Source organism: Pezoporus occidentalis, unplaced genomic scaffold (genome assembly GCF_034315485.1).
Source record: "Pezoporus occidentalis ecotype Australia unplaced genomic scaffold, CSIRO_AGI_Poc_V1 ctg6, whole genome shotgun sequence".
Taxonomy (NCBI): Eukaryota; Metazoa; Chordata; class Aves; order Psittaciformes; family Psittacidae; genus Pezoporus; species Pezoporus occidentalis.
In genome coordinates this window covers 9,543,462-9,686,410 of record NW_026915943.1, presented here as the reverse complement: position 1 = coordinate 9,686,410, position 142,949 = coordinate 9,543,462, and the positions used below count along the sequence as shown (strand labels likewise).

At 45.4% G+C, this 142,949-nt stretch overlaps 3 protein-coding genes and 1 long non-coding RNA gene across 6 annotated transcripts; 2 read left to right on the top strand and 2 right to left on the bottom strand.

Annotated features, from left to right (window-relative positions):
- Positions 1-31,578: 31,578 nt before the first annotated feature.
- Positions 31,579-38,633, bottom strand: LOC134174401 (uncharacterized). Its single transcript, XR_009968629.1, has 3 exons — positions 37,705-38,633; positions 32,348-33,415; positions 31,579-32,119 (listed from the first exon to the last, which is right to left on the bottom strand). It is a non-coding gene; the product is annotated as an uncharacterized LOC134174401 (long non-coding RNA).
- A 126-nt stretch (positions 38,634-38,759) lies between these two features.
- Positions 38,760-82,406, top strand: SESN3 (sestrin 3). 2 transcript variants are annotated; one of them, XM_062639340.1, is made up of 10 exons: positions 38,760-38,870; positions 61,367-61,432; positions 65,151-65,348; positions 66,074-66,256; positions 66,635-66,871; positions 68,161-68,308; positions 70,518-70,633; positions 72,985-73,175; positions 73,592-73,736; positions 74,547-82,406. In XM_062639340.1, exons 1-10 carry the CDS (start codon positions 38,772-38,774, stop codon positions 74,631-74,633), a joined length of 1,470 nt encoding a protein of 489 aa, XP_062495324.1. In that variant the 5' UTR covers positions 38,760-38,771; the 3' UTR covers positions 74,634-82,406. The 2 variants fall into 2 exon arrangements, with proteins under 2 accessions (XP_062495324.1, XP_062495323.1); XM_062639339.1 differs by having other exon boundaries at positions 68,140-68,308.
- Positions 82,407-91,334: 8,928 nt separating this feature from the next.
- Positions 91,335-98,144, bottom strand: ENDOD1 (endonuclease domain containing 1). Its single transcript, XM_062639360.1, has 2 exons — positions 97,335-98,144; positions 91,335-92,713 (listed from the first exon to the last, which is right to left on the bottom strand). Exons 1-2 carry the CDS (start codon positions 97,626-97,628, stop codon positions 91,580-91,582), a joined length of 1,428 nt encoding a protein of 475 aa, XP_062495344.1. The 5' UTR covers positions 97,629-98,144; the 3' UTR covers positions 91,335-91,579.
- A 13,695-nt stretch (positions 98,145-111,839) lies between these two features.
- CWC15 (CWC15 spliceosome associated protein homolog) lies at positions 111,840-129,103 on the top strand. 2 transcript variants are annotated; one of them, XM_062639374.1, is made up of 7 exons: positions 111,840-111,959; positions 114,245-114,383; positions 116,357-116,469; positions 117,374-117,465; positions 118,224-118,334; positions 127,238-127,356; positions 128,087-129,103. In XM_062639374.1, exons 2-7 carry the CDS (start codon positions 114,253-114,255, stop codon positions 128,214-128,216), a joined length of 696 nt encoding a protein of 231 aa, XP_062495358.1. In that variant the 5' UTR covers positions 111,840-111,959; positions 114,245-114,252; the 3' UTR covers positions 128,217-129,103. The 2 variants fall into 2 exon arrangements, with proteins under 2 accessions (XP_062495358.1, XP_062495357.1); XM_062639373.1 differs by lacking the exon at positions 111,840-111,959 and adding an exon at positions 111,966-112,088.
- Positions 129,104-142,949: the final 13,846 nt, after the last annotated feature.

Here is a 142,949-nt window from a genome sequence, read left to right as displayed (position 1 = left end):
TCTTGTAGGCCCCCTTTAGGCACTGGAAGCAGCTCTAAAGCCTCCCTGGAGCCTTCTCTTCTCCAGGCAAGTTGCATGGAAATCTCCTGATCTGTACACTCTCATCAGATGTGATGGAGAACCAGTGCAGTGGAGTTTCAGAGGCATCCAGCTGGTTCCCTTAAAGAACATAGAGCCTGAGCACCAAAATCTAGGTAAGAATATCCCAGGGTCTGAAATACTTGAAATTCCTGAAAACTTTGCCAATTCATTATTTCAGGAAACACTGAACTCACTCTTTCTCACTCCTTACCCCACCTCAGGTGGGTAGTCTAAACATACCTGGAATTAAGCAAGTAACTGCTTTATAAGTAGGTCTTGTCTTTTTTGCCACTGCTCTGTCAGTACTTGAACAAACCCATGAACTTAACTCAGGTTTCTCAGCTAAACAGAACAAAAGGATGAAAGCATCACCTGGCTGGCTGTGCAACAGGAACCCTCTGAGCTAAGTTCCATGAGCTCTCAGCATATTCTTTCTCCTTAAAGCAGTCTTCAGCTGCCGTAGATTGCTGTAGCACTATCTTAATTAATCCCAGATGGAAATCTCAGTTTTTCCCTCCTTTTTTCCTTCCCTTCCCCACAAATTTTAACCAAGTCCAGACTCTGAGAGCCTCTGGCACCATTCCTATAAGCCCGCAGGATTCACAGTATTCAGAAGCTGCAGTAAACAGTCTGAGGATAGTGATGTTCACTGCTGATCCAGTGAGGATTCGCAATGTAGCAGGAGCCTTATGACAAAACCATGTGAGCAGGAGCAGATGACTGTAACAGCACCGCATCGCTATACTGTTTTCTCACATTCAAGCCATGATTTGTAAAATACCCAGTTACCCAGATGGCTCACAGAGCCAAAAATACTCACAATTTCTGGGTTTAAAACTTAACTATGAATTTTCTACATCACTTTTACCTCTTTCTGTTCCCTGCATATTATATTCAAATTCACTAATAATAGTGAATGTATCTTTTATTCTTCCCTTCCTACCTCCATATCCTTTTAGTAATTCACTGTACATACAGTGAATGCTATTGTATTTTGAAACTAATGTTTTGTCAAATTAAGCTTGATATCACTCCCTCAACTTCAGTGATTTTGCTGTGTGCTGGCATGGTGCAGGGAGGTAGCAGAATAATGTCAATAGTTTGTGCTGTTTTGGTCCCCTGACTTCCATAATCCTATATATTATTCAAACTATGCTACCAAAGCGTTACTATGCCTTGTGGCCTCCTGAAGACTGAGCATACGGCTGAAGTGCAACCCCTTTTGTGATGGTCCTCTTTGCACTTTTTAGCATAGAGCTGTAAATTTAAGCAGGGCTGTGGACTAGCACTGATTTAATAATGATAACACTTCATGCTCTTAGAATGCTCTCCACTTCCAGAGGGCTGTTGAAGCAATCATTAACTCGGCATGGTGTCAAAGCAAAGCAAGTGGGTTGGTGTTTGCTGTGACTACCAAACAGAAGGAGAAGGCACAGCAGTGAGGCTGGGTGAGCTGTGGCAGCACTCCCCGATCCCGCTCCTCCATGCAGGATCCAGTCCCACTGTGCTCCTGAGCTGAGCCATGCTTAAGCAGCAGTCCTCAGGAAGCAGGCAGGGCAAGCAGCTCCAGCAAAGCCCTGCAAAGATGAACCTCTCCATTGCCACCCAATGCCACCAGTGTTTGACGTGGTGTTGGGCCACCTATGTGTCTATGTGCCCATCCTCCAGAAGACAAGGAAGGAGGCTGCCCTCATTGAAAAGTCACTGGACAGAGAAAGGATTCTGTCAGGATACTGGTATATAACGTACTATGACAAGATATACCTTGATATCTTCTAATGATGAAATTATAGGCTGGGTTGATGAAGGACACAGAGCTCATCTAAGAGATCCCCAGAAGGCATCACAATTGCTTATACATGGCACTGTGTCTCAAACAGTGGGAAAACCAGCACAGCATGGTTGAACATCAGTTAAACACCAGCAATGACAAGTTTCAAATGTAAGGGTAATCGGGAAAACATCCCCAAACAGGATTCCATGAGACCTTTTCTTGACCTTATTTTATTTAACATTTTTAATTATGACATGGAAAGAAAAGTTATTTAATAAAGTTGATAGCATAAATATAGGCATAATAGCAATTAATGAGGACAGTGCACCACTGACAGGGCAAAGATCTAACAACAAAGACAATTGATTTTACCTACAAGCTGGGGGATGTTGTGGAAAACTGACTAAGGCCACACACGGATGAACAAAAACTTGTAGCCAAAAGCAAATGAAACTGAAGTGATTGAATGAACACAGAAACACTCAGTAGGAGTTCAGAGATCATGGCATCTGAGGTGTGATCGTCCAGCTTTGGTGAGAACACCTTAAGGGCAATTTCAAAACATTGGATACCATTCAGACTAAAGCTCTGGGAACAACCAAAGGAAACACATTTGGAAGACTCAGAGAGTTCAGTCTTTTCAGCTACAGAAAAAGAGATTAAATGGTGTCTTGATGATACCATGTAAGTAAGGAGGAATTCGAACAACAAAGGGCTCACTACTCTCATGGACAAACCTACAACATGATCCAATGTCTATAAGATGTCATTTGACTCATTCAGAGCAGAAAGATGCATTTCAAAGGGTTGATCACCAGAACAGCTCCCTGATTGCTATGGAGAATTCTCTGTCAAAGGGAAACCTAACATCAAGGCTCATGTTAAATTTCTGCCCTTGTTCTGGCAGATTCGTGGCAGTCACAGCTTTACAGATTCTGGCTTCAGTGAGTGACCAGGTCTTGGCATAAGGCCTGTGTTATGCAGGACATCAGACACCTGATACGATTTCTAAGCTTTACAGCCTCAACTGAGAAACCTGGCAGATGACCGCTCTCCAGCTGTGTGAGCACTCGGGTTTGTAGGTGCATCCTGAACTGAAGCTAACTCCCAAGGTAAGACTCGGCTGGTAAGTAGTAACTCCCTTCTTCCTCAAAGCACTTAAATGCGTGAAAAGTCAGAAATGCAGTGGATTGAGTGAACTAGAGCTTTTTAGAGTCAAGATCCATTTTAAAAGTGGGGTAAAATTCTTCTTTCACCATCTGAAAGTTAGCAGTGAGATTCAGTTGTAGACACACCTTTATGAGGGTGTCTGCCACATTAAGATGCATATGTGATCTAGGTGTCTAAGTTCCTCTGTATCCCATTGAGGTCTAGAGTCTCAATCCACATGGGCAGGTATCTGAGGTGTCCCAGGGTATCCTGTCTATCCTCCAGCTGCTTCCCCAGAAGGTCGCAGATCTGCCTCTTATCTACCTGCCCTGCATGGATATCTTGATATTGCGAATCACCTCATATGGCACTATATGTTATGTGTAGGCCACCAAATCTTACCCCAGCCAATGGAGCCTAGAGACTGTTACCTTAAAGTAGTATCTGTATGTGCCCACCTGAATCTCTCACTGATTGCACTGATTAGATCTTCCCTGATTACAGTGAGAGTTTGGACACCCAACTCATATGTAGTCAATACCTAAAAGGAGGTGTCTGAATCTGCAGCTGCACCCCACCCTCGAAGCTTGGTTTGGTTTGGTTTGATTGCTCATCATGAACATTCTGAGCCACACAATGAGTCCTTGACTACCCTGCCTGCCTTCCAACTATCATTCATTGGGATGCTCATGTCCACCAGCCTCATGCAGGTGTCTCACATGCCCCCAAAAGTCTCAAGGAGCACAAAATGCTGTTTTCAGGTAATCTAATCGTGACTTAGCACACACTGTAAGGTAGTTGTCTAGGTGAAGAACAAGGAGTATATTCAACAGGTGATCAATCCTGTCTGTTCTAGGATTATTTGTTTCACAGCACACCAGCCCTGCAATGTGCTATTGGTTTAATCCAATCTTGAACATTACATGTAAAACCTTTTGTGCAACTGCATTTTGCTCACTTCCTATCCACTTCTTCTTGCCCAAGAGCCTGCCTCACATTGACAAAACAATTTCCTCTAGTCCAACAATCAGCTAAATCAGACAAATAGGAGGTGACATTTGCAACTTTCTTTCCCCTTCAGCAGGATGGGAATAAATTGCAGAGCACATCGAATGTCTCCAGGCATGTTATAAAGGAGGTATAAAAAATGGAAACAATTCAACAGCAGACAAGCATTTGGGGAAATATCCACTTCTGTGGTTAAGCCAAAGCCCGCACTCAAAAGCAACAAGGTAGAAGAAATAATCCTTCAGCAAAACAAAATGGGAAAAGGAACCCTTCAGTGGGATGCTTTGTTTGGTGATGGGCCTTTGTGCAGAGCCTGCCCAACGCTCCAGCTGCATCTGAGTTGTGCCAAGCATCAGCCTGACATGGGGAGCCTTCTCCCCATGGATACAGCCATGGCAATGCTGAGCCTGCCAAAGATCCAGCCCATCATCTACACTCCCCAGCCAGGCCTGGGCTGAGCAGACTCACTGCTAAAGCCTTCCCTAGGTCATTTCAGAGAATAGACATGCCCTACGTGTTCAGTGCTGGCCCTCACTGACGGAAATAAAGCTGAGAGCAGTTCCATGGCCCTTCGCCAAGAGTTGTGTCATTCAATTCTTTTTAATAGGAAATGTATGTCTGTCTTCATTTGCCCACTGCCGTCCAAGCTTTTAGAGCTCCTCACTTTGTTTGCAAGCCTTCTCTTCTCAGCTTTAAAAATTAGACCTTCTCTAAAGGCAATCATTGATCATTCTGCAAGATCACTTAGCTCCAGAAGCCAGAGCTTTAAGACAGCAGATACCCCAGGGTTAGCGAGTGAAATACTGAGCTCTGCCTGCCAGGCACCCACTGGTGTCAATGTGGAGGAGGGATGAAGAGAAGAGGGCCCACAGTCCTAAACCCAGACATGGGCTCATGAGCAAACTGCAGATCTACTGTCCTCTGTTACCTCCTGAGCTCATGATAGGTTGAACCTGTTTGACTTTAAACATCTCTGAGGATGCTCACAGCCTCCCATTAGAAATGACAACATTTGCACTAGTTATTTTCTAAGCTATTCATTATGCGCGTGTCGCAGTATCTGAAACACACATATTTATGAAAGAGAAAGAGAGAAATGGAATTTCCCTCCTGTCCAGTTGGTCGAGACTAGTTTCTTGTGATTAACAGAACAAGGTCTTGATAAACTACAAAATACAGCGATCAGGGCTCTGATAATCTGCATGCTGCAAGCAGCACACAAAGCTATAAATACAGGATGGGAAAAAACAGTGATCTCAGCAAGGCAACTGCCAGTAGGTGAGCTAATGAAGCAGACACAATATTAACGTCAATCCCGCAGTCTCGTCTGAGCACTGGTAGAAATAGGAAAGGCCATTATCAGATTGACATCATCTCAGTCTTTGCAAGCACACTTTTACAGGAAAAAAAGCCAGAAGGGTCTGCCAAGCTTAATGGCTCTTTGTTCAGGAGCCTTCTCGGTGTTTAGATAAACTGCCTTCTAAATTATGGAGGTTAAAAGTGAGTGGTTCTGCTAACACAGCTCTTACCAGCAGGCTTACAAGCATGTGCCTAGACTCCACTTGCAATGCTCTCAACCAGCAGTGTAAGACACAGCATAAAGACTGATTAGAAGTTCTTCCCTGTGAGGATGCTATGGCACTGGCACAGGGTGCCCAGAGAAGCTGTAGCTGCCCCATCCCTGGCAGTGCTCAAGGCCAGGTTGGAGCAACCTGCTCTAGTGGAAGGTGTCCCTGACCATGGCAGGGGTTGGAACTGGATGAGCTTTAAGGTCCCTTCCAACTCAAACCATTCTGTGATTCTATGATTGGTACAAAGACTTGAAGCTATGTGCCATGAATGGCAGGCCCACGTTTGGATCCAAAGTCTCTGTAAGTCTCTGGAAACTCTTGGTTGAGATAATAACCAAATTGTGCAAGGCACCCTAAAATGGGCCAATTCCACCCTGTGTCCTTCAACTTGGGCATGCAAACTGTGCTTCCTCCATCCAGAAAGAAAACTTCTCCAGCTACTCAGTTGGAGAGGGTAATATTAGCATCAAGCATTCCTTACAGACCCTTTTGTGTTGTTTCCGTACGTTCAGCTGCACAGGACTAAAACCAAGAAAAAGTACACAATTAATGAACTTTGAACAACTCTAAAACTCATGTACATTATGTTTTCTGCAGCAAAAAACATCATGACTTTAAGGTCTGCTCAATTTGTCAGTCAAAGGAGATGGCAGTGGTCCCTAAAAAAGGCTGAGAATTTATCTTTTCTGGTCATACAAAACTCCCTTTCTCTATCCTGCACAGTCACACGATAATTGGATTTCAACCTCATTTTTGGTCCAGGACCCAATATTGTGTAGCCTGCATTTCTATGGGTAATTATATGGGGTGTGTGGGAAACGAATTTCCCAACAGGGGGAAGAAGGGAAGTAGTTCTGTGCACGTTGGTCTCGCTTCAAGGCCCACTGGCTGCTGGCAGCCTCAGGGAGGTTTTGGAGCAAGAGAAGCACCCTTAGGAGGTGGATTAGCGTGGCTGAGCGCAGCGGAGGTGGTCAAAGGTGTGCAATCCATCAGGATCACTGCCGCAGATCCTGTGTGTACGTACGTGGGTATTTACGTGTGCCGCAACATAATACATCCCCATTGTCGGTTTAAAGGATCACTGCCATCTCACCAAGTATTTCATGGTTTTTTATGGTCTGCTTAGCCTTGGATCGGCTGAATCACTGAAACGGACCAGGAAGTGCTGTCTAATAGATTGCAGGCCTCTGTGAAAAACCACTATCAGGGCTGCAGCAGCGCGCTGTGCATGTGTCACAGAAGTGCACTGTCAGCAGGATAGCGCCTGGGCGTCTATCCACGTTCCCCTTACTTTTAAAAGAGCCAATGACCTTCCAGAGGCCTTGATCGAAATGGGGTGAATAAAAACTAGGTTAGGTATTGTAGTTCTCCGGGCTGCTCCTTTCGTTGTGCATAAAGTGGTCTGCATGTCCATTTGCGGGCATGGAGACGGGGTGTGAGCACTTCTTGGGCACTCGTTGTGAATTCATCCACGCAAGCTGCTACTGTGGTGCCAGGAGCAAGCTGCACCTTGTGTGACTAGCTTCCAGAAGTGGATCCGTGAAGCTACAGAACAAACAAGTCACAAATGAAAGGCAGCTCCAAAGCACAAAACTCAGCCCACAAACACAGGTTGCTTTCCTTGTTCGGTTCCTGCTCTCTTTGCTCTCCTGCAGCCCCTTTGGGTGAAGGTATGGGCAGAATGTGCTTGCTGCTACAGTTTGGGTGTGTTTTGAGCCAATGTGCTTACACAAGATACAAAAAGCACTGGGTGCACAAGGGGAAGAGGCAGAGAGAAGCAGAACAAGGAGTACACTGCGGAGACGCAAAGTAAGCTTATAAGGTACCCTAGATACCTGGCTTTCAGTGCTTCCTCCCAGCACTGGGAATTTGGTCAGGCAACAGCTGCCAAAACCTTGCTATCAGCATTATTGAGGGACAAGGCATGCCATGGGGGGATGGAAAAGGGACCATGAAACACTCCTTTTGGGACTGAAGTCCCCCAGACGCACTGGAAATCCTTACAATGATTTCACCAGCCTTTGGATCAGGACTCCCATCCACTGAGGAGGACAGAACAAAGGCTGCAGGACTGCTGATTAAGTTCAGTGTGGTACACTGCTGTGCCAGAATGCACCAGCCCTACCAGGACTATGTGAGCTTCTCAAAGGGGCCCATGTATTTGTCCAAGTGGTAATGACTCAGGAGTCATTAGGGACCAGAAAGGCTGATTGCCATTAAAAATCCCACACCCTGGCTGGGCATAGCAACTGGTTCTAGCTACCCTTGGTGAGTTAGAAGGTATCAGACCTTAAATCTCTTGCTTCTTATTCCCATATCTTATATCTGGGATGTGTCTCATGTCTGTTCTTATGGGGTTAGAGCCCTGCTTGTATTTCTGCCTGGGAAGGAGACACATCTGCCCCATCCTGCTATGGAAGCAGGTCTCTGACCTGCTGCTGAGCCTCTCAGGTGTCTGGAAGACCCAGCAGTGAAAATCCAAACCCCAGACCCGACCGCATCCTCCATCCCTTGCTGCTTCTGGTGGCTTCCCTCCTGCCTGTGCCACATGCCAGGCATGGATGGGATGTGTGACCTAACTGTGGGCCAGGTACAAGCTGGGAACACGTCAGCCTGCAGGGCACCACGTGCAGTGATCCTTGATCAAATCCTTGCACAGTCCCAGCACTGTGGTCTTCCCTTGATGCCTGGTATGGAGCAGCAACCCACATAGGGACCAGCAGCAGGGTCCCGCTGGTACCATTCAGAGCACTTCATATACCCATCAATGGCTTCTGAGGTGTATGAACACCTTAGTGGCTGCATGGAGGAACAGGAGAAGGGAGGGTCTACAAATGGCTCAAAGTGCCGTATTGCTGTCAAAACTGAAGAGATTTCTAAGCTTTCTAAGGAGGCAGGCCATGCTCAAACAGTGCCTGAGATAAGGGGTCCCTGGCCTTGGAGGATCTCAGTATCTATTGACATACAGATGATAAATGCATTATTGAGAGCTTGCTAACAAAGCTGGAAGCACGGGAGCAGGCAGAGCCCTTTGCACACTGCATGGCTGATGCTGTACTTCCACCAGTAGTCCTCAAGGCCTTTCAGGATGATTATCCCCACTCATCAATGGGGAAACTGAGGCAGGACCAGTGGAAGCTCACAGCCATGCAGCAGGCTGGCAAGCACAAGGAGGGGGAGCAGTTGGATGCCGCACGCAAGCCTTGTGCTAAGAGATATGGTAGCAAAACTAGGCAAACCTAATCTGTCCCATCCTAAATAAAAAGCACCCCATTGGGCTTTACTTCTGTGTCAAGCACTACAGATGAAACCAGATCTTTCCTTGCTCACTGCATCCCAGGACAGAAAGGAACTATTCAGGAGTTGCTGGCAGGAACAGCGTGAGCTGCCCAACCTCCCTGAGGCACCAGGGCTACCTGCAAGCACCCAGGAAAAAGCTCAATGTGCTACTGAAAGTAAATCACGCATCAGGGTACGATGACATTCACACACAAAGCTGCAAGGAATGGTTATTTAAAAGGCGTGAGTCAGGCTGCAGGTATTGTACCATTCAGCTTTGCTTGGTGCTCTTTAAAGCACTCTCTACAAGGATATGGCAGGAAGAAAATAAAGAGGGCAAGAACAGAGATGAAGCAAATCTGTCAGAGCAGGAGAGAATGAATCACAGGTTCCCAAGTGCTCTTTCCCATATATTGTCAAAGCCAGTGGTTCTTGTGCTGTGTATTTCAAATGAAATCTGAAATGGAAAATAATGTGAGATGGAAAATCCAACTTTCAAATGGCAAGCATATCTCAATAACCATATGAAAATATCTCATCCCTCGCTGGAGGCTGCTGCTACCAGCCTCTGCCCCTTCCTCACTCCTTCGCTCTTCCATCTTTCTCCAGGTGTCTCTTCCTTGCTTTCCCATCCATCGGCTCCAGCAGTTTGCCTGTCCCAGGCTTTAACCATCACCTGGACACACTCCCCATTCTGCCCCTCTTGGGTGTTACCACCTCCTGCTACCCACCAGTGCTTGAACCCAGCTAGCACTAGCCTCTCCCAGTGGCAGGGTAGTGGGCACACTGGGCAGCCCCTGTGACTCACTGCGTGCCTTTCCTCACATGGGCGCTGGGCCCTGCTACCCATCCTTTACAGAGGTCACAAATATGATACTTCAGGGCACAACAGGACATTATAGTGTGTAAAAACACAAAGAAGAGATCAAGAGGTATTTTTGCCACTGCTTTCTGCAGGGCAGGGCTGGGCATGTCCAATTTGAGGTGGTTTAACTCTCTTTTCTTGGGACGTCCCTTTTGAGAGTGATGCCAGGAATCCCTCCATCCAGCAGGGTACTTCAGCTCCTGTCTGACGGGGAGGGTGTCGCTGCTCTGTTTCAGCAGAAGGCTCTCAGAGGTAAGCTAGCCGTCCCTGACAGCGCGCTCGCCTTCCTCCCCCACGCTCCCCCTCACCCCTGCCAAACTGGATGGACTGGATACCTTCCCAAGATACACCCCGGCTTTCAAAGTGCCGTTCTGCTGACATGGTTCAATTCACGTCTCCCTTCAGCACCTCCACGTACAGCGACACAAACTCCAGCTGCCTCCCAAGAGAGCAGGCACCAAGGGGACCCGAGGTGCTGCACAGCCTGGGAGGGCAGGCTCAGTGCCACCAGGAGCAGCCCGGAGGATGTTTATCCGCAGGGGATGAGCCCTCAGCAGAGCTGCGGGGCTGCGGTGCCCATGGGAAGCTTATTCAGTCTATCAATCAATCACATTCCTCTTCTATACTCACAGTGGCTTAAGCCGCATCATCATAAATTACAGTAGCAACAAAGGTGGCCCATATACTTTCAGTATGGGTTTGGTACCCTTGACTGGGAGAAGATGTTTGGTTTCCATTGATGTAGGAAACAACTGACTCAAACTTAAATAGGAAGATCATGAGGAGCAAAGATGACCTGATCCACAGTGTTCACCTCTCCTCCCGCTGGTGAAAGCTCCATTTTTCCCTTATCCTTAGAAACCCTTGTCCCCTGCATGCAAAGCTCCCCAAGGACAGGACAGCACCATCAGGGTTTATGAGGCCCTGACCAGGATTTGGTTTCTGGACACTCAAAAATACAAGAGCAATTTTTGGTCACACAGTCTCAGTATTAACTTACTCAACTGGAGTGAAAAGAAATTGGGTCATATTTTGAGGATGTGTGTGCAAATAATAGCTCTCAAAATCCCATTTATTTTTCTAGCTTTCACTTTATTTGATCTGTAATAGCCCAGCACCCAGAGTGACCTCTAAAACAAACAAGTAGATGTACTTTTTCACCCAACACACAATTACATTGTGACACTCTGTGGCATGAAATGTTGTGGAGGACAATAATTCACACAAGTTCATAGAGGCCAGACCTACCAAGGGCTGCTGAAAGTAATGTTCTGGATATAACTCCCTGGCCAGGAAGATCTCAGACTGCCAACTGTGAGAAGATGCATCTCTTTATTGAACTCCTATTACTGACCAGATCGAGCCCAGACTGAGCTCAGCGGACTTTTGTTCTGCAAAAGGATGGCTCTTCCCTCTATGTATGACCTCTCTGCCATGAACATAAAGCTTTTATTTCTCCAGCATAGCTGGAGAGCCACACTTTGAGGTAAGATGTTTGCTTGTTCTGGAGGGGTATTTGTTTGCTTGGGTTTTGGTTGGTTTTGTTTTGAAGAGTGATGCGGTTAAATAAAAAGAGGTGCAGGCTGGACTCTTGCATTATTCATCAGTTAGGCAATCCCAAACAAAAGCCAGGTTGGCATTAGTGGGAGTTTCATGTGCTACTTGCTCCTCAAGGAGATCTGCTCCATCAGCACTAATTGGTAGCCTCTACACCAGGAGTCCATGTCCCCATCTCCAACTTTCCCAGGGTATGATGACATGGATGTCACTTGTGGCTGCTGCAGATTGCAGACACCATCCAGCAACCCACCTTCCCCACGGGCTCAAAGGGAGGACGCAGGAGTACCGAGGCAGCTAACCCACACCAGGCTGCAAGGAAAAGTAGAGGAAGGTGAGATGGATGAGTGACATCTGAATAGGAAATGGGATGCATTATACTGGGTTTTCTCTTCGTGTACAGTGATACATAGCAAGGCTTGCAGGGACAAAGAGCTAATAGTAATGGTCCAGGAGAGACCCCATGGAGCCAGAGATGTGCTCAGATATTCCTGTGGTGTTGATATGTGCTGTACCCATGGTCTGACTCATCCTCATGGTACTTTGGTGGATCCCCTTTGTTGTCAGGGCAGCAGTGTCAGCACAAAACAAGGAATCACGGAGCAGTGATTTTGGGAGCTGGGGAGCAGCATTTCCACTAGAATTGGCTCTGCTTGCTATGGTCTTTGCTGTGAAGAACACATAACGCTATGGCATGAACTGAACTTTTAAACCCAGGCCATTCAAGTGGGTTTGATACTGGGACCTTCTTTACTTAATTAAAAATGAAAGGCTCTTTACAGCATTAAGCTGGCCTTTGATACAGTTAAAAATGTAAGGAGGGAGACAAACCAGAATCCTAACTGGGGTTTGGAGATGTAGCTGCTTCACCTCAGTGGAGCACAAGTTGTTTACAAAACTGATGTTTACAATAGGAACAAAGCGCCCTCAGATAAAGCAAGAAAACCCCCTTTTACCTGTGTGGTAACAAGATGCCTGAGCTAAAATCCCTAGTTCGGCAGGGCATACCAACATGAGTTATTTTGTGCTGCCTTCTGTTGATTTAAAGTGAGATGACACAGAGACAGATTAGCTAAAACCACAGACATTATAAATTGCAATTTGGCCTCCAAAGCTGAAATGCTTTGATCTGTGACTCAATTGGGGCCAAACTGAAGAGCATTTAAAGAAGGGGAAACACGTACGGGGGAAAAAGGCTTGGACATTAACATATTCTCAAGTTACCGTAGCTGACCTGAATAAGTCTTTGCCATTATTTTCATCAGAGTTTAATCAGGTCCAAGAGGAAAGGTGCATGGAAGCATCCACACATGGAGTTTCTAAGACAAAACATGGGAGTGTCTAGTATGTTCATTAACCACAAGCCTAGAAAGTGTTTCTTCTTTGCTGCCCAGTTTGGGGCTTATATTTGGTCTGGCTTTTCTGAGAGAAGTGTGGTAAGAGATTTTGGAGCTGATACAGAAGAAATTGGTTTGATTTGATTTTTTTAAATAGAGTCAGAAAACCTAGAATTTGGCAGCTTTGAAAGTCCTTAAGGGTTAAGAATATGCTTGAAGTTAGGTGTGCGAGTCAGTGTGAGCAAAACTGTCCTGCCCTTCAGTGAAAAAGATTCCCCATGTCTGTCTCCCTCCCTCCCTTTGGAAAGGTTTCTGCTCCATGCCGCCCTCCCCACACTACCCAATGGGTCATGGGACAAAAACCTGGCTCATTTTCTCATCAACGTGAGCTCCTCTCACTGCTCTTTATGCAGTATGGAGGCATTCTGCCACCTCTTACAATATTTACCTTTTAAAATTACTTTTTTCTTTCACCTTGTGAGCAGTTCTCCTTTGTGCTCCCAGCTCCCTTTACACTACATCCTAATGTTAGAGGGAATCCGATGGAGTCTCTCTGGAGCACAGCAGAGAAGAGATGTCAGATTTGTTTTGCCAGGAGTTTGGCACAGGTAGTTTAAAGCCAGAGGACTTTCCCACTTCCCAAAGCACTTCCAGTCCTTCTCCCTTTGCCCCTGTTACTGCTCAGCAAGCATTAGCACAGCAATGTGAAGAACCCCTCCACACCCATCAGTGCCCCCTCTCTCCTCTTTTAAGGGTGCGGTCATACCTGGGGGGGGGGGCTTACATTGCTTTTCAGAGGCTGATCAGCACAGCGCTGTAAATGCTACTTTCCATCCCGAGAGATGTTCTTTCAGATGAGAAGAGAGCCCTGGACTTCCTGGGATTATCCTAGACTGAAGGCAGGACACTTTTGGTGGTGGCCTTTGGTGATCCCATGGTCTAGTCCTGTATCTGCCATGGCACCGACTGATTCCCTGCACACCATAACTCACTTGGTTGTTCTGCCTCAGCAAACCTTTGGAGAAAAATCAGTAGTCATTTATCCCAGGATAATTGCACTGTTTAATGAGATAGCGGCCCTTGTCTTGCTTTTCTTCCTTTAATTGCTCCTACTGAAGACAGATCCATCTCCAGAGGAGGAGGAGGAGGATTTAATGCAGTATTTGCACAGACCTGAGGGATGAAATGCTGATAGGAAAGTGTTTGGATGAGGGAGTAAAGATGACTTAGAGGAGTAAAGACTTTCAGAAAGGCTCGACTTGGAGAGGTCAATAACTTAGGTACCAATCAACGTACTGCTGAACCAAATGCCGCTCTTTTGTGTGCAGTTCCACTCTTACCACTCATGTGCTTAAAATTAAGCATATGCTTAAATATTTCGTCAGATGAGGTCTTCAGAGCTCCATTAGTGCTGTATGTTTTTGCTCTAAATTCACTGTAATTGTTTCTCATTGAATAGATGCTCACTGAGTAAGATATAAAAAGAGCATGGGAACAAAGGGGCCCTCAATCTGAGACTTTGATCCACATATTATTCAAATACATAATGACTGCTTTGATTTATGGATTTATAATTCTATTGAGGCATTCTGGAGATTACCCAAAACATTCCAGCTCCAGTCGATGCTGGAGGGTGTTACCAGAGCCCCTGCCTGGAATTAGAGGGATAAAATTCAGTTGCCTGTTTGCTGCTGAGATTACATCACAGATTGCAGGATAAGAGCAAGCTGCACAGCAATGCACTCACTTATATTTGGTGCTAATTGCAAAGGCTTCCCCCCCACCCCCACCCCGTCACCTAAGAAAAGCATCTGAAAGTACAGACTCTCTTCTACCCGCAGTATACAGAGTGTTGGCAGTATAACAAGACAGCAGACTACATAGTGGGTGTGTTGAAAGAAGGAGCAGATGGTAGCTTGCTAGCACAAGGATTTAGCAATGCATTTAGAAAACAGATTATTTTGGAAGATGAGAAATTATGAAGTATGATTAGCCCCGTCCCTCTACTCCCACTCCCCTCCCCAAACATAACCCCACAAAATGTTCCTTTGGCCATGCACCGCAGGAGTGACTCAGCTCCGACACTCTGTAAGACTCCTGCAAGAATTCAAATAGGTGACAGCTGTCAAGAAAAAGATGCTCTGCTTTTCATTTGCATCAATACCAGCTTGGATCCTTAAAGTCATCTCACCTAACACAGCAGGCCCACCTTGTTGCTAGCAGGGATATTACTAGTAAAGGGACCTGGCCGGCAAGAGGGACTGTTCCTAGATGATGGGACTCATCGCCTATCTCAGGACCTGGTCTTGCTACTGCCACTCTTGTGGGTAGAGATCTTTCGCTGTCAGTGGTTACTTGGATCTTGGATAAGGACTTACCTTCACACCTCCCTGGCTGTAAAATTTCCTTTCTCCCATTCACTGTATGTTGAGAGGTTTAGGTGTGGGATAGAGTGTGATGATTGCACTGTGTGAGCGAGCAGAAAGAGTAAGACTTTGTTAAGTGACAAATCTCTCAATGTGATCCATATAGTCTGGCTTCTGGGAGAGAAAGAGAAATGGGGGGAACATGTACTGGTAAACCCTAAAGAGCCTTGTTTCTACTTAAGGAGTCCTCTCTTTCTTTAAAGATGGTCTTATCATGAGGAGGAGGAAGGTGAAGGGCTTTCTACTGCAACTGGGTGAAATCCCTAGCAGTGACAGGGACCTAATATAAGTATCAGCAGGGGAATCTCATGCCCTCAGTCCCTGTGGCATCTTGAAATTAGATAATGGCAAACCACAGAGACAATGCAGATCCTGGACAAAGAGTTTAATTTGGGTCCTTTCCAGCTCATCCTATCAGGATCTCAAATTCCTGGGACAAAAGGGTGAGATTCACCTGGAGACCTGGGTCACTTTGGGTGTTTCAACCCATGTTACCCTAAATAAGAGGTCTAAAATTGCATTCTGAAGGTGCCTGCTTCTTCCAAAAACTATATAAAGAGCCCAGAGTAATCAACATAGATTATTACTTTGTAGTATTGTATTAACTTATCTCACCCAGCTTAATTGCATGACCCAGTTAAGCTGTGTGAGATAAATGCCACCCAAAGATCCTGGTTAACTGCAAGAAATGTTTTGGTGGTAGGAAAACCAGACACCTGCAATCCAAAAAATAACTGTAGTGTGTTATCTGTGCATGAGAATAGCATTGAACATGGCTGTCCTTCACCACTGCACCCTGACTTAAAGTCGTAAGGAAGAAGAGGAGGCTGTACCTGCGAGTATATTCACTTTGGATGCAACTGAGAAAGCAAACAGCAGCTATGTCTCAGTGATTACCACCAGCTGAGTGTTTGGATCTCATTTCTCAGCTGCGAGAGGAGTGCAGGAAACCTGATCTTACACCACGCATCAACCACTACCTCAGTGTTTCAGAGGAGAGGCACATACCTCCAGAAACCACCTATTTTCCATTCATGCTAAGGCTGTGTCCTTTTGCTATCCAGGATCCCAGGAGAGGTTTCTTCTGGTTTTAGATAGACTGGTAAGTCTGGATGGTCTTGATCTCACAGCAAAGCTGGGGGCCTATAATCAGGAAGGAATTGCTTTTTTGTGGAGAGGGCTGATCTGGTGGTGGAACAAATACAGTCCCATCTTCTCTTTTGGAATGTGGACTATAGGTATTCCTAAGATCATAGAATCATAGAATGGTTATGGTTGGAAAGATCCTTAGGACTGTCTAGTTCCAGATGTTGGAAGAACAGACTTTATCTTGCATCTGTGTCATCTGTGGCATATGAAAGCTGGTGAAGAACTATCAGGTCCTTCACTTAGAGATGGTCAGCACTGCTTTTGCAGGGCTGATTGTGCTTTGAAGGAGTCAGTAAAGTGTTTTTTGCCCAAGAAGTCATTGCTGAGTATTTGTAGTCCCTGTCATTCTCATCTACAGCATTTTCTTTCGGGATCAGATTGTGGAGAGACAAATCTCAGAGGAATCAAGTGCTTTTACTCTCCTTAGTCTCATTATAGCACTGTGTAAAGTGCAGAGGTGACTTAGAAACCTCCTTCTGGAGACTTGTGATCACCAGGGACATACTGCCATTGGGCTGGCTGCTGGATGCAGACTTCCCAATTAGCTGCTGCTTCTTTTTTTCCCCTGGAATCGCTGATCTGACACAAAGACACACACTTTGGGAATGGGATGATCCTGACAATACTCTGACAGAAACCAGGCACGTTTCCAGAGCAGCCCCACTTGCCAGGTGGGTTTCCAAACTCTCCTCGCTTCTTGTCAGCTCACACACAGCACCCCTGGCAAGATGCCCTGCTGAATCCTGGGAACAGGGATGTGGGATACAGAAAGTTTCCAGAGCTTCCCTATACTGCATGGAAAGAGGCCAGCAAAGGTGTCTGAGTTACAGTGCTAAGAAAGGCAGCCTCTCAAAGTCTTCTCTCATTGGAAATGCTTGTAAGCAGTTGACACACAAAACACCATCTTAAAGTTTTTTCAGATGACTTTTGGAACTTTGCCATCTCAAAGTTTTGTTTGCATTTGGAGCAGACTTTTCTCTCTTTTTTTGGTCCCATTCATGGAACTGAGCATGGAATATAACGCAGATCCATCTGTTCGAAACTATGGACTCCATCAATAAGAAGGTGTTGCTGCACTGCCTGAAAATGCTTCTAGTTGTAGCTGTGACATTTCCTTGGCAGCTTCATGCTTTCTCCCTGGAAGATCACCATAAACAGCCCCTCTCCCCACACACCCTCCCAAAGAGCTCTCAATCATGGGGCAGAACAAGGTGTTAATCTGGTCAACCTCTCTTGTTCCTGGTGGCTACAAGGAAAAGCCATTCAGCAAGATGCAGCTCTTTCTTTTTTATCAAGTCCACAATGGTCAAAGGCATGTCACTGTTTCCTCTGGGCTGGAGGACACAGATCAGGCTCTGTGTGGGACTGATGCACTCCCAAGGACAATCCAGAGGGAGCCCCAGGCAGATGAGATGTGGAGCATTATGGCAGCCTGCAGACATGATGGAAGCCACGACAGCTCTTTTGACTACAGGATTACATTTCTGTAATTTAGGGAAATCTGCAATTCAGGACTGACTTTAGACACCCCGCTTGTCCCTTGGTGGTGTGATTGCAGCAGTGACACACCAGCTTTGCAGAGCCTGCACCTCCAGCCCATCCTTTCCATCCTTTTCTCACCAGGCAACCAGGTGGCTGCAATGCCCCAGTGTGTTCAATGGGTGCTGCACTCAGAACCCTGTGAGAACCTGACTCTGCTGCACAGACCTTACAGCTCATCCAGTTCCAAACCCCTGCCACAGGCAGGGACACCTTCCACTAGACCAGGTTGCTCCAAGCCTCGTCCAACCTGGCCTTGAACACTGCCAGTGATGGGGCAGTCGCAGCTTCTCTGGGCACCCTATGCCAGTGCCTCAGCACCCTCACAGTAAAGAATTTCTTCCTAAAATCTAATCTAAATCTACCCCCTTTTGTTACCCCTCCTCCTATCCCTACTTTCTCTTATATGAAGTCTCTCTCCAGATTTCTTGAAGCCCCTTTAGGCACTGGAGCTGCTCTAAGGTCTCCCTGGAGCCTTCTCTCCTCCAGGCTGAACAAACCCAACTCTCTCAGCCTGTCTCCACAGCAGAGCTGCTCCAGCCCTTGGAGCATCTTTGCGGCCTCTTCTGGACTTGCTCCAACAGCTCCACATCCTTATTTAGTTTGGGACCCCAGAGCTGGATGCAGCACTGCAGGTGGGGTCTCACAAGAGCAGAGCAGAGGGTGGGAATCCCCTTCCTTGACATGCTGCAGTGCCAGGCACTGCTCTTATGCTGCAGCTGCAAGCAGGGCCAGGAGCAGCAGGAAGCCCCTTGCTGGCACAGGGCTGGGCTGGCAGCTGATCGAAAGCACTTGGTTCCCTCTTTAAAGAAAGACTTGAAAGGCTCCACCATGGGGGAAGAAAAACACAGGAGCAGTGGTATGAGGAGCTGGCTGGAGGGACAGACAGGCTGCAAGCTGGGGTTAGCAGCTGAAGCCTATTAAATAGAGAGAACAATCAATACCCCTTTGAATGGGAGGGAAAGATCAATCTTTCCTCTTTCCCTGCTGCATGGTTTACCACTAACTCTGCTCCCTTGTATTCACTTCTTACAGCCAGGTGAATCTGGGAGAGCTGGACTGTGGGAGGCTGGATTTGGCCTAAGAAACTGGCACTGGAGAAGGATCCTGCTGTGCTGTGCTGTCTGTGACAAGGGTCCCCTCTCCATCCCAGTCTGGCCAATTGGTATTCACCTGCCCCTGGCACAGGACTTGGTGCTGTGCAATGGACACATCGCTCTAGGCACAGGGGTGGGAAGTTAGTGACAGTCACACTGGTATAACTCATACTGTTCAACAGGGTGAGGTACAACACCTGGTTTTGACCAGAATCAAGTGAAAGAGCCATCCTTATGATTTATACCCATGGCTGAGGAAGTCACTCTCCTGTTTCCCACAGTGAGCAACACTGGAAGCTTCAGAAGACTGATCTAGCACTCTTCAATAAGCAGATACGGTCTCCCCAGTTGGAGATTAGCTTCAACCCTGACGTGTTGCTTCAGAAATGTTCCTGTCAGCATTTTGCTAGGATCCTGTACTTGTCCACAGCTAAGCAGAAAGCCCACGAGTCTCAAGAGACTGGCCCTCAGCCGTGGCCCTTCCCCTGCCTACTTAATTTGGGAAGCTCCAAAGCACAGACCAGCATTCTCCTGTAGTCCCCCCCAAGAAACCTGCAGTGCTCTAGACATGGTTTTTATTCAGAGTCATGGAAATAGTCCCCCAGTCAGACAGGCACAGCTTTGTATTGTTAGGAGCTGGTTCCACTGGGGAATTTCTGAACTGAGATTGCCCAACTCCTGCTCGGCAGGGCCGGGTGCCAAGGTATTTGGGCACAAAACGGTCAAGTGAGGTTTCATTCTTTTCTCTTCTTGTTTTTTTTATAGGCAGACAATATTTTTATGCCCCGTCATGGCTGGGCAATCAAAACAGCAATTAGGTTGCATCAGCAGATGTGCTCGCTTTCAGTGACTGCCGGTCTCAGCAGCGCACAAGCTGTGTTCTGTTTGGTACAAAGATCTTTTTATTTCCAAATAAAACTTGGACCTTTTAAAGTGCTTCATCAACCATCCGTAAGCTGAGCAGGGCATTTGCTTCTAGCACTCTCAGCCCAGAAAGCTGCAGCTGCTTATCCTGAGCAGCCCCGGTAGGTGAGCAGAAAATAGAGCCTCTGCTTCTGCTCGGTGAGGGCAGGCAGAGCACAGCCTGTGCCATCGCTCGCAGTGTTGGATTAGAACAACAGAGCTTGTTTTGTTTCCATATCAGCACAGAACCAGCCCAGGTTTTGTTCCCAGGTCTGCCATGGCCAGCAGAGCTCCACGTCATTGCTCTTCCTCCAGAGTGGCCTGGCCCAAAGTTAAGCAGCTCTCCTGAAAACCATGTACTGTTCCTATGGGATCAGGGATGGTGATGGTGCTGCATGAGGAGTCATGTGCCATGAGCTCCCCATGTCAACAGAGAGAAAGAGTAGATGTCAACAGAAAACAGAGTAGATGTTTTCCCCATGCCAACAGAGAGAAAGCAGGATAGACCATCTCCTAAGGGCTCCTGCCTCTGTAAGTGACTGGAGAAGATGAGCCACTGAAATGTGGCACTTCTTTGCTTATAGATGACCAAAGCTAGGTGCCATGAATCCTGCCCTCTACCTATACATAGCATCTGCACCCAGCACTTCCCAAACATCCTGCATTCCCCAAGCAGCAATGAAACTTGCTGGTACCTGTCACTTCGGAAAGTCAGGTCTCAGCCATGCCTCAAGCTTTGCAGGAATTTCTGCAGGTTGGAACAACTTGGGGATTAACTACAATAATACACATGAATTTCACTCAAATCAGCTAAGATGCAGCAAAGTGGATATATAGGTCTAGAAGAGAGATTTGTCTCCTGCCAGCTCAGGTCATCATGCATGCATTCTGGCACCAAGGGAGGGCAGGAACATCTACCTAGCAGCATGAGCACCTTGCGTTACAGCACACCACCCTGGAATCACGCTGCAAGGAGACAATGCAGGGAAAGCTCAGGGCTTCAAAAGCACTTAAGAAAATGGGGCTCCATTTTCATTTGAGCTTCTTTGGTATTAATAGAGTATGAACAGAGTTTAACATGCTACTTCATATGACAAGAGCACAACCTGCTCACCTTTAGGTTGTCATTAGGCCACCTGGAAGGAAAACAGTTTCACTCCTTCATGTTAAGTCATAGAAATAATGTCTGAAGTTAAGATAAGCCTCTTATTTTTTCATATTGCTCTTACTTCTGTTATATTCACTTTGCTCTTTTCTTTCCCCTCAGGTCTGCACATGCAGATGTGTACTGAGGATGGTCAGCTTGTAGGAAGTACGTAATTCAATGGATGCTGCTGGAACTGGCTCAGAAATGAATTGCACATCCAGGGTCTGCACCGAGGCAAGTGAAGATCACCTAAAAGTCTGTTTCTGGCTTCAGGGGAATCCTACATATTTTGTGCATGGAAGGAAAAAGCCTCCCAAAAAAAAACTCATAAAAAAGCCCCCAGCAATAAAAAGACGAGAAGCAAATTCTGAGCCTCCCAGCTTTGGCCCTGGCCCATCGGTTGGTGACTGTGTGTGGCAATGGCCAAAGCACCAGCTTCATGGTGAATGTGGGAGGAGCCGGAGAAAGGGTTCATGAATGCTGAGAGGGCAGGGACTTTTCCACACGAAGTTATGAGGGCCCTGAGCTAGGGCTGATGGAGTGGTTGTGATGGATAAGCCTGGCACTGAGAGCCAAAGGGTTCCCTGGGGCTTTCTCTCCAATGTGTCCCTTGGGGGCAGATTTCATCAGATGCAATTTAAAAGATATCAAGCTCTTTGCTAACTTCATTTGTCTGTATAAATAACTGCTGCAGCTAACAAAGGGCTGTTCCAGGATCACAAAAGGGATGGGAGTTAGTACTCAGAGCTGGAAATAGGACGACAGGCTTGATACAGCAGTGTTATTTCTAGGTGAGCTGTCCAGGGCATCCTTTAAAGCCTCTGCAGCACCCTGAATCCTCATCACTCCTGCTTGGCTGGGACATTCAGGCTGGGTGCGAAAGGTTGGCTGATGAACTTCCACTCATTACATTGATGGAGGATTTCAGCTGTGCACACCCCTTTCAATAGACAGGGGTGCTACTCATCATATGTTACTGTGCAATTTATGTCTATTAGAGCCCTTATCAAATCACCTCCACTTCACCAGCCTGTGTAACCTCCTTACTGAAGCAGGGCCACTAAGGCTAAGGGCAGTAAGTGACTACCAAAACAGTCCACTGCACTGTGGCTCCTGGTTTCTCCTGCCTATACCAGGACACATTTCTCACCAACACTAAGCCTTGGTTTGTCTTCCTGCCCTGGACCCATGGCTGGAGAGTGACTACCAATGGTAGCCTCAAGGATCTATGCTTATTGACCTAAGCACTGGGGACTGACCTGCCCAGAGCCCTGGGGAGACTCAGCCATTTCTCTCATGGTGTACAGAGCTGGGCATCAGGACATGGCCATGGAGCAACCCAGGAACCAAGGAGGGTCCCCAAACCATGCTGACTGCAGTACTAGAGAGGGCACAGCTACATGCACAGGACACATCACCCAGGCTAAGGGGGGAACCCAAAGGTCAGCATCAGACACATGTAAACCCTGAAATGCCAATATACCAATACACTGTAAAGCTCAGACTCATCCTGTATCACTCACAATTACAGGAATTTACAGTGACGCTTCAGATGGACTGATTTACCCTTTGGGAAGGTCCATCTCTTTGGGAAGCTCACTGCAAAGGGAGTGTGGCACATCTATTGTCCTAACTTAAACACCTCTGCTCTGCACATAACTCAGGTGAGCTGAATAATGCCCAAGAGCTGTTTGTGAAACTGCACAAACATGCACTGAGTTCCTGGGAGGGAAATGTTTGTTCATTCCTTAATCCCTTATCTGGTCCGCTGCAAATGCTAAAAGAGGCCAAGGAATTTTGCTCAAGACTAGTGATGAACTAGTAATGGAGATTAGCTCTGTGTACCAAACAGGGGCTCCCGATGCAGTGGGATTTTGAAACAGGTGGCAAAAGGAGGGTATGAACCACAAAGAAAGATGTTGTTTGCTTTTGAAAGAAAGCCTCAGCCTACATATCTGTATCTATAAGTTCAGTTCTGAAGTTGCCTGAGAGTCTTTCATTTTTTCCTACCTCATTCTTACAAGAAGAACAAATGCAAGGGGCAAGCAGGGGAACTGCAGCACCCTCTAAATACTTTGTCAACCCAGTCGTGTTCCTCTACACTTTAGCAACTACAGAAGTGACCAGATTTCTATAAGAGCAGCTCACAGCACAGGGCTGCCTGTTGCACGTATTCAATAAAAGCTGCTACTGAACATCTTATTCCTTTGTGGGTTTTTCAAATAAGGTTTACACCCAAGGACCTGCTTTCCATGCAACAACTAGGCAGAAACATCAATAAAGACTTCTCATAACAGTGGCTGTTACAAAAGTACTATTTAGGCAAAATATCCATCTCACTTGTTGGATTCTATCCCTTTAAATGACGACTTTGCAGTATCACCAGGATGTCCTGTGCGATGCCCTTAGCTAAAGAGCATCTCTGCTGGCAAGGGATTTTTCTGCTGCTGTGCTTGCAGTACAACCTAACGTAAGAGTACAGGCAAGTCAAATGGTTTCTGGAGTGCACCACTGCAGTAAGACAGATACAGAAGTACAGTTCTCAGCTGTGCCCATGACCTGCACTGTGACCTGCACCAAGTCACTTCATCTTCCTGTTTCTGTTCCAACCTTTTCCCATTTATCCCCATGACTTGTGAGTTGGGCAGATGAGTTTCATTGTGTTTATACAATACATGCTAAACCAGAGTTGTCAGCCTGATTTGTGCCTCTTGGCACTGCCAATGGTATCAGTTCTTAGGGATTTACTGCATGTCTGCATGGTCGGTGGCTCTCATGAAGGCTCCTTTCCTGGGATGATGCACTGAATTAATCTTCCTTTCAAAAGGAAAGCACATATTTAGGCAAGCTTGAAAAGGCAGGAGCTAAGTTCATACTTGAGAATGGAAATAATGCAGAGGTGAGGTGGTGCTACTTTGAGTGTGCTAATCATTGTTTTTAACACTTGGTTAAAACACGTGCTTTAACAGCAGTGCAGCAGCAACACAGAAAGAGCACAAACGACATACCCACAACAGTAAAATTAGTAGAGAGTCAAAATACTCCTGTTGCAAAGGCACTAGACAAGCAAGCATCTAATTACCGTGTTTTAGCAGTATGGAAACACAGTTAGTTTACTCAGGGTTGCATAATGCATCTGCATATTGTGTTTACAAAGGAAGATGCTGCCATTCAAAGGCTGTGGGGTTGTCGGTGGGGATTTTTCAGTGTGTTTATCAGCCCCACACTCCTCTGCACAATGCCACTGGCGGCCCCTCCTCCAAACAGTGCTGCTGAGCCAAAATCTGCCTGCTCCCTTTGCACTGCGCAGGGCAGCCCTCCAGGGAGCAAGAAAAGGGGGTGGCAAGGAGGAAACATGGACTTTCTACTTTGCTGTTGTTGATTCCATGGCTGGCTTGTTACAGCGTGTGATGGCCTGCTAGCCCGCCTCTAGAACGGGGATAATGAGTCATTATTCTGCCAATAACAATGTGCATCTTTATTTAATTCTTCTCCTGGCACTGGCTGCCAGCAGGTGATGGAGATGGCCTGTTTTGGGTGACAGCAAGCGACTGCCAAGCATCTGGTGTGCCCGGGTGGATGGACACACACCAGCTAGGCGACAGCACCCAAAGGTCACCTCATCCATGGGCCTTTTGGGGAGGTGCTGGACAGGCAATCACCACCCCAGGGAGCTGGGCACAGTGTGCAGGGGCAGCCTTCCATTGCATTCACTTGCATGGAATTCAAAAGCAGTTTTATTGTATTGCCCCTCAAAAGGTAGGAGGCAAAATTACTTGCCCACAGGTTAGCCCAGGAGCCTGTGGCAAAGTCCAGCCTGCAGCTAGATTTGTGAAGGGAGACAGAGGAGGCAAGACCTTACTCTGACCTCACCCATAAGATGCCCTGAGACTTCAGGGGGAAAAGCTTGCTGCTACCTTGCAGGTAATTTGGTAAAGTAAATCTTGAGGTGAGCAAGTCAAATTGCTCACTTTGGTAGCTTTATGCTCGGATCCATCCTATCTTGTTAGTTCATGAGTTTCCCAGTTTATCTGATGCTGGGGGTGCACGGATGCTGCTGTGCTGTGCTCCACCAAGGGTACCTGCTCCATCCTGGTCCTGCCTGTATCTTGGCATCAGATCTCACTGGGCTGGCGTGCTGCACACAAACCATTACATGCAATAACAAGTAAAGCACTGCTTGAACCTTAGCACAAAGAAGTGAAAAAACAAAAACAATAAATGCATTTTCCACAAGGGCAGAGACAGCAGCCTTTGAATGGGAATTGCTGATCGGCTTATGACTCAGCTGGCTGCTCGCAGAGCACTTCAGTACATGCTCAACTTGGGACAGCAGCTGGGGCTCTGATGGATTTGTTAATTCCAAAGCCAAATGCACACCGAAATGCGTGGCTAAGGGTGTGGGATATGGTCAAGGTCTGTAGCACTGGTAGAGCATGGGGACATGTTGCCCACATTCCTCCTCATGATGTGGTCACCCCGCTGCAGGCAGCCCCTCAGGATGAGCTGGGATGCACAGTGGTGGATGAAGGGCACTGTGCTCTGTGTGGTGTGGGGTGCAACACGCAGGGCTTGTGGGATGTGTTTCACCACCCGGGTCAAGCCCTGCTTGTTGTAGTGGGAGGAGGGAACCGGCCCAGGCGCCAAAATGTCTGTGACTCTGCTTAGATCATACTTATAATGTTTTTCTGCATACGGATATACGTAAATAGAAAGGAACCATTCATCTCAGCTGGGAGGACTGGCAGCCTTTGGAGTCACCCTGTCCACTGATAGCCAGGCACCTTGTTTTTCACCCGGTCTTTGATTTCTGCCTTCCTCCCCCCACCAGCACTGTTCCCAGGGCATCATCCTCATGAAACAGCCTTTTGTTCATAGGTGCCCGAAGCCAACGTGCTTCTTTGACTGGCTGCTTCATTTCACGCCACACTCTTAACTGCTGGTTTCATCTTCCTGGTAGCGATTGTCTCAGATGAAGTTTCAGTATCACTGTTTCTCATCTGCGGCTTCAGAGTCCCATTTTCACCAGCCAGAAGCCAAAACCCTTGCACTTGCCTGACCTCTGCAATTACTGGCGGGACTCTTGCTCCATGGCGCTGCAGCCTCTGGCCATGGGGAAACTTTAGATAGGTTCATCCCATATGGATAAGCCACAGGGGGCCCAGGAACGGCACAGAGTTTGCTTTAAATGTCTGGCTCTTCCTGCAGTCTTATTCAGACTCGCTGCTGAGGCCTCACTTGCTATGAAGTAGTTTTGATTGCAGTGTCACTTGAATACTGCCTATGATGGCAAAGGGCCTGTCCTCACCTCTGGAGGGTCCACTTGTTTTCCACTGGTTTTTGCTTCTCAATCTAAAAGCCACTAGCCACTCTAGACTGCAAGTCTCCCATAGATCTTCCTGAGCAAGAGGCAAAGGAAAGCATTAAACACAACTATTTGGGGATTTCTCACCTCCAATGCGTATTTATGCAAAAGTTCATGCAAGTCTCTTGGAGCTGCTCAGGATATTCTGCCAGATGCACACCAGCTTTGGTTTTCATTAACCATGAACATCCATCTGACTTCAGCCAGCAGCTTTTAATAGCTCTGCAGCAAACCCCACACATTTGCCAATGCCTTCAGTGGTGTGAGGAGCCTGCAGCATTGTATATCTACCATCCTCTTAAAAGGTGAGGAGCAAAGAGTGTTAATACTTCCACAAGAGATCTGAGTGGCAAAATGGCAAGCCCAGCAAATGCCCATAATGCTGTTGCACCGAGTGGGTCTGGTTTTGATTTCAGCTATGCATTTCAGCTGAAGCACATGGGAGTCTGGGCTGGAACCCCCCGTTACATCATTGCTGCACCGTGGGTGTGATTAGTTCCAAATGTGAACTGTGAAGACCATCAAATTACCCACAAGCTAGTATCTGGGTGCAGTGCCACGGGAAGCCTGGCATCAGGTTCACTCCAAGCCCCCTGGAGATTCTGCAGCAATTAGGCCTGACATTTAAGATAACTGAGAGGCCCAGGACCTAACTGCCTTCCTAGAGGCTCTTCTCAGTCAGCTGTTTGTCCCCAAAGGGAAAGCTGCCCGATGAAGCAGCAGCACCCTGCAATGGGCTGGAGGCTCATGGTGCTGCTCACTGGCTCTGCTCAGGGCTGGAAGAGGGACAGACATCCAAACCAGAATCAGGGAAGCTAACCTGCTCTGACCATGGACTAGTTGTGTCAGTACAAGCTCCAGGAAACACAAGCTTGGAGGTCTGGCACTGGCTATGGCCATGCAATGGTTTACCCAGGACAAGAAGTATTCTCCTCTTTCCATTCATTCCCCTTTCCCAGCGTTGGGGGATTGATGGAACCGTGGTATTGAGGGGGAGGGAAAATCTGTTGCTCAGGTTTTCCCCTGTAGTAACCAGTGGCAGCTAAATAGATGGCTAATGTCCCACCAGGCCTTGTATTTCTCCTAGGAAACCCTGCCTTGGCTAACCACTTTAGCATGAACTGCAGGGAAGTGTTGATAGCAGAAGAAAACGAGATCACGCTAAAGCTATCATACTGTCCTTCTTGGTGAGAAGAATAAAACGTATTCCCATCTGTCACTCAGACAATTGTGCATGATCTGTTGAGCTCTTCCCATTGCTGTCATTATCAAGAGCTCAGCAGCCACATCAGCTTTGTCTTCAGTTTAAGTATTTTCTTGATTTACTTTCTCTGCAGTTTATTTATCAAGTGTAGACACTGTTCTTTGATAAATCCATGGATAACTGCTCTTTCTGGACTCCTATTTTCACCATTCAACACCTCACAGAAGTGGATCTCAACATACTTCAGGAAGCCTTGAAGGTATCAGTAGGCAGATTGGGTCTGATTCTGCAGTGCCTCGTGCTGTCCTTTGTAACTGCACAAAGCTTAAAGACCTCCAAAGCAATTCTAGGTGTAGGAAAGGAGAATCCAGTCTCATGGAATTGCAAATCCTGGCTGTTTTTCACCTGGATGCCAGTGAGCAACATGTCTCTAGAGTACAACTCTCACACAAAACAAGACACAAGAGGCCTGTGGCAGCCCCAGAAAACAGCAGTCCCAACTCCTAGTGCCTTGTATGAAGAGTGAGCCAGAGCACACCAAGCTAGCTTGGGTACCAGGCAGCTTGGGAAGATGATGGTATTTTTAGCACTGAGGATCTTCATTGCTGCTGTGTTGCCTGCCCAGGACAGGTGCCTCCACAGCAGCCAATCCTTCTTGTTTCTGAATAATCTCTCACATCCATCACCCAGTGGGCAAAAGAAAAACATGCTGCAGAAAGGATATGCCCCGATTAGGTTTTTCACCAGACATCAACTATTTTGTCCAGTATTTTTCAGATTAAATGCCAACTTCTCTGCTTTAGGACAGATAGCTGCAGGTCTGTGAAGCCAAAGACATGATTTACTCACTGGTGCCCCTCTCTCCCACTGATAGCGAAACAAGTTGGTGATGCTTTAACAGCTGGCCTTGGGGCTCAGAACACAACTAACAAAAATACCTGGCACGGTTGCAAGTCGTTCACCACACTGACAAACAGTTACCAGTCACTTTCTTCTGCCTTCCCTAGCTTAATCATATTGCAGACACCACTTGCAAACCACATCCTTCTGTTGCAGGATGACTTGTCTCCATCACTTGTGACACGTTCTCTGATTAGATGCATGAATGCCATATTTATCATGGGGAGAAGTCGCTGCAGAGGTGTGGAGGATCTCCAGTCTGCACAAAGGATGCTTTGCCCACCAGATGTGGGAGCTTACTCAAAGCACCAGGACCCCTTAGCCTTTAACTAAGCACTATCCTTAACCAATGATGGAATTCTTGGCTCACATGTTACTTGCATGGTAGCACATCACTGCTACTTCACTCAAAGGGAATCTCACAATCCTGTCAGGGAAGTAGAGGGAGAAATTCACTTCTCATAAACTGACTGTGAAGAGACAAATTCTCTGCCTCCCAACAGGAACGTGCCTATGCACAGCCCCCGTGTTAACACAGATTACAAATTGCAGAATGACACTGAGCATGGTTACCACCAGACATCTCTTCCTGAAATTCAATAGACATTGACATTTATATCCAGTCTTTGAGGTTTAGCATGCTTCAGCACAAATATACATTTAATAATACCGCAATACACTGGGTCTTATTGACTGTTATTGAGTCTCATTCCACTCACAGATGCACTTTTTTCCCGGACTGTCATGCTTGAAATAAGTTAAGCCAAGAGTGAATGATCTTTCAACAGAATAAGTAATATCCTTAAGGCCACATTCAGCATTATTTTCCTTACCTCCCTTGACCAAAGTGATATTTATAGAGAGGGTTACATTCTGCTCAGCAGTACATTAGTGGCAATGATATGTGACTCCAGTGATTGCAGCAGAGTGGCTCTGAACATATATTGACAAAACAGGGAGCGGGAATTTGGCCCAGCATTCTCAGAATAGGAGAACTGGGACTGGAGTTATGCCAGGGAAGAGTTTGGCCTATGTCGTTTCTGAAATGAGGGAGCCAAATAATACAAAAATGTAAGCTGATCTGTAGTCTGTTTATAAGAAAACCCTGATTTCCAGTGATTTAAAGAGCCCAGCTAGAGAAAGGTTAAGTTTCAAGAGCAATACAACATGACTAGAAGTTATTTCTCCCTGGTAAAGGACATTTTCATAGAAAAGAGGAGGAATAAAATTCTAGAGACATGACCTTGCTGTGAAAACACAATCTTTTTATGTTTTCCATCTCAGATCATGCTCCTGTTTTGTACAAAGACATTGCTCTGCCTATTGAAGTTATTTCTCTGCTTCTGTTGTCCAGCATTCCCCTGAATCTTCATCAATAAAAATGCTTCAGTGGCGATAGTAAACAGTCAGGTCTGCGTGCCTACGGCTCAGTTATACCAGACATATCTGGCAGTGAGCAGAGCGGATGCGATGACCCCTGTTATTATTCATTTATGTGCCTAAACAGGAGTCAGGTTCTGCCATTTCCAGCTCTGGGGCTCCAGCCCTGAGGCTGTGACTGATAAAGCTTCACCAGCAGAACAAGGTGCATTGCTTACAACCTGTTTTCCAGTTAGAATTAAACTTGGCTAGGGATGTGAAAGGTAACATGAAGGGATTCTATAGGTAGCAAATTAAAGACAGACTAGGGACAACGTAGGGCCCCTCAGGAAGCTCTCGGGAGAACTGGCTACCCTGGATTTGGAGAAGGCTGAGGTTCTTAATGACTTCTTTGCCTCAGTCTTCACTGGCAAAGGCTCTGACCACACCACCCAAGTCTTGGAAGGCAGACGCAGGGACTGTGAGAATGAAGACCTTGGGCCCACTGCAGGAGAGGAACTGGTTCGAGACCATCTTAAGAACCTGAACGTGCACAAGTCCATGGGACCTGATGAAATCCATCCGCAGGTCCTGAAGGAGCTGGCAAATGAAGTTGCTAAGCCACTTTCCATCATATTTGAAAAATCATGGCAGTCAGGTGACGTTCCCGATGACTGGAAAAAGGGAAATGTAACCCCCATTTTCAAGAAGGGGAAAATGGATGGCCTGGGGAATTACAGACCAGTCAGTCTCACCTCTGTGCCTGGCAAAATCTTGGAGCAGATTCTCCTGGAAGCTGTGCCTAAGGCACATGAAAATCAACGAGGTGCTTGGTGACAACCAGCATGGCTTCACTAAGGGGAAAACCCACCCAACCAATTTGGTGGCCTTCTATGATGGGGCTACAGAACTGATGGACAGGGGTAGAGCAGTTGATGTCATCTACCTGGACTTGTGCAAAGCATTTGACACTGTCCCACACGACATCCTTGTCTCTAAATTGGAGAGACATCAATTTGATGGATGGACCACTCAGTGGATAAAGAACTGGCTGGATGGCAGCACACAAAGAGTTGTGGTCAATGGCTCAATGTCCGGCTGGAGACCAGTAACAAGTGGTGTCCCTCAGGGATCGGTGTTGGGACTGGTCTTGTTCAACATCTTCATGGCTGACATGGACAGTGGGATTGAGTGCGCCCTCAGCAAGTTTGCCGATGACACCAAGCTGTGTGGTTTGCTTGATACACGGGAGGGAAGGAATGCCATCCCGAGGGACCTCGACACGCTTGTGAGGTGGGCTGATGCCAACCTCATGAAGTTTAACCAAGCCAAGTGCAAGCTCCTACACCTGGGTCAGAGAAATCCCAGGCACAGCTACAGGGTGGGCAGAGAAGAGATTCAGAGCAGCCCTGCGGAGAAGGACTTGGGGGTGTTGGTTGATGAGAAAATGAACATGAGGCGGCTTCAGCGTGTGCTCGCTGCCCAGAAAGCCAGCCGTGTCCTGGGCTGCATCAAAAGGAGGGTGACCAGCAGGTCGAAGGAGGTGATCCTGCCCCTCTACTCTGCTCTCCTGAGACCTCACCTGGAGTACTGTGTGCAGTTCTCATGTCCTTAACATAAGAAGGACATGGAACTGTTGGAACAAGTCCAGAGGAGGGCCACGAGGATGATCAGGGGACTGGAGCACCTCCTGTATGAAGACAGGCTGAGAGAGTTGGGGCTGTTCAGCCTGGAGAAGAGAAGGCTGTGTGTGGACATTATAGCAGCCTTCCAGTATCTGAAGGGGGGCTGTAAGAATGCTGGAGAGGGACTGTTCATTAGGGACTGTAGTGATAAGACAAGGGGTAATAGGTTGAAACTTAAACAGGGGCAGTTTAGATTGGATATAAGGAAGAAGTTCTTTATTGTAAGGCTGGTGAGGCACTGGAATGGGTTGCCCAAGGAAGTTGTGAATGCTCCATCCCTGGCAGTGTTCAAGGCCAGGTTGGACAGAGCCTTGGGTGACATGGTTTAGTGTGAGGTGTCCTTCCCCAAGGCAGGGGGGTTGGAACTTGATGATCTTAATGTCCTTTCCATCTCTAACTGTTCTATGATCTTTTCTATGATCTTTTCAATTTTTCCCCTTCCAGATGGACCCTCCCTTTCCCCTCTCCAAAGATTATAAATAGAGCTTATGCCTACTGCAAAGCCAGGCTGAAATAGGTCAGAGAGTCTTCAAAGGCAAATCTACATGCAGGAGTCATGCAGTTACATCTGGCAGCAGACAAACTGGCAGGCTAGAGGAGACGGGAGCAGAAAGGAGTCGGCTGATGTTGGTCCAGGGAAGCTGCTGCTCCTTTCCTCTTGCTCGGCAGTACCAGATGGCTGGGCCCATCCTGCGTGCTGTATTTTGGTATGTCACAGCGGGCACTGCCTGGCCATGAAGGAGGGAAGGAGACAGAAGTGCCAAGGTTGGTGGGTTGCATGGCTCCACACAGGCATGCTGTGCTGCTGGTTCAGTCAGCAATCTCCCCCTCAGGGGTCTTGCTTTAAGACTAAATCTCAACATTTGGAACCTCTCCTGTCCAAGGATATTCTTGGCATCTGGATGGCAATCGATGAAAGAAGAAACATGCCATGCAAACAAGCCTTCAGCACTTAGCTGATTTTGCCGGGGAAGATCCCATGTGCTAACTGCCTTCACTCACATGCCTAATTGCTTCTAAGTGTGGTACCTTCTGAGGAAATCCCATTTCACTAACACTCTGTTTTTTCAGGGTGTAACTGTCAGAAAAATAATGAAACAGGGTAAAACCATTTTTAAATCAAAAGAAGACAAGTCCATAACAGATGCAAATCTTTCAGCACTTCAGCTCTTCTTTGTCTAGAAACAAAGAATAAAACTCTGCCATAATTCAGCCTGATCTTCCAACATACTTATGTTCATATCTCAGGGTCTTCAATAGGAAATGGACCTAAATTATGTGCCATATCCCAAAAGCTGTTGAGTTTTGTATTTGCTTTTTGTATTTGAAAATAATGAAAGTCATAACATTGCCAGTGAATACAGGAAGCTAATTTCACTGATCAGCTCCATTCTTAATGTGGCATCCTGCCGTACCATGTGTTTCATTTGCAAAATATGAACAGACAAGTTCTGCTGCTTGAGACATTTCAGGATTTTTCAGCCAAAGACATTTGTGTGCTTCTCACTGGCTGGGCACAGAATGGAGCCACAGCAGTGCAAGGAAACAGGCAGCAAAACCCAGTTTCCAGTTCACCACCCCAGCCAGCAGGCATCTGAGCCAGCTACCTCCTGCTTGCTCTCTCTGGGCTCCTTGGCTTTTGAACTCATGGTATGCAGAGGAGGGCTCAACGTGTTTTTACACAGCCTGACCTGCAGTGGCTCGGTTGTACTCCTCAGCGATGTGTGATGTACCTGGGAGCCAAGGCACAAGCTCCCATGTCCCAGCCAAAGGTCAGCAGCATTCCTCTGTCTTCTGGAGGAAGTCTTGCCTCCTGGACCCATACCCACAGCACTGCAGGACACCAACATCTCACAGAGATGCCATAACCACAGCTTTGATGCAGGCACCCATGTTTAGGAGACGGATGAAACTTAAGGTGCATTCTTCACAGTGCCTCACACCATGGTTGCGTGGCCAGTGCCAAGACCCAGACTTGTCCCTGTTCCGCATGTCCATCCCATGAACTCCACCTCCAGCCCTGGAGGAGAGACACATTTCTGTCACCAAATATAGTCCTGCTGCTGTCGTTAAATCTGCTAGGTATGGCTATCTTCAACACTAATACGAATACATTGCAAGGGATTACTTGTAGTTCTCCTTTTGCAGAGAGTAAGACCAGGCTACCTTTGTCCTGCCTTTCAGATTCTTTTTCAATTAACGCATTTCCCTGCTGTATCACTCCCAGAAACTGTACAGGACAAAATACTTCCAAAGTTAACTCAAAGCATAGCTTATTTTTTTCCAGATGATCCCTATTTACAGGCTCACAGCATTGGCCAGTGTGGTCTCAGAAGGCTGAAGTAAACAACATGTTGAAATATATTTAGCGAATTACCATGCAAACCACAGCAGAACATAAAGAGAGAGGACAAGAGATTTCTTGGCTGGGTAGTGATTTAATCCTTTTTTGAGTTATTTAACTGTCAAAGAAATTAGATATTAAAAAGGCCTATTAGGCCAGTAAGCTCAGCTCCCCTGCGCCAGGCTGTAATTGTTTCTTATGATAAACATAATTTTGAGTGCTTTATCTAGTCAGGGTTTAAAGGCTGTAAATGAAAAGGCGTGTGCCCCCACCCTGGAGGAAGAATTCTACAAACTATCACATCTCCCTGTCTCCTGCAATTATCTGAACACTCATTTTGCAAATTAGGATGTGTAATCATAAGGATGGGAAGTCGTTTTGGAGTGTCAAAGCGTGCATAACATCACTCAGGGCACAAACTTTATCTGCTGCCCTTCCTTCCCCTAACAGTGCAATATAAATCCTGTGCAAATGAGAGCAAAACAGTGCAACAAACACCACGATAATGAAAGCAGGATTATCACTCGTTTGACGTAATAGCAATGGGCTGGATTTTTGGCCTGGAGAAACCACATTTATTTTCCTATGTATCCATGTTTGGGATGGCTTTACTGAATGATTCACGGGCTCTTGAAACATAAGGCATGTGACATGTGTCAACCACCTCATCTAACCACGCACGCAGCGCTTTATTGTGGCAGTCGGACAGGGAGAGTGGATACAGCTCCAGAGCTGGGTGCTCCGGCATGCCCTCCTTCCCCGCTTCTGGGCAAACCGTGAGGATCTTTTAATTTCATGCAGGATTTCTAGCAGCAATCCTGTCAGAACTCAGCTGCCCCCTCCTTTCCTCTCTCTGCGAGCTGCTGGAGGTCTATGAATCACAAACATATTCACTGCATAACGAGTTCGATTTTACAGCTCTTGATCTTGTCAGTCCAATCTTTTCAGGAAGCATCAAGCTTTTGCATTAATGTATGAACAACAAAAGCACTGCACACTTTGTGCAGTAGGTGCACAGCTTGGGAAGCATCATGTAGACATACCAAATGCTCCGATAGTGCCTGCACAGTACGTAGCAGCTAGACTGGCTTTGCCAGGACACAATGCAGAGCCAATACTGTACGGTTGATCTACATAGGTACTTCTTATTGCAAGAACAATCATAGAATCATAGAATGGTTTGGGCTGGAAAGGACCTTAAGACCACTAGATCATGATGCCCAAGGCCCTGTCCAGCCTGGCCTTGAACACTTCCAGGGATGGAGCATTCACAACTTCCTTGGACAACTTGTGCCATTGTCTCATGACCTTCATAATAAAGAACTTCTTCCTTACATCTTACCTGAATCTCCCCTGTTGTTAAGTTTTAACTTAGCACTCTGTGCGTGCTCTCTCATGGATTGGTTGTGTAGGGGACGGTTGCTGGATGTAATGATTCTTTAGTATGGGGATGATGGGGCACTGCCCCATCCCTGGTGGACAGATGCAATTGTGTCCCCATCTTAACCTTCTCTTCAGGAAATTCCAGGCAGAAATACTGGATCCCCAGCAGGGGTTCAGAGCTGGTATCAGTGTTAAACCGTGGTATAAGTGCTCATTCTGGGATGGAGCAGCTTGACGTTTGGATGAGCTATGGTTCTTAGTCAATCTGTTTGAACCATGTTAGCTTGAAGGCTAACATGGCATAAGGGACTGGGAAAACTTTGGCCTTCTAGCAAAGGCTGTCACATCTCATCCACTCCTACAGCAAGGGCAGCAGTCCACACCTGGCTGCAATGTGCCTGCCAAAAAGGCATCTGATGATTTCAGGAGGCAGAGAAATCCGTACTTCCTTTGGAAGTTTGCTCCTGTCTTGTTTCATCATAGCGTTTGGTTTTCAGACTTTGCAAAAGTTATGATCATTGATGATAAAAATCTGTCTAAAGCCATACCACTTGTGCAACTCTACCTTGGCAGGTCAGTAATCTCTCTGGAAGGATGTGATGGTCTCAAGCCAGTATGCTCCGTGTCATCAAGAAAACAGAGGTCTCCACCTTTCCCACACATGGCAATGACTCGCAGCCTCTCCAGGTGACCTCAACAGACTGGTTGGGTTTATAAAACTGACAACCTTCTTTGAGTTTCCAGGCAGGTCAAGATGCCAGGCTGCTTGTAACTCATTTACCTCGTTTCCAGGTTTCTGCTTTCCTGTACGACTCAGTAACTGGGCAAAACCTGAAAGAAATCCATAGCAGTGGATGGAGAGTGAGGTGCCGTTGGATCATAAAAGCTGTCAGACAATTGTGAAGGGAGCACTGAATGTTTTTTGCAATATTTCTTCTGAGAAATCAGTTTACAAGGAGAACTTCCAAGAATATGAATACATTCACAAAGAAGCCAGCTTGCACAAAGAGAGGCTTTTACTCTGCAGAGCTTCTGCATATGTTTAACTCAAAATGGAACAAGCGAAGTTCTTATAATCTACACATTACACACTAATTACCTAGTACTGGATAAGCACTGCATCTAGCCCTATTAGGTCAACTTCTGATCTCTATTAGGCATCAAAACTCTTTATAAAAAGAAAATGCAGCGAAAAAAAAACAAACTTCAGAAAATATATCCAAGAGAATTCCTGTTGGGTGCAGGAAAGGATTACAGGCAACTTCCATTTGAGGTATTGTTTCCAAAACCAATGAAACACTTTCAAAGTTTATGCTTCTCTTGACATTTCTCAGCTACTAAAGCACTGAAAGGCAAGACTGGGAGCCACAAAGGTACTTAAGCGCTTATGGTTTAAGTGAGGGTTAGTCAACCAAATACTTCAAGCATCTGGGCATACACATCCCACCCCTTGCACAAGAGGTTTGTGGCAGAACAGAGAGCAGATATCAAATTTCTCCAATTTTCAGCCCAACTTTCACACTTGGGAAATGGGAAATTTTCCTTGGTTTAATGGGCTCTGCTAAAGGTCTGAAGTTGTCACTCAAGGCAGAAATCATTTCAGTGCAGAGAAAAGGGATCCAATCCCATTTCTGAGGATGCCCAGTCATGTGTTCTTGCCACTGTGGAAATAAAAATAAATTAATGGATGCAGTTATTGAAATCTGAGTGTTCGCCAATGTCCCAGTGTTAAATATTAAGAATAGCTGAGTCAGAATCATTCTCCAACCTGTGTTTCAGACTTGCCTGCTACCATCCTTGCCAATGGATTTGAGTTTTGAAGCAGGCACTTTGACAGTAAATGACTCAAAGTGATGCTTCTTGTACTGAAAAGTCAACTCTCCATTGCTTGTGGCTATAACTGATCCTATTCTGCTTCTTTCAAAACTTATTTCAGATAACATTATCACAGAGTTCAGCAAGAAATAAAAAGCCATTTACATCATTCATATTGTTTACTTACATCTTTACATGTGTGGCACTTGAGTACGTGGTTTAGCGGTGGACTTGGCAGTGCTGGGTTAACAGTTGGACTTGATAATCGTAAAGGTCTTTTGCCAACCTAAACAGTTCTATGATTTTAGCATTACATTCAAATTAAGTGATGGAAACCAACTTGTTTGGCTCCCCTTTGTCACTCAGTTTAAAAGCACCATGCTGCAGCACATGGGATTCAGACTTGGCATAGCAAATACCTACACTCAAGCAAACTGCTTTCTCACATTGGGATGCCATTTCTATGACACTGCTTGGAAAAAGAAACCCACTTCCATTTATTCCTCTCCAAGCATTTTGCATGGCAGCCTGTGACTGCAACATTTGGACGCATTCCACACTGAATTGACTGGCAACAACAGAGTTCATAGAGCGCCTGTCTGCTGAAGGCAGCTCCACCTGAGGAAAAGATCCCTTTGGAAACGGGTGGAAGGGGAAGGATGGAGGAGGATTTTGCTGTCATGGAAGAGGAAGGATGGAGGATGATTTGCTGTGGATGGAAGGGGAAGAATGGAGAGGGGTGTTTCTGTGGATGGGGTTCTACTTACAGTGGCAAAGCCTGATCAGAGGAGTTTTTCAGCAGTTCGCAATCAGATCTAGGTACAATCAGTCTCCTTTAAGAGATGTAAATCACTAATTGCATTGTGCCCTTTTTAGGCAGCCAGTTGACTAAATTACACAACACTTCATTCTGCAGAAAGTATTCTCAGGCAAAGCAGATGACGGTTCTCAAGCAGCTGATTTACAAGTGCTTTGCCAGGAGAAACCTTGGAAACAATGTATGTAACATCCCAAATCTGCTCGGAAATTTCATAGGGCTATAGTATTGTTTCCATAACGAAATCAAATCCATCTATGCCATCATCTTTCAAGACAGGAATTATATAATGGTCGATATTTAATAAAGTTTTATGTCAGTGGGACTACATGTTAAAGCTCATTACAGACGTATTTAAAACCTAAAGCTGAAGAGCACACAAACAAGGAAAACTTTGGCGATGCCATGATGTAAAGGAGAGGTTTATACCCCAGCTATCTCAGGCTGCAGATTATAGATTTGCCTCTGTCCTAATTACACACTCCATCTCCGTGCATTAGCATGGAGCCTAGAAAACCTGACTCATCATTTCTAACAATCCCGGCTTCCCGAGGCAAACACACACATGCGTGCTCCCATCGTTCCCCTAAAGCAAATACCTAATGCTGCTCTGCCTGGCAGCACAGCAGTCTTGTCCTTGCATGCGCGGCCTGCCGCCTCAGAGCGGGCACTGCTGCACAGAGCAGCTCGGCCTCCACACAGGCAGACCCCCGCCCCGGACTCCTTCGGCCACGGTTAACGGACCAGCTGCTGTAGGAAGGGGCACCGAGGGCCTAGCGGGCCTGCACTCAGCACACCGGTAACCCCGGGTCCGTACCCTAACACTTGGGCCTCCGGGGATGGCTCCGCAACGGAGCAGCCCCGAGCGGAACCGCGGTCACAGCCGAAGCTGGCCGCACAGCACCCACCCCGCTCCGGCCCGCCTGCCCGCCGCTCCCTCACAGCCCGCCGCGCCGGGGGCGGGGCCTGCTGCGCCTCATTTGCATACGACACACCCCAGCCGCGCTCCCCGGCACCATGAACCGCCTCGGCTCCGGCCCCGTGGGCAGCGCCACTGCCGCCTCCGCCGCCGGCCAGTACCGGGTGTGCGGCATTTGCCGGAAGGTGCCGAGACAGGTACCGAGGGGGGGGGGGGGGGTCGCTGTGAGGTGGTGGGAGCTGAGGGCCTGCGAGAGACGAGGGGGGAAAGACTTGGAGCAGGGCGATGGGGCAGAGACTTGGGGGGGTGGGGTTTGCCAGGAGAAGTGGGCCATAGGGCAGCAGTGGGGCGGGGGGATGGAGGGGAGTGGGGTGGGGGCTGTGGGGCACCGGCGGCAGTGTGTGGGGCAGCCGGAGCAGTGTGTGGGGATCTGGGGGGCATTCCCTGAGGTGGGTGCCGGGGGTGTGGGGTGTGGGGCAGGAGGGATGCGGCCCCAGCGGTGCCGGGGGGTGCTAGGTCCCGCACCCCCATTGCCTTCCCCCCATCGGGGCAGGTGTCACCTGCCCCTGCACAGGGCTGCCTCCCCACCTTCCGGAGGGTTTAGGGGTGCTTGGCCTCCCCTATGGCATGGGGGGGTTGAGTTGGGGCTCAGCCGCTCTTGGAAAGTTTATCCACGTACTTAACCGGCAGAATTCACTGCAATCCCCGTCCGGTCTTGGCGGGGGGCGTTAAAGACATAGAAAATCAGAGCTTTAAGGACATAGAAAAAGCCCCCAAAAGCCCCTACCCGCCTCCCCAACCCCTTAACCCCTACCCCTGCAGTGTCCAGCCGCCCCTTTGCTGAACCCTGGGTGCTTCAGAAGAAGGGTAATCCCTTTACCACCTCCTCCCGACATCTGCTTAACGGGGAGCATGAGTTGAGGTGCTTTTTGTTTGTCCAGCGCAAATGAATTAAAATTGCTGAGCTGTGCAAACGCGCCGAGCCAGCCCGAGCGCCCGGGATGAACGCGGTGCCGTCCGGGGGTTTGGTTTAATTCAATCTCTTCCCCATACATTCAGCTCCAGGTTGGTTCTTGCAAGTGCTAAGAAAAGCCTGTAAGTCAATGAGCTCAAATATTTGCGCTCTTTGTCCAAAAACTGTTTTTCTTCCTCTGTGGGTCAGGCCAAGTGCCAATCAAAGTTGTTTTTCAAGCCTCTCTTCCCTGCAGTAGGACTGCTTTTTTTTTTTTTTTTCCCTTCTTCTTAAGGGTTTGTTTTTTTGGAAAGGAGGTGTGTGTTGAGGAGAGGGGGGAGGAGAAACACTGAAAAAATCATTCGGGGGAGAAGCAGATCCTAAAAAATCGTGTTTTTCCAATATTTTAATGGCAACAAAATCTTATTAAATGTGCATGCTTGGTATGTGCAGTTATTTTTTCCATAAACTCTTGGATCATGTTACAGTTGATACTTGGTGCTCAGCTCTTAGCTCAGCTTGCGAGAAATGGAATGGATCAGAGAAGCCCACATCAGCAGAGTCTGATTTTTAACCATTTCGTTGCAGGATCAAATCCCTCCTTGGCTTTAACTTGCTGCTGTTACTGCTTTAAGAAAAACAAGTACTTAAAAGAGAGAAGTTCTGCGGGGTTAAAGCCTGAAACAGCTTCAGACTTGACATATTTCTAAAGACATACAAATTAACCGGTGCCAAATATGTCTGTGGAGAAAGCAGGGAGGGAGCTTGCTTTGTTCTGCCAAATAATCAAAAACGTTTTGTTGACAAATAAAGTGGTGCTTGGCAGCGCTTGCAGATCTAAAATTACATTTAAATCATTGGATTTTTTTTTGAAGCCATAGCCTCATCCTGCTGGGTAGGACTTCTTTGTATACCTCGTTAATATCAGGGAGCGTGGGGGGGAGCAACAGCACAGCAGGGCTAGATGTTGCTTTTCTGGTAACAGGAAACTCACCAGATTAGGTTTATTTTTTACTTTATTCTTTCTTTTTTTAATCATTTTGTGGGAGGGTGATGGTAAAACGTAAGTACCCGGCTGGGTCTCTTGGGGCAGGCAGCTCAGCACTGTCCTGCTTTGTCTGTGGTTATTTCAAGTACTTTCATCGCAAAACTGGGGAGAGAAAAGAAGAAACTGAGTGACAGCCCATGAAACCCACTTGAAATATGGGTGTTCTGTGGTTGGGCTCGGACATCATTGCATCTGTGTCTTAGGCTGGACAATAAACACAAGTACAAAGCTTCTGACTACATCTGTAATTATTTAAAAGCTGGTGTAATAAAAATTAACCTTTTGCACTTCATTGGCAAGGATGCAAGTAGAAAACAGGGAAAAAAAGGCTTGGTGGAAGTGAGATGCAAATTTGACCTGAGTCTCAGAGTAATAATCTTCAGCTAAGTGCTGCCTCATCTGTTCTTTTGATGGTGTTGGGGTTTTTTTAATGCTCATGTGATAATATACTGGAAAAATGATTGGTCTTAAAACATGTTGAATCTCTTCTGCCCTCCTCAGTCTTGAGTCTTTACTTGATGCCACTTGAGCACTCACAGCTTAGGTAGTGCTGTTGTCAGAATTAGAAGGGAGAAAGGGAGCTTTCTACTCAGTGGGATGTAATGAAATCTGAAATAGCCTAGCAGGTTTTGGATTCTCATAGGTGAAGGAAAGTTTCTCTTTCAACAGGGAAACAGGAAAGTCTAGGTGCAATGCTTTAGGTTTCAGCTAATCTCAAATTAATCCAAGATGTGTTTTAATATATGAAGTTCTATTAGGATAGTGCTAGAAACTTGCTACAGATCCATGGGCTAAATTTGCCTATGAGGAAGGTTTTTCGTATTAAACCTAACCGGAAATCATATCTTTTTATTGTTATGAGACACTTTAAATAACCAGATCTACTTGCAGAACAATTGCTGCTAATCAGAAGTGCTTAGGCATAGACAGGACAGCTATATCGTTATTTGATTTGGGGAAAAAAAAAAGGAGACAAACAGTAATAGGTGATGCTGGTTTGGCTTTGGTGAATGAGCTTGTTGAACAGAGAGCCGAGGCTAATACTTTGGCTCAGCTTAACATAAATGGAAGAATGAGCAAAATAAGATGAGTAGCTCTGGTTCATGGGATTGATGGGCAGGCTTTGTAACAAAAGTGTGGCATATCAGTGGGAAAAGTGCTTAAAATGGCATAGGAGTGCCGTAGCCAAGTCTTTCCTAGAGGTGACTGAGACTTGCTGCCATTGCAGTAACCAGGACAGCATCCAGCTCTCATGTTTGAAAATGCAACGTCTAGGGGAGTCTCTGGGCAGGGAGCTATGGGGTATAAATCTGGAGGGGGTCTGGAGCCTGATGGAAACCCTGGAATCTCCTGCCTAAACAGAATCAATAGCCCTAGTAAGCAAGAAGAGAATATATAGGAAGGGCTCAGTATTTCTTTGGACAAATAACTGCTTCAGGAAGGCTTTCAGGAATAAGCAAAAAGTCTTCAGGGGATGGAAAAATCCTGATATGTCAGGAAATGTAGGAACAGGGAGAGTTTGCCAACTGTTCAAGCTTAGCTGCAAATTGCAAAGCATGTGAAGTAAAAGGTTCTTTTACATGTACATACAAGTTGGTAGGATAGAAAAGAAAATGAGTATAAACATCCTGGTTCCAGGATTAAATATTTGGTTTGTGTTAGGTTTCAGTGAGGGAGATACATGGGCAATGAGAAAATGGGTGATGAGGGAGTGTCGTTTATGAGGCTCCATTGCTGTTAGCAAGGTGGAAATGAACCCGACTTAGCTGACCCTTCTAGCTTGAGCCAGTCTGTGTGCTGGAGTCCTGGATAAAGTTCTGTGAAATTCAGGATATGTTCCCATTTCTCATAGACATACCCAATCAGGGTGATCCTGTGAGAGGGAAATAGCCATCAACATGATGGGTAGAATTAATCAGTGCTCCTCACCACCCTGAGTTACTGAAGCAAATTTTGGTGGAAAAGCATACAGATATAAGAATCATAAAATCCCAGACTGGTTTGGATTGAAGGGACCTTAAAGCTTATTCAGTTCCAACCCCCTGCCACGGGCAGGGACACCTTCCATTAGAGCAGGTTTCTCCAAGCCCTGTCCAGCCTGGCCTTGAACACTGCCAGGGATGGGGCAGCCACAGCTTCTCTGGGCACCCTGTGCCAGAGCCTCACCACCTCACAAAGAAGAATTTTAGTGTATATCTAATCTAAATCTCTCCTCTTCCAGTTTAAAGCTGTTCTCCCTTGTCCTGTCACTACATGTCCTTGTGAAAAGCCCCTCTATAGGTTTCTTGTTGGCCCCTTTAGGCACTGGAAGCTGCTCTGAGGTCTCCCCAGAGGCTTCCCTTCACCAGGCTGAGCAAGCCCAACTCTCTCAGCCTGTCTCCAGAGCAGAGCTGCTCCAGCCTCTGATCATCGTTCTGGCCTCCTCTGGACTTGCTCCAAGAGCTCCACGTCCCTCTTGCATTGTTGGCCCCAGAGCTGGATGCAGCACCGCAGGTGGGGTCTCACCAGGGAAGAGTAAAGGGGGAGAATCAGCTCCTTCGAAAGTGAAAAAATGTGCATGACATGATACCTCCAGAAATAGGTCACACTGGTCTGATGTACTACTCTGCTGTTGGTAAGACGTCTGCTGGAGTGTCCTGCTCTGGAAGCTTTGTATGGACTAAAGCTAGACTTTGTTAATTAAACATCTAACTTAATGTCAAAGGTTGAAGTCCTTGCTGCACTAGCAAGTCAGGTCAAATTAAACTTTGGGATTTACTAACACAAAATGGTCCAAATACAAAAAAAGTTTAAGTGGGTTTGAAAAGTATTTGGGCAAATTCGTAACAGCAAAAATCAAACAAGATCTGTCAATAGGAAAGAGCAACACTTTCCAGTATAGTGCCTGTATGCCTTCCTAGTTGTTACATGTCTGCTATTGTCCCCTGGCAGTGACAGGTTACTGGGCAATAGGGACCTTTGATCTAACGCATTTTGTCTATTTTTCTGTTCCTGATAATTGTAGAGGAGTGACTGGGAAGTGATGGGACTGGTGATGGTAGTGGGCCATGCTGAGAGGGGAAGTCACAGTGCTGAGAGAAGACTACCAGTGGATTTTCAGAGGATCACATGAAGCTAACCTGGTTTAAAACTGCCTCAAATCACAATGAGAGCATGACTGTTTCTAGAAGACATACACATAGCAGAAGGGGTAAATGTTGTTGGCTCAAGGAGAGGAACATCTCACAGTTGGGAGACCTCAAGCGCTGGTGTAGTTAGAAGTGGGGTGAAATGCAGTGGTATGAAGTGTAAGAGTTATAGGCTTGGCTGTTTGTTACTCATAACTTTTAATAAGAGCAGCTCCCTGGAAGAGGTAGAAGGATGTCAGTGTGCAGGAGGACCAGCAGCTTACTTTCACCCTGCTGGGCAGTGCTGGTGGGGAGGAGGGAAACCAGGAAGGAGGGACCCTAATTAAACAGGCTTAGAGGTGAGCTGAGAGAAAGGGAGTACTGATTTTGCAGGAGGAGACTAAGAGAGTTTGTTTTTTTAATCCAGCAGAAACAAAGACTGAGAGGGGATATGATCCCTGTCTATAAATACATCTGATGGTAAGAGTCAGTGGGGAGAAATTAGCTCAAGAGTAAATGGATATAAAATGTTCATAAATACATTTAGGCTGGAAAATTGAAGTGTCCATAGGTGTGAGGTTCTGGAAGAGCTTGTTCTAGTTCTGGTGCTGTCAAAAAAAGCACCTACTTTTAAGACAGAAGAATGGGCAAGTGGCCTTAAATGATGCAGTGCTTACAATAGCACTAACCTGAGCTCAGGAGTTGAGGTCATACCCAAAAAAAAAACCAAAAAAAACTACACACTTTCATTCATTTTATTGTTCTGTGTGGGTGAGTAAGAAAATAACCCAAAAGTGAACCAAAAATAGTCTAATGTCATGTCTCATAAGCCCATGTAAGCTAAAATATGTGTCACCATGAGTCATGAAGGTGCATGGAGATGCTGTTACCTGTTCTGTAGAAATCAAGAGGCCCTTCAAGGACATCTCAGCTATTTTGAGGAAAGTCAGCATGGTTCAATCTACTCTGAACATAAGCAGATGAAAATTGCTATGCCTTTGCTTGGAAAACACCCTGGGTTTTCCACAGGGCAACATCTTCTTCTTATTTGTGAGTTGCATAGTGCAGTTGGGTTTGGAAATCCCAACCATCCTGACTGTCACAGAGAATCTTATTTTGTAAAATGAAATGATGTCTCCATAGTTTGACCACTCTTAATAATAGTCTCTTCACACTGTAGTTGTCTTAATTTATGGCTGCCTAGGTGGCTTTAAACCTCTGACGTGCCTCTTCCTGAAGGAGTTCTCAAAGTGATTTGCAAAGTCTGTCATGAAAACCCAACTGTGTTTGTATTGGTTCTAATTTTAGCAACTTTCTGTTGTGTAAAACATGGTGTCTGCCTTCACTGTTTGTGTCTTCCAGTCCCCTGGAGCACTGCCATGGTGAAACCAGCTTGGGTCGTTCCTCCATTAACCCCACTTGTGCAGCTGGGGGAGAAAATGAGTCTTTGAGGGTCCAAAATCTAAAGCTATAAACCAAGAGCAACAAACCCAGCCTTTTAGGGCAGTTAAGACTGCCTATGGTTTCTGTCCTTCCCCATCCTCTAGAGTCTTGCAGAGTATTGTATCTTTTCAGAGATAAAAAGCCTTTTGAAATAATTGTTCTTTCTCCATTCCCCATGTAATTACTGGCTTCATTACCTGAAATCAGGAGTGTTATTGCTCTTTGCACGTGTGTGCTGGTCTTGAGGGTTCCTGTGCTCTTCCACTTTCACCTTAAAAGCTAGTGTAAAATTTTTCCCTTGAACCTTTCTAGTCCTATGGGCTGCAAGTGAGAAGGCAGAACTATTACATTTTCATTAGACCTGTAATGAAAGTGGTGTGAGTGAAGTGAACCTCTGGTGAAGGACGCTGTTTTGCAATGGAAAGCTGCAAGATGAGGCCTCGTAAGAGCCAAACTGGTTTAGAATGGTCACCTTTATTTTAAAAAACAAAAGCAAAAACACAGTCTTCCCTGAATTACAGGCAGGGAGTGGAGGCAGGTAAGGAAAGAAAGTGGGGAGGAGGATTTTCTCCAGAAGAAACTTTGAGGTTTAGCATTGGGAGTGGGTTCACCGAGCATGGAGGTTGTCCTCTGCTAAGACTGACTGCTGCAGGTAGCAGTGGTGCGTTGCATTAGCTGAATCGTAGGCTGTGGTTTGTAGATGTGGACTCTGTGAGCATTTGATTTAAATGTATGCATGTTAGTTAATTAGTGCTTCAAATCTCACATCTCTCTAAATGACGATGTTTTGAAATCTGAAAAATAGAATATGGTTCATTGAACATCCTTGTTTTTTCTTCTCTCACACATTGGCGAGGGAGCTGTTAATACTTGTTTGGTTCTTTATTTGAACCTTTTTATCTGACTATGGAGATTTCAGTGAGAGAAGATAGTGGTAAAATTCTCCCCTGGCTTTGTGTAGCTAGGGGAGTTGGTCTGGAGATTTTATGATCATATTTCCATTTCTAGGGCTGGAGAATAAAGAGGGATTGCAGTAGTTCGCCTGGCCAGGCTGAATATTGGCGTTTGTCTAAGTGGGTCAGGACAGACTGGGGGGAAAAGGGGTGTTTTCAATAGAAAAGAAATTCAAATTGTCAGGAGGGAGACCTCAGTTAATGAGAAATTGCACCTCATCAGCTTTGGAAAAACCTGTATGGAAATAATTTATGCTGTTTAATTTCTCTGTTCTTTGCAGGTGTTCCTGTTTGTATGCAGAGGTCCTTCCCATTGTTGTCTCTGCTTCCCAGCCTGGTAGTCTGTGTGCTTTAAGTAAAAGCTATAGGGAGCATAATGCAGATGACTCAAATATCTTGTGAAATTCCATTACAGGGAGGTAGGGATATTCTGCACAAGCAATTTTTTTCTGGCTGTTTATCTATCAGTCAGTCCGTTTAATGTGTTAGGGGTAGTTTAAGAAATTCCATGGGGTTCTTGGTATGCCACTCTGGTCAAACTGAGGTTATTAATAATAGGGAGGCTATGATCAAGGGGTATTAATTTTAAATGTCTCTCAACCACTGATTTCTAAATTTTATTATAGGATTATCTTAAAGGGGTTTTTTTTCAACCTAAAAGTTTCTGTGATGCTTCTTGCATGTCAGACATTGGATGACTATCAGTTGAAGCAAAATATCAGTGTAGATAGTAGTTAATATTACATGTATAGAATGCTTTTTTGTTCTTGATATAGACTTCATCAACCATTGGTTTATTCAAGTATCTTCATTCTCACATCTTATTTAAATTGAAAGTAAGGTGTTTTGAAGCAAGGGCTTTCTTCTTCCAGGGTTTAGTGCTTGGCACGGCTGAACAGGGTGCAAGTGATGGTGTTCAGGGTAGAAGAGAGAAGTTAGTGCTCTTAATCTAGAAAGATGTCTTAAGTCTTTCCTGAATGTCCCTGGTTACCTGATTTAGAGCAGATAAACAGATACAACCTCCTGGTTGAACAACTACTTTGTTCTTGTTAGTGACCCTCATATTTCTCTCAAGGTAAGCACCTTGTTTTGTTAGACCAACAAGGGATACCTCATGGATTCTGAGCTCAGCCTAGTGAACTTGGTAACAGTGTGAGGCTACCTGCAGTCCCCTTCCTCAGGGAATGAGGTGAATAATAATAATCATGGAGAGGAATATGAACTACTCCTGGCTTCATGTGTTGTGGGTAGGCTAGAATTGAAGCGATAAGCCTGCGTCACACAAGAAGTTCCTATGAACTTGCTCCGTATTGTGTGGTCAGTGTGTAGACCACCCCCTGGCTTGTGGTTTAAGTCTTCCCACATACACACATGTTACTTTACCATGTATGAAAGCCAGGAGAAATTTCATTCTTGAGAATGTTGTGGAGCCATAGGTCTCTACTGTCTCTTCAAGTGCAGAAGACGTTCAGAAGAAAAGCGAAAGGTGACTTTAAAATCAGGTTTTCATCTGTTCAGAATGAGCAATAAACTCATAAATACAACCAATATGTCACAACTGTGTATCTGTTTTAAAGCATGTTAGCTTTGAATTTAGTTTTGACTTGAAACTACAGAGAATTGTTAATTGTTTCAGAGTCATTTGATACTTTAAAGGATCCATTAAATTATTCCTTAGGGAGAATGGTTGCAAGTAATGTAACATTTTCACACAAAACTTAACATTGAATATGACTTGGAGGTTATTTGGACATGAAGAATTCGTGCTTCTGAGCAATTTCACATAGCCTGAGTAAAATAGAGTTCTGTTGATGATAGTGAAGAAGTACTAGCTGTCTTGGTGTAGCCATTTGTAGAGCACTACAGAGCTGCTTACTCAAAATCATCCTTCAGCTGTCTCTGGGCTCTTCATTACTGCGTTGGATTTGATCTGGCTGATACCAACAAAACAACTGAATGTCAGCATATGTTCTCTCCTCTGTATGAATTGTGCAGTTAAAAACTACTTAATAAGACAGTATCTTAACAGCTTTGAACCTAATTTAATAGCATTTGCTTGTAAATATGTTTAATATCTCCTGCTTCAGCATGTGGTAAAGGGAATATAGTTGCGTTATTGGCTAAATGTATCTGGAGGGGTTTGGGCCATATGGTTCTAAATCTGTTTTAATGTAATTATCCCTATTAACTGGAAAAATAAAAACTATTCCCTCTGAGCTGATTGACATTCTCCTTAGTAAAGCACCCTCGCTCCTGATTAGAGGTGTGGAAATAGTAATTTGTTCTAGCATTTGGAAACTTGATTAGACCTCTAGTGAAACGGAGCGCCTACACGCTGTCTAAATATTCTACCTGACACCAGTTGGATCTTATCCAGTGTGGAGGAACACTTGAAATGTTGCTTTACTACATTATGTTTTGTGTCTTGAAATCAGCTGTGCTGCCTGCATGCAAATACCCGCTGGCTGCTCAGCGAGCAGAGTGAACCTTGGCCCTCCCTGGAAATCAGCTTCAGGATTTGGTTATTCTACTGAGCACTCATTGCCTGACTGCAATAATTAGCTTAGAGTTAGAAAATCAAGACAATCGTTTATGTGGAAGCGCCCATACTGCTCACTCCGTAATCTGGACTTCAGAGTGGCTGTGCACATACATTCTACATAGTGTGAGGTGTATATGAGGTAGAAGCATGCTGTTAAAGTCCACAAGTTGTCACTCGTCTTGTGTAATAGTAAGTTGATAACAACACACTACAAATGATAATTTAAAGTTAAAGCACCACATTTCTCTCCCTGTTACGACCTTTTTCTTTCCCTCCAAATGCTGATTGAAACACCCAATGGATGCCATGGCAGCTGGTTTAGCACCCATGCTCTAAGTCCTCTTTAACTCAGTTGGAGCAGTCAAGAGCACTACTGCTGGAAAACTCTGAACCAGGACTCTCTATTAGCATCCTGCAGTAGAAACATCCTGCGGTGGAAACTTCCAGGCCCTAGTGGTAGGAAGTGAACTAAAACAACACTTGAGGTGCATGATGCTCATTAGTCAACAGTTCGTTTTGACTGGTTAGCTTTTCCCTCTGAAATACAGAAGATAAGCTCTAAAGTTATACTAGACTCCAATGTGGCCTTTTGTCTTCTTCCTCATAGGATATTTTATTCTGTTTCTTCACCATATTTGATAGTTTTACATTTTGCAGTCACCACATTTAAACAAACACAGTGGAAATGCTGAATCAGAAGAACTCCCAACTAGTTTATGCTGTATTAACACTCAGGAGAAGTAAAAAATTTTCATCTTCTGTTCCTTCCAGAAAGCTCAAACAAACTGTTCCAATAGGATTTGTGTTACTGGGAAAAGATTGGATGAGGCAGTAACATCAGGGCTCATGCAGGTAGAACCTGCTTTGAGATAGGTAACTTTTATGACAGTGGTTTAAAACTTGTCTCGCTTCAATGCTGGTGCTTCACAAGTAGTTAGAAGAAAAGGTGTGTTGGTTGAAAAGGTCAACTGTAACGTAATTAAAGGCTGAAGGAGCCTGCAGCTGGCCTTGTAGTTCTTCAGGGGAGACGGAGCTGGGTGCTTGTTACACCTGAGCAGGACGAGTGGGAAGAGAAGGCTCTGCACCAGGGGAGGGTATGCTGGAGTTGTCTTTCACGCTTTGCTTAGAAAAGCAGAATGGGAGTGGAGGTGGAAGGAAGGTCTCCCTCCATGCCCCTGCTCTTTAGGTCATTTATGCAAAAGGTATTAGATAAAGCTGTAGTTACTTGACCTATTTATCCAACAGAAACTTGCAGTACAAGCAAAAGCAGTTTGACTATCCAGTGCTGTTGCTGTTTTGTATGGGACACTCCTTTGGGTTAAGCTGTGCCTCGTGAATACTTACAGGCAGCATCCAGCCATCCATCATGAGTAATTTGTCTTGTTTGAGGAGCTAGGTCTGCAGCACTAGTTCTGGTTTCCCAGGAAAGTTGGAATACCCATTGAATGGTCTAAGTTCTGTCTGTGCAGAGCTAAGATGGGCACAGATAAAGGCTGTAGATGAGTCTTTTAGGGGCTGGGATTACTGTGATGCAAAGGTCTCAGTTTGGGTTTGTGACTTCATTCAGGAAAAGCACAAGCAGACTGGAGCAGTGGAAGGTCTCATTAGACAATGAACATTAATCACTCTTCCATAACCACAAAAGTCCTTATTCAGGCAGGGTATAAACTGTATTTATTATTTCTGTAGTACTCACTGGTGAGTTTTTTGTGGAGTCATTAAGTCACTAAAATGTAACCAAAAGTCCTCTTAGTAAAAGTGTAAAAGTGTAGGCATTAATCTAGGGAGACAGTAGTGCCTTCAGCCCCGAGGTTGGAGGTAAATCTGAAGTCTTGCCAGTCTGCTGGCCTGGATGGCTGAAGAGAGCAGGAATAGCTGATCTGTCTCTAGACATGTCTATTCACATGCAGTAAATCTTCCGTAACAGTTAGGAGTCTTCATTTTATAAAATCAGCATCTCTTTTAAGCTCTCTCAGGGCAACACATTTGTAGTGTAGGTCTTTGCTGCCACCAGCTCAGCCTCATTAAGTCAGTGTGTTTTGGAGATTGTATCTCAGTCATGAGTCACTTTGGTAAGACATAGTTCAAGAGGCAAAATGTTCTTAAAAGAGAGGGAAAAGAGGAAGAATCTGCCCGACTGCAAGTATTGTTATGGTTGTTCCAGCAAGTTGCTGCTTCCAAGATGAAGCCTTTCCTTCAGCAGTCTCTTGCCCAAACCTCTCCCAGTCTAATCAAACCGGTTAGCATGTCAGCTACTTGCTCATTGTCAAGCAGTCTCCAGCCTTTGCAAACAAGACTCCTTGGAGGAATAATTTGCTCTAATTGGTGACTATTTTAGGATTTCCTATCAGGTGAAGAATCAAGCGAGCTCACCCGTGGTTTTCCATCTGTGGCCCTACCACCTATAAGATTTCTCTGGACTTCTTTCAAGGAGACTTTGTATGGAAACTTATTTCAGTAAACTCAGAGGAATGGTATAGATACCACCTCCTTCTGAAAAATGCTTTTACGAGTCAACTAATCAAAAAAGGCTTAAACTCCTGGCTTAGACAGCAAGGCGCTTGCTCTTGGAAATTGTACCTTTAGGCTAGAGGTAAAAGCGTGTTAGTCAGGGAGATTTTACTTTTTGTCTGGCACGTTATTTCTGTTTGAGTCATCGACCAAAGAAAGACAGTAAAAAAAGGCGCTTCTCTTAAAGCAGGAGGACATTTCTGCTTCTGGATGTCTAGAGGGACTGTCCCTTTCCAGGCAGAGCTTTGAGAACAGCATCATCAGTGTTCCTTATGTTCTTTGAACTGCAATAAAGATGCTCAGTGGTCATCAATGGTACATGAGCTTTTGTCTTAGAAACTTGTGCCAAGGGGGCTTCTTGGTTTTTAAAATGCTTTTCCAATGGATTAACTTTTAAAATTTTAAGTTCTGTTTGCTGCAAACTAGAAACCTTTTATCAGCCTCTTGTTTTAGTATGTTTACGGCAGCTTGAATGTTCATGTGAACAGCTTAGCTGAAGTTCTCTATGGTGAGGTGGCATAGCCAATGTCTGCTTATATTCTTCCAGGTAGACACCATCAATCTAAGCAAACATCATCTGCCCATCAGGTGAGTAGGGAGGGTACATATTTATATTGTCTTCGTATTTTAACTCTTAAAGGGTTTTTTTGTCACCTTTTTCAGATCTAACTTCTGATGAGGTGAATTCAGAAAGGGAGAAAAATAACATTTCCTTCCTAAAAACAGTAAATAATTGAAGTGTAATGAACTCCAGATTAGGAAGTAAATTATATGTTACCTAAATGATATGATGCCACCTGATTTGAACAGTGTGGAAATGTGCTCACCCGGGCACTAATGAGCTCCATGCATCTTTTAGCCTGGATTAGCACAATGTTTGTTTCTACAGTGGTCCAGTTTAGATAAAACAGCTCCCCGACTAGGTGATGCCACTTCCTACCTCTATTAGAAAACAGGGTTCATTTTTTTAGCGTTTATAGACTAAGCAAGATTCTTGAACCAATCTGCTGCAGATATATAGCAGCGATAGAGCAGGTATAGTGGGTCAGATTGCAGTTCAAGTGTCCTGGTCTCTGACAGTGGCCAAGGGAAGGTATCTAAGGAAGAGGACTTAAAATGGAGCAAGTTCCATTTTAAGTCCCTCAGCACTGTCTCCCAGTCTTCAAGTATTTGCAACTTGACTTTCTAAGATGGAGGTGTTATATTTAATATATGTACATTTAATAACTGTTATTGCATTCCCCTTCCATAAGCTCGAACAATTAACTTTTAAACACACGCTGACTTCAGGTGTCCACGGCATCTTACTGCAGGGATTTGCACAGCATAGTTGCACATTGTGGAAAAGGTTAAGTACCTCTGCTTGAGCTTGTCACCTGCTGATTGGTTCCTAATCCTTTTATTGGAGGTGGTAAAAGCACACTATGCATGGACTGTGACAGCCAGGAGGCAATCAATTAAAATAGCTTGACATGCTTGTGACAGCAAGCTCAGTAGTTCAGAGCTGCTTTCCAAGACTCAAGCTACTGTGTTTCACAATCCTATGTGAAAAAGATGGCAGAAAGCTGGCTGGGGAAGCTCCAGTACTAAGCTGAGCACATTTCCCTCTTTTATCTGGGTGAGAGAATTTGATTTTCTGAATTTTGGCAAGTTACTTCCACAACTCTGAAGCTAGTTCCTGCACACGAATTTAAAATAACTGCTATGATCATTGTACCTAAATGTGTGGCAAAAGCAGTTTGGAAACCTATGCTTCTGCCATCTGCTTGACTTTCTTATGTCTCAGAATAGAATTTGGTTTTATATAGTACCTACCCAGTTAGTGAAAGGTGCTTGGCAGCATGTTTCTGTAGCAGAGTGTTCTGGGACACTATTTATTTGCGCAGTAGTAGTTTCTGTTGAGCTGAATACACTCCAAGGACACAGACTTATCAAGGGGGAGTGTCAGCAGGGATACGTGGCGAGTTTATTTCTAGAGTCTGGGGCTTCTGTGATTTTGTCTTTTCCTGGAGATGCAGCAAAGAAGCACCTGTAATATGCTCCAGGTAACAAATGCTCCTGTGCAGCAGATGTGCTGCTCCTCTGCTATAATTCAGACTTTCCTCTTGAACATCCTGGTTCAGTGGTTTTCACCAGTTGGCTGATCAGGGGGGCAGGCAGAGAGCATCGCCTCCTGCATTTTAAGGGAAGGGCTACAAGAAACAAGTGCTGTAACCAGACAGTGACATTGCAGGCTGAAATATTTGGTGACAAGTGGTGGAAGTGCCTGGGAAGCAGGACTGTATGGTCTGAGATCTCATAGCCACAGGTCAAACAGCTTTTCACGTTGGAAAGGTCCTCAGCCTTTGCCTCCTGATATTAAACCCTTTGGTGGGTTTCCATACTTTGCTAGTAAAGCTTTTTCAGTGTTCAGTAGTTAGTAAATATGTAGTGTTTGACGATAGTTATGAACATGGCTTGACTAACACAGCCAGCAAAATACCTTCAGTATTAATATATATGCAATATCTGTATGTTAATATAGTATATTATATATACAATATACAACATACCAGCACACCAGTCCAGCCTTATTGCCTGTCATGCAAGTAGTTGAAGCTGGGGAGGAAACAATTTTAGCGAGCTGGTGCAGAGGTCACAGCCCAGCTTCCTCCCCTGCAACTGGAGTGGAATTGAGATGCTAATCAGAGGAGGATATTGTTATTATTTTTTCCATCAAAGTGCAAAGGTAGGACTCTGTGCTTGCTGTGACCAGATCTCTTCATGCTACTGTTCAGTTTGATCTTTCTAGCTTCATCATTTCAACTGGAAACTCAGCAGTGGCTGGATTAATGTTCGTCTCAAGCAGGTTGTGTAGCTGAGCTCCATGCGCCTGCATGACATAGGAACTGTTAACCAAGGACTTCTGTAAAACTCATGTTAGCCAAGGACTTCTTTAAAGCTAGCTTTCAGTATGTCTAGAAGAGAAGCAGTTGTGCTAACAGCTATGGTGCGAACGTGACTGTAAGAGTCTTACCCATGGTAAAAGTATAAATCTAAATGTTTTAAGGCACACTGCGCCTGAATTGTGTCTCTCTCTGTTCTTTGTTATAATCAATATGACAGCAGTGCCAAGGAGGAGAGGTAAGAGAATGTGGCCTCAGTGCCAGTCCCTGGTTAAACAATTCTCCCAGTCTGCTTTTATAGTAACCTGCAGTTAAACGCATCTTCTTCCTATAAACTCTTGGTGATGATGATGTCTGCTGGAATACTGTAGCACTTGAGAATGTTCCAGCATGAATTGCAGTGGAGTCCGTTAGATATATTTATATTTAAATATTCCAAGAATATATTTTAAGGAAAATATATTCTTGGAGTATTTTGCTGTGTACTGCTCTTACATTAATCTAATATTTTAAACATAAGCCATTTTGAAATACTTTACAAAAAAAACAGAACTAAGCCACTTTCTTCACAGTCGAAGGATGCCATTATGCATTTACAGCATGGATGAATACCATTCAATTTTCCTTGTTTACAAGGCATGTATTTTCAGACAATACTTCTATTAAAAATTCTGTAGAGCATTCTTGGGAGGCAGTTCTGCCAGAGATACATGATGGATTTACATAACCCTAGGGGGTTTTCTCTCTTTTTTTGTGTGTGTTTTAATATCCACCAGATATGCCTCTCTGATTGGCAGTATGCCGAATAAATCAAATGTGTGTGCCTTTATGAATTGAAGTATTTAACCATTCAGTTGCTGTCTTGTAAAGAGGCTATGCAATCAGTAGTTAATATAGGTATTAATTCAGGCCTGTCAAAGAAGCTGCTGGTTTATCTCTACTTTCTGTCAGATGTTTGTTCTACCCGTTGGCGATGGTTTGCTGCATGGACCAAGTAGGGAAGTTGATACAGTCTCTCTGTAGGAGGATGGAGACCATATGCGTGACCACGGTTGCTGCCCTTCCCATGCTAAGCATGCCTCTGGGCACATGGGACCCTGCTGGCAGAGTGAAACCAGGCTTGGCAAGATGGGCTGTGCTCAGGCAGGATGAAGCAGCCCTCTGCATGGGAAGCTGCGGATTAAAGGATATGCTGTGCTGCTTCAGAGGCTCTTCATTAGCAAGCATTGCTGTCCTGGCTGATGATGAGGCAGATTAACTCAATGCAGTTTTGACAATTTAGTGGCTAAAGGCTTATGTTCCCCAAACCAGATAATATAGGTCTGTCTCAATATGTCAGACTTTGACTAAAGCTGAAGGTGGAAGTGGGCCAAGGTACGGATAAAGCAAGTCCTAGCTTAAACCACTGTAATTTTCCACTGTAGCTTTTGCTCTTGCTACCTGATGCTATTGAAACATAGAAAACACTCTTCCATGCTTTTGAAGGATTTGAGTCATCTTGATGATCTCAAGATCTCCTGTCCTGAGGGCACTTCTTGGGGACCACACTAACTTCAGTGTTACTGTTGTGTGTGTGGGGAGGAAAGGAGGTGAGGTTCTCCATGGACTGAGGAGGGAAGCCTTGTTTCTTTTTTTCCTGAAGGCTGAAGTAGACCAGAAGACCTTTTGTTGTCTCTTTGGCGTCTTGCCTATCTTCAGACCACTGTGGTTGACCTTGTTAGCCATGGATTCCTCTTAGTCTGTGGAGGAAAATGAGGCCTTTCCATGGCACAATTCACAGTTGATCTCATCCTGAGTTAAACATCACCCTTCTAAGCTGTAACCAGGATCCAGCTGGCTAACTCTGATTTGTATGTCTGTGTTTGGTCAGTTGAGTTTCACCCTCGATATCTGATAAGAACTGGGACATAGAATCATAGAATCGTCAAATAGTTGGGGTTGGAAAGGGCCTTAAGATCATCTAGTTCCAAACCCTCTGCCGGGGGCAGGGACATGGAGAACTCAGATGTTGAGATTTGGCGTAAATTACATAGAATTGATTCTCTAGTAATGAGGAATTAGAAAAGTTGCTGTTTGTCTCTTATCCTTTTCATGTGTTAATAATCAATGTCTAGGTTTGACTTAGCATCTGTAGTTGAGGAAATGCCATCAAGATCTTCCCATTTTTCCAGTCAGAAGTCTCAGCTTTACTTTCTCAGTTAGATGTACTCTGCTTCAGTTACCTTAAGGTTAAGTGTCTTTTACTTGATATATTCAGGACTATTCTGACAAAAACACAAAACACATTTCAGCCTTCTTAAATAAAGAAGGTATCTGTCAAAGATCAAGGAACTGCCGCTGGACTTCTGTTGCCTGGTCATCCATCTTGGCTGGGGTAGAAATTGCTGCCCTTTGGTTTCTAATTAGTGTGGATTGTGTTCTTAATAGCTGGTGGAGGGATTGGGAACTTGGGATAGGCTTCCTTTTATTGTGTGAAATCCAAAAGGGCTGTAACCTGTTACCAGAGTAAAAGCTCCCCATCAATTGTACTGTGCTGGCTCTCTTCCCAGCTCCTTACAACACTTCATCAGCTGTTAAGCACAAAGATGCCAAATTCTTCATGTTAAAAGTGACTGGTTTAAGTATTCTGAAATGCTGTTCCATAAAAAAGATTTCCTACTGTTTGACTTCCTCTGCTAATTTTCATCTTTATTGCTTAGTTTGCATATTTGGAGTTGTACAGTCTGTTAAGAGGAAGAAACCGTTGCAAAATCGCTTGAAATACCCTTAACAAATGACTGTAGGCTAGGACTTTGCTTTGTGAACTCTTAACATTTTGACATTGTTTATTCTGAACATCTCTATTGCTTCTGGAGATGGGTCCTGGGTTTAATTATAAGAATGGGTCAGTCATGAAGTAACTGCACTGTCAGCAAATAAAGTGTTGTGCATCACTCCAGTTACTCCTTTTCACATTTTCTCTTTTGGCTTTTCTTTATGGAAATTGTTTCAAAAAACAGGACGCCCAGTTCACCACCCAGTGACAGACTTGACTCAGGTTATTGCCAAAGATGATAATGTGCATTATAAAGAGCTAGACCATGAATTTAAATAACAAAGATCCTTTCAAGATGCTAGATGGTAGCAAAATTGCTTGTAGATTATAGTGTAAAAAACAGTGTAATGAATAAGAAATACATACTCATCCCATTACCCCGTCAGAAAATCCCTGTTTGTTTAGGAAAAAGAGGTTGTTCTTCAGAAGCAGCTAATTTTGGGATGCCCTTAGGCTTTATAAGTGATCTAGTGCTGTTTGTTATCCTGATGTCTTTGTGGTGGTGGCAGGTTTAGTCAGAGTGGTGGCTCTGAGCCCCTTTCTGGGTGTTGCCCATTCTCTTGCCGTGCTCTGACAGTTCACAGGGAATCATTGCCATGGCTCACAAAATGTTTCTTCCCAGTGACTTACACCCACACCACCGAAGTCACGGCATGACCACCTTGATACTGACTTCAGGGTGAATTAGATTTTATGTGCCAAGTGTGTTGGAAGCTCCCGTACACCCTCATCAATGCAACCACTTGCATCTCTCCTGTGTTTTGTTTTCATGGGTATTGAGAAGCACTTCCTAAACCAGCTGTTCCATCTGCGCCACCAGCGAGGGGCTCTGTTCTCACATCAGACTGCCTCCTTTTACAGCTCACTAAAAATAGCCATTTCTTTAAAGCCTGAGGACGTGGTGATTCATGTGATAGCGAAGAGGAAGAAGGGTTATTTCTTTTGCTGCAGGCAAGGAGGAAAGCCACCTTGCTGTCCTGGCACTGGCTCATGATTGCTCCCGCTTGGGCTTCATAGCCAAGTGGCTCTGGCATCCCTTCCTTTGGTGCAGCAGCCCGGCAGCTATTTGGGATGCAGGTGCCATGTCCTAGTGCCTGCAGCCTCTTGGCTCTGCAGGGAGGGTGTGTGGTCAGTGCCACAGCTAAATATAAACCCCTGAGATGGCAAGTGGCAGCTTTTGGCTCTCTGGGGTTTAGGCAGAGCTCGCCCAAGGATGAAGGTGTTCCTTGCAGATTATAGGCATGCGAATGGGAAATGGTTCTACTTTGTCACCTTTAACATTCCTGCAAAAGCTCCCAACGCCATTGCAATTGCAGCTTAAGGACAGAAAGCAAGTCACTGATGAAGTGTGCTCGGAGCTGATTCTTCATGGATTCCTGCAGCAGCTCTTCTGTGGTCTGCAAAGGTGTCATTCTGCTGTCCGTCACTGCAGTGTGCTACTGCAAAACCTGCTTCTAGGCTCTTGCTTGCCCTTCTCCCAGTAACCTGCTCGGTTTTCTCTGCTTATCTTTGAAGCTCTTCATCATCTTTTCCTTCGAAAGAAGCACCCCCCAAAAAAGCACTAGTCTTAATGTAAATGGAATTGGCTGCAAACCTTTTAAGGTAACTTGCTTATACTCCAGCAGTGTGTTTCTGGCGGAAAGTGAAGCAGAAGATGGCTGATAATCAGCATTTTAGTTGCTGAGCAACCTGTTTCTTGCTTCAGCCACTTAGCATAAGATCCAATTTCAAATAAGATATTTGGGACCCTGGCTGACTTGGTGGTAGTTAGTGTGACCTGCAAAGACTCGTTGGACAGGAAAACAAACCTGCTTTCTTGGGAACGAAGCAGCTTCGCAAGAATTTTCTCCACAAAGGACTGTATATCTGCAACGTTGCTTTCTAATTCCCATACGTAGTTTTTCATATTTGGGTTCTTAGGTAGGCCTTAAATCACTGCTTTAGATAAAGCATGCCCAGAAACAGTGGTTCTTATCTACAGCTCAACAAAGCCAATGTTATCATTCTTAGTGCTTGCAAACTTCCAAAACTTTTTATTAATAGCATCCTGAGAACTTGTGCAACCAGATGACATTTGATCTTTTTCTTCTGACAAGCTTGTTTTAACCAGTTTTAATAAAATAAAATCTTTGGCGTGAAGGCAAAATAATCTTACGTGTTGATGGAAGGGAAGAGTATACATTTCTAATGCAGAATAAAACAGCTCCCTGGAAGCATGCTGTGATTAGACTCACCAACTTGAATTACCATGTTTAGGACTTTGGGTGTTTTATTCTTGTTTTGGTGCTTTGCCTGTTTTTTCCAGGCTTGTGTTTTTTAGAACTGCCACCACCCAAAAGGAGCTGGGTTTTGTCATTTTTGTAGTTTATTTAACACACCCCATTTTTCATGTCTGACTGGGCTTTCTGTCATCGTTCACAGGAATTGGAGGTACTTGCCTATGTTCATCCACGCAAGTACCATTTCCTCCTTTCCTTCTCAGCAGTAGCTTATCTGCAGGGTCAATGGCAGTCACATTGAATGGGGAAACAGCAGACTGGAGCCCAGCTCCTGCTAGAAGTGTATGCACTTTTTTGCCCTGATCTGGGTTTGAGGTTTTCTTTGCAGAACCTGAAGCAGCAGGGTATAGGTCAGAGAGCAAGATGGGGAAGGCAGTGGGTCAGCTCTGATGTGTATGGAATGAAGATTTTAAACTTCATAAAACACATAAAATACAACCTTAATAGTAATCTTGGAAAGCATTTCTTGTTTTTAATGTTGGCAGGAATGACTGGCTGCTGTCAGGATTGTGTATTTCAAGCTAGAAGATGTCTTCCTCTGCCTTGTGTAGGTGTCTGATGAAGGGCTTACATGTACAGACACCTGCTCTCTCTACACCCTGTCTTCTTGCCTCAGACTGAGTACCTTTGAAATATAAGAAGTATTTCACGGGATTCTGGGGGCTGTGACAGCAGGCAGCAATTGCAGTAAGTTATCTTCTGGCTGCTGGGCTTCATACAGTAGATCCAGCTTATTTCTGCATCTTTTAGCAGTTAATTATTACAAAGTCACAAATGTAATTGTCCTGCAAGAGTTTGCTTTGGAACATCTTTCCTGAATAATCACTGCTGATTTTTTTGCATGTTTTTTCATAATCTAATTTAGAAAGGACAGGATGTTTTTAAAGATGAGGACAATAGTTACGCAGCTCCAATGGCTTCATTTTCCTGTGTGGAAATTGGTGGCATGCTCCTTCTGGGACCAGCGCTGCTGTTCGTGCACATGGCAGTTAAGCTTAAGCCCCCCTCATAGAGGTATTTAAAGGCCATTTGTTATGGAAAACCTTGGACTTTTGCATTAGGGGCGTGAAATATTTAGTATGCAAGTCCGATACTGCTGTTGATGGATAACTTATTAAGAGTCACCAGTGTTGCAGTGCAATTAGGGACTTGAGAAAGTGTGCAGCCATAGTTCCCAGGTGGGTGGAATATAACCGTAAAGAGGAAAAGAAGACAAGAAGCAGCTGCTTTAAATTAGTGCAAGGCAAATTTAGGTAGGACATTAGGAAAACTTTCTAACAATCCAAGGAGTTAGTCACTGAAATAAATGACCAAGGGAGACAGAAGAAACTCTTTAAGAGGAGGTTGGACCAACATTGGTTGGGAATGATGTGGAGACTGCTGGTTCTGCCCCTGGTCAACTAGCGGAGCAGGCAGCCTCCCCAGGCCCCCTCCACCTCTCCATCACACTATGAAAGCCTCCACAGTTTATCTTAGTTCAGTTTTTTACCACTATTAGATCAAAGAAGCCCTCTGGCCCTTGCTACGCTGTCAGCCTGTTCTGTACTAAATATGTCATTCTCACAGGGCCTTTCATGACTTCTAGCTGGGGTTTGCACACCAAGGCTTGTGCTGGGGGGGGGGTCTGGTCTCAGCAGCTAAACAAGGCAGCTGTTTGAGCAGGCTCCTAGGAGGAGTCTTCAGCTGGGTCTTGGGGTTCGTGTGGACTGTGATTTTCATGCCAATATCTGGCATGCAAGGTGCTTACACTCCTCAACACTGAGGATCTGATTAGATGCTGGTATAACTTCCTGAGTGTAGGTTTTTTCCCCTTCCACTTTCCAAACTTCCATTCAATCCAGTAAATGACTACTTTTAATATTGTGCCGAATGTTTTGTTGCTGCTGTTCATGTATCTTCAAGCTGTCTGTAATCAGTCAGAATCAGATTTCTGTTTTTTTCTGCCTTACCCTTACCAAAACGGGTGCACAGAGTACAGAGGTTGCAAAACGGATCTAACCAACATTGTGTGGTGGCTTCACCTCCTTGGCAGGCTGTAAAACACCCTGGTGGCCTGGGAAAGAGAACCGAATCGAGGCCTTGAAGATCGTATCACATGAGATAAAGCAAGTTGGTATGTTCTTCCTGACACTGACCCAATTATGTGGCTGTTTTGCAGGAAAAAAGAGTACAAGTCTCCCCACCGCTGACAAGAGGACCAAGTGCCTTTATACCAGAGAACGAAGTAAGTTTGTGGTTTAGCTGGGCTGAGCAGGTGGCAACTTTTCAAATGGGAATACTGAAGGGCAGTTTTATGATCCTGCTTGTCCATGGTATTTGGATGAGCTCCTCTGCAAGCAAAAGTGATGGTTTCTCTGGAGCAGGCTCCAGTGGGTAAGAACCACCCTGTCCTTCCACACAAGTAGTGCCGTTTGACATCGTTTCAGTTGCCAGCACTCCTGGAATAGAGAGTGGCTCTGCTATTCTCCTGGGGGATGGTCACTTCTCTTAATGCCAGGTGTAAGGGGAGGCCTATCCAGTATGCAGCAATATGATTATATAGCTCTCAGAGCTGTGTCTGACCTTCGGTTTAAGAGAACCTGAAAATATGGCTTAACTCAGACCAAAACTGTGGTTCTTGAGAGGATTTATGGTTGGAAGGTATGGTTTGACTTCAAACGCAAGACTTCTGCCCACGATTTAATGTTCAGCTTAAGCCTTGGTTTGTAGCTTGATGCACTAAGTAGAAACTTTGCTGTGGTACTGTTCTCTGTGATCTTGATCTTCACAGAATCTTAATTACTGATCAGTTAATTATTTGGGATGGCCGGCCATAAACCTAGGACCTTTTGTTTTGTTTTGAGCAGTTTCTAAAAGCAGATAATTCACATGCTAGAAGGGCCAAAAAGACATTTTGAACGATGAGATAGCTGCTGTTCTCTGAGTCTTTCTCCATTTATACACTGTCAAGTTTTGAGTTTAAAGAAAAACAGAGTTGAAAGGCTGGCAAAAAGAAAACATACAGAAGCAAAAAACAAAAGATGTCAGAAAGAGTCTTGGGAAGAGGGGAGCAGAATGAGTTCCAGCCAGCCAAATTGTGAAGGGGGCTTCTCTCTTGTATGAAATATGAGATGAAATGGAGAAGTCAAATTTTATAATAATTTGTTTCAAGAAGTCAGTAATTTTACAGAAAGTAGAAAAATAATTGTAGCTAAAATGATAATGTATTTTGAGAGAATTGTTAATGGATTTATTTCGTGGCTGATGCACGTGGTGAAGGCACTAGTCAAGGGTGCAGGAGGAATCACTGAGTAGCTCTCAGAAAGGAGTAACCACAGTGGTTACCCAGTACAAGGAGGGAACCTTCACTTGTATGGATAAAAATAGGTATTCATTATCACAAACAAATGTGAAATACTGTTTGTTAAGCAAAGAGCTACCTTTTTCCCCCATTCATTGGCATGAAGTAATACAGTGGAAAGGAAGGATGTAGTTAAGAGATTAGTGACACACTGAATATCTCACAAATCTTTATAATAACGCTGCTCATGTCAAAGCCTGCTTTATTGTCATAATGGAAAGAATATGGACAGAGCAATAACAATCTAATTGTAAAGGTTCCTGTTAAAGTACCATAAAGCTTTACAAGCAGAATAAAAAAACGTGCTTGTAGATCCATGGATGGTAATAAATCCGGAGGAAGTATATACACAGTATGAAGAGGACAGTAATATAGGTGGAGATAAATCCCAGAAGCAATAATGCGGCATATTGCTGTACCTAACATAGCAACAGTGCAGTCCTAGAGGATTATATTCCGATTTTGTCAGCAAAATTTCTTCTTCATAACTGGTACTGTTACAAGGAAGACTCCTGGCAAGCTGAAGAAGATTAGAAACCTTACCAGGGACACTAAAACTATGTTTTCCCCAAGAAACTACTAAATGAGACAATGATCTCTTAAATACGTGGGAGATACACTTGCTAAAGAAGAAGGAGGATTCCTTGGAGTGGAGCAAGGGATGTACAATAGTGAGATAAAATGATCTCTCATGTGTGAATAGATTTCTAGTGGCAAAAAAATTCTTAAGGAAAACTGAGGAGGAATCATTTTGGATACAGAACAAAGAAAAGCTGCCATAGTGAAGAGCTAAATGATGGAGCTGCCTAAGTGCATAGCTGCTTCTTCCCTTTCTTTATAGAATCACAAAATCCTTAGGGTTGGAAAGGACCTTAAGATCATCTAGTTCCAACCCCCCTGCCATGGGCAGGGACCCCTCACACTAAACCACAGCTTTCTGGGCCCACAGATTAAACCAGGCAGCTAAAGTGGTGAGAAATGAAGAAGGTGGCATGTTTCTCATGTTTCTTTGTATGTAACTTCTATATAAGATTTAATGGGAAAATATTTGAGACATGGTCCATTCATCAGCCCATCATAAAGAAGGAAAATATATTACAAATAGAATATTTCAGCAAAAGCATTTTGTCTTCTCGGCTTTAGGCACTTTGTTTCTTGTCGTGGTTTAAACCCAGTCAGGTAACTTGTTCACTCACTTCCCCCCCTTTTCTTGCCCTCCCCCTGCTCCCGGAAGGACGGAGAGGAGAATCGAAAAGAATGCAACTCCCACGGGTTGAGATAAGAACAGTTTAGTAACTAAGGTATAACACAAATCACTACTGCTACCACCAATAATAATAATGATAAAGGAAATAACAAGGGAAGAGAATACATCATCTCACCACCAGCCGACCGATAACTCGCCCCCCCCAGCCCGACCAAGCTCTGACCGATACCTCCTCCAACCCTGCCGTCTCCCAGCCCTTCCGGCTAACTCCCAGTTACCTCCTGGGCATGACGTGCTGTGGTATGGAATACCTCTTTGGTCAGTTTGGGTCAGGTGTCCTGTCTCTGCTTCCTCCTGGCTTCCCCTCCCCCCTGGCAGAGCATGAGGCTCACAAAGTCCTTGGCCAAACCAAAACATTCTTGTTATCAGCTCTGTTCCCGAGCTGAAAGTCAAAACACTGCACTGCACCAGCTACCAAGAAGGGGAAAAATGACTGCTACTGCTGAACCCACGACATTTCTTCATGTGCAGGAAACCAGCTAAAATGTCTCATCTCATGATGTGTGCAATAGTAAGCTGGTTAGTTTAATACTGTGCTGTTTCAGGATAAATACTGGGTATTCTCTTCTTGTGCTTGTAACTTCAGTGGTGAACATGTTGAGAATGGCTGCTCTTGGTGATAAACACTGAGTAATAGCACTAATACTGTGTCAGGGCTTGCAGTGAAAGAGCTACTTACTCTTTTTGCTGTTTCATTTCATCTCGTGCCCAAGGTTTGGATTGGTTGGAATAATTAAAGAACAGCTTTTGTTTAAAGAAAGCATTAAATTCCTATTCTAAATAATACTTGAATGTTATGGACAAATTAGCATTTGATCTCCTCTTCAATTATACAGGCGCAGAAGGGGTAGATTGCCAGGGCTGTTTCTGTAATTTGGTTACATAGCCCAGTTCCTCTCCATTAATTTTGAAATTGGTTTTAGGGCTGAATGCTGGGGTGGTGTGTGTCTGTACAGCCTGACTTCCATAAAGGCTTGACTTTCCATTAGCTCTTGCTTACTTCCAGATCTCTGTACAGGTTTGACATTAAGCATCTGCAAGTTTAGCTGTTTTGGAAAGATCTAAAGAAAATGGCTTTTGAGTTTTGTAGAAACATATTAAAATAACAGAGGTACAGTGTAGAGTGTTGTTCAGTTCTTAGTATACAAGTAGCATCTCTAGGTGCATATTTGCACGTGTGCAAGCATGTATATTTACAAGCATATGTCCGGATCATCCAGCATTGCCTTTAAGTTGGTACACAAGTACACATTTCATAGTGCAATATGCTACTCCGCAGGTCTAAAACTAGAGAAAATCTCTTTCTCTGTTAAGTTCTTCCCTCTTGTTTTCAAGGTTATGCAAGCAAATGGTTTGGATGAACGTACTAATCTTCTTGTGGAAGAATATTCTACATCTGGTCGCCTGGACAACATCACACAGGTCATGAGCATCCATACTCAGTACCTGGAGTCTTTCCTGCGCAGCCAGTTCTACATGCTGCGCATGGATGGGCCCCTTCCTTTGCCCTATAGGCACTACATTGCTATAATGGTATGTACCAAATGTCTATATATTTTCTTCTGTGACCTTGAATTGTGTATTTAAAAGAGAAGAAGAAAGGAAGACTTTAGAAAGGAGAGACTAGGGTGATATTTTGACAAGGGGCAAATTTGCGTAGTTGATTTTCATCAGAATAAAGCGTGCCCAGCCAGAAGGTTTTCAATGAGAAGGGAGAATTGGCACTGTACGTTTCCCTGTTTCCCACAGTGATAGACTTCTCACATGCCCACTAGAGTGAGGTTTTACAGAGTGCAGTAAAAACTGTGTAACCTTATTTCTGGATATTTAACCCTCAGTGCGCAGCAGTAGGTTGAGATGCAGTGGATTTAAGTCACAACAAATGCGAGATGGACACTAGGAAAACAACATTTACCATGAAATGGTAAATGGGGGCCAAGAGAGGTTGTGTGACTTCCAAGGAGGGAGATGTTGTCTGGATAAGGCTCCAAGCAACTTGATCTAAGTCAGCCCTCCTGTGAGCAGGGGCGTGGACCAGATCTCCTCTAGAGTGCTCTTCCAACCTAAATTAGGTTCTGCAATTCAGAGTAATGTAATGAATCGTATCTTTATTGGAGAATCCTCCATATGTATAGAAATGAATATAAAATATGGCACTTTGGAATGAAATTGTTGGGGGTTTGTGTGTCTTCCACCTGCAGCGAAATCAGATTACACACCAATGTGCTGCACTTTTCCCTCTGTTTTAACTGTTCCAGGCTGCTGCCAGACATCAGTGTTCCTACCTAATAAATATGCACGTGGATGAGTTTCTGAAGACTGGTGGGATTGCAGAGTGGTTGAACGGTTTGGAATACATTCCCCAAAGACTGAAAAACCTGAATGAAATAAACAAGCTCCTTGCACACCGACCCTGGCTGATCACAAAAGAGCACATTCAGGTACCTGCTCAATCCTGCCCTGTAACAGGGGTAAATGTCCGGTAATAAGAGCTGCTCAGAACTATGCAAGTGTCTGGTTAGGCTTCATTACCCTGAGTTAAAGCATTCAGGGAAGTACTAGAGCATCGAATAAGCCAATACATTCTCTGTGACAAAGCCAACAGGGTTTACTGTTTAGGAATAGCACTGGCTAAAATAACCCCAAAAGAAAAGAGGTGATATATGAGGTGTCTCCTTTTTCAACCAGTGCGAGTTTGTGTGAAAGAGGACTATGGTATTCTTGGAAGAAAGGAATTGATCCCTTTTTAGAAGTGTTTTCTAGAAAAGCTGGGGTCCGGAAGAAATCTTACATTTACACTTTTTTTATTCTCATTTCAGAAACTTGTCAAGACTGGGGAAAATAATTGGTCTCTTCCTGAACTGGTGCATGCTGTTGTCCTGTTGGCACATTATCATGCCTTGGCAAGTTTTGTATTTGGTAGTGGCATTAATCCAGAGAGAGATCCGGATACATCTAATGGAGTCAGACTTATAGCAGTCAACAACTTCTGTGTCTGTGATCTTGCCAATGACAACAACATAGAAAATGCATCCCTCACAAGTAGCAACTTTGGGGTTAGTGTTGCAAGAAGATTCTTTTGCTTGACTCTGTTTTGCGTTAGAAAACTTTCTTCCATTCTTTCCTGTTTGAATTTCTGGGTAGTTTGAAAGTTTTTGTCTACTTTACTGGAATGCTTGAGTCTGGTAACTCTTTACATTCACTCCAGCAGTTTTCAGTGTCACCTATTGAAAACCACATTGTAATGGTGGATGGTAGTCAGAGCAAGGGGATTTCGATAGTTAATCTCACAACCCATTGGGCAAGACTAAAACTTGTTTTCAGATAGCGTGTCACTGACTGAAGCATTGTATCATCCATGTTCCAAAAGTAGAATGAAAAAAGAAATACAGAAAAAAAAAGAAAAAAGCCCCAACAGAAATAATAATAATAATCATCTTAATAATTATTACAATAATAATAATGACAATGATAATTTTTTACTTCGAGGCCTGCAATCACAAAACAGGTCAAGTCTGAACACTTCTATGTAGGAAATGTCTGAAATAAAATGACTTAATTCTTCCTGCTGGTGTTCCAGTCTTGAATCAACCAATAGAGAACTTTGATTGCTACCTAATTAACTTAAATGTGGGACTTTTTTCCTGAAAGTAGCTCTATAATGCTTTGAAGACATGTCCTTGAGTTAATGCCAGCTGAGGAACTCACCTCATTGCCTTTGATGGAAGATCGAATTATGAGCAGAGTCACAGTACAGTGACACAGACAGTACAATGTGCACATGTGGTTACTTGGTTCACTTGCTGTATCTTACATTTCTGGGCTGTAAGACATGCTAGTTCAAATCACAGGGATGTCTTATTCCCCATTTGTAGTGGACAAGGGGCTGCTGCTGACTATGCTGCTTGCTGAGCAGTGAGTAGCATACTAGGAAACAGTTATAGCTATGGGCAGAAAAACAGAATCAAAAGGAAAAGATGGAAAAGGAAACCCAAACAAGTTATCCTATGAAAAATCTGAATGATCACAGAACCCAAAACCATCTACGTGATGGAATATGTATTATAAGCAACTGTTCAAGCACTACCTCTTCAACTGTTAATCCCACCACAGGAGATTACTGTGGCAGGTTATATCAGCACTTCCCAGCTCCCTTCCTCTCACTGTCCAAAAGCTGTGTGAAGCTGTTTGTCTGTGCTGTATGTGACAAAATGCATTCTGGCTTGAATTTCTGTGTTTGCTGCTGCTATCTGTTTTTGAGAACGTTTGTTGTCAAGCATGAAATCTGAAGATGACACATGTTGTCTATCTTCTAATTTTGCAGAATGTCATGGTGTTTTTGCAGATTGCAGATTCTTTAAGTGAGCTGGAAGCCTTAATGGAAAGGATGAAGAGGCTACAAGAAGATAAAGAGGATGAAGAAGCCTCTCAGGAAGAAATGGCAACTCGCTTTGAAAAGGAGAAGAAGGAGAGTCTGCTAGTAATTAGTGGAGGTATTTGTGCTTTTCCATCTCTGTTCTGTTTGTGCTTTGTAAGAGCTAAACACTTGAAGCCAGTTCAGTGACTACAGTTTTCTCTGTCCATGTCTTCATTCTGTCCTTGTCTAGTAGGAGTCTAGTAAAGGTGGTCCTGTCACTTGCTTCATCTGCTTAAGATTTCTTGATTGCCACATAACACCACTCTTTTTGCTACTTGAAATCTAGCATTTGTATATTAACAAAAAAAAAAAGGCTTGCATGCTTCTCTAAAAAGCTGGGTGTAATTTTCTCTTTCTTTATATGCCCTGTATCTTCAAATCCATTCATTCATGTAGATATTCAGCAAATATTTCACAGGTTTAGGTTATACAGTGTTTAGAACTTTGCTGACACTCATAAGCAGCCTTCAGATACAACATTCAGTTCAGGAAATGGATTGGGAGGAGACTCAGCATCTTTACTATTTGTTGCCCACCTGGAAAGGACATTTCTGATTTGCCATTCTGAATGATGATACCACTGGGCTGTTCCACTGCCTGTTTTGTGGTAGAGATTCTTAACAGGTTTTTTATTCTTAAATGATGTTCAAAATTCTGAGCTCAAAGCTTCTTTTCTGGTATTCTTCATATGGTCTGAAGGCTTTCACCTCTAACACACCCTACAATTAAATCTGCTTCCTGTAGACAGGAAGGTGGGTTTGTTTTTCCAAAGAAAAGTGTTCTAAGAAAGAATATGGAAGACAATCAGAATCTCCAGCCATTTCCTCATAGTATAGGCTACTTGAAGATGACAGCTTGTGTTTTTCTAATAAGTGACCCATAAAATGCTTCACATTTTAATGACACTGTGAATTTAGATCTTGATAGCTTCAGACCAAATGTGTTTGAAGGTACCTAGTTTTGTGCACTGAGCCCAAAAAAGAGAGACTGTGTTGTGGATTGGCACAGAGATTGTGTTGTGGCTCTCAAAATCTCTGAAAGAAGATAAAGACAACAATGTCATGGCTGGATTTTAAGAAATGGACATTGTCTATTCTTGCTCTTTTTCTCTGGACAGACAATATCAACAGTGCAGATAAACAGACACCCATTCCAGTTTCATTATCAAATCAGGACTTTCCAAGAGTCTTTGCAACTTCAAGCGTATGCAGAAGAGGAGTCTGGGACAGAAGGGGCTTTTTGATAGGGTTGCTGATAGTTTTGTTGACTTTCCTCTTTGCCTTTTGCTGGTTTGAGTTAAGGAGTCTGGATGTGTTGGGCCTTCTTTTATGGAGGTCAGTCCTTGTCAGGGGAGAGGAGAGTTTATGTGCAAGGCTTTTATTCCTCACTGAGGATTTGCTGCAGCAGATGTTGTGCGAGCTTCCTCCTACGCAGTTATGTTTTGATTGTTTAATGAGGCAAAGAGGAGATAAAGCACTTCTGCAATTCTTAGATTAACTGACTTTTCAAGGTGCTAACAGTGGACATATGGCAACTGTTCTGTCAATGCATGTGGAAGCAAGCCAGGATTTTAACATCAGGGTCAAATGCAGTCAGCTATGCAGTAGTCAACTTCTGCAGAGGTAGTTACACAATCACGCCACCTGTTTATTTGGGAGGGAAAGATTGATTCACGATAGAGAACCTGCGCTTGCTTAGTGACATGGTTTGGAGCTCTTTGAAGATGCTTAGTTACTAAAGCTTCTGGCAGAATTTCAGCCTGATGTACTGTAGAGCTCTTTGCTTTCACATAATCTTCAACTGGTATTTACAAGTGGAGTGTTGCATTGCTTGCTGGTTGCTCATACTCCCGGTTATAGAACAGAGCTGGTGTAATTCCTGACACCATACCTGCTCAGCATAGCAATCCTGTTTTAAAGGGTACATTGTTCTGTTTCTTATGCCAGCATAGTGGCTTTACCAAAGGGATTCATCTTCCTGATTTAAGATACCTAGCCTCCCGCTGAAGTTAACACAGAGAAAAGCACACCTGCAGACAGAACTTAGCCCTCTCTTCCCCTTTTTTAAAAGTACATTAGATGATGGGTATAGGCTGACATTTAGTTGGCTCAATGAAAGGGATCCTATGCAAGCAGGTTGGGATTGAACTGTTTCTTTCCTTTGTACTGCTGTCTTCCTTTGCACAACTAAAATTGTTCTCTAGCCCTGTAGTAGGGTGGTAGTTGGAAGTCAGCACTAACTCTTGTGCTAGCCTAAAGCAAAGCATTTTGCTGTTTTATTCACAGCATTTGATGATGAAATAGTTTCTACAGATGTCTCCCGCTATATTGAAGATCCTGGATTTGGGTACAAAGACTTTGCAAGGCGAGGAGAAGATCATCTGCCAACATTCAGAGCTCAGGTGCTACATCTTTACAGTACATTCACTGAAACAATGTTTGTATATCTCATGACAGGGCAAGCAGCATAAAGTGGTTGTAGTGGGGCATGTTTGTTGCATGCTCCTTTTCTTGTTCTGGTCCATTAAACAACTTCCATAAGTCCACCTGAGATGAGCATTTTACTATTCAGTCAAGGGAATATTGAGCTTTCGGTCTTACTGCAATTATTACCGCAATTAATGTTTGAAAACCATAAAGCATATCACTAAATCTGGCAAAAAAGAAAAGAAACAATTTCTTTCCTGTCCCGTCAGATGGTGTATTAAAAAATCCACTGGAAGAACTCTTTATTCCTGCCATTTTATCAAGTATTCTCTGTCCAGTGGTTATCAATACCTAGATGTATATATAGGAGCAGTTTGGTGAATATCATTCTCATATATGATCCAAATCACTGGACTTTAAAGGTCAGGAAAGAAAAGGAATTCCTAAATACAATTACTGAAGTTTATGGCTATATTAGAATATATTTTTTTAGTGCTGTTAAAAAAAAAATACTCATTTTAACTGCACTTTTTCTTACATATTGGCATATTTTTCCATTATCAGACTCGTAAACTTCATAATATGTATAACAGGATCAACTTTCTAGGTGCTTCTGTTCCAGCTTATAAAGTAGATAAATCAGCAGTCTGGTAATAAATTGAAAGCAGTGGAAGAAATCTTAAATCAGAGCATTTCAATTAAAAATACAGCGGGTGCAGGAAAACTCCATGGTCAGAAGATGTATCTAAGAATGTAAAATGAAGAATCCATGATCACTCTCAGGAAATGTATTTAGCTATATAGCAGTCTTTGTTGATCTGGGTAATTTATTCTCTGGTCTTCATATGAGCCTGAAGTAGGTAGGTACTGCCAAAAAGAGTAAGGCAGAGTGAGCGCCTGTATATCAGACATTCTGCTTAACTACTTTAGGAGCATCAGGCTTCCATGGAAAAAAGCTCTGCAGAAGTTGAAATTGGATCTACAATGTCTCTGCTCTTAAATAAATGGGACAGCTTCTGCCTTCTTTCAGAGGAGTCACCTTGATAATTTAACTTTTATTAGTAAGTCCTACACTTAAGCAGTCAGATATATATACCCACAGCCTCCCAAAAGCTCTGCTTTTAATGTTGTTCAGATTGCAGTAGCATCCCAAAACCTTGCCATAGATCTAATCCCTATTCTGATAAAACAAGACTGCCTTTATCTGTGTGGGTTTAAATTTAGTAATAGAAAAAGGCATTCTATACACCGCAGAATGTCTTTAAACTGTTTTTTTTTCCCTTTTTCATTGTTAGTATGGATCAGCTGCTGTTAGTAAACAGCACTTTCCCCCTCATGGGGCTTCTGGCTTTCAGAGGCTTTTATGATGCCCCAGGTCTGCTGACACCTTTACAGGGCTGGTGGGTACAACATACGTCCGATAAGCCTTACAGTCTTTTGGATTGGCAGCTGGAGACCAAATATGATGTGACACGTTTCAGACATCACTGAATGCCTCTGTTAGGCAGTTGAGTACTGTCCTACCTACTCTTCCCCACTATCCTCATCAGAGGACCAGTCTCTAAAGCACCTGGGTGAGGACCCTTGCCTAACAGTAATATTTGAAACCAGCCAGACGCAGGAAGGATGTGGAGATGATGCCCTCAATTGTAAAGATAGCATCAGTTATTGAATGATTGAGCACTTGTCAAGGATGTGGGCAAACTAACATGTTCTGTGTAACCGCAACATGGAAAGTGGTTGCACACTGCTCTGAAACAGGGTCATTCTCCCTGCTGATGCTGGGCCATCACTCTGCAAAGATTTCCCATTCCTGATAAGAGCAGGCAAGCTTTCATCCTTGCAATCTGTGTGCTTGTCTAAGACCAAAGAGGCCTGGATTTTATTAGTTTGTTCAAGGATGGTTTAGCACTTTACTCAATGATTGTACATCCTGGCTGGAAGCAAATACTCTGTCTCTGCTCAGAGCTATCCATCAAAGCCTCCAAGAAGATCAAGTTTTTAAACTTACAGGCCCTCCAACATAGAATGGCACTGGTTGGAGTGGCACAGCAGACAGTGGAAAATTGCCTCAGCATTTCAGGAGAAGCTTGGGTTTTTAGTTCTGTAGGGTCATGGTACCCAGCTGAGGTGAGGTGTTGTGATTTGATATTCACTGCCAGGAAGCCTGGGGGAATGGAGCAGGTGATATGGATGAAGGATTCAAAATGCAAATCTTCTGAAGAGAATAAAGTTATAACTAGCAGACAACAAAACTATTGAGCTATAGAGAGGATCAGATAGGGATTTTGCTTGTACATTTATATATTTCCTTCTCTTTCTGCAGGATTATACTTGGGAAAATCATGGCTTTTCCCTTGTAAACAGGCTTTATTCTGATATTGGGCATCTCCTTGATGAGAAGTTTCGGATGGTATATAACCTCACGTATAACACTATGGCAACACATGAAGATGTTGATACAACTACGCTACGAAGAGCTTTATTTAACTATGTCCACTGTATGTATGGAATCAGGTATGGACAAAGATCCTGTGGCTGTAGGAGTGCGTTTTAAACTGTGTGAACAGAATGAAAACTGCATCATGTGAAAAGCATGATTTTAGACTCCAGGTGTTAAAAGTGGAGATAATACCTGAGTCTGGAAGTTAGAATGGTTTTGCTGGCATATCAGTGTAACTTCTACTTCCAGTGGAGGAAATTATTATGAATATGGATGGAAATTTGACAGAACTACCTTTCTGAAGCCAGCATGTATCCTTTGTTTAGGAAAGACAGCATCCTAGTACTAAGCCTTTGAGATCCTCTGTTAATGGGGGGGTTTGTAGTGTGTATGATAAACGCTCCAATTCCCAAACGTAAAAACATAATGCTGCAAAAGACCATGCTTTTAAAAACTTACGTCCAACAGACTGCTTGCCTGTGTTATTTAGGTATGATGACTATGATTATGGAGAAGTTAATCAGTTACTTGAACGCAGCCTGAAGGTTTACATAAAGACAGTGACCTGCTACCCAGAGAGAACTACCAAGCGCATGTACGATAGTTACTGGCGTCAGTTCAAGCACTCGGAGAAGGTACGGATTTCAAAGCCAAACTGGCTTTGTGGAAACCCCCATGCTCTTTAAGAATTAAAGTATGGTGACACCTTAGCGTACAGTATCTGACAAATAAGCTGGTTTTACCCAGAAAAAAACAAATGAGATGAATTCATTGAGTGTTAGATGTCAGTTTTACAGCAATACTTCTTAGTGTACTGGAAATGCCAATTCTATTATTTTGAGTGATCTCTACATAAAATTGAACTGACAGCTGTGAAAGAGAAGTGGATAAACTTGGGAATGCAGAAGCAGTCAACTATGCCAATACTTGGGATTTGGGGATCAAAAAGGACCTTAACTCATATATATGAGTTAATCCTCATGGTGTTTTTCATCAATAAATATGTCAACGTGCCTTCACGTATCCAAGTTAAATGCTTCCTGACAAGAGTCAGTGCCTGTGTGCCTGATAACCTATCTGTAATGTAAACCATTCCTTAGTCTGCGCTCCTATATAGCGATCACAGGTGGTAGTAAAGAAAGCAAAATAGAATTCATAGAGAACTAATGCCATTAGGAGACAAAAATGGTTTCATTGGGACTTCTGAGATGGAAGATTGCTTGAAGCAGCAGCTGGGGCTAGTTTCTTGCAGTCTTGTGATGTGATCTGGTATTGGCATACAGCACAGCTGTTTGAAGAGGAACTGGAGTCCTGCAGCAGGGTACAGACAGAAAGGACGTAGTTTCTTGCAGTGATACTTTACTAAAGTCTATACATTTTAGCCTGAACGAATAAATAACGATGCATTGAGAGGCGAACTAAATGGCTGGTTTAATTTCTAACAGGTTCATGTCAATCTGCTTCTAATGGAAGCTCGTATGCAAGCGGAACTTCTGTATGCCCTTCGTGCCATAACTCGTCACTTAACCTGAAGCATCCGCTGAGCAGGAGTAAAGGAGTTTTACTGAGTATGTAAAGACCTTTTGAAATAGATACACACCAGAAGCTGTTTGTGATGTAGCATCAGGTTATTCAATTCTCTAGTGTCAAAGTTTAGCCGTGCTTCTTGGCGGCTGTAATGTGCAATGACGTGTTTTATTTTTCTTGATGCTTAACATTACTAATGATAACAAAAGTAACACTGAGGAGCACTACTCTGCATTGTTTCCGGCTGGATTTCTGCGCAGTGGTCAGGATCCTGAAACTGGTTTTGTTATATCCAATCCTAGCGCTTTGTTCTTTAAGCACCGGAGTGAAGTGCTTAGAGACTTCTTTTTCCAAGCAATCATTTTTCAGATTAGTGGAGTCCAGCAGGAGATGGGTTCTGCCTGTCCTGAGAACACACCACCACATCGTGACTTGTGATGGAGACACACGGGCTGAGTTGCATTGAATTGCCCACTGGATTCTCCTGTGTCTCCTGGAGATGGCTTGCCAGTCACTGTCTTACTACAGCAATTGAAGGTGATGCGAGATGTGGATGCGAACATTGAGCACACTATAATGTGAAATGAATCATGATAAATCCTACAGCATGCTACTGAAGTGCAAAATTCATCTGCTTTGTCATGCCCCTTCCCAAGAGAAGAGGCCTCACGATTTCCCATTTCAGCCACACTTACTGTGTTTCAATCATGCATAACCTTGTTTTACTGACAGTCACCCTCAGTTGTCCTTACAATATCCATGTTCATCACATGCTGCAATTTGTTTAGTTGGCACCTATAAAGTTAATACACAGGCTGACCAAAAACAGGGTGGTGGGTTTTTTTGCACTCTCTTCTTTCTCAATGTTCTACCTAAGGAAAAGTAAAGGAAGGCTAGCATATCTGTTCTTTCATATTGGATGTGTAGAAATTTATTTCCCATAACTTTTTCATAGCATGAAATTTTAATACTTAAAGAAGTTTCTATGCATTAGTGTGAGTGAACAAAAGAAAAGTGCAATATTTAAAAAGAAAGCAAGCTTTTTTCCCTATCATGCCACTGCTAAAGTGTCCTTCTTACATAGCCATAAAGAAATTTTAAAACCAAATTTCTTTATTGTCTAAGGCCTAGCAGTTTTGTTTTAGCTTTTATGGCTTCAGACAACCTGATACTGAGATGCCAAAGCATCCCCAAAACAAAGCATTCTTGGACAACCAGTAATATTGGGGAAGGGAAGAAATAAGCTGCCAAAAATGTCACACACTTTTGTGCTGTTTTCTGTTGCTTTCAACTAATTTCTAAGAGCACAAAATGTTGATATTTATAGCTTTATTTTGTATTGCATTTAATGAACCAGTGAAGTGCCTAAAGAGATGCTTAAACTTACCCAGTAGGATGCAAGTTGTCACCGCTTCAGCTTCCGTCTGTTGGTTTGGGCTTTTCATATTTCTTTGAGGAGGGTGACCTTTATTTCTGCTGCATACATTCAAAACTAACTGGATAGGTTTATTTTTAATGTGCCATTGGACTGTACAAGTTAATACCGGATTTTTTTCATCGGTGATTGCAGAATAGTTTAAAAACCTACTGTTCATATTCTAACCTTTTCATTGACAAAATCATGGACCAGAATGCTCCTAAAGTCAGTTCTCTCTTTTCTTCCCTTTTCCTGAACCTTGCTGTGACTCCACATGTTGGTTTTCTCGCTTTATCTGTCTGTTCCAGATTGGAAAGCTAAATGATTGTACACTTTCCTGCACTTTCAGACTGCAGACTCTGCATGTGAAAACCTTTTGAGGAAGAAATCAGTAATTATGTTTTTTTTTGATGTGACGTTGGCTGTTTAGCAAACTACCCAATAGAGAGCATCAGAGAGAGCGTTGGGTAAAACATCACATTTATTTATCTTGCATAGCTAACTGCAAAGATTTCTCACAAGTACTGAGATGCTCATATATATGAACTTAGGTTAACTTCCTAAGTTGTTATGATCCTTTTTGCTCCCTCCTCTGAGTGTAGTGGCCATACCTAATGGCTTTTGTGCATAAAACAGTTCTGCTGAGAGAAGTTTTCATGCAATACTTTTAGTTTTCCTCAAGTGATGGGAACTGTACAGTACTACTTTAAATCCCTTTGCTTTGAGAAGTCAAGTAGTTCTCAAGAAGCACAGTTGAGCTCTGGAAAGGACGTGAAACTTGGTTTGGTTAACTAATATGATGGCTTAGTTTCCCTTCAGAAAAGCAAAGACTCTTAGAGTAGATTGAATTTTACATTTGGAAACATGAGTGCCTTTACTTCTTTCCTTATGATACATACTTGCCAGCTCAAATGCCTTCTGAGCAAAGTACATGAGCAGATTTGAAATACAGAAGCCATCAATGGATTGCTTCATGAAATTTATAGTAAACCAGTGATTTCTTCTTTCTTTAAGGTGCCATATCACGTCGTATATGGCCTGCAAGACATTCCGCTATAGGAAATGTCATTGTGCAACTAGTTTGCTATTTCTCTCTCTTTCTTTTTAACATTAAATGCAAACTTGAAACGTCTGGAAATGTTTTCCACGTGGCTTTTTTTTTCCCCCAAGTATTGCATTTACAGTGTAACAATTTATAGCCTAGTTTTTATACTCAGATTTATGATTTTGAGTAGGTGTTTGTTCAGAATAGGTGTTTAAAGTCAGACAACTCTGCCATACACTTTATGCACGCTTTAGGCTCACACTGTGCCAAATTTCAATGTGCAAGTGTTCTTGGATGTTTCTGCATTTTGAAAGCACTCGTGAATGTGAATCTTTACACTTTGTTTATCAATATTATCCTTATGGGTACCGTAATCATTGCAAATGTAGATACTCGCCCTCCATGTTCCTTTATTGGAATTGGTATTTACCAGCATTAATGTTAGTCCACAAAATGCCAGCCAGGACCAACATCAAAACAAGTGTACAGTCTCCTGTCTACAGAAGAGAAAGCTTGGTAGGCACAAATTAACCAGCTACACAGGGAATGCTCTTAAGTAGGGAACAGAGGTTTTGAGCATGGACAGCTTCTTATTATTGCAGAATCACTTCAAACTCTGTGCTGGGACAGATACATTCTTGCTGAAATTGCTCCGTTTTTTTGCTAATGAAGAGAAATGGAAAAGATGCTGATTGGAGAAAGCATTTGCATTTCCCAGAACACTCCACCTGCAGCTGAACATCACAAGTGTGGCATCAGACAGGAATAGAAACCATTTTAAACTAGGGAACAGTTTGTGCAGATAGCCACTAAAGCCAGCGTTGTGGTACCCTGAGAGAATTTTGGTGAGCTGTAGATGGATTTATTTTCATCAAGACTAAACTGAAACATAAATTCTTTGTCTTAAAGCCTTCATTGCAATGAAAAGGATGTACTTTCAGTTGTAAGAATTAAAGAATTGCCCCTCTCAGCTCTTCCTAGGTATTAAAAAAACCTTAAGGACAGGAAAATCAGTGGTTATAAACAATTACAAGTCTCTATAAATATAGAACAGATCAGAACAGAACAAAAAGGAAAACATTTTGCTTCTCTGTTACTTGAGTGCACAAAGTCAAAGCTCCAGATTCCTCTAAGTATTTTTGTTCGTAGTGATACTCAGAGATATTTTCATGGGATGTGGAAAAAGCAGGAGTTGCCTAAATTTCAATGGGAATTTAAGCACTTAGCAAAATTCTACAAGGTGCCCACTTGCATTTTTGAGTCAGGTTTTTAAAGATACTTAGTCACCTAAATCCAACAGCATAAAATCAGTTTCCATAGAGATTAAAGGAATAATGTGTAGCAGACCCACGTGATTCACAGTGATTGTTAATGAAATGGGTTGTTTTGGGGACTTAATATAGGCTTAGAGAAATCTTTCCCAAAGCAGTTAGACTGTAAGCTGCTGCTCTTGCAGAACAGGTTCTCAATGTTTCTCATGCATGTGTGTTTTCCATGAACATAGGCATGCATTTCAGGCTCATGTTCCACAGTTCGGACTCCCTTTTAGAAGAGCTGGATTGGATTTAGAAGAGTTATTGGTGGTAGCAAGTGGATACTTGGTAGCTTGTACCCAGACTAAAAAGTTTGGGGTAAAAAGAAATACTCCAAATCTTGATTTCAAGTGTTCAGTTAATTTCCTTAGAGGTTTGGATCCTTCTCCCGTAAATAAGGGGTGATGTTGCACAAAATAAAGGGAGAAAGGAGTGGATTCATTGTAAGTGAACCTTCCCAGAGCCAATCTGAATATAAAGCTGTAAGAGTTGGTTTGCTGTAAGCGATCATTCCAAGAGCTGGACAGAAGTGTCAATTTTCACTATATGAACTCCAGATTTATTCTCCCTCATGTCCCCCAGCACTGTGTTTGTCAGAAGAGGTGCACCCACCAGCTTTTCCACATTTGGGAACTGAGAATGTTTATCTCCAAATGAAACTGAATTTAGCTTTTCATCCTTACTGCATAGATCACAGGTATGGGAGATGGAGAGAGCACAGTAGCATGAGGAAACTTTAGGAGCATCTTGATCAGTGTTAATGCATCCCTTAGAGCATGTTTCCTGGCATGTGGTCATGCTGCTGCTCCCACAACTTGCGTCAGCTCTCTTTTGCAGACATTTAATCCTTCTGCTGCTCAAAAGGGGCAAAAGTTGTCATTTTCCAACCTGGCATCCTGCATCAAGTGCTTCCTTTCTTCCCAGCTCACAACCCCTCGCAATCATGCAGGGGCAGCCTCCGAGCCTTAGCCTTGTAAAACAATGCTAGGTTCCTCTATTGCCATTTGAGTTCAGAGGGACTTGCGCATGTTCAGAAACACTCAATTGTTGTATTAGGTTATTTCTGGACAGGAAAATTCCAAATCTGGTTCAAAAGGATGACAGTCAGTACTTGCTTACAGCATCTAGGTAGCATTTGCCAGTAGCATGTTAGGTCCCATCTCTGGAGTTACAGTGATAATCCAGTGAATCCAGTAAGGAATGCTTTCTTTGGCAAGACTCCCCATGCTTGAGCTGTTCAGCCATGCAGGTTTCTTTGGGGGACATATAATGGGGGATATGAGGTCCTCTTGTGACAGGCAGCTTCTTGGGTGCCCTGCAGCCAGCCTCCGGAACAAGTGGATTTGGGTTTTTCACTTACCTATGGGATAAATCCAGATGCACTCCATGGAGTGGCTGCTGGAGACATAGGCAGGGTTGGGTGTTCCTACAGGTACTGAGTATCACCAGGGCTGGTGGAAAATAGAAACCTGAGTTCTGCTTTTGTTCTTGACAGTAGTTAGAGGTGGTATTGAAGACGCCAGTTAATACACTGGTGGTGAGCGAGCCATGCTGTCAGCATCAGAAAGTAGAGACCACAGGCACCCATGAGGGGACACAACCAGTGCAGGAGGAGCTGACACGTTGGCCAGTTGGAGAAACTTGACCAGTGTGTCTGAGAGATTCCTGAGCTTCTCTCTGCTTAGAGACGGTGGGAGATGCCTCATTCCGAGGTGTCCAAAGGGCTTCTGTAGGACAAGAGCTGGGGCCCTTTCCTTGCTCCACAGATGGAGCAGGGGAAGGGAACCGTTCGCTTCTGCCCAAGAAAAACGTGCTGCTGTTGAACTGCATCTTCTTGCCCCCACCAGATGGGTGAACCCCCAAGCGTTGTGTCTCCAGCTCAGGGCCCTGGGGGGCAGCAGCAGCAGCAGGTCCAAGCACCCACAGTCCAGAACTCTTCCTCATTGCCCATTTCACACTCATGTCGTGCCACCAGACCCAAGCCTCCTCCCTCCAGCCCAGCCGCCGCATGCCCAGGTGGCTGCAGGAGATACTGGCTTTTAGGGGGAAAACAATCCCAATTAGGCTACAGCCCTTGGACTCGACAAGGCAACGCAGTCAGGAATCCTTTCACGACTGTGACCTGGAACTGGATATAAACTGTAGCTTATAAAAGAAACAGGAACTTTGTAAACTTGAAATCTCTCGGTTTTACCCTTTTCTCCTTTTGCTGGAAAGCCACACGATGAATGTATATGCTTTTCTCTTTCTATATCCAACCTAACTGAGAATCAGACTGCCAACACCTTGTTTTGTATTAGCCTTTTTTCCTTTTTTTTTTTTAGAGAAAAACAACAAAAAAAAAAGAGTTTGTGAGCAATATATGTAGCATGCTGTGAACGTCTGTTTTGATCCTTATAGTTACTCTTTAATCCATCAGTATTAACACCAGTTCTTTTTCGTGTTCCCCTTGGTACTTTGTATGCGGTGTAAGCAGAAGCTGTGATCGGCTTTGCAGTCCTGTGCCGTGTTACTGTAACTCCTTGATTCTTTAGGAAGCACCTGACTGTGGGCCACCCTGGCGCAGGCAGCGTGCCCAGACACGACTGCCACCCTTCAAGTCTCTTGTACTATGTATAGTTTTAAGTAGAATAAGCTTTTTAACAGAATATTGATGCGGTTTTTGAGTCACGCAGGCTGCAAGTGTCTGGTGTGTGAGAGTCTTTGTATTTATAGTTGTTGGGGTTTGGTTTATTTCTCGTTTTGTTGATGTTTTTTGAATTCATAAAGTAGCAAACTTGATAAACATAGCCACTTTAAACTGCTCTTGCTAAACAGACCCTGCTGTAGATAAAATACCACTGTAGATACAGGGAGGTGCTCCAGCAGACCCTGGGTGAGCAGAGCCGCTCTTTGCAAAAAGCATGGTCCGAGCTGCGTGGCCGCCCTGTGTTTGAACACATTTGGACCCAAACGTGGGGCAGGCTGAGATCTGGGAGTGTTTCATCCCCTGTGCCCATAATCCCACCACTGGCATGGTCTGCTCACTGTGCCTGAGGGGCACATGAGCCTTGCTGGTGTCTGGAGGGATGGACGGACCAGCCGCCGCTCCGAAAACATGGGCATGGCCTTTCTGCAGCCCGAAAGCTTCCGAGCCTCTCTGAGTGCAAGCGTTAGCCCTCATGTGCTGTATGCAGAGCCCGGCATGGTGTGATAAGGAGCGGCATCAGCTCCCCATGGGCAGCTGTGGGTCGGAGGGGCTGTGGCAAGGCAGTGCCCAGGGGTTGGCATTTCATTGCATCTCCCCCCTCTGACATGGGATAAGTTGTACCCAGCTTCTTGCCTCCTCTGCCACGGCCCCAGAGGTGTTCCAGGATGGAGGATTAAGGACAAAGCTCTGGTCCTGCTGCTCCATCCCACCCCCTGGAAGCGAGGTGGCTCCATGGGTACCACGGTCCCCCCAGCATCCCGCAGGCCTCCCGTCCTGCCTGCCCTGAGCTCCGGAGACACGCTGCAGACCCCATACTGTCCTAGAGGGTTTACTGCAAGGTGAGGCAGCTGCTAGGAGCTCCCTGCGGGTTCTCCACAGCAGCTTTTACCAGTTACTTGTTCTGTTATTGCTGGTTGGGGTTTTCTTTGTTGGATTCCTTTCTGTTCCCAGAGAACGGGCTGACCTGGCGGGATGGATTTTCTCTTTGTGTGTGACTTGTGTTAGTTTTTAAGTTACCCGACTTGAATTTATCTGAAAGATGCAGAAGGAACTCTTTTTTTTTTTTTTTAATTTTTTCTTTTTTTTTTTGGTGAGTTAAGAGACAAAAAAAATGCATTTTTAAACAAAGGAATCGTGTATTAACATTTTAACAGCAATTCATAAATCTGCACTTTTTATGAGGTTTTGAAAAATCTATTTATAGGTACGGAACAATGGGGTTTGTTTAAAACTGTATCGCATTTATACTTGCTGAAATTACTTTCATTGTTATCAGTAGGAATTTCATTGGTTAAATAAAATGGATAAAACCTGTCTGCTCTTGGAGCTGTCATTTGGCACGCGCTGGGGAGCACATCTCCAGAGCACAACATCCTGTGGTTTGGGGGGAGATCCAGTCCTGGAAGCGTCCTTCCCCTCCATGCCCTTGTCCTGTATAGATTGTTTGACCTATTTATAGATAGGTAATAGATAGTAATTCTATTTAATCTGTGTGAACATAGGTCCTGGAAAATGGATAGCGCTTGCCTAAGGGCATCACCAGTTAGTGATGAGGAATGGGGTGATGGGCATCACAATGTTCACTCTTGATACGGGGCTAGTCACCTTCCCCTTGGAAATCTGATCTGGGCAGGCCATTCATGATGGGATGGACCAGGAGCTGCTCCCACTTCCAGGGGTGAGAGCCCTAAAACCATGCGAAGGAGAGCAGAAGTGTGTGCTGAGGGTGCTGGCTTGGGGCAGTGCCAAGCTGATCTTGAAGCCAAAGTACCCGTAAGCACCTGCAGTTCTGCCCTCTGCCCCATCCTGCCCCAGGGAAGGTGGCAAAGGGCTGGGGATGGCCAAGGAGGTTGTCCTGGGAGAGTTGCTCATCTCCCTTCCAAAGAGACAAAAGTAGCTTACACAAGCCACAGACCTGGGGTGTTTGGGTGTGTTATAGAACCCCAGACTGGTTTGGGTTGGAAGGGACCTTAAAACTCACCCAGTTCCAGCCCCCTGCCACGGGCAGGGACACCTTCCACTAGAGCAGGGTGCTCCAAGCCCCTGTGTCCAACCTGGCCTTCAACACTGCCAGGGATGGGGCAGCCACAGCTTCTCTGGGCAACCTGTGCCAGTGCCTCAGCACCCTCACAGGGAAAAATTTCTGCTTAAGACCTAAGCTCAGTCTCCCCTCTGTCAGTTTAAAGCCATTCCCCTTGTCCTGTCACTGCAGGCCCTTGTAAAAAGTCCCTCCCTGGCACCAAATGTGACCTCAGGTGAGCCCAGCCCTGAATTTGGTCCCTGCACCTTCCCCTACTGCATGGTCTGAGTGCTCAATGGGGGACCAGCACGAGTGGGGGGCAGCTGCACTCCCCAGGGACCTTGGGTTTACCATACACCATCCTCCCCTCCCTACCTGGTTCCCAGAATGCCAAACGCACTGTGTGTGTGTTGGTAACTCCAGCCATTGTCCTCAGGGCTCTCCAGCTCTGCTGCCTCTGGCTCTGTTCGAAACCCAGCCCAGTGCCAAAGGAACACAGAACCCAAAGGGCAGTGGCAGACCAGGGACCGTGTCACAGGGATGCTCCTGTGCCCACCTGGCTGCGGGACCCCCCTGCGTCCCATAGGTGATCCCCATGGGATCTGGGAAAAGCCCATGCCCAGGTTGAGGGTGTGCAGGCCAGCACTGCAGCATGTCCCTGGGGAAACCTGGCTGGGCGGACCCTGGTGTGCTCCATGGCCAGCATCACCCGAGAGCGTGGCCATCCCCAGCCTCCTGGATGCAGGAGCTCCAGCAGGGTGGCTGCAGCAGTGATTGCTACCACAAGGGCAGCCCGGGTACCCAGCCATGGCTCGAGCAAGCCTCACCTGTAAGGTTGGATTTCAGCTTGTGCTGGGGTCTCCTTGGCCTCTCCCCTGCACCCCCTCAGGCCATGGCACTGGGAAGAAGCAGAGACAAGCCCTAGACCCCATAGAGGGCCACGAGCAAATCCTCCTTACCAAGCGTTTGCATTAATGGCTGCTGAAGTGCACCCAGCAGCAAGAGGCTTGGTTTCAACTCCCTGTGCTGCATCAGCCCAATGACAGACCATATGGGAGCATCCAAACTGTCCCCAGTAGCTTTTAATTGGACCATGACAGAGCAATCCGATGGGACCCGTGGACAGCACAGCAGAGGCTCTGAAGATCCAGTCTATAGATGTTATAAATAGCATCATGCTAATGGGTTCGTGTAAATACCATCCATTTTTTGCAGGCATTTCGGTGTGTAGGAAGATAATCACTGGATTTGTGTTTCCTGCTGAAGTAACCCCTCCTCCGCATCGCGCAGGGCTGGGAGGTGATGCTGCCTGAGCACACGCCTTTACTCAAGGTTGCTGAATCCCCTTGCTAATCCCTCCTGGGCAACCATGGGGGAGATGAGGAGACTCCAGCAGAGGGTGACAGCCACCCAGAGCCGTGCCCTGGGGAAGCCTGACCCACCTCCACCATGCACATCAGGGCAAACATGGCTGGAGTGCAGCGTGCTGCTTGCAGGGCATTAAACTGCAGCTGCCAGCTGCAGTACAGCACAGTGATACGGGAAAGATCAGCTGAAAACGTTTCTATGAGATTAAAGCCAACCCCGAGGGGATTTTTCCTTTCAGCTTTTCCTGCTGGAAGAGGAAAACAAAGTAAGAAAATGCCATTTTTGCAGAAAAAAACAAACCCAGGAGCAGAAGTGGCTCAGCTGAGGCATCATTACCAGCTCTATTTGTAGACCTGAGTGCAAATCACCCCCATCACAGTGGCCCAGAACCTCAGCGCTGTGTCCCAGCAGTGCCAGCAGGAATGTGCTTGATGCTGAGCACCTGCATCTGCTCATGGCTGGGGATGTGATGGAGAAAGAGTGGGACTGGAATAGCCTCATGATAGGCATGAAGGACAGGTACCAGGTTCCCAAACCTCCCTCTGACTGGGCCTGCGGGTATGATTTGTGGCATGTGGGGATGGACAAAACCATCCTCCATCCGTGGAGCCTGAGTGCCTGGTCCCTAGTCCTTAATGCCACCGAGCACTGGAGTTGTCACCCTTTCTCCTGGTGGGATGGTGAGCCTCAGGGATCACCTGCACCTCTCTGCATCAGCCCCTGGTATCATTGCCACCTGCATGGATGGACTTGGTGATCCAAGAGCTTTCCAAATGGCTGTGGGAAAGACCCCACCTGTACATTCACCTGTGTGGGACAAGCACCCTCATCCACCAGCCCCAGTTAAGCTCCATTGGCCCCAGCTTTAGGCATCCAGCTGAGGTGCCCGAGTGAAAGGCATGTGAGATATTTATACTGGATGGAGGGAGTCCAGCGCTGCAGAGAAGGGATTTCACATGCCTATGGTTGGGGAGCATAAATCCAGATAGCGAAGTCCCCCTGGGTCTATTGTATCATCCCTCTGGAGCTGCTCCACTTGTCTCAGCAGCTTGTTGGTGTCAGGACCATGCAGAGACCACTTCTCAGCCTCCCTGTTCACCATTTACCTACAGGCCACTTGATTTCATAGAATCACAGAATGGATTGGCTTGAAAGGACCTTTGAAGATCATCCAGTTCCAACCCCCTGCAATGAGCAGGGACACCTTCAACTAGATCTGATTGCTCAGAGCCCGTCCAGCCTGGCCTTGGATGTTTCATGGGATGGGGCATCCACCACCTCCCTGGGCAGCCTGTGCCAGTGCCTCACCGCCCTCATTGTAAGAAACCTCTTCCTTACATCAAGTCTGAAACACCCTGTCCATCTGCTGCTCTTCTCCCCCCAGTGATGAGCTCCCATTGTTCCTCTCCTGCCCATCACCATCATCCTGCATCCCTGCTGCAGCTCCTGGCTTTGGTCCATAACCATCTCCTACCAGCAGACACTGGGAGGCTTGGCAGGACCCTCAGTATCACAGCAGTAACCACACAGTGACATCTGCTCCAAATGTCCATTCTCCTCCATGTTAAATTGGTTTAAAACATCGAGTTATTAATAAAGATGAGAAACTTGAAGCCACTGCTTCAGCTTAGTGGCTTCAACAGCTTTGCTGCTGGCTCAGTGGAAAACGGCTTTCTGCCTCCCAGGAAATGGTCACAGATCCAGTAGTTCTGGGAAGGAAACAGTTTATTTTCACCCTTACAAATGGGGCAAAATGAGACATATGGTAAGATGGGCCGTGGCTGTGAGAGCGCTCCTCTGGGATGGATACAGCCACTTTCACATGCCAGGCCGGCTTCAGGCAGGAGAGGGTGCTGGATATCCATGTCCAAACCTCTAACCCAGCCCCTGGGCTGCTCTTGGATGATTCTCTCCTTGCTCCAGGCTGGACCTGGAAAACCTTTTCCACTGGAAACAGCAGATTGCCACAGAAGGAGCCCTGTTTGATAAATCACCCTGTTCTGACGGGATAGATTTCCTTGGGGGAATTCCAGCCAGCTGTAACACTAGCATCGCTGGGAAGCCTGCAGCCTTTCTGCTTGGCTGGAAACAACAGCTCTGTGGAAATCAATGGCAGATGTTACCCAGTGTGAGATACATCTCCAAATCAACATAAATCCAACAGTGTGGGAGGCTGTGCAGTGAAGAGGAATGGTCCTATGCTGAACCCCACCTAGACACAGCTCACCAGGCCTCCTGGCCAGGCTGGATTATGATTTGTTGGATAAATCACACTGCTGTTTACCTTCCAGTACCTTTTCCATTTACTGGCACTGACTAAGCTGGAGAGATAACCTATGGCCAAGCATGGCTCCGGTCCCTGCCCTGCTGGAGCAGCTCCCTGGCTGGTAGGAGGCACGGAGCTGGTGATGGAGGTGAGCAGCTCCAAAGCCTGCAATGGGAGAAGAGCGGTGACCCAGAGGACCTGAGCCCAGGGCTGTGACCAAGGGGCCATGCTGCTGGGGTTGCTGTTATTGGTGCTCAGCCCAAGGGTGAATACAGCAGAAATAAGGGACACCTCGAGGTGCACACAGACCCCGGTGTCAAGTGTCTGGTGACCAGGTTGCTCAGAGCCCCATCCAACGTGATCTTAATCACTGCCGTGATGGGACATCCACAGCTTCTCTGGGCAACCTGTGCCAGTGCCCCGCCAGCTCCTGCAGACCTCAGAGGGACACTGGAACCAAAGAGAGGTGCCTGCAAAATGCAGATGCCAACATCTGGTTTACTCATCCCAGGACCCCTATGCTGTCACTGGAGGAATGTGGCCACGTTTAGGGAGCGCCTGCTCTCCCTCTAAAGAAGTTGTGCTAAGACCAGCCAAGGGAAGAGCATCACAAGAGGGAGTTTGTCCCTGTCAGCTGCGAGCAATCATCCTGTTGGGATGTGATTTCTCTGTATCCACACCAGCCATCGTGCTGCACCCCGGGTGCATCTCACCAGAGTAAAGCAACCCCTCTCCCCTCTCTTCTGGCACACACAGAGCTGCATTCCCTACCTGCTACCCCTCAGCTTTTACCTGCACACTCTGCAGCTTAATGAATTGACTTTCACAGCACTCTGAGAGGAAAGGTGTTTTAAAGCACAAAAGGACCATTAATATCAGATGTCAAGCTGTAACAAAGAACAACTGTGCCACTGCTTCTTTCCTGATTAGTCAGGGCACCCCAGGTTGCATTATCTTGTTTGCAGCGGTGACAGGAACGTGATAGCAGCCCCTCTTTGGAAAAGTAACTTTTATTTTGTAGAAGCCATTTGTTTCCAAGGACAGAGCAAAGCTCAGAAGCCATAAACCATGCCCGGATACGAATAACCTCAAACAATGGTTAAGTTTGTAGCAGGATGTTGCTTGTTCTGCGATGATTGCTCAGTGCTTGAGGCACAATTCCCATTGCCTGCTCAGACATGCAGCACAGGAACACAATGCCCCGTGCAGGTTTGGAATCTGAGCATGTTTAGACAATGTTAGTGATACTGTTCCACATCAGCCCAAATCCCACAGTGCCACGGCCCCTTAGATCGCAAGGGCTGTCCACTGCTGGCCTGAAGACGTGGTTGCAGCACCAAGCTAGGCTGGGTAGTGATGGGGATGGGGATGCAGACCTGAGGTCCATCAGCTTTGCTGCATCTCAGCACACGAACTTCCATGTCACTGCGAGCAGGGGTGCACTGGCAATGCTGGGATGTGGATCTGGGATGTGGAAGCTGCTGGGTTCAGGTGCGGGGAAGCTGCTCTGGGTGCAGGACCCCCCAGAAGTGCATCTCAAGCCACTGCACAGCCGAGATGGGGCACAGATAACACAGAAGGCACAAGAAAGGAAGCTGTGGGGGCAGCCACCTCCTGCACAGTGCTTGGGAGCTGCTGACACCACAAGTGCCCTCAGAGGCTGCTGTGGATGCCGGGTCACCCCACCTTGGTGTCTCCTGAGCTGGCTGCTTCCCTGCCTTGGTGGCTACCACGTAGCCTGAGAGCAGTGCTGGGGCTGGGACAGTCTTGAAGGGGTGGAAGCCAGCTCCACATCTGGTTCTGCAGCAGGGAAGGCACGTGAGTAGCAGAGATGCATCGTTTGGTTTGGAGAGCATCCACAGGCTGCTGTCTGCGTGCTGGGAGGAGCAATCTGCACCTTGCCTCTTGCACCCGAAATGCCCAAACCAACAGCTCCAACATGAAGGAGGGACTTGTAAAACACCACTAATCTCACCCAACTATACCCACATTGGCACATGTAAGCTGCCTTTCCTTTCCAGTACAGCCAAGCTTGCAGGAGGCTTTTCTGCACAACCTCGCCATGGTCCATGACAAGGAGTCATCCTCTGCCCCCTTCTCATACCACCACCTCCCCACTTCAACCCCATTGTTGGCATCTCCATTGATGCCATTAGCATCACTGCTGAGCAGAGTACCTCCTGGTCAGGGTGTGCTGGTCTGGGACATGCACACACACCTGGTTGTGTTGAACCCAGCCCCCAAGCTAAGGAAACAACTCTGTCACCACCATGAACCAACCAAATCCCCTTTACCCTCTAAATCTGCCTATCCCCAGCTCAGCCCTGCTGCAGGCAGCATGAGGCAGAGAGGCAAAGCTGCCCTGTTGAGTTAATTGGGCTTTCTTCAACCCATGACTGGCCAACCCAGCACTGCAGGGTTCCCTGTGGGCACAGGAGCACCAGCTTGCACACCCCTAGGACTCCTTATGGATGCTACGGCAGATCAGGGGTCCAAAACCAACCTGGCAGTGGAGGGAGGAACGGAGGAGCAGGTGAAGGGAAGGACCCGTGTATGTAGGACTCCCATATGCCTCCTGGAGCCCAGCCAGAGCAAACACTGCTGAGACCAAGAGCCTCCCTCCTGCACCAAGAGGTCCAGAGCCCTGGGGCAGGCAGCTCCCCTGTGCCCTCCTCCGGCAGCAGTGATGTCCCTGTGCCCCTCATCCAGCTGCAAACCCCTGATGGTCCCCTGCAGACGCCTGTGCTCCCTGGCTCCAGTGTTCCAGATGTGTGGGTCCTGGCTCACACCAGTGAGGAGAAGGAGTGAAGAGCAAGCAGAGAGGATGAGTAGCGCAGGAGAGGGGTTGGATCTCCTTGTAACATAAAGGTGTGTGGGCTTACAGGTGGGTATTTACCAGTGCTGCAGCCCCGATCAGTCCACAGTCCCTGTGGGGAGACAGAGGATGTGAAACTGCCCTTTTCCTCCTCCAGGTATCCAAAACCAGTGGGAAATGCCCAGCAAAAGGCTGATGCTGGGGCTCAGGCTGAGCTTGGCCATGCTGTTTCCTGCAGCTGCAACAGCCACACTGACCTCTCTTTCTCTCACAGGTGGCAAAGGCCTCTTCTATGAGAGCTGCCAAACCTTCAAGTGCAAGCGACTCACCGCGAGTGTCCTATTCCCTCTGCCTTTCCTCTGTGGATGGCAGGAATACCTTCCTTGACATCCTTCTGACCAGCTTCACTCCCTGCACAGCACCAAAGGATTTGGGGATTGTTTACACTCGAGAAAAGGAGACTCAGGGGGGACCTCATTGCTCTCTACAACTGCCTGAAAGGAGGCTGTAGTGAGGTGGGTGTTGGTCTCTTCTCCCAAGTAACAAACGAAAGGACAAAAGGAAATGGCCTCAAGCTGCACCAGGGGAGATTTAGATTGGATATGGGGAAAAATTTCTTCACAGGAAGGGTCTTCAGGCATTGGAACAGGCTGCCCAGGGTAGCAGTGGAGTCACCATCCCTGGAAGCGTTCAAAATCCATGTAGATGGGGCCCCAGTGCCATGGGTTAGTAGTGGACTTGTCAGTGCTGGGATAAAGGTTGGACTTAATGATCTTAAAGTTCTTTTCCAACCCAGCTGATTCTATGAGTCTAGTCTAAGGGGACTGCCTGCTCGGGGCTGGCTCCTGCCCTGCTCCAGCTCTACCTCTGGGTGGGGGCTATGAAAACACCAAATCACCTCATGTGAAAGCAGCAAAATCCCCCCACAAGCTCCCCATGCATCTTCCCTGCCATGTCCCCTTCCTACAAGGACATCCCTGCTGCCAGCCCAGGCTGGTGGGAAGAGCAGAGCTGCTTTCTCCTGCCCTAGAGGGACACCCAGGAGGATCATCTTCCCCAGCCTCAGAAGGACGCCTTGGTGATACCCATCACCATCACCATCACCATCATCTCATGCTGACCTCGCACACCTACACACCACTGCATGCCTGGGGAGTCGGCAGCAACCAAGGGAGGCAGAGCAGGTGGCAACTGATCCAAGCCAAAAGCGTAATGCCAGGATGCTACTGTTGGAGCTTATTCAGGGTCTCAGACCTTCAGGGAATGCTGTGCCTTGAAGCTGCAGGGCTTAGACCCTCCGTGGTCTCTGGAGAGTTGGGGGAAGATGATCGTGGTTATGCTAAGGGAAGATGTTTTCCCACCATGCAAAAGAACAGGCAGCAGGTCTTTCCTCACAGTAAGATCCATGTGATTCCAGCTGTCTGGAAAGGCCTGAGGACTATGAGATACACCCAGTCACATCCCCTCCACCAGTGGAATCCCAGTGCAGTGAGCAGTGCAACCAACAGCATGACCTTGCCCCCATCCTTCCCTGCTCCTCATTGTTTCCCATCCCCAAATCCTTGTACCTTTCCCTCTTTTCCTTTCTCCAGGCCCTGGAAACCCCTCCATAACTAAAACCCTCACCACCACCTCCTCCCTAGCAGGGATGGGCTCTGCAGAGCTCGCTTCCAGTGCCTAGGGTTCAGTGTTATCATAGCTGGAAAGAAATAACCTTGTACCACATTTAGCGCACATCTACCTGAGGAAGCATCTTGAGATCTGCAAATCACATGAAGTTTGTGGCCTGCGCCAATGAAACCAGAACACTTTACAAGAGACAGAACATGAGTTACAGTGGTGGAGGCCACCAGCAGTGTCACTTCAGCCTTCCCTGTTACTCCCCAGTTGGTTCGTTATTATTAATGTCACTACAATAAATACCAGAACAAAATGGACAGCGCTTGGCCACGTATCTTAAAGCATTGCCCCACTCCCTCCTTTACTCCATGTCTTTGCAGCCTTGGTTTTCATCCGTATCAGTCATCAGAGGAGACTTTAGGGACAAAGCGTTTGACTATGTGACAAGCCAGGTAATAGAAGCCGTGCAGAATGGTGGCTGTGGCATCGATGACCAGGGAGAAGGTGCCCCCAATCCCGTTGGCCATGTCTTTGAGGACAGAGGGAATGGCACAGATGGAGTGGTAAGGGAAAGCAGCGAGGTGAAGGACAAACCCCACGGGGATGCGCAGGATCCTGTAGGTGAGGGACGCCACATCTTCAACAATTTGCAGGAAGCCCATGCAGATGTTGACGATGACCCTCCCGACATCATAAGGGATGCTGATGAGCACCATGGTGATGCTTTTAAGGTAGGACACCAGCCCGTTCCACAGGTTGCAGACTCCATCCAGAACTGTACCACCAACCTGCTTGATAACAAGCCACAGGAAATAGAACACGTATTTCACCAGCTCCACAAGCACATAGATGAGGAGTTCCACAAGTTTGACGAAAGGGGTAGCAATGATGCCAGCCACTTTCCTCACCAACCCGCTCTCCTTGCCATCCTGGCTGTCACTTTCTCTCACTTGCTCTCCAGAGCGGACCTGACCGACAGCTTGCAGTATTGCTCTTGTTTTCTCCTGGCTCTGGTTGTCTTCCCCACAGCTGCCCTTGAACAAGTGAACTCCTGTTAGAAGCTTCTTCTCCAGCTCTCTTACTGTGAGGTCTGCCAAGCTGTTGTCATCATTCGTGCTTTTCACTATTCCCAGGGACCACCCGTCTGCAGCATCACAGCAGGCTGCCAGCCACAGAGTCTCTGGCACCGACAGCTTGCCTTTAACCCGGGCTCTGGAAGGAATTGCCCCTGCAAGGAGATACAGGTGATCCTTCTTGGAGCAGTGAGGGACCAGAGCTTGCTCCACTACCTTCCCAATGTCTCTGTGCCAGCTTTTGCTCACAGATGGGCTCAGAGGGACGGCGTTTGTGAGGGTGTAAGTGGCCATCTGGAAATCCTCCTCATTGAGCAGGCTGGGATTGAGCAGTCCTCTCTCGTAGCCAGAGTCCACATAGTCTGAGGTCAGGGCTTGGTTTGCACCAAGGTTGGCCACAGTGCCAGCAATATCGGCTTCATGCACCATCTCCTGCAGGTCATTTTCTGGGTCATCTATCTGAAATAGGAGAGAGAAGAGTTACCAGATGCAATTTGCCTTCTTAGACAGCAACTTGTAAAATGGACCTTTAAGTATATTTTCCATTATGACTGCTACTACTACACATTATGCCTTGGATCACATCCTGCTCTCCCTCCTTGCTTTCCTTGTGGCACTCCAGAGGAACACATGCTCTACTTTGCTGCCCTGCCGAACACATTAGTTTACGCTGCAAGGGATCCTTGCAGCTCTGCAGCCTGGTCTGCAACACAGCCTCAGAAACCCATCAGCCACGGTGCACCAAGCCTCTACCTTGTGCAAAGAGGTTTCTAAGACCAATAGATGCTTGGTTTAGGGCCTTGTTCTCACCTCGTATGGTGGTGGTACCTTCAGTTCATGCAAGCACCTATGGCACCTTAATTCAGTCCCTCTGAACTATCAAATTCAAACCATGAAGGAAAAACCCCATGGTATATCAGACACCTGCCAAAGGCATTTACCTCTCACCACTGTGTAGGAAGCCAGAATGAAGGCAGGCACCATGGCAGGTGACCTCAACTTGCCTGCCTTGAACACAGACACAGCAGAGAGCTCCCAGGGCTCTCTCAGAGCTCATCGTTAGTAGTCTGAACCTCATCCTTAATGAATGCACAGCTCCTGGCATAACATGGGTGAGGATGCCATCAGCGCAGGTCCTTGATGGAATCTGTGCTAGCTGCTTGTGTCTGCCATTCCCATGCTGCGGAGCCATAGGTGGCAATTGCAGCAGCAGGAATTCTTCCTGGAGCCATGCACAGAGCCATGCTCAGGGAGGTAACACACAGTGGGAGCAGGAGCACTAAATGGCAGGGCACACTCAGCTCTTTCCCGGGTGGCCAGGACTGTCTCCTCACTCACCCCTGTTGACACTGCCTGCAGCAGCACTGGAGGTGTGCCAGATGGTTGTCATTTTCCTCCCCAAATGAGAGGGTGAATGTGTTGGTACAAGCTCGGGAGTGACAGACGGTCTCTGGCCTCGGTGCCTCCTGTAGTCTCTGTTTCAGAGGCTGTGGCCCTCAGCTCCCAGCACCGTGCTGGCCCAATTAAACCTGCACTCTTTGCTCCTGGCCTATAAACTGTTTACTGTGTTATATAATATGTACTTTGGAGACGTGTGGCAGAGAGTTCATAGTCTACCTTGAACCACTCCCCAGTCATTCTTCCTCATCCCTTGGCCATCCCGCAGTGCACTTGGGCAGATGTCCAGCTGTCTCCTTACAACCTCACCCAGTGTTTGTATCCCCTTAGTGCTGCATCGCCTGCTCACAGCTCTGTGCCAGCCTGTGCTGAGAGTCAATGTGACAGGCCCAGTGCCAGCAAGTGTCAGCAGCTACCCATCACTGAGCTCTGGCTGGCCTCCTGCATCAGCCAAACCCCTGCGGTCCTGGCCCTGGGCTCTCTCTGCACCAAGGCTGGTCACAGTGCCATTGCAGAGGGCTGCATTACCCCCATCTCCTGCTAAGGTTTCTTGAAGTATCTGATGCTTACTGCTTCAGGACTGGAAGGATCACTGTGAGCCCCACGTGCTGATGCACAAGTCATAGGTTTTTCTAAATACACCACTTAAAATGACTTATCCTGCTCTGCCTCTGCTTTATTCTGCTCTTCTTGCTCAGACACCCCAAACTCACATGCTGCAACTGGCTGAGGAGGCCAGACAATGTGTTCCACAAAATCACTGTCCCTTCCTGCCCCCCCCAGCTGCTTCTCCCTGTTCTGATGAGATGATAGTGTTGTGCCATAGGACAAGGGATGCACCCGCTGTGTTTAACCCTGCAGTACCATGAGGGGAGAGCAGGCACAATGCAAGGCTGTGCCTGGGAACTGCCCCCCATCCTATGGCCCTTCCAAGCCTGACACCCTCACTCATGCCCTCTCTCTCCCATAGCATTGCTGCCATACCACAAGGACATGTAGACCCAAGACAGGTCAGCTCTGCCCCATGGCAGAGATTCCCAGCCTACAGGAAGCATATAGTATAAACTTAATTTTCTCTCTTTATGAGCTGATGCATGCAAACCTTGAGGTGCCTATCAGGAAAATATGTCTCTGTTTACCTGTTTAGCTGCAGGCTTTTGCACATACCATTGGGGATGTTTAGGTGCAATTAAAAAAGAACATGATAAAAATGCTGCTCATGTGTAAGGCTCTGACATCACCCAGTTGTGTTTATAATAACTCACGTAATGGTTTGTAATGACTCCTGTGTAACTGAGGTTTTCATGCCTCCCCCAGCTCAGCCCCAGAGCCAAGCTGCCGCCAGCACTCCATCTAATCTGCATTGAAGCCACCTTTCCTCACTGCTTCAAAAAGCTTTTGGGTTGTGTCACTCTCAAAGCACATCTTCATTCAGGGAGTCAGCCGTGAGGCCATCTGTCCAAACAACCTGCAACAGCCAAGGGCAAGATCCAAGCAGACAGGTAAACACCTCATTTGCTGCATGGGATGTAGAAATGAATTATGCATCTGAGCACCTGTATGGATGTGAGCACCTAACTCATACATCAATGTGTTTCACAAAGTAGGGGTTGCAGTTCCCAGGCAGAGTATAAGAGGGATTTAAAGTACAGCAACACACAGTTATTAGGGAAGGCAGCTTCCATCAGGTTTGGTCATAGGACCAAGGCAGGACGCTGTTACCTCCCACCTTCCCTACACTAGTACTTAGGATCCCAGGTGAACTTCAACATCCCACTGCCATCGCTACTGCCTCAGGCACACTTACACCTTTGATTGCAGTGGAAATATTTCACCCAGCCTCAGTGTGGGACTCGTTTCTCAGGGAGGTGTCACAGTGCCTCTTACACCAAGGTTTCTGTGGTAGGACAGTCACATGGGTGGCTCTAGAAGTACCTGTTTGTCCTTACTGTCTACCAAGAAAGATGACAAGAGCACCTCAGAGGTAGCTATACTGTACATAGCTGGGCAATGCAAGTCCCGCCTTGGTCATCTGGCTTGTGGTAGTCATCAACCAAACTAAAGGACAAAGTGATTCATGCAGCCGCTTATGTTGCCCCCAGAAAAGGCAACTCCAGGGTTTTCCACCTCTCTCTAAGGCTGCAGAGCCAAACCCATAACTTTTCAGACAGCCAAAACGAGACGAGGTGAAAGCCACCTGAGGGACTTGCTCTCAACCCCTAGGAAACCTCTGGCAAAGCAGGTTCCCACCCCTGAGCCTGGGAGAGTCCTGTCAGTACCCTGCTCATCAGCCTGCCCTTCCTGTCACTAATTGCTGAATTAATTGGCTGTTTCCAGCTGCCGATGGGCAGTGGGTGGCACTGGCATTCCTCACCCTCCTCACCCAATTACTGCCTCAGTGCTACATTTGGCATTTGTTCCTCAGGCAGACATTCCTGAGGAGGCAGCACGACGGGGGGGGGGGGACGGGACGGGACGGGACGGTGCCCTCACCACTGACATCACTACCCCAAAAACAGCATGTGACAGCCCTGAGGAGAGTGGTTTACAGTGATTTCTCTCTGCTTGCTCTGTTTCTGCATCTCCATGTGCATGCACATAGGTGTAAGCACAACGGGAATTGGTTGGATTTGATCTTAAAGGTCTTTTCCAAGCTAGTTGATTCTATGATCTCCTATCTTTATTGTCTGCAACCTTGTGGCCTTAGCACCTCATCACCTCACACAAGGAGGCAAATGATCACGGCAGTCATTCCCCTGGGACAGGGGTAAGCTTTGACTCCCACAGCATCCAGCACCCAAGGTCCCAACGCAGTGCTCTGATATTGCAGCCACTCCTGCCCTGACAAAGTGCCTTCCCTGAGCTCAGCAGGTAGGGGTAGCTTGAAGTTTGCTACAGAATTCCCCATGAGCACTGCTGAAAAACAAGGGGAAAAGGAAGGAAAAAGAGAGGTGAAGTGTACCTGTTCTCTTAGGGCACTAGCAACTTTTTAAGGATTTCCCTGAAATTTAACAGCTTGAAGGACTTGCTTAAATTTGCCAGGTTTTGCCAAGGGGAGACAAAAACTACTGAAACTCTGGCAAAGTTAACTTTATACCGCACACTTCTGACTCCAGGATAGGGCAACTCATTTCGCTACGGGAGTCTGCACCAGAGGGACACAATAAAAACTGCAGCATCAACTTGGTGAACCGCAAATTGATGCTTTATCCCTGTGCAGCGAAGCTAAAGAACTCTATCAACACAGAAAGAACTCTTATCAACACTGCAGTCACACTGGCAACAGAACAAACTTCCCCTTGACACTGTGACGGTTAACCCTGCTGCCCACCAGCAGCAGGGCTCCTGCCCGTGAAGAGCTGGTGTCAGACTTTCCTCTTCCCTGGCATTGAATATCACATGCAGCAGCCGCTCAGCTTTTATTGGAACTAAATGATCTTAAGGTCCTTTCCAACCCCAAGTATTCTATGGTTCTATGATTATAAGCCCTGTGGGACAAGGAACTATTTGTTTCCTCAGTTCCAAGCACAAAAATAAGTTCTGTTTGCATTAAATTCCTATCAAAAGAAGTTAAACAAGCAGAGCTCCCACCTCCTCTGCAAAATCCTCTCTCCAGCTTCACCCCAGAGGAAAATGTTCCCTAGGAAACATTTGCTTTACAGGGACGGAAAAGCTGACATACCTGCGGTTCGACCAGCCAGCTCTCCTTCTCGCTTTGGGCTGGTTTTGTGTACTTAAAAGCCGAATAAAGAGGGATTTTGTCCTTAGTGCTGTAGAGGGTTGCAAAGCGTGGCTCTTTGTTGTACTGCTGACAGATTTTCACGTGGAACGGCTGTGTAAACCCTTCGGGTGGGACTTGTCCAGGGAAGAACACGTTACACTCAGCAAAGCCAGCTTCATCCCTTCCGACCACTCTGCCTTGGGAAAAGCCTGGGAAAACCGAGATGCAAAGCAAAAACACAACTGGAGTCTTCATGGTCCACTTCCTGGAGCCCAGGGGATCCCCGTCTGCCTCCGCTGGGTACGGCAAGGGACCTGTTCTCTGAGTCCATGCAGCAGCCAAGCCAGAGAGCGTCTGGAATCCGGGTGTAGCGTGCGAGGGAAACGAAACGCGCAACCACAGCCGGTCCCTGCGGGGAGCCGGCGAGTTGTGAAACCGAACGTGCGCAGCGCTGCGCTGACACACGCCAAGTGCCCGCAGGAGGGAATGCCGAGCAACCTGGAGTCATCGGGGCTCGCTGGGAAGAGGAGGAGGGCAGCGCATGGCGGCCGGGGCTGAGCTGGGCTCGGCGGGCGGGGTGTGCCTTGCTGCATTGCAGCACGGTCCCCGGCAGGGATTTTGGCTGACGCAGGCAGAAGCGTTCCCGGGGCTGCCAAGGGGGATGCTGCAAAGTCAGGCTTACCTCCTGCAGCAAGGTGTTAGCTGTCCCTCTTCACTGCCAGCCTGGACCAAGGTGAGCGGAGGAGGAAGAGAGGTGGCAGGATATGGGAACTGCTCCTTTTTGGGATGTCTGTCATCGGTACTGCTGCTAAGGTGCCTGGGAAAGGTGTTCTCCTCCCGTCTCTAATGGAGCTGTATGGGGCATCCAAACCCCTTCAGGATCACCTCACCTGGGCAGATTGTCTCTTAAAAAGAGATTAACGAAAGGTAGAAGGATGCGGATCCTTAGATCACAACCCCCTAATGAGCACCCACCTCTGAATAGTTTGACCAAACCCATAGAAGTAAAGACAAAGACAAAGGAAAAGAAAAAAAGAAAAGGAAAAAGAAAGAAAAATCTACCTAAAGTGAATGAAACTGCTCCTCTGGGTTTATGATCATCTGCCCAGCGGCCAGCTGCCCATGATACCTCGGCTACTGCTGGGTAAAAGGCTGTGCTCTTTCAGTGACAGGGAAAACGAGTGTTTTCAGAGTACTGGGGATGGAAACCACAGAGCAGTCTCCTCAGCATCAAGAAAATAAGCATTTTTCCACCCAAGAAGTTAGATGTGATCAGCTGTGTTGCAACAACTTCAAAATCCTGGTGTTGATAAGGAACAGGTCCCTTGTGATTTCCAACAAAAAAATGTAAGTGCTACCAACCCACCAGTGCTTTGCAAAGTAGCAGCAGTCCATACAGCAGATGATGAGATGGGACAGCGCGTGGTTAAAGTGCCTGCCCAAGGTCAGAGAAGGAGCATGTAAAAGCACTAAAAATAGACCGGACACTAAGACTACCATTCCTCTACTCAATACTTAATGCTTCTAGAAGTATTAAGGCATGGAAATACGTCAGCATCTTTTGGTGTAGTGTAATCATCTCGGGGAGACAGGCAGGCTGGGGAGCAACAGGAAATGTATAAAGTGGGCTTGGTTTTGGTCCAGGCAAAACCTGGTCACCCAGCCGTGACGCAGAGTCACGTTCAGGAAAGGTGATATAAAAGAAAGCACAGGCACAGCCTGACCTTAACACAGCAGCTCCAAAAATTAGGCTTAAAATTTCATACTCCTGGATGGCAGAAGGTGCCTGGGAAATCAAGAGCAGAAGCCAAACCTCAGCTATGAGATGTTCTTTCTGATCCCAGGCTTGCAATTACCTGGGTAGCACAAAAAAATATTTGCACAAGCATGGTGAGCCCTGCTCCCCAGCAAACCCAGGCCTTTAAACACCCCACTCCAAGACAGGCATGCATCACCCCAGGATAGGCATGGTCCAAGCCCAACAAAAAGGCAGCATGAGGTTTCTCAGGATGGGTATAACAGTGACCAGCACGCTGACTTCCACCAGGAAACATCCTGCTTCTGTCCTGGACCTGTGCATCAACCCCCTGCCTCAAGGCAGCACATCTGTCCCTTTGGGTGCACACACCCCTAAGCTGTCTTCTAAACCTCAAGGGGTTTTTACCTGTTTTGGGGGGAACTCTGAGTATCTCTTTCCTTTAGGGCTGTGAAGGTGGGGTCTGGCTCTTTAGCTCCGTATTTACCAGAAAACAGATAAGCCTTGACTCAGCCTGAAGAACAAGAGCCTGGGGATCTCATCTCCCAGAAAGAGCATCAGTGTGAAAGCCAGTATAGAGTTCCACTCTTCAAATCCCAATCCCATTTTCTCTCCATGTGAGGCTCCTGTCCAGTTTCTGTGTAATTTAAAATAGCTGTTGTGACCCTTGAATGTGGAGCTGTATATTTTATGTTCTTGCTAACATCATTATTACTAAAGAGACTAGTGCCATCATCATGGTATGGCACTCACTGGGATTAGAAGACAAAGCCAAAGGACTGTCCCTGCCTCAGGAAGATCACACTCTCAGCCAAGGGATCACTGAGAGCCAAAAAAGTCAAACAGGTCAGAGGTTTTGACAATTCAGTGCTCTAGTAGCTTATCTGCTACCACATGCTTTTATAGGCATCACAGGGAGCAATTGCCTATAGGCAGTGATAAGGAGTGATGCCTGTAGGGACTGCTGCTCAAAGGAGCATTAAGATCAGATCCAAAACAAGGACCCTAAGGCTGTTGATGTGAGCAGCAGGGCCCTGGCAAAATGGGGTTGGAATTGGGCAGTGTGAGCTGGTGGCAGCAGCATGGCCTCGCAGGAGCTGGGGCTGCCTCCTCCAGACTCACTCAGGGGTAGCACTGCACAAGCCCAGCAGAGCAGGCAAGCCCCCGAGGTTTAACATGAGGGAGGCCAGGGAGGATGAAGGGGCAGGTGATGTGGTCAAAGGGATGTGAGAAGAGTGATCTCCCAGCGGCAGACAGTGTATGGAAAGACAGGAGAGGCTGTAGGCAATAGGCTGTATGGATACAGAGTTTGCAAGGAATACCAGCGATAAAGTGTGTCAGGGAAAAAGAAATTAAAGGCAGATTCAAGAAAGGGAAGGGCAAGAAAAGAGGTTAGGATCCAGAAGATGCTGTTGAACAGGAAGAAAAGGAGAATACTGGGTAAAAATTAGAGTTGAGGAGGATCTGAATTCCTTAAAAACTGGGGAAATAAGGGAAGATTAAGGAGGAAAAGAGTGGAAATAGGCATGAGTAAACCCAGGAGGTGGATTGTGATAGGTCAAGTGAGGAGATGAGAGCAAGCTGAGGAAACCTTTCTCCTTTGGTGGTAAGAAAATGAAGAGAAGACATTAGGAGGGGAAAGGGAGAAAGGGGAATGAAAGGAGGTTTTCATCCGTATTCATTGACCTGACATAATGACCAGTCCTCCTCTTCCCTAAGGGTCTCAAGCACCAATGTCTCAAAGAAAATAGTACCTCCCTGCAAAACAAATACAAGAAGCATGCCAGCATCCAAACCCTTTAGTTACAGAGAAGCTGCCGGGCTTGTTTGCCTGCTTTCCTACACTGTGCCTCCAGCCCTGTCTGTTCACAGAGCTGACACTGGGTTTGCTACAAATAGCATATTTTTCTCCCCACATTCCTGACCCCTCTGGTCTGGTCTTTCAAAACATTCTTGATTCCAAATATTTTCTAGGCTGGATCCCCTACCATGAACTCTGTCCAGGGCCCTGTTGCTTTCTGTATGTCACTGTCCCATTTTCCTGAGAAGGAAAAGAAGAGGAAAGTGTCTCCAAGAGCACACAGTCCCCCTGGAGAGACACCATCTGATTTAGTGGAGACACCAAGGATTGGGCTTGGAGCATGGCAGTGCCAGCGGGCATGCCATGGCATGTCAGAGAGCATATCAGCCTCCTCAGTGTCTCATGGGGAAACAGCCTCTTATTAAAATTAGCTTAAAAACTCCATCTGGGAAAGGAGCCCAGTGTTGAGCTGGGGAGAAAAGCAGGAATGAAACGATTTTCCTGTTGAAACTAAGACATTCAAGTGATGGGGGGCAAAAAGGCAATAAACTCTTTGAGGAAGAACTTAGTTAGCAATGCGCTGTTGGGATTTTGATTCCCACCTTAAACCAGGTCTTGATGTCAGTCTCTGCTGCCTACTTGTTAGGTTTTCAAACATCTTCATGCCTTCCCCCTTGTGCTGGTGAGGAATGGCCCACCACCGATGGTGCTGCTAGGTGCTTGCTTCTGCTGAGATGCTCACAAACAGCGGTGGGCAAGAGAGGGACCACTACCCACCCAAAATTGCCAGGGATGCGCTGATCTGGCTCCTCTGCTGCTTCACTTGCCTTTTCTTCTGGCCACACTCACAGCCACCAACCACAGCAGCCAGTGAATGCCTTGAAGTGGTGAAATCAGAAGAGAAAAAGATGTGGAAGTTTAAAGCATAAAATTACGGAGGAGGTTGTGTGTGGTACCCATTCAGAGGAGAGGGTAACAACTGGGAATGGTGAAGCAGCTCTCTGGGTGATAACACCATTAGGAGAGGGACCAGTTCTGGGTTTCTATAAAAACTCACACAGTGGGAGTCCAACAGGGACCTTGTAAACTGTGAAGTACAAATGCACTGCATAAATACTGGATAAAATGAATAAATTCCAGAGCCCACATCCTTCAGCACTTTAGCACAGCCTTCATGTTCAATGGATCTCTGTTAATCTTCAGGCTGTTAGAAACTAGCACAACCACAATCCCATGCTTGACAGGAGTACGATAAATTTGGATTAGCAGTACAAGGAAATGTTCTTAATAGTGCAAAGGATTAATAATCAAAACAAGTTATTTAGAGATGCACTAAAAGCTCCAACACTTTCATTCTTTAAATCAAGAAATGCTTTTTAACATAAAAACAACTACAATAAAAGAATTGACGTTTCAACTGTAACAGAGTCGTTTTACAGACTGGTTTACAGCCTTTGTTTTACGGATTGTCAGTTGGTCAGAACCACAGCAGTTCTTTCCCACCTTAAATCTGTTTTGGACAGGAAAGTTACCCACTTGTATGCTTGTTTTCTAGGTATTATTACTGACTTTCTATCATTTGTTAGATTTTGTGCTATGTGTCGTGATTGAGTCAATGCTGAGAGCTCTCTGTGCTAGGTGCTGCCTGAAAACAAGGTGCAAGGCAGCTCCTGACAATCTGCATTGACAGGAGGCTGATGAGTGGGAACAAAATTAGAGGTACAGACTTGCTAGGCTTGCATCATCTTTGAAGAGGGAATGTGCAAGCCATAATCCTTGAGAAAGCTAAACCTGCTGGCAGGATCCAGAAGCTTTCATCAAGAGGCAAGATAGCAGCCGCACCCAGGACTGCCTGTCTCCAGTAACACCACTGTGTTTTGGAACCAAGGAGTGGGAGCACTGAGATGTTCTCCATTAAGGGTTGGTGGAGGTGAAGTTCCAGCTGCTCCAGGCTCTGATGCTGTCTGTGCCACTCGGATCAGCAGTGGAGTTGCCCGCACAGAGTCCAGTTATTCCAACAGACAAAGCAGAGAAGTAGGCATCACAAGTGTGACTTGCACTCCAGATGTAAAGTATGCCCAGGATGTCCACAGCTGTTTAGACAAACCTTGGGCAGGACCTAATGTACTCCTGTCACCACAGGAATTTAGCTCATGAAAATCAAGTGCATTGGCTGTATGAAGGATGAGCGAACAGGTCTTTCTCCATGTTCCTTTCAGGCCTTGCTACTGAAATACCTAGTGTAACTGCTGCTAGGCGTTAACACAGGATCATATTTTCCACATATGTTGTGTCTTGGCCAGTGCTGCTTGGGGGAAGATTCAGATGTGAAAAACACAAACACCACTCCCAGGATCCTGTCATTCCATGAGTACAGGGCACAGCTCCTGCCCCTACAGTTCACAGAACAGCATCAGTGTATGACAGCCGGGACAAAGTGTTTCCTCTAAAAAACAAAAGCAGCAGTGCTTTTAGTTGCACAAACTGTCAGCAGGGTGGAAGGAAGTATGAGCCTTAAATCAGTACTTTAAATAAGTGGGTGGCTGGTTGGGACTGCAGGTTACATTGCAAAAACCCAAAGCCTTTAGAGATCAGACCTGGAAGCCTCCTGGTTTCAAGAACAGCTCAGAAGAAGAGAAGAACTGGACTTTGCAGTGTCTCTGCTGCATAACTGCATGAGTTGACTTGCTTGGGAGGTGGTATGAGCTTGTCTGTGTCTGTGCAACACTTGTCATATACCAGGCTGGGGAGCAGCCAGTGCCCATACACATGGTTCACCAGATGATATTCAGGATGCACTCAGCATCAGTGCTGTAGTGTCTCACGTCTAGATCTCCTTCCATGCAGTAAAACTCAAGATCTCGGGATAGGCATTACAGCTCCCCAGAAATCATAGAAGCCAACACATTACAGAGGGACCCTCATAAGCTAGACAGTCACTAAGGACAAAATATAAGGCTTTGGCACTGCTTTGCAAAGAGAATTAAAAGCCTCAATATCCTCAAGATTTGTAACCATGAATCCTCTCCTGGCTGCAGGCACTCAAGGAGAGATAACTTTGTTCTCTTTCTCTTAAGCTTAGTATCAGCATCTGGGAGATCAGCATCTAAACTAAACCTTGAAGACCAGGTTCTAGTCTTATCTCCATTAGGACATAGAAGATGTTTGGGGTCAACTATCTCGCTTCCATATGAGTGCTTCAGTCCCTGTCCTGCTTGCTATTGGACTTCGCATAATCACTTATTCATGAAATCAGAAGGTGCAACACCTTCTGCCCTTCAGCTCTGTAGTGAAAGCACAAGAGCAAGAGACTTACGGTCCAGCCCATGTCATGACACAGTGCTCTCAATCACCTCTGTGCATCACCCAAGTGAACCAGAACTGGAGTGCACCCCAGCTCTTTACCCTTCCTCCAGCACAAGGCAGTGCATAACCAGTCCATGTTTCTAACTGAACATCCTTTACCCCAATGAGAAGGGTTCTGAAGCCTACCTAGGACAGATTATAGAGCTCATAGCTGGTGAAGACAGCAGGAGTTGGAGTTGTTGGAGTAGGCAGGCTTCAACACAATGAAAACTTGGGGGGGAGATGTGAATAGTTCAGAAAGCACATTCATCACACGCCAAGCATTCCTGTGCAAGCCCTACCCCCACAGGCACCAGATCCACCAGCGCTTCCCTCCACAGCTGCCCAGTGAACTGTGGTGCTGTGGTGGGACTCCCCACCATTGGGACACAGTGTCTTGCACAGGACCAGGACTCCTCCCTCTAAATTTTACCTGCAAGGACAACACAACAAAGTTACTAAGGGCACAATAAAGTAGTACTGAACAAGAATGATCAGATCAAGCTGCTTCTGTTGCGTGTTTTTGCAAGGACAGAAGAGAGATATGGCTCTTGCACCATGCTCATGAGAGAAAACAAGTAGAGGAGAACAGGCAAGGAGAGGAATGCCAAGTTCTGTTTCAGTTACTAATCCTTGGCATCAATGATACAGAAACAGGCAGAGTCCTGCCGAGACAAGGCATGTCTGCAGATGCGTTTGCAGTACACACCTTCTCATTGTGCCTCTAGTTTTCAGGGAAGCATGAAACACACTGTCCAAAAGGCCTCCTGCTTACACCTTTCCTTACACCTACCATAGAACTTCAAGTTCAGCTGAAAGAACTGGCCACCACGAATCCTAAGCCAATCAGCTCTCCTAATCGGGCTTTGATACTCCTAATCAGAACTAACTGCTTAAACCTCATCTGAACACCTCCTACCCCTCTGCCAAGACCCCAAAACAGAGATCAAAACCCAGGAAGGGAACTTTTGCCTGGCTCATCTTATTAAGGAAGGGCTTCAGTCCTGATCTTGCACGAGCCTGCCGCATTCCTAGTCTGTGTCCCACAGCTCAGATGTACACAAGACTTGGTGTACAACTCCAGCTGAAATAGAGGTGATGATCATTCTGATTGCAAAATAATGCAGCAAAACCCTCTGGGCTTTGTAATACAGGAAATCAAATTTCATAGCCTACTCTCACATGGGATATTGTAGCTACAGATTGTAAAGCAAAAGCCTTTGGTCTATTATCTGTAGGTTTAAGAGGAAGGAAAAGCACAGGGCTTGGGGAAAGGGGTTACTTTTTCAATATCCCAAGGCCAGTGGCAGTGCTGAGAAGAAAATATCAGTTTCCTGACTGCCAGCCCTCTGCACTGACACAGCCCCACATAAGCAAGAGCCTCCCTTGAGGCCTTAGCAACTAAATTACTGTGAATTTACAATCGAAAGCTAAGGGAAAATAAACGTTGTTGATCCCATCTGTGGGTCAAGAGTTCATTGTTTTCCAAGCTGATCTTTGTTTTCAACTGAATCAGAGTAAACTCGCTTCTGCCCACATCTGAAAGAAACAGTGCAAGTGGTTAAAACCCTTCTGTAGCCAGAATTGCCACACTACTAGGCAAATCCTTTGTGCAATGTGTTACTGCAGTAACTGAAGCATAGCTAAGGATAACTAAGGGTTATCACAGTGGTTAAGAGAAGTCACCGCTGAGTGATACCAGCTAGAATCCTCTTAGGTAGGAAAATGTGACATGTTCATATGGCATCTTTGGAGGAGGTAAGGCTTGATTCTATGGCTGACCTTTACAATGAGTTTGAGGACTGCATTACTGAGATATTGCTGCAAAGGAACCTGAATTGCATTTTACCCTGGTTGGGATGACACATCATAAAATCAGAGAATGGTTTGAGTTAAAAATCATCCAGTTCTAACCCCCTGATATGGCCAGGATCACCTTTCACCAGATCAGGTTGCTCCAAGCCCCGTCCAACCTCACCTTGAACACTACCAGGGATAGTGCATTCACAACTTCCATTGGCAACCTGTGCCAGTGCCTCAGCACCCTCACAGGGAAGAATTTCTTCCTCAGGTCTAATCTAAATCTACCCCCTTTCAGTTTAAAACCATCTAGCTTAACCTCATCTATGGAACAAAACTACTTAATTTTTTTTACTGTCTTCTGCCTGCTTCGATAACACACTCATGGAATACAGGGCAGGATTTTCTGAGATTTCCTAAGACAAGTAAGTGAAATCACCTTCCAGAGGAACCTGTCACTGTCCACTGAACAGAGAAGGAGCCTTAAAGATTTGCCAAGACTAGGTACCTCACTTACCTGGAGCCCTGTGAAAGCAAGCCTCAGGTTAAGGGAGAGTAGCCCATTAACTGAGAGCTGACCCAGGCAGAAAACATTGATAAAGAACTAAAACTGAGAAAAAATTTATAGAGCAATATGGGTAGCAGCCTGATGCTCTTGCGTTATAGCTACAGCTGGCTCTTAGAGAAACAAGGGCATTTCCACTCTTTCTGCCTGACAAGCTCACTTGTGGAATACTTCACTGGTTTCTTTGTTTCATACACACACATAGAAGACAGTGGAAAAGCAAGAAGGTCCAGAGCCAGCGGGTGGACAGCCAGCCCTTCCTTCTGCTTAACACCAGTTTTCAGAGCCTGGATACTGTGCAATGAACTCCTCCCACTGAGACCGAGTCATCATCAGCCAGCAGTAAGAAAAGGATAAAATTAGCTCAGCTATTAGTAGAAATGTTTGGCTAATAAATAAAACAGTGGGACATTTTTGTTTAACAGTGGATGCAATCATAGACAGAGGTATGTCCTGGCTGCTCGCCTGCATGTAAATACTGCATGGCTAAAATTATTTGCTTTGTCCAATCTCAATTAAAGTAACTCAGTGGAAACAAGAGAGCTTCCATGGAGCTGAGCATGTGCCTAAGACTGTGAGGCCAGGAAGCATGAGCTGTGTGTGGCTCAGGGCGTCACTCTTTCCTCCAGCACCCTCCTCCCCATGTCCCCGAGTGCCTTTTGGTTGACATCATGTCTCACGTTGAAAGAGCACTGGGATCTCAGTGGAGAGCCCCGCATGGGGAAGCAGACACTGTAAACACAACATGCATTCAAGTACAGCATGCTGGACCTGCAGCACTGGTCCAGCTCGTTTCATGACACCACAGTCTGCAGTGCGTGATGGAGGTCATCACTGCCCTGGGCAGGACCTGGATCAGGTCCTCACCCTGTACCTTTCCTTGCAGTGAATTCTTGCTGACTCCCAGGATTTTCCCTCCATTGTGAACAGATCACAAGGTCTCTCCCTTGCTGCAGAGCAGGAGCTCACACCAACTACATCCACCCAGCACTGAAGGCACAACAGGAGACAGCAGCCATGGGGATGGATATAGGAAGCAGAAAGTTGGTGAGAGTGCAGTGGGAGGTGGTAGGGAAGAGATTAAGGACCAGGATAACTTTGTGAACACAGAGAAGCAGCAGCACAAGGTTTTTACTGATCCATGGCAGCAGAGAGGGTGTGACAGTGCTAAACAGCACAGGATGGCCTCACTGGAAAGCAGATCCTGCTGACTCACTGGCTGAGTCACAGCCTTACTCGGCCTCTGTTCTTTTCCCAATCAAGGAAACAGCACTTCCCACAAGCTTCTTTTAAGGCTACCATTTGGATGCTGAACATTCCTGCACCAAGCCTTCGGTCTCAACAATCCCCTGTTGAGCCCTTCCATGTTCTCAACCCGGCAGGAGGCACGATCCTTCAGAGCACATGATGTCCTGAGGGAAGAAATGTGCTGCAGCCTTTCCAAAGCAGAAATGGGATTTAGTGCTGGTTGGACCTGCATGGCAAAAGACAGGCTCCTACAGGAAGGGAGGCAAGGGGAAAATTCAAGCTGGGAGATTTCCATTCTGGCACTGAACCTCTGCCCTGCTGGGGGACAATGCTCATGGTCACAGTACCACGCTGCTTGGAAAGAGGAGACCACATGCCCTGATGCTGGATTTTAAGGGTGGGCAGAAGATAGCTCCAGAGTCTACAGTGAGAGACCCAAAAAATCAGGAAATGAAAATTGCCTCGACTAGATTCCCATCTGGATTCAGAAACAATCAGTGGAAAGCAACAATTAAGAGCAATGTTAAAGATGGAAGAAAGGAGAATCAGATAACGAAGAGTATGCATGAGAAGTGTTAAATAACAGAAAACCACAGGAAATGGGGAAAAAATCCCTGCATTGGCAAGGCTAAGAGGGAGTTTTTAAAGTCCATGAGGAACATAAACAATCTTCATAATGCTACAGGCCAAGAAGTAGAAGAGAAAACATTAACAAGGTTCCAAACATGCACCAGATTTTTAGAGACGTTTCTGTTCTCTTTCAGGAGATGATGACTTCTGCAGTCTTGCAGTAATCTCAGAGAAGGGCCAGCACTTAGTAGAGACCTGCCTCTGACAGCACTGAGATAACCAAAGAAAGTGGGTCCCCCTGTGTGATCCACAAGCAGACGTAAAATTGCACTGAGAATATGTACAGGTACCATAAAAATATGGGTCAGTAAGTAAGCAGCAATGCCAGTGACACCAGCAAAGCATTTCTTTCCCAGACAGATGCCTTTAACACAGTCAAACATGTTTATTTGTCTCAGCTCAAAGACTACATAGAATTCTTTAACCTGGAAAGCAACAACCCTGAGGATTCAGGAATGACCACCAGCACACACTGGACTCAAGCACCTAGGGTAGTAGTGAGGGTAAAAAGGCCAGTGTGATCCTCAGATAGATAAACAACCCTGTAGAAAGCTGGGGGAGGGAAGTGATTTTATCTCTTTAGTTCCTATTAGTGGAGCTGATGTTGAAATGGTTCTTATGGTTTTGATGTTATAAATTGGATAGAGAACAAGAAGCAACCTGATCTAGTGGAAGGTGTCCCTGCCTGTGGCAGGGGGTTGGAACTGGATGAGCTTTAAGGTCCCTTACAACCTAAACCATTCCATAATTCTATGAAAAAGACCTCAACTAATTGATGGGAGGAAGGAAACAATTCTAAGAGACTAGAAGAACCCAGTCTGCTTACCTTATCCAAAGGCAGTTGCAAGACTAGTCTACAAAGTATAAATACCTGGAGAGAAAACAAGCTTCTAAAATTACCAGAGAAAGGCACAACAGGCACCCATGGCTGGGAATAAAGCCAACAGAAATTAAAACTAAGGTGCAGTTCTCAACTGTAAGCATAATTAATCACTGGAGGAAATGATCAAGGGAAGTGGTGACTTCTCCTGCATTTCATGTTTTCCATGCAGTACGTAATAGGTTTCTAAGGGCTTCCACAGCAGAGGAATAACTGAGGGTGCATCCTCAGTGTCAATTACTGTGTGCAAAGAGATCCAAGGCTTAGCATGCCACAGGAAAAAATATACCTTCAGCCTTGAGCTGTTTTGTGATTAGAGCGGCCATGGAACAGGGAAGACCTGGGTTTTGCCATTGGTTGTTTAGGTTGCCTGATGACATTTTAACGCATAATCATGGAATCCAGGAATTCCCGCTTGCCACTTGTACCATTGAACCTGACTGGTGCTCCCTTCTACATGCATGCTCTCTTTCTCAATGAATCTTTAATTCCTTCCCTTACAATCAACTAGTCAGCTTCAAAAACACAAGGAGAACATCCCTAAGTATCAAAGCAGCCTAGAGCTGCCTGACTGATGGGGCAATGGTTGTCCGCATGTGGGGTCAGCCCTGCTTGGGAAACAGCTATAGGATGTGTCCTGGAGGGGCTGAGAGGCTGCAGTGATATCCACAAGTGCTGGACATGCACTAAGAATAATTATTGCATGAAAGTTTTCTAAGCATTTGAGCTGGGAGATATATCTGTTATGCCATGGTGAAAGCATGATGCTGAACTTCCTAGTCCTAAACTAAGTCCAGACAAGTTCAAAACTGGGCAAAACTGCATGTTTAGAGGTCTTAAAACCCCAAAGTTGTGGACCTGTGAAGGCTGGGCTCCTCTGCAACAAGACTAAGCTTGGATACTCAGGAGTCTGGACTCAGGTACCTCTGTACCACCAGCATCCTTCTTGAGTGCCCAAGTCTTCTAAGGAAACCAAACCCTTGAGCATAAACCACATCTGTAGCTATTTGTACTGCACATTGATACACATAAGTTGGGGTAAAGAGAAGCACCTTGGGGTTGTGGGGAACACTTCTGGCCAAAGACATTAAGCCAGTATGGCTTAAGAAGAATCGTTGTATCTGTTCAGAGCAGAAACTGTGCCAGTTTTTTGGCTCTCATCTTTAATTAATCCTCCACACAGGGAATGTTTGCATTAACTCAAACCCAAGAGTAGGAGCATTCTCTTCAGTTCTTGAAGTCTTTAATCAAGACTTGATGCCTTCTGCTATATTGATATTACAACTGAACACTAGGCACTGCCTTCAGAACAGGTTACTGAGCAAATCACAGCATTCTGCTGCACCACGACAGTCAAATCAGCAGAACAACTCCTCCTGGTTTCAAGCCCACAGGTTTATAATCTATAACACCCACTATCACAGGACGCTGCACTGATTTCAGCTGCTGTCATCTGTAGCCCAAGACTGGATACCCGAGCTCTCACTGGAAAACCAGGCCCTTCTGTGAGTCTAAGCTGCCTGTAGTGACAGAAACCACAAACCCATTTCACATGGTGCAGGCTGAAGCTTGCAGGTAAGGGAATGCAGGGATACCTGGTTACTGACAGGGGCTGCTCTCGGGAAAGGACACAGTAATTATTGTTACTGTTTACCTGACTTCCGAGTGAAGATTAACATTTATGACAAGTTGCTTAAAATAACCGGTTTCTTTGTATACCACTTCGTCCAGGTGCTTTCCTTGCTGGCTCGCTGACCCAAAGGGCGTAACTTACACTGTCGCTGCAGCTCTCTGGATAGCAGCATCTTTGAGGACCTCTCGTGGGCTCTCCCCTAAACTGCATGCTGGGTGAAGGGAGCACAGGCAGACGTTTCCGTGTTAACTTGTAAACTCATCAAAGAGCCTTTTACTTCACATGCCTTCGTGTGGATTCGCTTTAGAATAAAGTGTGTCTAACAGTAACATAAAACACAAGAGAGATGCATCTTAAGAAGGCGAATCTAATCCCTAAGTAATGCTCATTCAAGCTTTGGCTTCTTTACAAAATTAACAGTGAATATAGATTCTTTGTAAGGGGATGGGAAGGAAGGAATGTGCTGACTGACAGCTGGGCTTAGGCTGGCGTTGCTAATGCATGTTGCTAGTAATGTGAGGTATTCCCTTCTCCGTCTGCCATTGTTCCTATCTTTCTCCATCATCCCTACAAGACATTGGCATAGGGTGCCCAGAGAAGCTGTGGCTGCCCCATCCCTGGCAGTGTTCAGGGCCAGGTTGGATGAGGTCTATAGCAACCTGCTCTAGTGGAAGGTGTCCCTGCCCGTGGCAGGGGGGTTGGAACTGGATGAGTTTGAAGGTCCCTTCCAACCCAAACCAGTCTGGGATTCTATGAGGAGAGGAGGAAGAAGAGGAAGAAGAGGAAGAAGAGGAAGAGGAGGGAGAGGAGGAAGCTGACACTGCTCCCCCGGCAGCGCCACTGCTCCAGCGCCCACTTCCGCCTCGGTAGCCATCATGGCGGACACACTCTCCTCCCTCAGGTGGCAGTCCCGCCAGCCCTCTCTATGGTAAGTCCTCCTCCGGCGGCAGCGTCCGTCACGTTCTGCCTGGTCCCCGCGCGGTGCATTGTGGGTGCTTGGCGGAATGATGGTGGTGGCGTAGGGCCTGGCTAAGGCGAGGTGGAAGAAGGTCGTTGTGTGAGTATCTGGGCAGGCGGCGGGCGGGCGGCGGCAGGGTCCGGGGTCCCTGTGGGCAAACAGGGCGGCTTTGGGGCACGGAGTGTTGGGGGGCTGCGGCACGGTTGCGGGGCTGAGGCAGGACAGGCCCCGTGGGCGGACGAGGGGCCGCGTTTCTGAGAAGAGCCGTGAGGGTGGCGGGGTCGGTCAGGGGGTGAAGGGGCCGCCGGCGGGCACTGACTCTCGGCCCGGACTGCCCGTGAAGGCGGTCAGGAGGGTCTGGCTGTGGGCAGTTCAGCTCCAGGCCGAGCCCGGGCGCTGTCTCTCGGGTGTTAACCCCGGCGTGACCGGTCCTGTCTCAGTGTAGCGCTATCCAGGATTCTGCAGGGCTCCGTTTCTGCAACCCGAGAGGCTGCGTGACGGTCCCTGAGTGGTTTCAGGTCGAGTTTGAGTCCTTTAAAGCCGAGCCGAATACAAACTGACTTAAGAAAAGCAGGGACAGTTTCTGGAGGATTTCTTAATGTTTCATGCAATTATACAGCCACATTGGATCTGTCTCTTCACCTGAATTAATGGATCCCCGGGTTGCATCTAATTAGCAGGGATAATTCTGAGAGCAAGTGGCTTTCTTGGATCGAAGGGCTGCAGCCTCAGCTGACTTGGACCGTGGCACTGAAAGATGTCAGTGAGCCGAGGCTGGGTACTGCCTCACTGAGTTCAGTGGTAGTAACTGTTCTGCCCAATGGGATGTCATTTTGAGCAACAAATTATTTTATCATTTTAACACTGAAGTCGTGTTTTGTGATCTCATTGAAAGTGAAAAAAATAACCAACAATGCAAGCAGACCATTAATAACTTTTATTTGTGTATCACAAAAGCATATGAAGCAATAGCATGTTTTCTTTGCTTTTTAACATTCTTTAGTATGTTCTTTTGTCATACATGCATTCATCTGCAGATGTGTCTCTCTTGTGTCTTGTCTTCAGTCTGTGGCTAATGGATGTGTGTGTCTTGATGAAGCAGAAATGAGCATAGTTTCAGATAGTAGATTTAAGATGGCACTGGTTCATCATGTTAAGTTTTTTGGCATTGGTTAAACATCTTAAAACCCTCATCATAACATCTTAAACATCTTAAAACTGAGGCCCCCAGTGACATGGTTTAGTGGTGGTCTTGGCAGTCCTGAGGTAATGGTTGGACTTGATGATCTTAAAGGTCATTTCCAACCTAGTTAATTCCATGGTTCTTGGCACAGGGGTTTGTGATTGCAAGGGTCCCCAGCTCCTATGTGGAGCACTGAAGGCAGTGCATGCTGATGGTCTCTCTGTGTGGCTGAGGCTGATGGAGTCTGTTCTAGTCCTTTGCCGCACAAGAATTGATAGTAACAATTTTGGGTAGTGAATTTTTTAGGACATGCTGGTGGTGTACGAGTTCCTGCAGGCTCTGTGTGAGAACTGGTGAAGACTCCTGTGTTTGCCTGAACTTTTTTAATTGCACTTGGCTTCCCAGAGGGTAAAGCTTTGTGCCACCAGGGAGACAATGACAGCAGCCCTTCAGAAGGTTTTGCTGGCCAGGTGGAGCTCTGTGCACGTGGCTCCTGAAGGACTGTGCTGCAGCACTAGTGAGAGTGTTGTGCCTGGAACTACAGAGCTGAACAAGCACTGGAGCATTCAAGTTGCATGACCTTCATCAGTATTTAGTTATCAACACCATCCTTGGCGTGCTGTGCTGTATGTCAGCATGTATTTCTTATTATGATGCCTAGATATGGTTTGGGGAATAAATAAGGAGTCATTCCCAGGAGCCTGTTATTTTTGGCCATCATATTTCAGGAGGGGAAAGAGTTTCGTTACAAGACTGTACTGCTGTCTTAAGGTCAGGAGACCATCTGGACAGTTCTGTTTACTTTACAGACATAGCTTCATATTCTTGTTAGAGTCTGTGTATAATCTTTCAAGCATGTTGGGAAAGACTTTACTTTGAAAATTTGCATAGATTCTGTCAATTCTATCAATAAAAAGCTCCTTAAATTTCAAGGATCGTGAGCCAAGTGATAGCTGGTATTCTGTAGTGGGACTTGTCATAACTTCAGTAGTTCCAGGAACAAAGTAGCTCCCAGTGGAAGTCTTTCACTGTATGTTGTAATAAGACCTGGTTTTATCCCTTCATTCTGTAGTAGTTAAAATGACGACAGCAGCAAGGCCAACATTTGAACCTGCAAGAGGAGGAAGAGGAAAAGGTGAAGGAGACTTAAGTCAGCTATCCAAACAGTATTCCAGCAGAGACCTTCCTTCTCATACTAAAATCAAATACAGGTTAGTATTGGGTTTTTTTAGTCTTACAGCAAAACAGGCTGGGAATTTTCACAGCAGATGTTTATGTGCTTGAACAGGCACTGGAGACTGTGTGGCAGTGTTGAATGAGTGGGCTGAAAGTGTAAGTCTTAGAAGCAGACTTAGGAGAGGTTTAATTTTAGTGTTATTTATTACTGCTTATGGACATGGTGTTAGAAGAAGGTGTGCTTTGGACACCGAGCATTTTGGGCAGTGGAGTAGAAGAAAGTTGTCATTGAGATTGAGCCACAGAGGGCTCAATGGGCAAGATGGGATAAGAGGAGCGAAGTTGAGCATATCTTTAAAGTAGGGTAAAGCCACATCATGTATTTGGCATTAACCACTTGAGAAGGGCATTAGGAGGAGACAGGGAAATCACAGAATAACACTTGGGCAATAGCACATATTGGAAGAGCTGATGTTGAACACTGCAGGTGCTGGGAGAGGAAATGGATTTAATCAGTGAGAAAGATAATGGGATACTAGGAATATTTTCCTCTCTTTGAAAGACATAATAATTCTTCGTTATCCTTTTGACAGATTAAGTGAAAACTGGAGTCAGTGTGATATGATGCCTAGAATTTAAATTGTGTCAGCCTAAAAATGTTCTTTTTATCTAACTGATGTTACTCTTGTTGGTGAAATTACTGCAAAGGTTTTATGTTTGCACTTTTTTGTCCAGATATTTACCCTTTCACCTCTTCCCTCCTGCCCTTTTGGTTTTTAGGAACATGTATGGATAAGGGAGTTGGAGTGTTTTGAAGAATACCAAAAGCAGCAGCACAAAAAGTGCTCTCACCTGCATTTTGTTGTTATGGGAAACATTGCTGTGGGTTTGTTTCTTTAAACAGAAGTGGGGTTGAGGCACGGGTCTGTTGTTTGAACAAAGTGTGTGGGGACAAACATGTACAGGAATATACAATGTTTTAACAAGTATCTCCCTGTGTGTGAGAGAGATGGAGGGGCCGTTAAGTGTCTTCTGGTCTTTCTCGCAAATACCTCATACAAAGTGGTCTTTGTTAAATTGCCAGGACTGCACCATTCCAAGAGAAGTTCAGTGTTTTAGTCCCACTCAAGTTTAGAGTTTGGGGAGATTTTTCAGCTATATCAGGGATTCCAAGTCCAGGTTTTTAATTACACAAGCAAATTAAATACTTCATTATAAAGACAGGCTGTGCACACTATTTATTTATAATGGCTCATGCCTGTGTTTCTTCCAGGCACTCTTATTTCCAGCACTGAGTTCACAGAAAGGTGAAAGGAATTGCTGCTTGTTTTTATTCATTAGTTCTTTTCAAGATTTCCACAGAAAATTCAGTGCTCTCTAGGTGGAACTTTGTGTGACTCAAATATGAATAGTCTGTTGCTTTTGGCCAGTGTTTATTATAGAAAAGGGGGAGAAACACGTATTTGCAATATGTTTCACCAAAGCTAGTGCTTTGCCTGTTCTCCCAGCTCTTGTTTTTAATGGTCATGGGAGATTATCTGTCTCTCAGAGGGGAAAAGTTTATGAAAGGTATGTTCTAGTCTAGGTCTTATCTGTAAGCTTAGAGACTGGGCTTGCAGCAGCAACTTTGATAAAACAGTGAGGGAAGTTGACCATGATTCTCATGGATGTCTCCTAGGACACTCATCTTGGACTGCTGGGGAACAGAAGATTTAGCCATAGCTACAAAAGGTAGATGTAGTCATCCTGCTTTTGTAGGAATTTGTGTAGGGTCTTTGGAGAGCCACTGGAAGCATCATGTGTGTGTGGCATGGCATGTCTGTGTGTGTAATGCATACAGAAAAGAAGACTGATGAAGAGAGAATAAACAAGCATGTCTGCATGGTACCCAGTTCTTACTCTCTGTACATACTTGTTCACCCAAGGATTTATTTGCCCCCGTGAAAAAATTGCTCCCGGCTGCAAACGATCAACTTCAGCTTTTTCCTCCACTCTCATGCTGTTGTAGACAGGCCACTCAGGATGCTCCTGAGGAGGTGCGTAACCGGGATTTCAGAAGGGAGCTGGAGGAGAGAGAACGCGTTGCTGCAAGAGAGAAGAACAGAGACAGGCAAACGAGAGGTAAAAACAAAGAAACAAACATCCTAATATCTTTTTGTGGCATTGCTCTTCCACAAAACCTGGTAAGAAGTTTGCAGGTTGCAGACAGCATGTCATGAGAGTAGAATTTGGGGTATTGGTCTGATAGTTCAGAGCTGTTGACCTGAAAGGGAATGTCCGCTGGCTTTCCTCTTGGCTTCGTGCTATCAGAAATCCAGGCCAGCAGTAGGAGAGCACAGGCCATCCTGCAGGCCAGCTGATACAGTGTGAGTGTAATGAATTGGCAACAAGTCTGAACAGCTAATAGAGGGCTCTTTTCTGTGCTTGGACAAGTGAGACAGGAAGGAGAGGGGGAGTGACTCATCTTCTAGTGTTACAGCACTAGTGTAACAATAAATCTATTTTTGAAGTGTGGAATTCTGTTCAGATAAGGTGAAGTGATAATTAAAATGAAAACCTGAGGGGTTTGTTTTGATAAATACTCATTTTTAGTATTAAGCTTGACAGAATTTACGTACTTCAGGTTTAGGTGTGGTGGTATTGTGGGGCTTTCAAATTCACAGATGAAAGCAGATGTGGTTTGGACCATACTAGCCAACAGTAATGCTCAATGGGAACCTTACAATTGGATATGTAGAATAAGGATATTTGTGCACAGGTTTTTCTTCTGCTGTTCTTTCTTTGTAAAATAATAACTTCAGAAAACTTCTAGAGGCCTAGATGGAAGTTTGGACATGTTTCTGCTTCCCTTGAGCAGAGGTGGGGAGAAACTGGGCATGGTGTTAAGAAGTGAGGAAGAAGTAAGTGTAAGCTTGTATCTCTTAAGCAAGACAGTCTGTGAAGATTTTTGCTTTCTGACATTTGATTCTGTTAAATGAAGTGATTTAGTCATTTTTTGTTGTTTTTTTTAAATCTTATGCCATAGAACACACAACATCATCATCTTCTGTGTCTAAGAAGCCTCGGCTAGACCAGATTCCAGCAGCAAATCTTGATGCAGATGATCCCCTTACTGATGTATGTATCTTTTTTCTGTCTTTCCTTTTTTATTGTCTTGCATTCAGGATTTGCTGTTAATAGGAATGTATTTTTAGGTTTGCTAAAGATCTAAGATTCCAGCAGATCTTCGTTGTAGGATTACTTTACGTTGGTGGAAGTCCAGAGTGGTTTGGAGGATTCTGGTCCATAGTCTAATGGTATTCTTGGAAAGGACACAAAAATTAGGGAACTGAAAATACCACTTGAAGTATGGGGAATGGGAGGCTTTTTACCCTTCAGTCAACTACTGGGTTAGTTAGAATTCCCAAAGGTAGAACTGTTGAGATAGACTGACTGTCTGCATGGGCAGTGAATTCTTGCTCCTGGCTCCTCTTCTCATGCTAATGTCTAGAAGTTAGGTCTGAGGTTTGACAGTGCAAGGGTTTTTTAATCCTCTTATATTTGGTCCCATCAATATTGGACAGGGTATTCAGGCACACTGTTATAATGATTTAAATTGCAATGATTGGAGAGTGATTTGGGACAGCTTCTAGAATCTATTAGCTACTTAGCATTTGAATTATAAAAGCTTTAACTGCAGTCATCCAAAAAGCCTGAACATGTTTTTTTCTTGACTATACTATACAAGAGCAAATAAACCATTTGTATTGTGTTTGCTGCTGCTACAAGTACTTCAGAAATCAGCCATTAGCAAATTGCAACCTTAGATGGGCAGACTGTGGCTATTTCTATTTAATGAAATGAAAAAGCAGCTTCTTGTTCCCATTTGTTGTTAGGAAGATGATGAAGATGAGGAGTTGGAAGACAGCGATGATGATGACACTGCAGCTCTTCTGGCTGAACTGGAAAAAATCAAGAAAGAACGAGCTGAGGAACAGGCTCGAAAGGTAAAATCTCACCCCTTAAAGAGCATCTGCTTTTTGCAGACTAGTGTTAGTTACAACTGGTGTGGCTTAAGTACCTGGGATGAGTGAGAACTGGTAAATGTAAGTGTCCTTCAAAACTCTTCTCAGATATGATGAATTTGTTCTTCTGTCTAATAATTGGTGTCAAGATTACTTTTTCCTTTAATGGACATCCTGTGGTTAGAGATTGTTTCCCCATGAACGGGATCAAATCCTGTGCTATTGGCCCCCCCACCTCCTTGGTGTAAGAGAGATTGTTGGGATGGATTGCAGAAACAAAATCTCTGATGGTTAAATGGACTTCTAGGGACTGTTTGTGAGTATAGTCTGTTGCCAAGGTGTTCAGGATTTAGGATGAATGGTACTGGCTCTAACATTGTGTTACAGCAGAGTTTAGAGCCCAGGTGTTTGTTTCATCTGCAGTACTGAAATGCTCTGCCTCTGGTGGTGCCGCAGAAGTAGTGGGTATGTGCAGGATTCCCTCTTCCACTTTTAGTAGGCACTTTCATTTTCAGAGTAGGGCTTAAATAGTTTTAGTGCTTTTGAAAAATGTTGCATGCTTCAGTTGGAGTAGTTTTGTATGTTTGGAGCAGGCTACCCAGGGCAGTGGTAGAATCACCATCCCTGGAAGTGTTCAGAAACCATGTAGATGAGGCCCTTAGTGATACGGTTTAGTGGTGGCCTTGGCAGTCCTGAGGTAGTGATTGGACTTGATGATATTAAAAGTCCTATCCAACCTAGTTGATTCTATGATTAGTGTAAAAAACCAAAACAAAAACTCCAAAGCGAACAAACACAGCCCCCACATCCCCCAAACAAACCACCTGTCATGTTTGTATAGGGTAATCTGAGATGGTTTTCAGAGCATGCTAAATAAACATATTAAATGTTGATCAAGAGGCTAATCAAAGGGTACTGTGACAGCTTTGATGTCTCTGAACTGTTTGTAACCTTTCCTCTGGATTAACACACAAACTTTTATAGTTTAATGGTTTTGAAGAATGCTCTCCAGAAGAGTGAGCTGGCAGTGAACAGGCACAGCATCTAGCAGCAACTAGGGAAAGCCATCAGGGAATAATGTTTTAACTGCGGTGGGCAGCAATGGAGTGCGTGCTTACTCCAGGCTAATACAGAAATCTACCTTTAGAATCAGCAAGGTCAGCAAAACCAGTGAGCTCTGTTCAGAGTTTGAAGTAGTTTTGGAATGAAGTACTTTGGAAGAGTAAAAGGTTCTATACTGTGCTGCTTCAGTGCAGAAATGTTGCTGTAGAAGGCTGTTGAGACCCGATTCTCCATCTGGCTTGTGAGGGGTCTTTTACGTTGGAGTGTGTCTGAAAGCATCTATCATCTCTATACGGAGACATTTGAAGTACATCACATAGTAATTAAATTGTATTCTGCAATAATAACATGGTGAAAATGACCGAAAAACACTGGCAACAGTTATGCCAGGTGTTCCTGTGTGAAATGTACTAACTTACAAATTAAGAGTAGCAATGTCTAGGAAAGTCTTCAGCTGTTCTGAACAGCGCATAAAATGAAAGCTTAGATCGGTAGGGGGTTTTTACTTTGCCTGGTAGTTGTAATTGCACATCTGGATTGAAGAGCATAACTTGTCACATTTCGCTATAGAAAACTTGCATTATAAAAAGTATGGCAGTAAATTGCAGCACAGACCCAAGTGCATGCTTCTCTGTTCCTGCAGAGAATGGAATGTTACCATCTCTAGGATGTTTTGTCACTAGAGGGTGCCAAAAGCTCTGAAGTATTTAGTGTAGCACTTGGTTTATTTTGCTGTCTCTTAGCTGGTATTGTTTTTTACCTTCATGGATGTTCTGCTTCCCCCATATGCAGGGTTTATCATGTCCAATGCTATGTGCTATGTGCATACTGAATACACACACACTTATCTGAAACTAATGTTTGTTTCTTCCTAAAAAATAGTGTTAGTTATTTACTTGCAGTAGTGCATACTATTGTACACTCACTGTATGTTCTGTTCATCCTGAGACTGGTTGTTGGCACATAGGCTCTCTTAAAAATTGACATCTTCAGTAAATAGTGATTGCTCTGCAGGTACTTGGGATTTTATTTTCTTGTGGGTTTTTCAGAGTAGGAAACGAAGACAACGTTGGTGGCAAAAGTAAAAACCAAGGTAGGGTGCGGTCTTGGAAAGAGTCTTTAGGAGCACAAGTCTCCTTAGGAACAATCATGTATGTGTGTTGGCTTTAGTGGTATAATCTTCTTAGATTATGCCTTGTTTTACATGGCTTTGAAATAAAGTGTTACTGTCAAAGCATTTTATAGCCATCCTATAGAAATCCTTTTTCCTTTCAGATACATGTTTTTTTTCATGTTGTTTATGTTTTGGAAACCATAATTTAAACCCAGTTTTGTAAGTAACTGTATATTAGTCATGCAGCTGACTTCAGGATAACATCTAATGTAAAGTCTTAATTGTGTAGTTGCTGTTAGTCCTAATCCATATACAGGGATGGTTTATATGCTGAAACTCTTCTGCCCATAGTAGACGGAGTGGGACAGCAAAGGGAAACTGCAGGGTGGTGAGTGCCTGTTCACTCATCATTCTCAAATCTCTTTGTTATACAGACAGATTAACGTCTCTGCATCTTCTTGGAACATGCCAGGGTTGTAACAAGATGCAGTGGGTAAAATATAGTAATATATCCCAAATTTGTGTAAAATGCAGTTTTTTCCCTGATAGTTATTTTGATTTATTAAAATGCTGGTCCAGTAATTTCTGAGACTTCTTTTAAAGTAAGCTGTATCTTTGTTAACTGTTTTCCATCATCACTTTGGTGTCCAGTATTTAAGTTGCTGTGAAAGGAAGTCTCCTTTTCAAATGCATCTCTGGTGAGACAGCAGTTAAAAGATGAGAAACTGCTTTTTTTCAGCTCATCATGCCCTCTGTTAATTTCCCTTCTGTGGTAACACCAATTTCCATAAAAATCCTCTAAACCTAATTTTGACAAGGATTAGAATTAAGAAGGTCTGACTTCCTTCACGCTGATAACTTCCCTGTAATCTGTGTTACATACAGTTTCTTAACCAAATAAGCAAGTCCTGTCAAGGCTTGTTAACATGTCAAAATGCTTGAATTCCTTTGAATTCTGTAGAAACATTAAATAAATGCTACACATGTTTTTAAAACCTGATTGAGTTGGGGAGCCTTCCTGTCTTTTCTCCAGCTCTCCACAGTTTTAATCTTTCAGGTTGTTTCTAGTAGACACTAAACTGACAAGAACATTTTAGAGTTGAAAGCCATTTCTGTCCCAATTCTGAGTCTGTCTAAAACTCTACAAGCACAGGCCTGCTCTATGTGTGTGTGAAGTATCCATGGATAACATTTCAATATTCCAAATCCAGCATTACAGTGCTCATGATTTTTCAGGTTTTGAGCACTCCCTTAAAAGGTGAATGTAAATAATTAAAACCAAACCTCAAAACCAGGGAGCAGCTGAATGTGCAGTTCCAGCAAAGCTATTTTAACATCCAGTCATTTTATGCTTATCTGAGAACAGACTGAAAGTTGTTGGCTTGGGTTTAACAGTTTTATTTCAGTGTTTATCAATCACAGAACCATAGAATAGTTAGGGTTGGAAAGGACCTTAAGATCATCCAGTTCCAAACCCCCCCACCACCACCATGGACACCTCACACTAGAAATGACATCCAAGACTGTCCAACCTGGCCTTGAACACTGCCAGGGAGGGGGCATTTATCACTTCTTTGGGCAATCTGTTCCAGTGCCTCACCGCCCTCTATAACTGAATATGTCACTTTACCAATGGCCAAAACAGATCTTAGCTGTGTCCTGTGTTTTAGCCATGTCACAGACTTCACATAAAACATTAGAAGATGAATCTTGATAGGCATTAACCCTTTCACTTAAGTTTTAAGGGTCTCAGTGATTAAAATTGATGATGAAATAATAATTTTAGTAAAGAGGCAAAAGCAGAATATGTTTCTTCGTTAAATGTTTGAGACATGTTCACAATACTTTTTCTTTCCAAGATCTGACAATAATGTCCCCTCCCTTGTGAGCAAAATGACAACAAATCTGTATATAGGCACCACAGCTGGGATTACTCTGTGCCCTTGATGCTTCAATCAGTTATGTGCATCACTGTATTACATAGTTAGGAATTTGCATTGGATTAAATAACTGGGGTGAAACTTGCTTCATTCCCTGCTGCTGAAGGCAGTGCTGTCATAGTTTGTCATTCACAAATTAGCATTTAAATAAGGTTATGTGATTCTTTATTTTTTTTTCAGCCTTCAATGAAATGTGGGTATTTCAGATTTTCATTCGGCTACTTCACATCCCTAAAAACCAAGTAGGATAACTGTAATACAACAGAGCCATTTCAGGAATTTCAGCACTTTCTGTAAAAGTAATCTTGCTCTGTGCTCAGTGTAGGAGCTATACTAAAAAAAAAATAACCATGGTAACAGTAATGTTTCTTTTTCCTTTGTGGTCAGAAACAAATACGAATATGCCAAGGAACTGTTATTCTTACAGCAAGATAAAGAATAATTGTTTAGTTAAGGTTAATACAGTTTTGTCCTCCTTTTTTCTTCTCCCAGCTGTGATGCCACATGGTGAGTTCAGTTGTACAGTGACGCTTGCTGTGAGATCCGTTCACAGGGCAGCGTCTCCATCTGCTTTCTCAGGGTATGGGATTCTCTGCCAGTCCAGTCTCATTCCCAGCACCATTAATACTATTCTTCTGTTGCCTCTGACTCTAGCACAGTGGTTGCAACATGGTTGCCGTCCAGTTCCTCTCTCTAGGTAGTTGGTGCAGCATGCTGCCATTGAAAAGCACAGCCCTGCTGTCTGTAGTGAGAGAATCATCTAGAGCAGGATTTTTGTGAACATGGCTTAGGAAAAGAGTTGGATACCTCTTGCTGAATGGACAGGCAAAGAGGCATTACTTTAGAAGGGGTGAAGTGAATATAGGTATTATTTTTCCCCTTAGGCTTTTCTTGTGTTGTGGGTTTGTTGTAGCCGTAGTGTTTCAGCTGAATAAGCCTTTGTTCCACCACACAAAAGAACAATGTAGGCTTTGGAGCAACCAGAGCCTCTTATTCTGTGAACAGCTGCACTTGATGGTGCCTCAGAGGTGTGAAGCTCAGACAGCTATGAAGGTTATGTCTGGTCTGTTAGATTTGATACAACCCATGCTCCATCGCCTGGAGCTTTCAGCAGGATGAGCAGTGGAAGATTTATGTGGAAAGTTGTGGAACATAATGAAACCTCTTTTGGCTGGAGATGAGGGATTCTGGAGCTCTGGCCAAAATGTATTACTTAGCTTAAGTATAAATGTCAATTTTACACCATGCCTCATATTTCCTTCATGTCATGCCTTTAAGATACAAAACTTAGTAAATTACCTTGTTTAAAATCTTGGATACCTTCTTTGGGAGTTTTTAGTGAAGCCAAATAATACAAAAAATCTTCAAGACTAATCTTCAGAATTAGTCTTCTTCCTAAAACTTGTAGCAAATACACTGAAATGTCATCCAACCTGGAACAGCTCCACCATAGAGTGGTTTGGGTTGGAAGGGACCTTAAAGGTCCTCTAGTTCCAACCTCCCTGCCATGGGAAGGGACTTTGAATGCCTGAATTCCACAGGTGAATTATCATGCATGCTGGGTCTTTGTAATGTGCCTAAACCTGTCTCTGCCTTACTCAACAGAGCTGTTCCCTGTTTGCTTTCAGACTTTCACCTATTGATCTTTAATGACAAAGATAAACTTACGCAGTTTGTTACTACTTCTGCTTGTTCTGCCTCTGTGTGTCTGAAAGACAACAGAGTTCTGGTTTTAAGTAGAGCTGAGAAGCGGCAAAGAATCACACCAAGTGCCAGGGGCTCTGCAGCATCTCGTACTGTGAATATGGAAAATCAGTGTATGAAAATAAGACTGATGAATGTTTTCTGTACCTGTTGTCACTATAGAAGAACATTTGACAGCTTCTGCTTGCATTATGTTCATAATTGGGTTTAGTAACGTAATAGGTACAAAAGTAAAATGTAATAATTTGAAATTTCCAAGATTGCCCCTACCACTTCTTTTAATTATAGTGCAGTTTTTGCTGCCCTCCAGTCTTCTGGAATTGTGGTTAACTTGAGTCAGTGCAGCGTTTTGCTAGCAATTAGCAGTTTTGGACAGAACTTAGTTGAGCTTGGAGTGCCAAGTTGTTTGGGTCGATGCACAAGTTCCATATCCCAGCTTCCGTGGTGGTGCAGGGGAGGTGCAGTCAGTAGAGCCTGGAGCATGGTTGATGTCCTGTGTGTGTGTACTTCAGTGTGAGCAGAAAAGCCATCTTGACTCCTTACTGTGTTCTCTAGATCTCTCTGAACCATATTATATAGATATCCCTGAGATGTGAGCTCAGCTGCCTACAAACAGATGCAGATGTCTACTTCTAGGTGTCTTAATCTGGAGCTAAATTCTACTCTTAGTCTTATACTACTTGTAGTGTAATGCTTCTTAAAACTGTTATTTCAGTTTTGATTTCCCTTTTTTTGGTTTGTTTTTTTTTTTCTTTCTATCACCACATTTCATCACTTCAGTTTGATAATGCTTTTTTTTTTGTTACCAGAAAGTGAACTATGTCAGGCTAATTGGGCCTGAAGGATATTGCATGGGTTATGTAAAGCAGATAAAAGAGAGGGACTAGTTTGGGAGCAGCAGGAGAATGAGTTGGGGGTGTTGGTTGATGGAAGGCTGGACATGACGTGGCAGTGTGTGCTCGCAGCCCAGAAACTATGTCCTGGGCTGTATCAGGAGAATGACCAGTAAGACAAGGGAAGGGATTCTGCCTCTACTCTGCTCTTGTGGCAATCCCCTGCAGTCCTGCATCCAGCTCTGGGGCCCCCAACACAAGAGGGACGTGGAGCTGTCGAAATGAGTCCAGAGGAGGCCACAAAGATGATCAGAGGACTGGGGCACCTCTGCTGTGGAGACAGGCTGGGAACTGGGCTTGTTCAGCCTGGATAAGAGAAAGCTTCAGGAAAGCCTTACAGCAGCCTTCTAGTGACTAAAAGGTGCCTGCAAGAAATCTGGAGAGGGACTTTTGACAAGGGCCTGTTGTAATAGGACAGAGCAGAATGGCTCTAAGATGAAAGAGGGTAGACTGAGATTAGAGGGTAGACTGAGATCAGGAAAAAAATTCTTCCCTGTGAGGGTGCTGAGGCACTGGCACAGGGTGCCCAGAGAAGCTTTGGCTGCCCCATCCCTGACAGTGCTCAAGGCCAGGTTGGATGGGGCTTGGAGCAACCTGCTCTAGTGGAACGTGGCCTTGCCTGTGGCAGGGGTTGGAACTGGATGAGCTTTAAGGGCCCTTCCAACCCAAAGCAGTCTATAATAAACTGAAGTTTTGTGTTTTCAAGCATAGCTTTAAATCCAACATTTGCATTCCAGCTTCAGTTGTTACTACCACCCCAGTAAATAAGCAAAAATATAATACTACCATCCTACTGGCAATTAATTGCAGCTGGTTCTACATTGTATTTGTGAGAAGCAGTGTAATGGTAGGTGTTTTTTAATAACTAAAACTCAGGTAGGCTTTGAAAGGTAAAATCTGTACCAGTGGCCAGGCGTCCTCTATGCATGGTATTATGTATGTTAATGTGGTATAGTTCTTAAGAGAGTTGGAATAGAGTTGGGGTGATAGGAATATTTCACATACCTGATCAGTCCAATTGAAAAACATCATAAATTGTAGATAGCTTTAATAATACATCACTTGGCATTGATTAAACGTTTGATGCTGGAGAGCTCTGGCTAGCATCAGTGTTCAAGTTTATGCTTAAACCTTGTAACCACTACCATGAAGAAACACATTTCCTCTTTTGGGATCCCCTCTGCCATGGATTTTGTGTCATTTTGGGAACAAAAAAAAACACAACCTTGTGATCTCTTTGTCTTTCATTTATATAATTTCTTCTAAGCCATGGTTTTAGTTTCCAACAATGCTAGTGAGGCATCAGTGTATTTTTTAACTAGAATATCTTCAGATCACACTTAAGCATATAGGAAGTGGGAGACCTAGTTAGTCATCCAAACTTATTCTGGTACTTTCATCAAAGAGCAGCCCTTGCAGTGTATTTGAAAGGTTGTGCAAAATGCATTGATGTAAAATGAATATTACACATTCATTTTGATGTCTGTGAACATTCAAGTCACTAAATATATTAATACAGCTTGGAAGTGTAGGCAGTGAAATGTACTTTGTGTAGCCTGTAGTGCATTACTTCGCTTAGGCTTGAGTTATGTGCTTTTGATGGTACAAGGAGATGAAAATTATTCTGTTCCTTAATATTGGAACTCTTGAATAGTCTTACGACTTCCGCTGCTCAGTGTCACCTTAAGATTTCTCAGGGTTCTTTTTAATTGATCCCTAGGGAAGTTGTAGTTGTAAAACCCAAGCAGATTGCTTAAGATAAAGAAGTTTCAGCATACTGTAAAGTTTCTTCCACCTAATGACTACTGTATAATGTACTTTCTTTTCTCATGAGGATAAAGAAAATCTTTTAATCTGTATACAGTTTTTAATGTAATAAATATGTAAATGGTAAAGCTGGAATTGAACTGAATATTTGATGGAACATCGGAGGTAAGCAGAGCAGATAGGAATGTTGCTAGATTGACACCTCATCAGCCATGTTAAGCTCTTTAGGGTATCTCTGCTTCTATCCTTATTTTACTCATATGTAAGTGTCAAATGCCCTGAGAAGTCTGGGTTAGGAATTAAAGCTCTGTCTGTGAGAGTATTCACAGCTAAATAATGTTTCTTTTTACCAACTAGATGAGAAGAGTGGCTTAGAAAAGTAATACATCAATTTCTGGTTCACAGGAACAAGAGCAAAAGGCTGAAGAAGAAAGAATTCGGATGGAGAACATCCTGAGTGGTAACCCCCTGTTGAACCTTACTGGCCCAGCACAGCCTCAAGCAAACTTCAAAGTGAAGAGGAGGTACTGTGCACCATGTACTGGGGCACCCATCCCCATGCTCCTTCTTGATACTCTGAGTCATAAAACATCATCACTGCTGTTGGATTTTACTTCCTTCCGCGGACCTTGTCACGGCAGTGTAATATTGGATCAGGATACTGATGCATGTGGTGATTGTGTTCTGCATTTCTCTGAACAAATTATCCTGCTCCTTTTGTTTAAAAGAGAGGGAAAGAGAGATTGAGCATTGTGTTTGTCTGACATAGTGCAGGCAAACAGGACTAAAGTAATGGGACCAGAGTTCCTAAAATAATCTGATGTTGTGCTTCCCTTTAAAATCTGGCTGCTTTGGGAGCTTTTATTTATTTCTTGTAGTGTAACCAGAATTAGTGATTAGCAGTCCTTTTCTCAATAGAGTTCTCATTTGCAGATATTCCAATGACTGTTGTGTTTATCAAAAATAGGGCCATTAGATTAAAGGTTTTTTTTTCTGCTCTGCTCAGATGGTCTTTATTTTCTGTAAGTTCAAATAACCTTTAATCTGCTGATACTTATCTCACTTCTAACTCAGGAGCATGTAGGAGATGGTTTGGATTAGAAAAATAGATCTGTTTTTCCTCTGAGATCTAATCCTTGTGACTACTTGTTCTATGTACATTTAAATAGGAGGGCCAAGCTTCATTTATGTATTTCTGTAAGTTGCACCTCATCTTCATGCAAGCTTACTGAAGTTCCAAACTTTCCTTTTCAGATGGGATGACGATGTTGTCTTCAAGAATTGTGCCAAGGGTTTGGATGAATCCAAAAAGGACAAAAGATTTGTGAATGATACTCTGCGATCAGAATTCCACAAAAAATTCATGGAAAAATATATCAAGTAGTACAGTTCTATGTGCAGTGGTGCTGAAGGACTCGGAAGGTCGTGGGTGTACCTTCCCTTTTCCTCAGAATGCAAGGCCGAATACTTGGTCATGAATTCCCATATGCTTTTCCAAGATCATCATCAGCTTCATAATTAATAATTGCTGTGTATTGAGTTTTTATTCCTGCAGTATGTCTTCCTTTTCAGTTCTAATTAAATCAGTTTGTGTTTCATTAATGTTTTTCTGTTCACATGCTTTTTACTGTCACATTACTTTTTGCTAGCTGCCAGATCAGTGGTAGAGAAAAGCTGGTTTGAAGTACTGTCAATTGCTTAAATTGCTTTCCAAAGGAACCTGTATTTATAGTGATGCTGGTTTGTAATTTATGCTACTTATGTAAACATCAGTAATATCAAAGATGGGGAGTGGCTGAGTGTGATAAGCAGTGTGAACTGAAGAGAGCTATACTTCCTGCAGCAAACTGGACTTCCTCTGAATAGCTTCTTAGAAAGTTAGTTAATAATCTTCCTTTTTAGTTACTTTTACTCTCAACCAAGTTCCAGTTTGGGGATAGCTCCAGGTTCTTAGCAGTCCTGCTTTCTGGACTTTCCTGGCTCAGCACTTGTGGAGCAGCACCAGGTAATGTTTGGGGGAGGCTTGAGCAGGGGATGCTCTGTGGAACCATTGCAGTTTTCCTCCTTAACTGACCCCTGCAGTGCTGGGTCCCTCAACCACAGCCATGTGGCTGCATGGTTCAGTGTGGTTCATTACTAAGTGTTGTCAGAAAGTTGCGAATGCTTTTATTAAAGGAGTGATCTCCTCAAGATACCCAAGTAGACTTTGTTTGTTTCTTTAATGTCAATTTTAACACTTACTAAGACAGTATAAAATATGAATGAAAAATATCTTGGTTGTAAAGGGATTTTTTGTTTCTTCTTTTCTGTCATCTTGGTTGCATTTGAAATCATGGCCAAGTGATGCACTGGGTATGAATCTAATGTTTGCAAAATGTGGTAGTTTCCTCTCTACCCAGGAGGCTGCAGCAGCAGAACTCAGATGTGTTTATGTAAAATTCTTGCCCTATGTAAAATTCTTGCCCTTTTCCTTGCCTATGTTATGCTCAGTCTTGTCCATTCTCACAGACACCATTTCATAGTAATATTATTAGTTTCAAGTTCTTAATTTGAAAATATATCTGGTTTTCTTTTAAAGAGAGTTAATGCAGAGCACAGTGTTTGATTTTCTTTTTCTTGGGCATGTCTCTGGTATCCTTTAAAAGCTTTCATTACCTTTAGCTATGTTTTCCATGCTTTCATTAGTGTACTAATGCCAGCAGCTAATACCCGTATTTAATTGGAAGCAAGAATTTCAGTGTGCTTAAGGTCATGTGAGCTTCTACAGCTACTAGAGGAATATGTGCTTGTTTCTGCACAGAAACACAGAGTGTATTCAGCCTGCAGAAGAGAAGGCTCAGAAGAGACCTTATGACAGTCTTCCAGTACCTGAAAGGACTGACAGGAAAGCTGGAGAGGGGCTTTTTACAAGAATATGTACTAATAGGACAAGGGGGAATGGCTTTAAACTGAAAGAGGGGAGATTGAGATTAGATTTTGGGCAGAAGCTCTCCCCTGTGAGCTGCCCTGGCACAGGCTGCCCTGAGAAGCTGTGGCTGCCCCATCCCTGGCAGTGTTCAAGGCCAGGTTGGACAGGGCTTGGAGCAACCTGCTCTAGTGGAAGGTGTGCCTGCCTCTGGCAGGGGGTTGGAACTGGATGAGCTTTAAGGTGCTCCAACACAAACAGTCTGGGATTCGTCTTCAAACTGCCTTATGACTCCTGGAAGCAGAAAAAGAGGTTTCAATTCTTGATTGTAAAGCTACTAAAATCTTTATATGTAGGCTGCTTATTTAGAAGGGGAAAGAAGCAAAGAGCTGTGCTTGTCAGGGCTGGCAGTGGAGAAGCCAGCTACTGCTTCAGGTCTGACCAGCAGCATGGTTGTCACAGCAACGACAAAAATTACACTGCGCTTGCAGCATTACAAGATGTAATCACTGTGCCAAAGCGAGCATACACTTGTATCGGAGAGGGGGAGATGCAGCCGAAGGGCCAGCTGAATGCATTCATGGAAATCGCAAGTGCATAATGCCATCGTCTGTGTACTCGAAGTAAACAAACTCTCTTCTTAGAGAAAATAATACTTCTAAGAATTCAGGTGGCTGGGGTTGGACGAGGTCTTCCTCTTCTTCACATCTGCAGAACACCCCTTCCTTAACCTCGCGTAAGGCATGGGCGTCCTCAGTCGTTCTTCCCCTTAGCTCTCCGCCTTTCTGATTCTGAAGCAAGAGCCATAGGGACCTTATAGGTCTGGGCTGGAGCTTTATTTCAGGCTTTTTGTGGCGTTATTGTTCAGCTCAGCCATAGAATTTGCAGATCCTATCTCTGACCTCCCTCTAAAGCTTTTGTATTTTAGCCTCCTGCAGTGTAAGCTGACCCACAGCCTGAGGACTCAATGATACACAAACACAATGTGGTAATTAAGGCATCTCAAACCTTATCTCTTGGTGGGTTTTGCATCATTAACTACTGAATTTCCTTCACCAGTACTGGAAAGCTAAAGTGCCCTGTGCTGCTTGTCAGGGAAGAACCCTGTGCTTTCAGTACTGCTGCTCTATTGTTCCATTTTCTGCTGTGCCTCTTGAAAAAGCCAAGCACATCACTTGTTCTTGTAAAGCTGCAGTGTGACACAGAGTTCTTGAGGAAAATCAGCATTTGGTGATCTGCACCTCTGCTCCCAGCATGGGTTTTTATCCAGGAACCTCTGCTGAGTGTGACAAACAGGTCTGAACAAAGGTAGTGGAGCTGGGAAGGCAGCTATCCTGGGAGGTGAAGTGGAGGAAACATTGGGCACTTCAGGGGATGTGGTATTTTACAGCTCCTAGTGATAGGGATTGTTTAATCCGATGGGTTTTGTAAGCTACACAACATGATGCTTTGTAGTATCATTCAGTGACGATGAGCACCTGAACTACTGTAACCAGTGGCTTGAAACAAAGCTACTTGCTTCATAGTTTCCCCTTGTTTATTATTATCCTCAGTGTAGCATTGGAAATGAAACCCAGGATATGTTTTCCACAGGGACTAAGTTAAACTTCTAAGTTGTTTGTTTTTTAAAGCCTTCTCTGCAAAACTTTTACTTGGAATATGTTTTAGAATTCTAAAGGGATTAATAGTGTGAGGAATAAAGCTTAATAATAGCCCTGCAGCTGGAAATAACTGTGCTGTCTGTATGCAAGGTTCTGAAGTGTTTAGCATCTATTTGTCTTCATCAAGTAGATGGCTGAATATTAAAGACTTCATATGATTCTGTTATTAAAAAAGCAGCTTTTTGGTAAGTTTCAGTTCCCCATTAGCTTGAACTGTTTGAAATAAACCCTGGGGCAGAGGTGATCTGGTGCTTGGTCTGTTCACATTTCAATGCCTCATGGGCAGCCCAGCTGGTGCCTGCTGTGGTGGCAGCTTGGTGTCTCCTCTCAGCCATGCCCAATGGGTTCTCATACTTCTTCCTACAAGTACCTCAAAGTCTCTCATGCTGGAGGCGAGATCTGAGCACAGGGTCAAACCATGACATGGATATGGGATATTGCCTTGGAAGTGCTTCACTTCAAAGGGAAGTGTGGAGGATTCAGGCCTTGAAGGGATGTGCTGATGCTCAGAAAGTGCTTAGGCTAAAGTGATTACTTGTATCTGCAGTCAGGGCTGGCTGGGGACTGAAGCATTAATTCTCTTCCAAGGAAAGTCAGAATCACATGAAGGGCTTCTCTGATTTGCTTTCTTTCTCTATGCCTAGTGCTCTGCAGATTCAGGGGGAGAAAGAAAATACCCACAGAAATGTTCCTATACACAGAAGTTCTCCTTCCATCTGCTGTCAGCTTTTAGAATGAAATGTAGTTGTTGGTAAAGAGCAAAACTTCTGCCAGATGTTGTCTTGCTCATTTGGGAGAAAAAATTTGGGATGCTTTTTCCAAAGAAATACAGTCTTGCATTTGTTGTGAGTTCGGCTGCTTTCTCCCTAGGCAGACTCGCATATCATTATGGTTAGTGATAAAAGCAGATGCAGCCTTATTGCCATGCTTTATGTCCCCAAGGTATGGTTCAATCAGAGTACAGATAGGCATGTTTGGAAAAGTCCTGTTTCCTAAAGAAGGCTCCTTTGAGTTCTCTTTTTGAATGGGGAATAAGCAGACAGAACAACAATGTTGTCATAGGTGTCCAGGTCACTCATTTAAAATAAACGAAAGAAAACCAACACTGAATTCTTCAATCACTGTTCTTCAGTCACCAGCTTCAAAAACCAGCTTTCCCCAGTAAAACCTACCCCTGCTAGCGATATATGGATCCATCACATTTCCTACTGCAGAGCTTGCTCTGGACAGTGCAGCAAAGATGGTGAATGTTGTGTTAGTTTAGATGACACTTCACTGCAACATCTTTACGGTTTAATACTTTCAGGGCTGATTCCATGTCAGTTGGAGGCACGGGTAAGCTCATGGTAACAATAAGCTGATGATAACAGCACCACATCATGTTTTCTGGGAGCTTTAGGAATTATCCATAGGTGTTGAAATCTATAGTGACAGTTTTATGCCCACCTTCTAATTTAGGCTTGCTTTTCAAACACCACCTTTTAAAAACTATGTTCTGTTTTTCAGTGCAGGCAGTGAGAGGCATAATTTTAGACCATTCCAGACTCAGAATTTCTAAAAAGGCAAATTAAAGCCCTTCTGTATGTAATACCCCTTTCTGCCATTTGTTCCAATAGAGAATCATAGAATAGCTTGGGTTGGAAAGGACCTTCGAAGCTCATCTATTTCAACCCTTCTGCAATGAGCAGGAACATCTTCAGCTAGATCAGGTTGCTCAGAACCACATCCAGCCTGTCCTTGGATGTCTCCAGGGATGGTACATCTACAAGCAAGATGGACTTGCGTAGGTGTTAGAGCAGGGAATGGTGATCAGGACTCTAGAGAGTATTTATAGCTGCAGAACTTGGTCTATTGATGGACTCAGGCATGAAGCTAAGGGGTGAAGTAATGATTTCCACTCTACTCTGAGATGGGAGGAAAGCAGGGTTTGATTTTGGGCTCTGCTGCAGTTATGTGGATTTGCAGGAGCAGCTCAGGAAGTAAACCCTTCCAGGACCTGAGCGGAGAGCAGGGTGCTGCCACATCAGCTCTGCCTGGCTCCATTCCTGCTGAAGGGGGTGCACCTTTACCCCTGCAGTACTGAACCGTGGGGAACAAGGCAAGGACCCTCCTTAGAACATCTGGTAGCCCCAATGCTCACAACAGAGGTGGAGGAGGTCTGAATTGATATTACTTGAGGCAGAGGATGGAGAAGTGCTCAGTGTTGGTCCCTTGGGTAAGTTCATGGCTCATGCATGGGGCCCCTCACTCTGGAGGCTATCAGCCACCCGTGGTCCTGCAGCAGGACCTGGGCGCTGATGTCTTCTGCCAGTCTGGTGGAGCACTGAAGAGAGATGAAGAAACGACAGTCCCAGGTGCAGGAAGGCGCATGTTGGTATAGACAATGGCTGTGCTGCACTTAGGTGGTGGGCAGTGGTCTCATCAGGGATGCAGCCACCCTCTGGAATGTGCCTGGGCTGGCACTAACCCATACGGACCTCTGCCTTCCAGGTCAAACCCTGCAGGAGAACAGAGCTTGGGACATAGCACTGTCTGTGAGCTGCCCATAGCTCAGCTGCAGAGCTGGATCTAGGTTGGGAATGGGGAGTTAGGACCTTTGGCATTAAGATTTTATTAAAATTACACGGTTTTGGGTCAATTAGCAGTGATCTGTCTCAGAAACAATTTTAATTCTAATAGAAAGCCACTAGCAACTGCTGATTGTAAATGGGGGTGTTTATGGATAAAGCCTCTCCTTTCCATACTGCTGTGCCTGCCTGGCTGGCTCCTCTTTGGCATTTGTTACTTTGCAGTGGGTTTGTTATTTCATTTCAACCATTTCTTCCCCAATAGTTACTCCTTGCCAAGAATATCAAACCTGAGAACTGGGGCGAGCATGCAGCAAGAAAACAGAGATGCCATGAGGAGCCTTGGTACAGAGGAATGAGAGGAGGGACTTGGACCTGGAGGGTGTTTGGACTGTGCTCAGCTGGAGATGGACACAGAGCAGAACTAGCAGACGCAGGAAGTTAAAGGAAAAGATAATACTAAATGGTGACATTAAGGGAAAAGGTTGGGAGATCTGAATGTGATGGATGAAGGGGAAAGATGAGCAGAGTAATGCAGGCAGAGAGAAGCTCTTCCCGCTCCTATACATGCCTTAGTCAAGGAGGTGGTAACTCACTGACTACAACCAGATGCAATCTGCTCTCACAGACCAGCAGGACTTGTTTCAGCTGCCACAAAGGATGGGTTTCAGAGTCTTTTGACAACCAGTTCAGGGACCTGCCAACAGCTTTTCCAAAGCACCCAGTGCCTCCAGGAAAATGCTGACCAATATCTGAAACTGTAGTGAGTGAAGGAGTGTCTGAAAGGGAGCTGCGAGCCTTTGAAGATCCAATTTCTATCCCAGAATGCTCAAAAACCAGTGCTCTGAGACATCAGTCCTGTGACTGGCATGGCTCTGGTTCTATCCCAGTGTCAACCGCTGGCTGCAGCAGAGTTATTCTTGGTCCTCACTGCTGTAAATGGGAGAGCAAGACCAAGATGTTTCTGAATACTTGGAATTCTTTTTTTAGCGAAGTGTGTTTTCTAAGTGGAAATAACAATAAACCAAAGCCCTTTCTGGACTATCCTGGGCATCCAGAGTCAGCTGCCTCTTTTCCCGCTGAGTGCAGGGAGTCTGGTGGGATGAGCCATCCCCACCAGCCACAGGGACAGGAATAACTGAGCATCTGAGAGCTGCACATCGGAGGTGGCAGGTTGGGCTCTGGAGAGATGGGTCAATGCCGAATGGCTTCATTATGGGACTAATCCAGCTGCTACTGTTCCGAAGGAAAGGGATTTGTCAGCAAGTTGGAAACTTCCCACAAGTTTTCTTTGCTGATGCAGCAGAAACAACAGGGACAGCAGGGACGTGGTGGGGCCAGCACTGGGTCTCCAGCTAAACCAGCTTCTGCCAGCAGAGGAGTGCATCCAGTGTGTTCTCCTCATGGATTTTAATCCTCTTCTTGCCCTTGTAATGCCTGACTTTAAAGAAAAGCAAAGCTGGTCCCCACTGTGTCCTCATACAGGGTCACCTCTTCTCAATGCCAGGCACATGGAAGGAGCCTGATGCCCATGAAAACATCCCAATGTTTTATTATCTTGCTTTGAAGCACCCAGATCCCAAAGCGAAGCCTTAGGCTCACTCGACTGTGTCTTTGCAATCCTTTAATGCTACCCCAGTGCAATGTGGGGATCACAGTGAAGACAAAATAACCTCATTTACAAGAGTGATCTCTCTTCCAGTGGCTTCTTTGCTGTTACAGCACCAGGGGCTCTTCCATGTTACAGGCTACAAGATACAGAGCGACGGGTCAAGGCAAGGCCAGAGATCCCAAGAGGAAGCAAAGAAAACAAGCTCCCTTTATATGCACTGTGCATTTTCTTGTCCATGCTCAATTTGCATGCTGCAATTTTGACTCCTGTCTGCCGAGCAGTGTTTATCTGGCACAGGACGGCTCTCATTTAGCAACGAAGGACAGTGTCATCTTTCTGTGCCTTGTTTGAAGGGTATCTTTTGCTTGTGTTCTCTTTCTAAAATGGTTGAGCAAGGGGCTCACAAGCAACCGAGGCAAGGCTACAGCCCTGCTCCCTGCCACGTGCCTCCAGCTATGGACGTTTGAGGGGAAATGAAACATTGAGTCAAGCAAAACATTTCAGCTCTCTGATTCAGAAGGGTCAAAGAAAACCCATCCCCAGGAGACAAAGAAGGAGCTTTCAGCTTCTATTGCTGGCTGGTGTTTGTGATGTGTTGGGTCGTGGTAACACAGATGAATACTTTGACAACATTTAGAGTAATCTGTTTACACAGAAATTGTGTTTTACATCAAGGTCACTTCTATTGTCAGGATCTTTTCCAGGAATAGAACCCTCTTTCTTTGGAAAGCCAGAAGAAAAGCTGTTATTTTTATAAGGCTGACCAGCTCTAGTACTCTTTTCAGCGATGGAGTGGCTGAGGGTGGAGGGGCACCAGGGCAACCACTGCCCCCATTGCATTAGCCCATGCCCAGTGCTAAACCTTCCCATTACCTCCCTGTGCCAAAGGAATGATCTTTTCCTGACTCATTTCCTCTCCTCGCTTCCCTTTGATCATACTCTGGAGCCAAGCACCCCTCCCCATGCCAGCCAAGCCAAAGGGAAGATTTGCTTTGTTGGCTTTCAGAAACAATGAGCTTTACTGGGAGCTGCAGGGACTCCTGGCAGCCCCAGCATCCCGCCAGGAATCACTGTTTCTGCCAGAGGCAGCTCTCTCCCTGCTCAGACCCCATCCCATGCCAAAGTCCCTCCCTGCTCATAGGGGATGGCTCCATTCCAGCTCCAGGGCCTCTGTCCCTCTGTGTAGGGGTGCTCTGGCTCAGCATCACTGATGGGGAGGCACAGTCTTTCTCCCATGCAGCAGTGGCCACAGTCTACATGTGGGTCCAACCTTGAGGACCTTGATTCGGTGTACAAACGTGCCTCCTGCATCTCGTATTGAGGTCTCGTTGGTCCCCCAGGCTGTGCCTTTTGTGTGTTGAGTGGGTGACACCAAGGGGTGATGTGGCTGAGAGTAAGAATGAAGGTTCCAAACCTGGGACCTCTCCAGGGCCCTCCAGCTCCTCTGTATGGATTGTTTTATGTCTCTGTGGATGAAAAGTGAAAGGGTTGTGATTTATCCACAAGCTGATCCCCACTCCAGCTCCCTGGGGAGCTGGGGAAGTGCTTTGGGCCAGTCTCAAGGACAGCACGTAAACCCACTGGAGTGGTGGGCCTGTTTTCTGAGGCATCTATGTGTAGTGGAAAACAAATGTGTACTTCCATGGGGGCCGCATGGATTTAAGGGTCTGGCTCTGAGCACTTCCATCCCTGGGGATCACAGGCGGCTCCTCTTCATGGTGCTGCATGGGTAGGTCCCTGTGCCTTGGGGAAGTGGCCCATGGTCCTTGGGTGGATTTTTGCTGTAAAATGTTACGTATCATGATGCATTTGCACCTCCCTTTTCAGTCCTGCTCTGCCAGACAGGAGGTCCCATTGTGGTGTGGCCTATTGCAACATCTGGTTGAAAATGGGTGAGCTGAGACAGTTAAGTTTGCTGGTGGATATGTAAGACTGGTTGATGTTAGAATCATAGAATAGTTAGGGTTGGAAAGGACCTTAACATCATCCAGTGCCAACCCCCCTGCCATGGGCAGGGACACCTCACACACTAAACCATGTCACCCAAGGCTCTGTCCAACCTGGCCTTGAACACTGCCAGGGATGGAGCATTCACAGCTTCCTTGGGCTGCTGCCTCAGCACCCTCACAGGAAAGAACTTCTTCCTTATATCCAATCTAAACTTCCCCTGTTTAAGTTTGAACCCATTACCCCTTGTCCTGTCACTACAGTCTCTAATGAAGAGATTATTGCTATTTCCCACTATTGGTTATAGCTCTGTGGGCCTTGCAGCAGCTACTTTTTGATAAGCATGCAGCAATTCAAAAGCAGCATCACCCAAATGGCCCCTCCTCAAGCCTCAGGGCAGAGAAGCCCAGGGCAAAGGGACCAAGGTCTCAGCAGATCAAATCCTCTCCTCTTGCTTTAAAAACTGCTTTTCTTGGCAGGGATCTGGTGGGAAAAGGCCTACAGCATCAGTAGGGAATCCTTTCTCCTGGAAAAAATGTGTATGTGTCATTGTGCCCAGGGCAGTTGGACATGGAGCATGACACTGATGCTCAGGGTGTGCAGTGTGCTGCTGGTCTCCAGGGACTGTGCTGCTTGGTGAGCTTCCTCTCACCATAGAATCTTAGAATCAATAGTTAGGGTTGGAAAGGACATTAAGACCATCTAGGTCCATCTAATGACTATCACTGCACAAAGTGCAAGTCAAAGGTTTTTGGCAGAAAGTGTCTTTGGGTGGGCTGAGCTGTGCAGCAGTGACTCACGGCTTTGGATGCCTTGGTTTCTGGGTGGCCCTTTTGGAGTCACTTCACTGTACTCTTGGTTTCCATTGCTATTCCCTGTATCGGGGGGGTCATCAAAGCCTGTGGCTCAGTGCTCCAGGTGGGTGGTGGGAGAGGTGCCTTCTTGTGGGCTCTGCATCCAGGCCACAATGAGCTGGCAAATAACAATGAACATTTGGCGTGATTCAGAAGAAGTTACTTTTTGAGGGGGAATGACCAAATTGGGGTGGACTTTGGCCTCAGAAGCTTTAATTTCTGACCATTTTCCTGTTGACCTTCAAACAATTCACTTTGCTCTCTGAGGCTGAGGTTACTCATGACTAAAAGAAGGATGTGGCTCACACATGGCTCTCTCTCTCCCTTCCCCAGTGCTCAGCAAGCTCAGGCTTCCCAAGGTGGGGTCAGGAGTCATTGCACCAATCCACAGCTTTCCTGGGATTTCTGGTTTGCAGCACTTTTTGCCCTAATGGTGCCATTTCGGTGATGCTGCTTTTGATCCCCATTTTGCCCAAATGCCTTCCCTTCTGGAAGGAGTCTGGGAAAGCACCCAAAACTTCAGGGCATCGTCTGCTCCGCTGTCCTGGGACATGTGGACCTCTTCACCCAGGGAGGGTGGAAAAGGGTACCCCAAGGTGTCATTGTTCAAAACATTCTTGCTTCAAAGTAGGGAGGAAAAAGCAATTGCGTTTCAACAGCCTTTTGGTGGTTTCCATCCATCACATCAGCTTCCTGCTGGGGATCCACTCTCAGTTATTCACTGCCGACTCCCCTCCTGAGCCTGGGGATGTCCTGGCCAGCATGGTCCCAGAAGGGTGTCAGGGTATTTATAGCTGGAAACACTGGGAGAAAAATGTGCTTGGATGGCATTTCTTCTAAAAGCAGTAAATCCCAGAGTTTCTTCCTGACCCTTCCTACTGGAAATGGGATGAAAGTACACACTTAAATGAAATCACAGTTGCTGCAGCAGAAGATGCTCCTGAGCCTCTCCATTGGGGAGCAGCAGCAGAGAAGCAGCTCCTGCTACCAGGACTTCCTGAAGTGAGCTGAGCCTCACATGGTCCAAGCATGGTGCATCCATTGCCACAGCTCAGGCAGCTCGGCCACATGAGCAGCACAGCAGAACCACAGGGTCCAGTATGGTGCTGGGAGGCAGTTGGGGCTGTGCTTCAAGCCCTCAGCTGTGAACTCAGATCTCATGTGGGCTTCCTGCTGTGTAACGTACAGATGGGAGAATAAACTGGGGACATGCAGATGTTCTGCTGATGGGGACAGATCCATCCCTGAAGGAGATTACCCCTGACCCTTCTGGCGAGCTTGGAATGGGAAATGGAACACTGAAGGAAATGACCCTGCAGCTGCAAGACCCCATCCCAAGGGCAATCTGGTAGTTCGGCATCTTTCCAACCTTTCCTCATCATACTCTGACAGAGGGCAAGAGCATCCATCCAGCCCCCATCCTGCAAGTTGGAAACTGAGCCACCGCATTCTCCTTGCATTGGGCATGCTCTGCATTGCTTCACCCAGCCTGGGACCCATCCCAGTTTAGACTCATTTCCCCACAACATGGATGTGCTGTGTTTCCCCCTCTTTGTGGATGTCTCTTCCAAAAGCAAGAGACTGCCATTAAGTGGTACTTGGGTCTTCCCAGACCCCATTGTGCTGATGGCTCATCATCAACTCTCATGGCATACCATTTGCTAGGGAACATCGCCATTATCCATGAATTCAGGCTTTTTGTCCTATTAAATTTAATCCCATTTCCACTATTCCACTCCACAGGGTTGTTCAGCTCCTCCAAAATGACATTGAGGGTTTTTTTGGTGAAAATTATTACACATTTATGTTACAGCAAATTCATTCACGTATTATTCCTTGTGCCACTGGCATTGCCAGAAATATGAAATGATCCCCAGCACTGACCCTTGAGGATCACCAGGAGCCTGAGAAAGCCTTACTGGGGCAGAGCACTGGTATCTCCCTTAGTCCATCTCAGAGTTCCCTCCCACCAGGTATAATTTCACATGGAACACAATAACAGAAAGTGCTGGAGTCCAGCAAAACATGCCTGAATGCCTTTCCTTTGCCTAGAAAATCAGTGCTTCAGGAAAGCTTGAGGAACTCTCTAGCAAGAACCCCACTTGGCAGAACTACTGCAGAGGAGCAGAGCGGCACTCGCCCAGGGCATCTTTCTTAAATCACTGGTTTCCAACACTGCTTCTAAACCGCCACAGGCTAATTTCAAATACTTGCTGCTGCACTTGCTATTTCATGGCTGTTTCTTCCCTGACTCCGGGGTGAGCTGGTCCAGTTTCCATGCACCCAGCTCTTTGAGATTCCTTTCCCCTTTAGATGTGGTTGTTTCTATATGATGTCCATTCATCCATCTTCAGTCTGGCCTGAGACCCAGCATCCTCTCTCTTTCCAAAGCCTGACACCAAACAGCCGCCTCGTTCGAGGGATGCAGTTTTAGTGTGTTCAGACTCCCTGGTCCCACCCTGGCCACAAAGAAGCCACATTTCTTTCTTCTCTCATTTTTGACTCAGGAACGTTTTGCTGGTTGTTTTAATTTCCTTTGCAAGATCTAACACAGCTCAACTTTGTCAATTCCCACGTTCCCCTGCACTGCCTGATCTTTAACATACACCTCTCTTTGCTGGTTAATCCCCTTTTCCACCCATTGCAGGCTTGTGGTTATTCCTAATATTCTTTTTGTGGTAATTCTTCATCCAATTAAGTCTCTGGCCTTTCCCCTGAGAGGTTTCCTCTCCTGCCTGGGATTGCATTTCAGATTGTTGGACATTCAGTTTATTTCCCTGAATAATTCCCTTGATTTCCCAAAATTCCCCCTCTGAAAAATTTAGCAGCAACCAACTTCTTTTTAATTTAAATACAATGAGAGCATTTGATCCAAGATACTTTTGTAGACAATTTCCTTTATAATGTGCTTACTTCTTATCAGAGCCAAGGAAAAAACCTTCCATCTGATGGATTAATACTTCAGCAATGAAACCAAACCGATGTGTCCATGAGTAGCTGCTTTTCGTCCTTACCAGCAGTGTGACAGGAAGTTAAGGTCAGCATTAAAGACACCACTCCCATACTTACAGTGTCAGCTCTATGACAACAGCACAGAAATCCCTGTCCATTTCCACTCTGACCCTAATGATCTAGAGGAAAGTGCCAGCACTACCCCTGTATGACCTTTTGATGCTCTTTCTGCTCATCTTCTAGTCTCCTTTGCCTCTTCATTGCTGCTGTCTTGTGAAGCTTTGTAATCCTCCTAATCCACAGGAACAGGAATGTTTGAGGAGCTTTGAGGCTTACAGGTCTTAGAAGGCTGCATTCTTTGGGGCCTAGGTACAAATAGGATGTCAAACAGCTACTCCCCTGCTGCAGCAGGTTAGTATTGATGGTAATTTAGGAGGAACTCTATCAACCTATCCCCAGTGTTTTTCAGCACCAGGGTTGCAAGCTCAATAAAAGACATCACAAACCATTTCATCCTCTTCTCCATTTGTTGCTTTAATACCACCCAAGGACCCAGCCCTGCTCCTTCTCTTCTGTTTGCTTCCTGGAGATAAGATCAGGTCCTTCACATCTCTGTCCCCTGTCCTGAAACCTGGAGGAACACATTCTGCCTTTACTGTACTGGGGCTGATTCCTCTGACCTTCTTCCCAAATACATGGTTCCCTTCACAGCTAAGTGACACACGGCTGTCTTATGAACCAAACAAACATTAATGTGACTGAGAACCATTTGCATCGCTGTAAGGAAAGGTTTAGAAGAGACTGGAGGGATTTAACAGAGATATTTCATCAATATGAGGGGGAACGGTTGCAATGCTCAGCCCAGCGATGCCCCACACTGCCCAGCAAACCATGCACGGTCATCTGTGTCCCTTCCAATTCTCCTTCTTTCTACGATGGTTTGCTAAGGGAAACCTTCAATGCATACAGCATCCAATGGGGTAGTCCCTGCAAATGCACTTGGTGATGGGTGGACTCCAGTGTGCTTCCCTGCTGGTCTCAGGGGCTGGCACAGGGACACATGGAGCTGGTGGGTGAGGAAGAGATTGCCGAGGGGATTCCCAGGCACTGCTCAGTGCCAGAGCAACACTGGGGCTGCTGCGCCCTTCCATGCTATGATCCCGAGGGACTACCGTGGGTCATGGTAACACAGCACTGCCAAGGGGCTCTGGGACCCCAGGGCAGGTCACACAATGTGACACCAGAGCTGCTCCCAGGGCAGGCTCTGAATTCCCTTCTAAAGGTGAGTCCTTGTGTTGAAAAAGGCCTCTTCAGCACGCCAAGTGCCTTTTTCACATGGGAAAAGCCTTGCCGCTGGTGAAGGATCCAAGGAGAAAGCCGCCAGGTGCCGAGTGTCAAGTGCTAGGGCATGTTTGCTCTAACGAGGTGTATGAGATTCCTCTCTCAGACCAAAATGAGCCTGGCCTCTGGTAGCTGGTTTGGATCTGAAAGATCAGTTGGATAATGACGAGAGGACTTACCCACGGGCTATGTAATAACATGAAGAGTTCTCAAGAGCAGCCCAGTTCCCACGAGCACATCATCCCATTCTCTCCATGCAAACTCAAAGCCGTGGGCTT

Coding starts and splice junctions, on each gene's coding strand:
- CWC15 (XM_062639374.1), top strand. CDS start 114,253: ATGACGACAGCAGCAAGGCCAACATTTGAACCTGCAAGAGGAGGAAGA. Junction 114,384..116,356: donor CATACTAAAATCAAATACAG/GTTAGTATTGGG, acceptor ATGCTGTTGTAG/ACAGGCCACTCAGGATGCTC. Junction 127,357..128,086: donor AACTTCAAAGTGAAGAGGAG/GTACTGTGCACC, acceptor TTTCCTTTTCAG/ATGGGATGACGATGTTGTCT.
- ENDOD1 (XM_062639360.1), bottom strand. CDS start 97,628: ATGAAGACTCCAGTTGTGTTTTTGCTTTGCATCTCGGTTTTCCCAGGC. Junction 92,714..97,334: donor GCTGGCTGGTCGAACCGCAG/GTATGTCAGCTT, acceptor CTCCTATTTCAG/ATAGATGACCCAGAAAATGA.
- SESN3 (XM_062639339.1), top strand. CDS start 38,772: ATGAACCGCCTCGGCTCCGGCCCCGTGGGCAGCGCCACTGCCGCCTCC. Junction 61,433..65,150: donor CCTTTATACCAGAGAACGAA/GTAAGTTTGTGG, acceptor CTTGTTTTCAAG/GTTATGCAAGCAAATGGTTT. Junction 65,349..66,073: donor GGCACTACATTGCTATAATG/GTATGTACCAAA, acceptor TAACTGTTCCAG/GCTGCTGCCAGACATCAGTG.